General features: G+C 49.6%; 4 protein-coding genes across 7 annotated transcripts in view; 2 read left to right on the top strand and 2 right to left on the bottom strand.

The window, feature by feature from the left end:
• Positions 1-11,500: 11,500 nt before the first annotated feature.
• Positions 11,501-55,252, top strand: Mroh7 (maestro heat like repeat family member 7). The gene is made up of 22 exons (XM_036178970.1): positions 11,501-12,602; positions 22,791-22,855; positions 25,628-25,708; positions 26,823-26,902; positions 27,120-27,249; positions 29,165-29,260; positions 29,887-29,991; positions 30,128-30,263; positions 32,827-32,939; positions 33,687-33,863; positions 34,209-34,363; positions 36,500-36,638; positions 36,847-37,037; positions 41,371-41,508; positions 44,116-44,230; positions 45,229-45,369; positions 46,022-46,198; positions 46,660-46,815; positions 47,410-47,532; positions 51,909-52,011; positions 54,272-54,334; positions 54,853-55,252. The coding sequence occupies exons 1-22, from the start codon at positions 11,501-11,503 to the stop codon at positions 55,095-55,097; spliced, it is 3,831 nt and encodes a 1,276-aa protein (XP_036034863.1). The 3' UTR covers positions 55,098-55,252.
• A 1,296-nt stretch (positions 55,253-56,548) lies between these two features.
• On the top strand, positions 56,549-72,630 carry Ttc4 (tetratricopeptide repeat domain 4). 3 transcript variants are annotated; one of them, XM_036178972.1, is made up of 11 exons: positions 56,549-57,024; positions 57,499-57,616; positions 59,151-59,312; positions 61,286-61,363; positions 63,358-63,482; positions 64,332-64,418; positions 65,999-66,216; positions 66,629-66,710; positions 69,507-69,589; positions 71,323-71,415; positions 71,517-72,630. In XM_036178972.1, the coding sequence occupies exons 1-11, from the start codon at positions 56,914-56,916 to the stop codon at positions 71,530-71,532; spliced, it is 1,173 nt and encodes a 390-aa protein (XP_036034865.1). In that variant the 5' UTR covers positions 56,549-56,913; the 3' UTR covers positions 71,533-72,630. The 3 variants fall into 3 exon arrangements, with proteins under 3 accessions (XP_036034865.1, XP_036034864.1, XP_036034866.1); XM_036178971.1 differs by having other exon boundaries at positions 56,550-57,024; positions 71,649-72,630; XM_036178973.1 differs by lacking the exon at positions 71,517-72,630 and having other exon boundaries at positions 56,550-57,024; positions 71,323-71,510.
• An 8,153-nt stretch (positions 72,631-80,783) lies between these two features.
• Pars2 (prolyl-tRNA synthetase 2, mitochondrial) lies at positions 80,784-84,938 on the bottom strand. Of its 2 annotated transcripts, none has more exons than XM_036178511.1 (2): positions 84,871-84,938; positions 80,784-82,934 (listed from the first exon to the last, which is right to left on the bottom strand). In XM_036178511.1, the coding sequence occupies exon 2, from the start codon at positions 82,919-82,921 to the stop codon at positions 81,494-81,496; it is 1,428 nt and encodes a 475-aa protein (XP_036034404.1). In that variant the 5' UTR covers positions 82,922-82,934; positions 84,871-84,938; the 3' UTR covers positions 80,784-81,493. The 2 variants fall into 2 exon arrangements, with proteins under 2 accessions (XP_036034404.1, XP_036034405.1); XM_036178512.1 differs by lacking the exon at positions 84,871-84,938 and adding an exon at positions 84,534-84,863 and having other exon boundaries at positions 80,790-82,934.
• Positions 84,939-93,687: 8,749 nt separating this feature from the next.
• Ttc22 (tetratricopeptide repeat domain 22) overlaps positions 93,688-103,769 on the bottom strand; it is a 21,591-nt gene continuing 11,509 nt past the window's right edge. The window contains exons 2-7 of the mRNA XM_036179201.1: positions 100,212-100,267; positions 99,941-100,056; positions 98,004-98,122; positions 97,200-97,361; positions 95,317-95,469; positions 93,688-94,932 (exon numbers count right to left, since the gene is read on the bottom strand). Of these exons, the coding sequence (XP_036035094.1) occupies positions 94,357-94,932; positions 95,317-95,469; positions 97,200-97,361; positions 98,004-98,122; positions 99,941-100,056; positions 100,212-100,267 (1,182 nt within the window). The 3' untranslated portion in view covers positions 93,688-94,356. The remainder of the gene's footprint in view (positions 94,933-95,316; positions 95,470-97,199; positions 97,362-98,003; positions 98,123-99,940; positions 100,057-100,211; positions 100,268-103,769) is intronic.

Raw genomic sequence — 103,769 nt, 5'->3', positions numbered from 1 at the left:
CTCCAGGGACCAGGACAGATTAGATCTGCCCTAGGGACATGAATTTCCCTCTATCTGAGATGGTGGCTGATAGAGAGGGCGGGATGGGACGACTTGATAATCTTGGTATGTGAACCTGGGTGAGTACAGGCCACCCCTAGGGCAGCTGGTCCACGGGCAGGGCTGAGTCACCTGCTCAGGCAAAGAGAGAGGGTTCTAGGGGCAACAGGATAAAAAAAAAAAAAAAAACGTAGGGACTGCCCCTATTTCACAGGCCAGGGAACTTAGAGGAGTCAGAGCCAGCTGTGAGAAGCGTGCAGAGAGACAGCAGCTGAGAGGTTAGGGGACATCAGGGTGACGCTAGGTGACAGGGAGCCGCTAAATGAGGGGCCTGCTTTCACGCATTCCTCAGCAATGACAATGAATGAAATGTAGTTTTGCTTTTCCAAGGAGTTTATTTCTTGTCACAAGACTCCCACCAAATGGTTCCCCATATCACAGAGGACTGTCCCAAGTCACATTTCTGCCACCTGTAAGCACAGGCCCTGCTGCCCCTTCTTTACTCCAAGTGACAATGGGAAGGGTGTTATTTAATACCCAGCTGAACAAATCTCAGTGGAAAACCCCAAAGCTCTGCTTTGAAAAACATTAAAAAGTGTTTGTTTTTGGTTTTTTTGGATGGGCAAACTGGCTCAGTGGGTGAAGGTGCTTGCCACCAAGCCTCGTGACCTGAGTTCAATCCTCAGGACCTGTTTGGTGGAAGGAGAGAACCAACTTCTGCAAGTTGTCCTCTGACTTCTACACATACCCCCACTCACCACAAAATAAATGTAATTTAAGAATGAAAGTAGGGGCAGGAGAGATGGCTCAGCGGTTAAGAGCACTGGCTGTTCTTCCAGAGGTCCTGAGTTCAATTCCCAGCACCCACATGGTGGCTGACAACCATCTGTAGTGAGATCTGGTGCCCTCTTCTGGCCCGCAAGGACACATGCAGGCAGAACATTGTATACATATAAACAAATAAATCTTTTTAAAAAATGAAAGTATTGAAATTCTATTTGTGTGTGTATGTGCTGTGTTTGCCAGTGCCCAGGCATTTGTGTGTGGAGGCATGTGAGGAGGCCAGAGGTTGACGTCAGGTGCCATTACTTCATTATCTTAATTTAAAAAAAAATTATTTTCTGTTTAAGGGTGTGTGGATGTGAGCGCAGGTAACTGAGGAGGCCAGAGACACCCGGATCCCCCTGGGACTGGAGTTGAAGCTCCATAGGATGGTTATGAGCCACCTTATGTGGGTGCTGGAAACCGAATTTGGTTCCTTGCAGTAATAGAACGCTAGTGTCTGAGAGCCTCCCCTTTCCCCGGGGCTCACTGATCAGGCGAGACTGCCTGGCCAACCAGCCCCAGAGTTACCTCCTTTCTCCATTCTCCCTGTGCTAGGGTCACAAGTGTGCTCCATCATGCTTGGCTTAAAACTTAGTTCTTCAGGAAGACCCTTGATGCTCAGAAGCGTAGATTAGGTGGTGGAGGCAGGAGTTCAAAGCCATCCTCAGCTCCATAGCGACTTTCAGGCTATCATGGAAATCATGAGACTCTGTTTCAGAAATTAAAGCAAAAAGTTCTGGGACTCTCAATGGGAGAGAGTTTGCTCCCTGTCCCTCCACGTGTGTGTGCGTGTGGTGTGTGTATGTGTGTGTGTGTGTGTGTGTGTGTGTGTGTGTGTGTGGTGTGGTGTGTGTGTGTGTGTGTGTGTGTGTGTGTGTGTGTGTGTGTGTGTGTGTGTGTATGTGTATGTGTATGTGTGTGTGTGTGTGTGTGTGTGTATGTGTATGTGTGTGTGTGTGTGTGTGTGTGAAGCCCAGGGTGGTTTAACCCCCAGTACTGGGAGATCAAAAGGGGTCTGTTGAAAAGGATGGCTCTGATAATGTAACATTTCTCTTCTTCTTCTTCTTCTTCTTCTTCTTCTTCTTCTTCTTCTTCTTCTTCTTCTTCTTCTTCTTCTTCTTCTGCATGTATATGTGTATGTGGTGTGTGGAGGCCAGAGGTTGACCTCTGTCATCCTCTGTCATCTTCTTGGATGCCGCTTCATCGTTTGTATTGAGGCAGGGTCTCTCACTTGTTGGTTAGGTGACTCTAGCTCGTCACTTGCTCTGGGTTATCCTTTGTCTTTGTTTCCTGAGCACTAGAATTACAGGCAGGCCACTGCGCCCACCCAGCTCTCACGTGGGTGTTGAGGGTTAGAACTATAGAAAATAGAAAACCACTTATTCTATGGCAAATATGAGTGGGCGTGGCCTGGGAACATGTTCAAGTTTTCCCAAATGAAGGAGGTTACATGGGTTTTATAGTGCTGGAGAAAGCATCAGTGTATTTATAGAGCTCAGTGGGGCTCTACGGTAGGCCTTCTGATGGGGTTCTTAGTGTTAGCGCTGTGTTACAGGGATACTTTCTAAGATGTTTGTGGAAAGGTCAAGATTTAGGTCACATGTAGGTGGTTGATAGTAAGTGGCTATTAAAAGTAGTTAAGAGACAGGCATGGTGTCACACACCTTTAGTCCTAGTACTCAGGAGGCAGAGCCAGAGGATGCCCAAGTCAGTGTCTTTTCCTTTCCTCATCCCTCCCGCCTCCTCTGCTGTGCATATCTGAGATAAGGTTCTGGAACTCACTATGGAGATCTCTTGAACTCACGGAGACCTGCCTGGCTCTGCCTCCCAAGTGCTGGGATTAAAGGCGTGTGCCATCACATCCAGAAGTAAGGGGTATTTATTAATTCCAACTGCAAAACAAAGGAAATGCCCTACTTTATTGATTTGAAGGGGAGGAATCTCTGACCAGCCTTACTATATGGTGAATGTCTGCAAGGCTGCTATGTGCTAGATTAGGTATGATATATATATGCAAGCAGGTTGCCTTGGACCTAGTGGCAGGATGCTGTTGTCCTACCCTGCCTGGGGTCTCCCGTGTTTGACAGTCAGAGCAGAGAACCATCTGCTGTACTAGGTAGAGATGGGAAGGAAGATGTGGCTAACTAATCTCACAGTGACAGCATCTGCAGCCTGACAGGAAGGACACCCCACCTCCTGTGGTTCTAGGATTGGACCTGGGGCCTCACACATGTTAGGCGAGCCCTCTCCTATAGTACTTACCTCTGAGCTCTTTTTAAAAAATCTTGTTTTGAGACAGGATCTCACTAAATTGTTAAGGTGGCCTTGACTTTCCTGTAGTCCAATCAACTTTGTAGTCCCCCTGTGTCTGCCTGCCGGGCAGCTGGGATTGCAAGCGTGTGCAGACCTTCTCCTCTCCTTTGAGACAGGAATGCTCTTTACAGCTCATGCCGGCCTTGAACTCATAATCTTCCTCGCTCTACCTCTCCAGTGCTGGGATTACAGGTGTGTGCCCTGGCAAAGGAGGAACTTCATTATTTTATGTGTGGGGGTGTTTTGCCTGCATCTGTGTCTGTACACTATGTGTGTGACGGGTGCCCAAGGAGTCCAGAAATGGGCATCTGTCCCCCTGGAATTGGAATTACAAATGGTTGTGAGCCACCGTTTGGTGCTGGGAATTAAACCTGGGTCCTCTGAAAGAGTTGCCAGTGCAGTGAACCATCTCTCCAGTTCCAGGAAGGACTTTTCTAGGCAGAAGAAAACTTAGCCATGTTTCTACGCTGTAGGGAGGGAGGCAGGAGAAGAGGGATTCTGGCTGACAGCAGCCCCTGAAGGAAGGAGCATGGACTGGGTGTGGGTAGGAGCAGGAAGCACAAAGGGCTGGATTCAGGCCAGGAAGAGCGAGTCCAAGGCAGGCAGGAGAGCATTCAAGAAGAATGCCAGTCATGAGCCTGTGAGATTGCTCTGCTGGTAATGGCACCTACCACGAGCCTATCATCTGAGAATGATCCCTGGGGCCCACATGGTGGGAGGGGAGAATGGGCTGCAGCAAGTCTGACCATCACATGCTGGAGTCCATAAAGTATACACACATGTAAATAGATGTTTAAAAAAAACCCAAAACTGTTATTCACTGACAGGCGCTGAGGATGCTGAGGACAGTAGAGAGTCTGATGAGGTGGTTCTATGACAGTGTGTCTCTGAACAATGTCTCACATCTGAGAATATCAAGATTTATTGACCTGCTGCATGTGCATCACACACCAGAAGATGGCATCAGACAGTTGTGAGCTGCTGTGTGGTTGCTGGGAATTGAACTCAGGACCTCTGGAAGAGCAGCCAGTGCGCTTAACCTCTGAGCCATCTCTCCAGCTCCTTCACTCTCATTTTGTAAATGGTACCTTCAAAGTGTTTCGTTCCTGTAATCCTAATCATTTTAAGCTATTGCTCATCATTAAAGTGCTGTTCTTGGGAGCTGGGCGGCGGTGCTACACACCTTTAATTTCAGCACTTGGCAGAGGCAGGAGGATCTCTGTGAGTTCAAGGCCAGCCTATTCTACAGAGTGAGTTCCAGGCCAGCCAGGACTGTTACACAGAGAAACCCTGTCCTGAAAAGCAAAACAAACCAGCCAAATTAAAAAAAAAATGTGTTCTTGGAAGAGATAGCCAAGTTTTCTTTACCACAGTGAGCATCTCTGGGCTGTCCTCCACCCCACCCTGCTCCACACTCTTATCAGTCCCCGGATGAAGCAGGGTGGAGCAGGGAAAAGATCAAGGCTGGGGTTCATTTGTGCCTTGGCTTTTGACCGTTCTCTTCACGGATTGCCTGGCCTCAGAGCAGTTGTAAGATAAACGGAGGTGTAAGGTCACAGGAGCTGTGCAGGGATGCTCTAAAGAAGACTCACTCAGACGCAGCCTTTATTTGAGTCAAGTCCTGTCTAAGTGATGGGCTCTGAAGACACATCCCTATTCTAAAGATTCCTGGGCAGGACCAGGAACCTTATTGGCTGGGGGACTTCCAGATCATGGTGACCTCACAAAGACTGTAAGCCCAGCCTGGGCTGGGGGGAGCCCAGGTAAGTTGAAGGGTGTTTTTGGGAAAGTACCAAGGGTAGAGTCAGCCTCCACAGCCTCCACAAGGCAGTTCCTGCCTTGACCCCAATCCCTGCTAGGTAAAAGTCTCCTGGTCTGGCTATAATTCCACAGTTGTTAGCGCACACCTTTGGATTAAAGTTGACTTTTCTGTTGCCATGTGGATGCCCCAGGCTCACAGAAAGTTTAGCTAGCTGTCTTGAGAGTGGAAAACAGGGGAGGTGAGGGGGAAGTGAGAAGACCCAGAGAGAATGTCACAGACCAGGACTGGGCGGGGGGATGGCGGGGACGACATGCAGAGGACCTGGGGCTAGAGCACCTCCTTTTCTCACCCAGGGAAGGATGGTGTACTGAGGGACATTTGTGGAAGGCCGAGTGTGGCCCAAGAGTGGCAGAGGGTCTAGAAAGAAACTCAGAAAGGCACTTTTTCCACTGTGGGAATCCTGAATCTCTGTGGTGCTGTGGGGGAAGGTGTGGGTTGAGAGGCCTCCTTTGCCCCTTGCTGGGGATTTTACAAAAACCATTTTAGATCCCTGAACACTCTCAATGTGCTAGTAAATGAGGGCAGTACTATGTAGCTTGAAGAGCCGTCATTCATTCATTCATCATTCATTCACTCATTCATTCACCTAGCTGAATGCTTTCCGAATATCTGCTCTGTGCCAGGCACTGTGCTGTGTTCTGGGAAAGTCAGAATAATAAACAGACACCTAGTTCATTTTCTAGTGTGGAGTCATATGAGAAAACAGAGATCCACTGACAGAGGGGTGGATCACAGGAAGAGGATTCCTTACCAGCATTTGGGATCTCAGGAGGATTTCCTGGCCAGGGAGACTTCAAAGCTGGTCTGAAATGTGACTATTAGGCATGAGCCAGATGAAGGGCTTGAAGGTGAAGTGGGTAGCCAGGGAGAGTTCACAGGAAGGGGAAAGACTTTGAAAAGCTCTGTAGCAAGAAAGAACTCCAGCACATCTGAGGCACCAGAGAAAATGAAACTGGTTGAAAGTGGGTTCAAGGCCGGGCCAGGAGATGGATGTGGCTGGAGAGGCGGACGGAGTTACCTGTGGCCTGAGGGCCCAGCTAAAAGAAACCCAGAGGCAGTGTGCATACCCCTGGCTGGGTCATTCAAATTGCTGCTCACCCATAGGTAATACTTCTGGCTGCTATCAAGATGTTTTTTGAAATGATGGTAGGGCATGCCTTCAATCCCAGTCCTCAGTTGCTCAGGCAGGGGGATCACCAGTTTAAGGACAGTCGAGGCTACATAGCAGTTTTAAAGGCAGCCTGGGTTGCAAAAACAACCGGAACCAAACAACCTAACATAAATGAATAACAAAGACACAACACCACTCTTATAGTTGTTGCTTTTAGTGTTTTGACTTGGACATTTTTAGGCTTACCCCAGGTTTGCTCACTTTTTCTGATTCTATAGGCTTGAATCTTTTATTAATTTGGGATGTTTTCAGCTATTATTACTTTGAATGTTTTTCAAAACCCTTTTTCCTTCTGAGACTCCAAGTGTAGAATGCCAGATACTTTGTTCTTGTCTCCAAGAGGCTGCTGTTTTCTCCTGTTGCTCATATTAAGTGCATTTCTATTTTTTTATAGATTTATTTATTTATTGTTTATCGAGGCAAAGTCTCACTATGTAGACCAGGCTGGCCCCAAACTCACAGAGACCCACCTGCCTTTGCCTCCTGAGTACTAGGATTAAAGACGTTTGCCACCACCTCCAAATCTTTATTTTTTCTTCTTCTTGAGGTATGCAATCCAGACAGGACTGGAACTTGCTATGCATCAGAGGGAGACATCTGATCCCTCTGCTTTCCCATTCCCCAGGGCTGGATACCAGCCTGGATGACCAGGTACAGACAGATTAAGCAGATCTTAGCAATTTGTCCTTGAGTTCAGGACTCTGCCTTCTGTCTCTACTACTGAGTCCCTCACACAAGCTTTTCAAAATTCAGTTACTGGGGGAGAAGAGGAAATGAGAATCATTGCTTAGAGAACGTGTTTCCATGACACCAGAAGAACACATTCTAAGGAGATGCATGATGTATTTTCTATTATCTATCTATCTATCTATCTATCTATCTATCTATATCTATTATCTATCTATTTATATCTATCTATTATCTATCTATCTATATCTATCTATTATCTATCTATCTATATCTATCTATTATCTATCTATCTATATCTATCTATCCATCTATCTATTATCTATCTATCTATCTATCTATCTATTATCTATCTATCTATCTATCTATTATCTATCTATCTATATCTATCTATTATCTATCTATATATCTATCTATCATCTATCTATTATCTATCTATCTATATCTATCTATTATCTATCTATCTATCATCTATCTATTATCTATCTATCTATATCTATCTATCTATCCATCTATCTATTATCTATCTATCTATCTATCTATTATCTATCTATCTATTATCCACCTATCTATTATCTATCTATCTATATCTATCTATTATCTATCCATCTATCTATTATCTATCTATATCTATCTATCTATTAATCTATCATCTATCTATCTATCTATCTATCTATCTATCTATCTATCTATTTATCTATCTCTCTATCTTTGTTTGAGATAGAGTCATACTCTCTATCATAGGCTAGCCTCGAACTCATTACGTAGCCCAGGCTGTACTCAAACTCCCAGTATTTCTCTTAATTCAACCTCCTAAGTGTAGATGTCAGTCACCATGCCTGATTTTGTTGTTTGCAGCAAGGTCTTACTCAGTAGCCCAAGATGGCCTTGAACTGGTGATCCGTTCTCAGCCTCCTGAGCATTGGGACCTCAAAGCTTTCTCACCACACTTAGATCTAAGAGGCCAGATCTCACATTAAATTTTGTTTGTTTGTTTTATAGACAAGGTCTCCCTCTGTAGCCCAGCCTATCTTGGGACTCACTGGGTATTCCAGGCTGGCTTTGAACTCCTGGAGATCATCCTGCCTCAGTTTACTAGTTCTGGGGCTCTAGGTGTGTCCTAACATACTGAGCTGTTTGTTAAATGTTCTTACACTCACAGGAGCACACTCATATAGAGATCATCGAAACAGGGGCACTCCAGACAGGATATCCTGAGTACTTTGGCTGTGACGATGACAGTCCATGTGTATGCACATGTCCAAATGTGTACAGTGAACACAGGCACCGTATTTGTTTTTGTCAAGCAAGGTTTTGTGTAACCTAGGCTGGCTTTAAAATCTGATCTTCCTGCCTCTCTGAAGTGCTGGGATGACAGATGAGGGACAGTCTCGGCTCCTCTCTTTGTTAAAAATTAATTTAAAAAATATTTCATGCAACTGAATGTTTTGCCTGAATTGTACAATGTGAGCATGAAGTGTCTGTAGAGACCAGAAGAGGGCATCAGATCACCTGGAACTGGAGTTGTGAGCCACCATGTGGGTGCTGAGAATTGAACCTGGGTTCTTTGGAAGAGTAGCCCCTTAGTCTCTTAACTGCTGAGCTGTCTCCAGTCCCATATGTGTATATATATATATTTGAGACAGGGCCTCTCTATGTAGCCATGGCTAGCCTAGAACTTGCTGTGTGGACCAGGCTGAGATCTCCAGGTTCTGCTTCCCAAATGCCGGTATTAAAGGCATGTGCCATCACGCCCTGCCCCCCTCCACTCCGCTTAAAGAGCAATACCCACATGGTGTAGGGCAAGCCATGAGTTGCCTCACACTTTCAGGACTCTGAAGACTTGACCACCTACATCAGGATGGAGGCAGAGGGCAGGGAGCAGGAAGTGTCAGGGAGACTCTATCTGTCCTGTCCATCTGTCTGGTGGAAAAGGAAGGGAAAGGCAGGCTTGAGACTGTCTGCCAGGCACAGGACTTACTCACTGCCTTCCATGCTATGCCAGTCTGTATTACACCAGGTCAAAAATGCTCCCTTTGAGCCGGGCGGTGGTGGCACATGCCTTTAATCCCAGTACTCGGGAGGCAGAGCCAGGCAGATCTTTGTGAGTTCGAGGCCAGCCTGGTCAACAGAGCGAGATCCAGGACAGGCTCCAAAGCTACACAGGAAAACCTTGTCTCGAAAAACAAAAAACAAAACAAAAATGCTCCCTTTGATAACTGTGTGTGTGTGTGTGTGTGTGTGTGAGTGTGCGCACGTGCATGCATGTGCAAGCACCTGTGTATGTGACATAGAAACAGGTCAAGAGCAAATGCAGGTCCCTCATCAAGTAGAAGGAGGAAAAATGATGGGCACAAGCTTAAGACCGGGGCTTTGCCAAGGAACTTGAAATCAAGGTGCCCCAACCTTTTCAATCCCTTTCAACAGGTAAAATAGTTTTGGAGGTGATGGTAAGGCTACTCTTCCTGCTTTGCAGGCACCGAGTGTTAGGAGTGCATGTGGCTTCCCCTGGGCACCACAGTACTGACTGCCCTCTGCCACAGCCTCTAACAAAAAGCAGGAGAAAGGTAACATAGGAAAGCCTCTGCAGGCCTCACACTGCCTGCCAGACACCATAAGGGCAATGTCTCTACTGACGAGTCAGTGGGGGAAAGTCTCTTGTCCACGTTCATTCACTCACACCAGTAAGATGAGCTGACCTATGAACTTGGGACGACATGACTTCAAGTGTATGGCCCCTTCCAAAGCCAAGCCATACAGACACAGGTCGGTGGACTGAACAAGTGATTTAGGGAACCAGTATGTGAGTAAATAAGAGAGATGAATGGAAAAGGAAGTGAGCTAGTGAAAGAACGGATGAGCAAAACAACAAGAAGGTAAACCGAGAACCCAAACGTTACTGAGTGCCTCCTGTGCTCAGGTGCCAGGTGGGGAGTCAGAAGTCAGCAAGGAGCCGGGCAGAGGCAGTGCCTGGGTATCGAGTTTCCTGCCTCGTAGGGAAGCCAGATGAGTGTACCAGGAAAAGGGAAGCCCGCAAGATGCTCTGAGAGCCGACACGTGGCCCTCACCTGTTTAGAGAACCTACCAAGGCGCAGCTTTAAGTGGTAGCTGGGGCAGGGAAATGCAAGAGAGGCACCCAGCCCTGCAAAGGTGGAGTGGGGAGAGGGGTTTAGGGAGGGCTGCACAAGGTGATGCAGAAGAGGCCTGTAGGTTCTGCTAACAACTGGCGACTGTTCTAAGGACAACAGGAAGCCATAGACGAGTTTAGCCAGAGGGTAGGTGGCATAGAGATGGTCTTGGTCTCTCCTGCCCTGACTTTGACCTCTTTTGTATATCTTCCCAGGGGCCCACTCCTGCTTAAGAACACCATGCTGGCAGGTAAGCGGCTCTCATAGATCCTGTGGGGGAGGGTGACTCAGGGATAGGGCCAGGAGGCAGGGGACTGGGGAATTCACCCACAGTTAGATTGCTGAGCAAGTAGGTTCCTTCTCAGGAACTGTTGCGCATGCTCTTGCCAGGCTACAGCGTGCTCTGCCGAGGGACCTTTGAGACTCTGGGCTGTGAGTAGTTCTTTTCTTTTTCTTTCTTTCTTTTTTTCCCCCTGAGGCAGGGTTTCTCTGTGTAGCTTTGCACCTTTCCTGGAACTCACTTGGTAGCACAGGTTGGCCTTGAACTCACAGAGATCCGCCTGCCTCTGCCTCGGGAGTGCTGGGCTTAAAGGCGTGCGCCACCACTGCCCCGCACAGAGTAGTTCTAATGACTTAGGGGCTTGTCCCAAGATCCAGGGATCCATGTTGGTGAACTGAGGTCACATGGGCCTGGCTGAATATTGGATAACTCATAATAAAGTACCTTACTCTGTCCTTCAACCTTGAAGTGGGAGAGATTGCTCATTTGTCTGTTTATAGACTGACTTGTGTGCCTGGCACACTGTCTGGAAGCTGGAGATGCTCTGGGATCAAGGATACTCACAGTTACCCCCTCTCCTCCATTTTTTTCTCTTTCTTCCCTTCTTCCCTTCCTTCCTTCCTCCCACCCTCCTTCTCTCCCTCCCTCCCTCTCTCTCTCTCCCTCTCTCTCTCTGTCTCTCTCTGTCTCTCTCTCTCTCTCTGTCTCTCTCTCTGTCTCTCTCTCTCTCTCTCTTTCTCTCTCTCTCTTCCATTTTTGGAGACAGGCTGGCCTTGAACTATCCTCCCACCTCAGCCTCCTAAGAGCTGGGGTTACAGGTGTGAGCCACTGCGTCTGACTAGAATAATTGCAGTTCTTGACACCTAGACCTTGTCTCCAACGGCTGAGTCGCTAGAATGAAGAGGGATGAGTATTTTGGTAGGAGCTGAGATTGGCAAGGCATAGTGGGAGGTCCCAAGCCGAAGGCAGTGTATTTGTTCAGAACACGAGGTGAGGAGGAGCAGGATGAGGTCAGTATCCATGACATGGAATGGAGAGAGTGAGAAGGAAACGGATGTGTGATGGAGCCGGGAATGGGAGCTGGTAACAGCAAGAGGCCCTCATCCGTGACGGGGCGCATAGGACAGGGTTCTAGCAGGCTGCGTTCATCTTCTCTCCCAGGAGTGCTGCAGGGAACCCCACAGTCAGCAGCTGGAGAGAAGGGACAGCGGCATTAAGAGGCCTTCAGACTGGACATGGCCCTGAGTCGGGGTGCTAGTCTCATTCTGCATGAAGACTTAGAGAAGACACCAAGTCTCAACTCCTATAAGGTTCCAGGAATAATGTCCAACACCATGCCTAGGCCCACCCCAGATCTGACCCTTGCTCCTCTCCCAGCACATGGCTTGGCTCTCACTCCAGTCCTTCATTCAGCTCCGAGTCCTGACCCGGAGGGGGTCCCTGGCCTAGTGTCTAATAACATCTCCAACCCCAATGCCGGCGGAGCCACGACTCCAGCCTCCATCCAGATCAACAGCTGCTCTGTGGACACTGCAGACCAGAGTTTGAACTACATCTCCAGAGCCAACTCAGCAGGGACTCTCTATCCAGACTCACAACCAGTTGGAAGCCCCAGCTCTACACAGGCTGCTATTTTAAGTCCAGAGAATTCTTCTAGGTCATGCTCTGAGGATGTTCCCAAGTCCCTCTCAAATAAGGTTTTTGATTTGGGTCAGAGTAACTCTAATCCATCCAGGCCTGAGCCAAACCTATTTGTAAGGGCTCTTACCAGAGATGCCCTGGTCCGGAGTCAGAGCATCTCTAGGCAGGGCTCACAGGTGCCTCTTCTAGCCTCCAACACTTCTTTGGACCATACGCGCTCTAGAAACATCTCCAAGGTGAACTTGGGTACAGTCTCAAACCCAAATGAGTCCATCGCATTGACTTCATGTACTATTTTTGCATCTGTTTCCAAAGAAGCCTTGAGTGCATCCTGGAACACAGGCTCCAAGGGGTCCATTTCCAGCAGCCAACCCAGGACTGGTTTAAATGTGTCTGTCACTCGGGCTTCACGTGTTAGCCTGATTCCTGGTTCTAGCGAAGGGCTCAGCATGCACTCAAGTGCCCGAGCACCCAACTCCACTCTCTCTCCATCTTCCTGCATGACACTGGTCCTGGGTTCTGAGTCTCTGAGCATGGACTCCAGCTTCATGGTGAGCGACACCTCCACCTTGACCCTGAGCAGCCAGCGAGAAGATTATTCTGAGGACAACAGCATCCGCACCATGCCCCTGGAGGGGAATCTGGGGAAGTGGGACAGCCTGCAGGCTGTCATGGCTTTCCGCAGCCCTCCTGAGGGTGAGTAGGGAAGAGGAGGTAGCCTAGGAGGATTATCTATTCAGAGCCACAAGGCAGGGTGGGCAGTGGAGAGGAATGAGAAGGGAGCAGATGTACTCACGTCTCACAGCACAGTGGCAACCATGCTCTCTGGTCAGCACTTTGGCCAGCTGTATGACTTGGGAGCTACTCAGCTTCCTTGAGTGTCAATTTTTTTAACTGTAATATGGTAATCCCGGCCTTGAATTTACAGAGATCCACCCTCCTCTGCCTTCTCAGTGCTGGGATCTCAGTGCTGTTCTGAGCAATGATCCTTCCATTCTGTCCAAATCCTGAGTCCATCCTCTAGTCATAGGCCCTGTTTAGAATGTCTTGCTCTTTTACATAAATGTTAGCCCTGACTCCCTAGGCCGGCTTGGCCAGAGGAACAGGGAAACTCTAGGCTTAGCATGAGATTTGAAGAATCCCTGATCTCTGGAGCCAATGCCTCCCTCCTGATACTCAGGAGGTCTGTTGCTGTGTATTCTTGCAGTTGGTATTTCTTCCATATTTTTTGTTTGAAGACAGGGAGGGTCTCGTGTATCCCAGACTGGTCTCAAACTTGCTACATACTGGAAGGATGAACCTGAGCTTCAGATCCCCCTGCCTTCACATTTTAAGTGGAGAGATTCCAGGTGTGTGACACCACATCTGGATCAATCAATAGTTCCTTTTTTGTTCCTGTACCAATGCCTTATTGTGATTATGCGTGTGTGTGTGTGTGTGTGTGTGTGTGTGTGTGTGTGTGCATGTGTGTACAGAGGTCACCCTCAGGTGTCACTCCTTAGGAGCCATCCATCTGTGTTTTGAGACCACCCGCATCTCTCATTGGCCTGGAGCTCACTGAGTAGGCTAGAGGCTGGCTGGCTAGGGAGCTGCAGGGAATCACCTGCCTCTGGCTCCCCAGCACTGAGATTACAGACACAGACGACTAGTATCTGCTTTTTCCATGGTTCTGAGGATTGAACCCAGGTTCTCATGGTTGTGTTATGAGCACTCTACCGGCTGAGCCATCTCCCCAACCCTCATATTGTGCTTTGAGAAGTTATCATGATGTCTAGGCTTGGCGGCACAGGTTGTGATCCTGGCACTCAAGAGGTGAAGGCAGAGAGAGTAAGAGCAGTGGCTTGCCTGGGTTATATACAGCAAGTTCAGGACCAGCCTATGTTATGAGACTGTCTCAACAAAGTAAAAAGAAGCAAGCAAACCCATGGCTTTGAAACTATGTATGCATGTCTGCCAGGGTGAGAAACCATTCATAAAACCCCACACAGATTCACTAGCCATTGGTAAACTTTCATTCCTCCATACACTTTCATTAACTGTTGTAATTTTTATTTATTTATTTGTTTGTTTGTTTGTTTATTCATTCATTTATTTACTTTTGGTTTTTCGAGAAAGGATTTCTCTGTGTAGTTTTGGTGCCTGCCTGTCCTGGATCTCTCTCTCTGTAGACCCAGCTGGCCTTGAACTCACAGAGATCTGCCTCGCTCTGCCTCCCGAGTGCTGGGATTAAAGACGTGCGCCACCACCGCCCTGTACATTTTATATAAGTGGAGTTATATTATTTATGGCCCTTTGTGATTGACTTATTTCACACAGCAACTCATTTTTAAGTTTCACTCCTTCTGTAGTGTGAACTAGCCATTCCATTTTGGGTGGGTGGGGGTTTGAAACAGTTTTTCTGTGTAGTCCTGGCTGTCCTGGAATTTGCTCTGTTGTCCAGGTTGGCCTCGAACTCAGAGAAATCCACCTGCCTCTGTAGCATGAATCTTAAAAGTTCTTATTAATAAAATCAAACCTAAGGCCAGTTATTGGGGTGAATGCTGGAAGATCAGAGAAGCAGAACAAGCCACAGCCACCTCTCCTTGCCAATTCCTCAGCTGATCTTGTTTCCTCAGACGGGAAGCCTCTGAGTCTTTATCCAGAATTAATCTCAGCTGAACTGTGCTGCTCAAACCCTAAAAGCTTAACCAGCCAAAAGCTTCTAGTTTCACACCTTATATATCTCTCCGCTTTCTGCCATCACACCCTGGGATTAAAGGGGTGAGTCACAATGCCTGGCTGTTTCCAATGTGGCCGTGAACTCACAGAGATCCAGAGGGATTTCTGCCTCTGGAATGCTAGGATTAAAGGTGTGAATGCCACCATTTTCTGGCCTCTGTATCTAGTGGCTGTTCTGTTCTTTGACCCCGGATAGGTTTATTAGGATGCACAATATTTTGGGGAACACAATACCACCACATTTCCCCCTTTTTTGTCTAAAATTTAAAAAAAGCTGACAACTAATACAAGGAAAATTATCCAATAAGTATATACAATATATATAGTCAAGAATTTTACATTAACAATGTCTAGTCCATTAATATTTGACAGATTCAGATAAAAACTCCATTATATATATTAACAATGTCCAGTCCAGTAACATTTGATAAACTCAGACAAAAAATTTTCATTACTTATGATGTTTAAAACAAGTAGTTCAGGGGGAAAAAAAAGAAAAAAGGGGAAAGAAAAAAAAAAAAGAAAAAAACCCAAGTAGTTCCTTTTTAAAAGTAGATTCATTAATTGACCTTTTTATCTGATCATATCCATATTCTCTCTTTTTTCATAATAGATTCAATAATCTACCTTTTGTCATTTTATATCTTCCTCTTTTTCTTTTTAGAGTAGATTCAGTGATCTACCCATTTATCCTATTATTTCTTTATCTTTTTTCTCAGAGTAGAGTCAATGATCTACCTCATATCTATATTCTCTTCTTTCTTTTTTCTTTTTTTAAAACAAAACCTCTGAATCTAATCTCCACGTTCAGCTTTTTTCCTGACCATTAACAATTAACAATTTGTAACCAACCGTTGTAAACAATGATAATGTCCAAAACTCATTAACCGACCAAAAACCTCTCATCCCACCTCTTGGGAATGTGGGCATCGTTTTCTTAAAATTACTTCCAAGACATCTTAAGGGGATCCTGAAAAGAAAATTTTTGGGTTAATTGTCAAGTCCTATATCATTTGTCCAGTCTCTGCGTAATGGGAAAGTACAGGGCTTGTCTCAAGTCCTTTTAAAAGTAGTCTGTCAGGCTGGATCATCTCAGCTAGCCATCTCAAAATTGTCCTGAGTAGTTTGTAGTTCAAAGCCGATCTTTCTTTTCCATAGTGTTAATCAGCTTAATGGCTTTACCATAGTCCATATGGAATCATCATTGTGGGCTCCTGTCATCTTTTTGAAAATTTCAAATTTGCTGTTTGGCGTGGTCATGGTTCTCTGCAGATTTTTTTTTTTTTTGCCTCCTCTGTGGTTTGGAGCAATCACAGTCTGATAAATGTCTGTCTCTCAGAACCATGAACATTCTTCCCTAGAAGAGAAAAACTTCACAGCAATTTCTCCCCAGCATTTGTCTTGCCAAACATTTCCCAACTGACCTTTGCCGATGCTTTCTTGTAACACGATTGCTGGGATCAAAGGCTTGTCCCACCACCAACTCAGCACTTCATTCTGTGTCTGGAAGTATTCTCTCCTGTGGATATCCACATTTTGTTTATATCTATTTGTTACCTCTTGTATAATATTGGAGGGACCAATCTTAATATTACACATCCCAGGGGCTCAGGAGAGAGAACTACTAACTACAAGGACTATTTTTGGGAAATAGAATCTCAGCAGAAGCTCTTTAGTCCACTCACTTTAATTCATCATCTGACTCTAGCTTTACAGTTATACACCCAAACCATCACAATCCTCCCCTCCACCCAGGTCACCCAGCCTGAATTTCCTTAGGCAGCGACTGTCAGGCTTCTAGGGTCAAATGGAGAGGTGATAAGAATCACATAGAGGGGCAGTAATTGTTAATTATTATTTGCAACCCAAAGGGGAAGTGACTAATGAATTAATTAAAGGCTAAATTTGGGTAATATCTAAGAAGAGGGATCTTATTGCACAACTATAATCTTGAACGTGATTGATATAAAATGCTAAAAATCTATAAGTTGCTAAGTCAATGGGAGAAAATAAAAGTGCCTTCTTTTCCCCCAAGGCTCCTATCTGTCCAAGCTATCTGCTGGTTTTTTTTTGTTTTTTTTTTTTTTCTGCAGGGTGGGGGAAAGTGTGCTTGGTCACCAGGCAACCTGTGTACAGCTGGATGCCTCTGGTGATGCCTTTTTTTTTTTTTTAAGATTTATTTATTTATTATGTATATAGAAGAGGATGCCAGATCTCATTACCGATGGTTGTGAGCCACCATGTGGGTGCTGGGAATTGAACTCAGGACCTCTGGAAGAGCAGTCAGTGCTCTTAACCTCTGAGCCATCTCTCCAGCCCCTCTGGTGATAGTTAAAGGGAGATCTGGAACTAGAGGTAAGATTTGGGAAAGGAGGAAGTTAAGCTTATTGGATATCCGCCAGGCCTTCTCAAATGGGGAGTCTGGATGCCTAAGTCTGTTCTTAGAGAGTACAGAGGTATCTCTGATAAGGAAGGTACTTTCCTTCAAATGGGGATGGACCTGGCTGGATGCTGCCAATGATGATAATTATAGGGAGGCTTGAACTGGGGTTCTGGCTGACCATAGCTGTAAATGCAGAAGGTTCTCTAAATATTCCTAGAAGTGGTTAGGTAAGAGTTAGAGTTCTATAAAGTTAGTAAGGCTGTAAGAAAGGAGGGTCCGAGCTAAATTGTGTAAAGCTATTAGTTAACGTCCACCTGTCCTAGGTGGTGTTTCCTTGTGTAATTTACCTTAAATCAGGAGAGTTGCATGTGGACTGTTATTACTGCTAGTCCTTGAAAGTGGCTAAGGGAGATATCTGATCCCAGAGAAAGCCTTTCCTGAGGCTGTTCTCCAAATACCTGGAATGTGTATATCCAGAGAGTGATCAGTCCACACTGTTAGCCCTTCTTAGGGAAAAATCAATTGGGAAAACTATGAGGGGCAGTAATTGCTAATTATTATTTGCAACCCAGGCACACATGATTTTCATAACAGAAGACAGCTAATATATAACAAGCGAAGTAACACCAAAAGCTCCTTGGAATTTGGCTTCCTCTGGAGGAATTCCTTGATCCCTCCAGGTAGTGACTTTGCCATAACCAGCTGAGTTCTTATGATGTATTCCTGTGACCCGCAGCAGTTACCAATTATCTCTACCTCATAATAAATAAATAAATAAATAAATTAGGGCCTTTTTACTTTTTGGAATCATGGAACCAAGGAAACTGATTCTTGATTGACCAATAGAGCAAGGTATAATCTTGCTATGTGGTTCAGACCAGACTCCAATCTCTGTTTTCCTGCCTCAGTTTCCTAAATGCCTCCATGCCCATGTGAAGAAGGCCGGATTTAGAAGAAGCAAGGAGGAAGACAGACAGCTTCTTGACTTGTTGACAGTGGAGAAGTCATAGATACGAAGAAATGAGAGGAGAGACAGACTATTGGAAGGAGAAATACTCAATGTCTTCTGAGAATCAGTCGAACGTGGCTGGGAATTTCCTTTTGTTCTTTTAACTATTTTCCTGTTCTCACAGCAGCTGTTAACTGTCATGGTAATGGTGGTGGTGTGTGTGCTCAGGACATCAAGATTTAGCATGGAGATAGACTGTAATAAAGTTAGAGGTTGTCTGGCAGTTAGATTTCAGCTGGTTTTGGCTGGTCCACCTGAAGAGACTGCTGGCCCACAGACAACCACCACAGATAAGCCAGATCAGGGCAGTATAGAAGCTCAGCTGAGTCACCTAGGCAAGGTGACATACTGACACATTTGAGTTTCCTCTGTATCTCTCTCTCTCTGTGTCTCTCTCTGTCTCTGTCTCTTTCTCTCTCTGTCTCCATCTTCCTCTCTTTCTCTTAACAGACAGGGTCTTGTACCCCAGACTAGCCTTGAGCACCCTTGAACTTCTGATCCCTCTGTCTCCCACCTCTGGAGTTTGGGGATTACATACATGAACCAGCACACCTGGTTTTGTATGGTGAGGATCCTACTCAGGGCTTTGTACATGCTTGGGAAGCATTCCACCAGCTGAAACACATCTGTAGCCCTCTGTTGGCTATTTAAAAATTTTAAAGTTACCTTTATTTGTTGATTGATTGTATGCCACAGCACTTGTATGGAGGTCAGAGGACAATTTGCAGGAGTCTGTTCTCTCTACCATGTGGGTCCCAGGATCCAACTCAGACCATCAGGCTTGGAGGCAAACACCTTGACCAGCTGGGTCATCTCATTGGCTCTCTTCCAGCTATTTTAAATAATGCTGCTATTGCCAGAGTTAGGTAGTCCCAATGAAGTGTCATGACACTTTCCCTAGAAAGTCCAAGTCAAGCTGGGCGGTGGTGGCACACTCCTTTAATCCCAGCACTCGGGAGGCAGAGGCAGGCGGATCTCTGTGAGTTTGAGGCCAGCCTGGTCTACAGAGCTAGTCCAGGACAGGCTCTAAAGCTACAGAGAAACCCTGTCTTGAAAAACCAAAAAAGAAAAAAGAAAAAGAAAGTCCAAGTTGAGCAGCCATGAAGGCAGAAAGGAGCTTTATTCTCAAGGAAGCCCATGGGGAGGAATGGAGGTCTCACAGGCTGGGGCTTGTCTGGGTGCTCTCAGCAGTTTTAATGTTCCACAGGGATGGAAAACAAAGGTTAGGGTTGGGAGAGCTGGGGGTTTCCATGGTGGGAATCCAGGTCTGCTTGGGCTGGCCACAGTCTGGTTGATAGTTACTTCCTCCATTATCTCAGGAACCGCCATGCAGAGAACTTGGTTGGTGCAGAGAAACTACCCTGTTGTGTGGGGTGGTTTGGGTCCTTTATCTTAATATCTTTGTCAGGCCTGGAGTTACTGGGACTAAGGTAACTATAGGGAAGAAAGACCAAGGAGAGCCCGGAGGAAACGCAGAAACAATATGGAGCTGCCTGCGTCAGTGACTGGGCCTTCCTGGTAGCAGAGTCCCTGGCCAGGGGACAGGTGTGAGGCATGTCTGCCTTTTGTTTTCTTTCCTCTGCAATAACACCTAACTTCTAGGATGCGGAATGACGTCTGATGCTGAGGAGCTTCTTATACACTGACTGGGCAGCTGTATGCCTTCTCTGGAGAGATCCTTTGCCTATTTTTGTTTTCTCCTCCCTCCCATGTTCCTCCTCCCCTCCTCCTTTCTCTGAGACAGGGTCTCATGCTGCAGCCCAGATAACCCGAAATCCCCTAGGTAGTCTGGGTTGGTCTTAGATTTTCAGCAATCCTCCTCCTTCAGGTCTTCCAAACGCTGGGACAACAAGCATGAGCCGCCATGCTTGGTTTTAATTTTTTTTTTATTACAAAGTAATAGAACACTTGCATAGTGTGTCTAAGACCTGCAATTCTTTATTCAGAGGAGAGAGAGAGAGAGAGAGAGAGGGAGAGAGAGACAGAGAGAGAGAGAGAGAGAGAGAGAGAGAGAGAGAGAGAGAGAGAGAGAGAGAGAGATTTTAAAAATGTATACAGGGTTTGGTTCTGTAGCCCAGGTTGTCTTGCAACTCATGATCCTTCTGCATTAGCCTATTGAATTCTGGGATTCCAGATGTGTGCTACCATGCCTGTGTCTCTGCTCACTTTTATTGGATACACCTAGAACAGTGTGGCTACAGAGTAGGCACACACTACATGTGTGTATGTATTCGTGTGTGTGTGTGTGTGTGTGTGTGTGTGTGTGTGTGTGTGTGTGTGTATGTGTGTGTTGGAGGTGACTGAACTCAGATCCTGGCAGGCCTGGTTCACTTTACCAACTGAACCATCTCCCCAGCTCTTTAAATATTTTTTTGTTCGTTAGGTTTTTTTTAAACATATGTATATGTGGTATATGTCCATGTATGTACCTGTTCACATGTGTGTGGGTGCACATGAGTTTTGATGGCTGAGTCTGACATCAGGAGTCTTTCTTGACTGCTCTTTATCTTATTCATTGAAGCAGGGTCTCAATTGAACACAGAGGTTGCCTATATGGCCAGTCCAGCTAACCAGCTTGCTCCTGGGATTCCCCTCTCCACCTTCTGAGACTGACTGGCAGGCCATCATACTCACCCTGCATCTGTGTGGATGCAGGGATCTTTATCCAGGAAGCCATCTTCAGCCCCTTAATTTTTTTTTTCAAGACAGGTTTCTCTGTAGCTTTGGAGCCTGTCCTGGACTAGCTCTGTAGCCCAGGCTGGCCTCAAACTCACAGAGATCCACCTGCCTTTGCCTCCTGAGTGCTGGGATTACAGGTGTGCGCCACCACCGCCTGGCCCCCCTTAATGTTTTTAATATGATTTTTAAAAATGCTTATAGACTTGTCAAAAGCACATCTTTAAAATCTTTCTTTTTCCTGAATCACTTGTTAGTAAGCTGCCAAGTGGTGCCCCATCACCCCTAAATTTTCAGCACATTTCTTTTTTTTTAAATTAATTAATTTATTTTTCTATGATCAGCTTGATACAGTATAAATTATTATTTTAATAGCGAAATGTTTCATTGAAGCTTGCTCAGTAATTGAGTGAAACCAAAACTTATTATAAGCCACAGTCATCCTAGGGTCCCCCCTGCTATATATATAACCTCCATGGTTCTGTTTCAGCACATTTCTTACCAAAAAACAAGCACAAAACATAATCACCATAAATAAGGCATTAATATTTATATGTCTCTCCACTGGATTCTCACACCCTATTCAAGTGTGACCAACTCTCTCAGCACTGTACTCTTAGCTCAGGCTCCAGTTCAGAGTCTTGTCATTCTGTCTGTCCTGTTCCGCCTCCTTCTGTTCTTGGTCTTCCCTGTCTTTCTTGTCCTTGATGCATGCAAGATTGTGGGTTGGCGCGATTCAGGTCCTGCAGCGCTGGCCGGAATAGCTGGGCGGCCACAGTGGCTTTCTCACGGCGCCCCTCTGGAGGCTCACGGTTTTGATCCTTATGGCTGATCACCCCCTCGTCTGATAAGAGGGCTGCCTGGGGGGCTGCCACTGGACGCCATTGTTTCCCGTTGTAATATCTGATGAGGGGGCTTTGAAAACAGAATTATCCCACTACTCCCAACTTCCAACTTAGGGGTGGATTTATTCGTGTCGTTTTCTGGTTTATTTAAGGGCTCTAAACCAGTTGCTATCATTAGTTATGTTGATAAGATTTCCTTAGTCTGACCAGCAGAACTTCCTCTAGGTAAACATGGATGTTCTTCCATTTTCCTCTGAGTCCTCTTTCTTGCTTTCTGGGGCCAGATGTCCCAGGCTCATTCTAAACTTCCCTGGGATCTCCCATTTCTCCCAGGAGCCTCGCTGTTTTCAGTGAAGAATAGTATTTAGAAGTTAATGTCTTGTACCAGTGTGTCCTCTTTCCCCGTGGCTAGCCCTCCAGCATCCTCTGGCAGTTCAAGATCCTCCTGAATCCCAGCTCTCCCAGACTCTGGCGGCCCTTACCTCAGATGGATAGAGATCTGTTCTCCTCCAGTGTCCCCTTGAGCAGAAGGCTTTTATTGGCCTTCCCCTTCTAAGTCCCCATCACTGGTCCTGTTGGCTAGGAGAATGGGACACTCTATTGGCCAAGCTTGGGTTGCAGACCAATCCCTCTTTGAGAAGGAGAATGGGTGGGGGTTGACCTAATTACTGGGAATAGGGACCTATAGGAAAGGACAGGGCTCTTTCACCCAAAACAAGGTAAGGGATATGGGCTGAGAAAACAGCAATCAGCCACTGTAACAAGCCCTGAAGGACAGGAGCAAGCTATTCTGGGGAGGGGGGGGATCGACACATGTGCTTTCTCTTATCCTGAGGGCCAGGAGAGGCCTCTGAGAGGGGCGGCAGGCAAGGTGAGGCCTAAAAATGGGTTCCCTGGGGAACAGCAGCTGGAGTAGAGAAAATCACCTGACCACGAGCTTGCCTGGACCTGGACAGAGGCCAGTATAGACAGAGCCAGGGATGGAGGAGAGAGCAGGGAGATAGAGCTGGGGAGGTGGACCGGGACATTGACCAGGCAGGGCCACAATGGCAAAATCAATGACATGGAGTATCACAGAAGGCTTCTAGGGAGGGTCCGTGGCACGAGCTAATTTACATTTTTCCAAGCTTTGTTGGTCTGGAGAGAGAGAGTGAGGATTGGAGGGGCCCACTGGGGAGGCGAGATAGGAATATGGCATCCTGAGAGCACCATGCTCTACTTTTCCCCTCCCTCTCTGAACCTGTGATGTGCAGGAACCTCTGAAGATGTGAAGGTCAACACGCCAGAGAAGAGGGAGGATGAGAACAAAACAGCTCAGGTATGCCCATACCCATGCCCATGCCCTCCCTCTTCCCCCCTTCCCCTCCCCTCCCCAGCCTGCCCTCCTTGCCTCATCCCCTTCTTTTCAGGTGGAGGTGTTTGTTTTCTTTTCGAGACAGGGTTTCTCTGTGTAGCTTTGCGCCTTTCCTGGAACTCACTCTGTAGTCCAGGCTGGCCTCGAACTCACAGACATCCGCCTGGCTCTGCCTCCCGAGTGCTGGGATTGAAGGCGTGCGCCGCTCAGCTGGTCTAGAACTTGATGTGTAGACTAGGCTGGCTTGTAGCAATCCTCCTGTCTCTGCCTCCGGAGTGGTGAGACACCAGGTATCACACCCAGTCCAGGGTTGGCCCCGCCCACCCCTTTGCGACTTCTCTTCTCCCTCCTGGGAACTGTGTGCTGTCTCAAGTTCTGAGTGGCCACCAGCTCCTCCACCGGAGTTTCTTTGTGCCGCTGTGACCAAAAGACCTGACAGAAACAGTTTAAGGGAGAGAAGGTTTATTTTGGCGCAGAGATTCAGAGGGTTTCCAGCGGTCACGTGGTGGGGGGGACAGCTCCATTTATGGCAGTGGGAGTGTGTGGCAGATACGACACATCCAGAAGACCGGGACACAGTGATAGTGAGGCAGCAAGTGGACCGTATCCCCTGCACCCTTGCCCCAGTGACTGACTTCTACCCAGGCCCTACCTCCTAAAGCCCCCACAGCCTCCCCTCCCTCGTCACCAGCTGCGGACAGAGCACTCCAAACCCAAGCGTGAGGAAGACAGCCTCTCCCACTAGAGCCTTCCACAGGCCAGAATCTGAGCCTTCGAAGTCAGAGCAGTGCTCAGCATATAGTAGGTTCTAAATGAAAGCCTTTAACAACGGAACGACTTGTGGGAGGGGCTCTGGAAGGAACAGAAAGGCTAGAAATAGTTTACTGAGTAAGTAACCAGGCCTAAGCCACATCTGGGCTGTGCAGCCGAAAAGGCCAGGCCAGTAGGGTGAGCGTGACACAAATGTGGATGTGGTGGGATGGGTCTGGGGTCAGGAGCAGTCTCCTCCTCTATAGAACGGGCCTAGTGAAGTTGAAGTGAGGACCTTCCAGACCCAAGCTCAGTGCTGGTACAGGGAAGGCAGTCACCGCCATCATTCAGTGACTTGCCAGGCCCTACAATGTGCAGGATGCTAATTCTAACTCCAAGCACAGAAAAGCAACCTGATATTTCAGTCCGGGGAAATAGACATTTTCCCTTATTCTTGAATAAGCCTGAATGTCCACTCATGTGAGCAGCCTTCTCTGAATATTCATCCAAAATTGATACCCTTCTCCCTTTCCAAACTAAGATTAATAACCCAAGCAGTTTAGTTCAGTCCACTGCTGGGGAGGGGTAAGGATTTGCAGGGTTACCTTCTCCAGGCTGCAGTTTGATGAGACTCAGCTGGGTGGTTCCTCCTCTCTACATTGTACAGACAGATCTCTTGGGGGAATGAGACTTGCCAGGCTCCCTCTCTACATGGGCTCATCCCTCCTTAGTTTAACCTGGGTTTCCTTCCAGCGTGGCGTCTGGGTTCCAGAAAGGAAAAGCATGCCCTGGAACAAACTCTTGACATACGTTCCTTTACAACAGTCTGAGTCAGAGCGCAAGGAGGTTCTGTCCATTGATGGGACAAGTCGAAAAGAACCTGTGGCCATTAACCTTCCATAGTCTGCAGCAGATCAAGGCGTCTTTTTTCCATCACTGTGGAATGTGAGGCTATTCATTTCCTCCTTAAGATGATGGGAATCAGTGGGTTGACACAGGCTAACGTGCCCCATCTCTCGGGTAGCAGGATGCCTTAATCTGACTGGAATTTACCAAAAGGCGTAGGAGAAGTGTTATTGATGGTAGAATTTCAGGTTAAGGTGTATGGACCCTTTCCATCCTTCTTCAGTTGATTGGAGAGGGAGGGGTGCTTACTGCCCCTCACATCTGATCTTCCAAATGCATACTTCAGGAGCCATCTTCCCATCCCACCATCAAGGCTTTTCACTAATCTTCATCTTCCCAGATAACCCCTGCAAAAACATGTCCCTTCTCTTGGGCTGTGATAGTTTTAGTTGTCAGTTTGGCATAACCAAGAATCATCCGGGAAGAGAGTCTCAGAGAGAGTGTCTAGACCATGTGTATACGTCTGTGAGGGATAATCTTGATTACATCATTTGAGTACCTGCCCATTGTGGGTAGCATCATTCTCTAGGCAGGGATCCTGGACTGTCCTGAGAGGGGGTGGGGAGGAGCTAGGCACTTGACTGCACAGATTCTTTGCTCTCTGCTCCTTGTCTATGGATGTCATGTGACCACTAGTCTAAAATGTCTGTCCTGTGGCTTCACCATCACCATGAACTGTACCCTGAACTGTGAGCCAGGATAAACCCTTTCTCCCTTAAGTTGCTTTTGTCGGGGTATTTATACTAGTTTATTTACCTTGGTTTCTTTGAGATAGGATCTCCCTGTGTAGCTCTGGCAGTCTTGGAACTCACTCTGTAGACCAGGCTGTCCTCACAGAGATGTGCCTGCCTCTGCCTCCCGAGGGCTGAGATTAAAGGCATGCGCCACTCTGCCGGGTTTTGTTGGAGTATTTTATCACAGCAATGGAAACCAAACCTAGACCTGGGCCAATGCCGGCGTTGGGAGGTTGGGGAAGAGCTGTGTGCTGGATAGCTAGAGGGTGCTGTACATGCTGCCCAGATGGATGGCGGGACTCAGGGAAAGTCTCACTCTGTGGTTCTGCTTCCCACGGCCCTGAAGGCAGAGAACATCATCCCTTTCCAGAAGAATCAAGATGAGATGGAAAAGACGGAAAAGGAGACAACAATGAAGATGATGATGGTACGGGAGCCACAGGCGGGCGGGACTGTGGTACTGGGTGGAATTCCTGAGTCCGCCAATCGGGGAGACGGTTGGAGTGAGCTGGCAAGAGGGCAGGAGCAGGAGGCAGGCCTCTTGAGCTTGAGGCTAAGTTCTACCCACCTTTTACTGTCTCCACCTGCCAAGAGGGAGTATGAACAAGCTATTTTCCCTCTCTGAGCCTCACTCTTCCCATCTCACAAATGGGTGAGATTATGATTGTAGCTTTGCTTGTGGGAGGACACGACCCATTAGCTAGTCCATTGTGAAGTCTGTGCAGCCGAGAGCAGTTGTTATCGACCCTCAGAGACCCCTCCTGATGGGCAACTTAAGAGGGTTCCCGAAAGCAGCCTCCTCTTAACTACCCATTCGGATGAACTGGGCACCACTTACCACGGAGGCTTACACAGTTACATTTGGCCTTGGGGTCCTTAAAGAGAGAAGGGGGTTAGGGGGCCTAGCTCAGACAGCAGTGTTGGCCTCATAAGATAGAGTTCCTGAGTTCGAACCCCAGAACACACATGAAAAGCAGGCATGGTGACACACATTTATAATCTCAGTACTGAGGAAACATACATGCACTCTGGCCAATCAGACCAGCCTAAGTGACCGGCTCTGGATCCCAGTGAGAACCCTTGCCTCAAAAACCAAGGTGTGTAGCTCCCGAAGAATGGTACCCCTGGCCTCTGCATACATGTGCACAGGAACACACACACACACACACACACACACACACACACACACACACACACACCCCTGCCCATATGCAAGGCATAAAAAGAGAAAGTTTCTCCCTCTGATCCTTAACTTTAACTGACATTGATTGAACACCTACTGTGTGCAGGTGTTAGATGAAAGGTGACACGCAGGAGGATGTTTGAGGAGTTTGACTGGGCAGCTTCCAGTGGCCAAGCCTGGTGCTTCTTACTTGGGTCAGTTCCATGGCTTAGCTGTCAGTCACCGGAAGGGCACCATGAGAACCATCCTTACTGAGCGCTGCACATGGGACGTACAAATCAGGGTGCTGCATGACCTGCTGTCTGAGCCTGGGTGTCAGTCACAGCTGGCCCTCACTGGCTCTGTGCTCCCTATCCAGAAGCAGATTCAGGAGGAACCCCTGGATTCCCTTTTGAGCCCTACCCGCCGGCAAGCCATGGAGATCCTGACGCAGCTGAGGTATCTGCTGCTCTCATCTCTTCCAAGCTCTGCCCCCTCTCCCATGCCTCGTCCATTCTGAGCCTTTCCCTCTCCCCCTGCCGGTCCCCACCTCCACACCCTTGCTGGAATCTCATCGTATCCCAGGTGGCCTAGCTGAGTCAGATACCCTCTTCCCCACTGCATCCTTGCCCTGCCCCCCTCACTCCACACCCTGCATCCCCTCTTTCTCTCTCAGTCACACCAAGCCTATCCTGAATGTGCGGGAGAGGGTGGAGCTGGTGAGCACCTGTGTGCGGAGTGTCTTCTCACTGCCCTCAGTGCAGGCCATGCAGGAAAAAGACGAGGCCAAGGCAGAAGTCATCCAGGTGAGCTGGGCCCTCCTGGTGGGTCTTTAGTTTGGGGGACATCTCCAGAAGGGATGCATAGGGGCTTTCTATAGATTTCTATGAACTATTGCAGTCATGGATCCCTAGGAGGGCTCTGTCCATGTGTAAGCCCCGTCCTGGATCAGGGCGGTAGACAGAGGCTGCAAAGTCATTGGAAGGGGCCAGGATTGGAGGGTAGGGCTGAGGACTGGGCCAATGGAAGAGGATTGGGGAAAACTGGGCAGAGACCTGGGGGAACAGCATCTTAAAGGGGCGAGCATCATTAAGCCTCTGCAGAGTTATTCCTAGAGGTACCAGTGGGGGCGGGGCTTAGCTGCAGGATGCAAGGAGAACTAGGGTTGGGAGGTTGAGTGAGAGGGAGTTCAGCTCTTCAGCCAGCCTTTCTCTCAGCAGGCACTCACCACATCCCTCTCCACATCACGATGGTAGTTTTGCAGCAGTGTGAGGGTGGAAAAGATGAACACTATCCAAGAATCAGTTAAATGCAAAATCTCAGGGGGTGGTCAGTGCTTATAAGCATAAATTATGGGGTACTAAAGAGAGTATGGAGCCGGACGGTGGTGGCGCACACGTATAATCCCAGCACTCAGGAGGCAGAGGCAGGCGGATCTTTGTGAGTTCGAGGCCAGCCTGGTCTACAGAGCGAGATCCAGGACAGGCGCAAAGCTTCACAGAGACACCCTGTCTCGAAAAACCAAAACCAAAACCAAAACCAACCAACCAACCAACCTAACAAACAAACAAACAAACAAACAAACAAACAAACATCAAATAAAGAGTATGGGTGAGGGACATGGCCTAGGGAGAATAGGGGATGTGATTCCCTGAAAGCGGGTGGCATAACGAACCTGTACAGAACCCATGCCAACTGCCGGGACAAGAGGCCGTGTGACTGGAGCCTGAAGGGTGAGACGGGAACTCTGAGAAGAGAGCTTATAACAGTAGGAGTCAGACCACACAGACAGGTAGCCTCTGGGTTGTATTCTGGTTGATTCTCAAGTTGGTACCCTGAGAGAATCCAAAATAATGGGCCAGAATCCTTGCTGTGGAAAGAACCGGCAGCCCTCTTGTAGTTATGAGTATTGCCAGCAGAGGGCAGTGGTACCTAAGGAGCAGCAGCATGGGCAGGAAGGAGGAGGCAGTTAGCTGGAGGGCTGGCTTGGTGGTTGTAATCCTAAGGGCCACTGGCTCTAGAGTGCAATCAGGAAGCTGGAACAATGACAACCCAGGGGATAGACTTGGGGAGCCAGCAGAAGGAGAGCAGGCAAGAAAGAGTTCCCAGGGCAGTTTGATCCCACCACTCGGCTTTGCCTGAGCTCACAAAGCAATTTCAAGACTGTAGTATGGGCAAATGATGAGGAACCCGGGCAGGGGAGAGATGGCTTCCCTACCGGTCACCTGCAGATCGAGGTGGGTCTAGAATTAACAGTTCAGCCAAGAGGCAGAGCCCTTTGGAGAGGGTAAGAGCCAGATGGGCCTGGCAGCTCTCCAGCCCTAACAGTCTTGGGAGAGCTGGTCTGTGGTACCCTTTGTTCCCTGCTGTGTGACCTTGGACAAGTGTTCCTGGATTTGTAAAATGAGAAAAACAATCTAAAGAGAAAAGTGGTGGAGGAAGCTCAAATTACCAGGCACTTGTCTGGCTCGTACCAGGCAGTGAATGCCAGGCCTCTGCTCCGCCACCGCCCCCTTGGAGGGTGGGTAGGAAGGTCGGAAGTACGGGGACTCCAATCTGTTGCAGAGAGGAAGTACTTTGCCCAATATTGTATATTAGTTGAGGTACAGAGATGAGGCAGCTTCTATGAGTCCAAGTGCACCCTCCTCCTCCGGGACCCACCCATCGGGGCTGGCAGCCAGGCTGGGAGCCCCCGCAGCTCTGTCCTCCTTCTGTCTACAGACGCTCTACCACCAGACCTTAGACTCCTTGCAGAAACTGCTCAATGCCCTCTTTATGGAAGACCCTACCCCTGCTGGACTGAAGAGCATTTTGGAGGTGCAGGGCATGGGGAGGGAGGGGGAGGCAGCGGGAAATAGGAAAACAGCTCAGTAGATGTGGGAGGTGGACCCCAAAGGCATGGCTTGACTTTCAGGATATCATCTTGAACCAGTGTGCTCCTTCCCTGTCAGATTTTATGCCATTTTATTCAGTTTTTGGTGATACTGGGGATTGGACCTAAGCTCTCACACCTCCTAGGCAAGCTCTACCACCGAGCTACACCCCTAGCCCTTTTTAAAACTTTTAATCTGTAGACCTGTCTCAGTGAGTCGCCCAGTGTGGCCTTGAACCTTCGATCCTCTTGTCTCCACCTCCTGAGTGGCTGGGGTCCCAGGCCTGGACCTCTGCCCTTTCAGTCTGCTATGTCCTTTTAGCCAGCCCTTGTGGCTCCTGCCTTTGCCTCACCCCCTTCTCCATCCTTATCCCTGTCTCTTTCCCGTTCATCTCTCCTCACTGACTCCTCTCCCTTCCTCTGGTCTGAGTCCTTTTCTCAGCTCAAACCCCATCTGTCACTGGGACAAATTGCCTTCTCATTCCGGAAAATTCTTGTAGATTATTGGCTTACCCATCGGACAGCAGAGGCTGGCATCCAATGGCGACAGAGTCTCTCCCTTATCCCACAGCCTCTAGGGCCCTGGATGAACTCTGGGAAGGCTCATGAGCGAGCACGGGCTGTGAACAGCAACGTCTCTGTGTTGAACCAAACGCTTGTGACCCTGCCTTTCTTCGTGAGTGTTCCCGGAGGGGTGGACACGCTGGTGACCCTTCTCAGCTGATCTGCTGCTGTCAGGGTAGACCATCTGGGTCTGCTTACTCTGCATTGTGTAGCTACAGACTCCCTCCCTGTGGTTATGACACTAACAGATGTCCTCGGGGTTCCCAGCACTGGGTCTGCTGCTGGGGAGGCTCCTTCTTCGTATTGGGGATCCTGATGAAGAGATCGGCCGGGAGGCTCTGGACGGCATCACTATCCTCTACACTATCCTGGATCTCCAGAAACGTATGGCCCACGTCAGGTCCCTGGCAGCTGTACAGCTGGGGAGGGGAGCATGGTGGTACAATTGGGCAGCTGGAAGCAGGTAGCAAGGGTCAGGTCAGGATTGGGAGCTGATGTGAAATCCTCATCTCCGTGGAACCAGGGGCAGACACACAACGTAGCCTTTATTTCTAATGTTTTGTGTTAGAGACAGGCTCTTACTATATAGCTGGAGCTGGTCCCCAACTTTTAATCCTCCTTCCTTAGCCCCTCAAGTACTGGGACCAAAGGCATGTACTGCCCTGTCTAGACAGCAAATCTACCTTGATGGAAGCTACTCTTCATTAGCTGAGCTTTTCGATATTGATCCAGCCTTAATTTCTCCTTCCCATGGTACTACGGGTACCTAGGCATGATGGATGTCTTCTCAGTCTGTCTATCTGTCCTACTAGGCTGTAGGACTAAGAGGGGAGGGCAGGGTCCTCTGTTCTCTAGCATAGCTGTCTCCCGAGTGCTGGGATCAAAGGCATGCACCACAGCAGAGCAAGGCGGATCTCCGTGAGTTCGAGGCCAGCCTGGTCTCTAGAGCAAGTTCCAGGACAGGCTCCAAAGCTACACAGAGAAACCCTGTCTCGAAAAACAAACAAACAAATGAAGAAAAAAGAGAAAAAAAAAAAAAAAAAGAGACCGGCTCAGGGCTCCATGTTATAGGTGCTTGTCACATAGAGCTTTCTTCTCCCCATGTCCCGCCACCTTCTGGGATCTATCTGGGGTCTCTGCTCTTTCTCATTTCGAGCATTTGGGGCAATGTTTCTTGAGAGATTCCTGCACTGACCTGGGGCCATTCATGACTCTTAAATGGTGGGTGAAAGGTAGTCTACAATATTGACCAGCCCTAGGATTGGGATAGTATAGATCAAAAGGAGGCTGTCAGAGGTTGCTGGAAATGTTGAACATCCAGTTTAATTTAATTACACAGTGAATCATTTTTAAGGTATTTGAGTATGATCTGTCTTGCTGAAATTCAGGTTGAGCTGAGTGCCCTGTGTTCTTTGGGAGAGCCCCAGGCCACTGGCACTCTGGAGGAGGGGGCCCTTAGCGTGGGTTGGCAATCTGTGGAGAGTGCGAGGCTAGAGCAGAGCTGGCTCTGGCTGGCCACAGGACACCAGTTCCTTCTGTTGGCAGAACGTGCTCTATACACTCACACTGCCCCAGTGACCCTTTCTCGTGCCCAGGCCTTTGTGTAGATTGAATGGATCCAGGAAGGACCCAGGCCTGGCTCTGATGAGGGCATAGTCCCTAAATGTGTTTCCTCCTCCAGAAGACCCAGAGGCCCTCTGTGCCAGGCTCTGCTCTAGTTCCGAGGACACAGCCTGGAAAAGAGATTCATTAAGCATGCCTCCCTTTTGCTTACCTCCTCGTTGCCAGGAGACAGAGAATAGGCAAAAATAAACAAGCAAAGCCCCGAGTCAGTCAGACACAAAGCCCCGAGGAAACAAAAGCAGCAGAGAGACTAGAAGAGGCTCAAGTTCTCAAATGGTGTCAGCTGGGCTGATGGCGCAGGCTGGCAATCCCAGCACTGGGTGGAAAGGGTGAGGCCATCCTGGACTAGACACCCTGCCTCTGAAAATGCACGAAATGGACGAGCTATATATCTCAGTGCTCAGGGGATGGAAGCAGGGGGATCAGGAGTCAAGCCATCCTCAGCCGCAATGAGAGTTGGAGGCCAGCCTGGATTATGTGAGCCCCTGGGTCTCAACAAAGCCAAGCAAAAGCAACACTAAGCCAACCAAATAAAAAGACCGCCCGAACACAGAAACAGCTCAAACCAAAAGAAAGTATTGCAAAGCTATGGGTATTCGATGGTTAGAGAGCGTATGAGTTGGAGGCTAGCCTGGTCTACATAGTAATTCCAGACCAGCCAGGGCCACATGGTGAGGCCCTATCTTAGAAACAAAACAAACAAACAAACAAAAAATCAGGGGTAAGGGGCATGGAAGAAAAGCCATTGGCTGCTAGAATAGCAATAACAAAACGAAACATAATGCTTTGGGCTGAAGCAGCAGGGACTCTCGCACACTGATAGGGCTGGGATATGATCTCGCAGGTCTCAGGAGGGTGTGCCTGTGCCTACTGTGTGAGTCCGTGATTTCTGTCCTGGCCTGTCCCCGGCACAGGCGACAATCTGTTCACCAGGAGACATGCTATCTGTTCACAGCAGCACTGTGCAGGAGGGCCGGAAGCAGCCTAGAGGTGCATGTCAAGTAATGAGAGCGAGGGCCAGATGCTGCAGGGCAGAGCCAGACCTGAGGGATAATGCTATGGGAGTCCATTTATTAAAGGTTCAAAAGCAAGGGACGGACTCTACCTAGGAGTTCAGAAACCAGGACAGCGGTTGCCCTGGGTGCTGAGAAGGGGTCAGAGGAGGGGTTTCTGGGGGGATGGTTGGGTTGTTTCTTGACTTGAGTACCTGCTGCCTGCACATGTTCACGATGTGAAAAATGGACTGTGCAGATGGTGTGGGCTTGACACACAGTTGAAAGCCATGGTCGAGTCAGGGTTCCTCAGAAGGTGTCTCCCCTCGTAGGGACCAAGGACAAGGAAGAGACCAACAAGAAGGAGCTGTATGAGAACAACAAGCGCTTCCTAGGGCCCTACAACCCTGTCAGCCCGTGCCAGAACATTCTGCGTGTCATTGCGGTGACTACCGGCGGTCCAGGCTCCCAGGCCAGGACGGGAGGGAAAGGGGGTTGCCACTAGAAACCTTCTCCAGCTGCATAGCCTTTCTGGGTGTCCGCCATGTTCTAGCCTCTCCATCTGTGGGTCATGACCCCTCACTGGGGTGTGTGTGTGTCGCATATCAGATACCCTATATATTAGGTAGTCGCATTCCAGCTCCTAACGGTAGCAAAGTTACACTTATGAAGTAGCAATGAAATAATGTTATGGTTGGGGTCACCACAACATAAGGAATCGTGTTAAAGGGTCGAAGCATTAGGGAGTTTGAAAACCACTGTTCTTGTCCATGACTACCTTCTTCCTGGTGCGTGACAGCCAGTTCTGGGTGCAAGGACCACATCATTTCTGCTTGTTTTCCTCCCCTTCCACTTCCTCTCTCTCTCTCTCTCTCTCTCTCTCTCTCTCTCTCTCTCTCTCTCTCCTTTTAAAAATGGAGACTTGTTATCTTTCTAAGACTACTCTCGAACCCCTGGGTTCATGTAATCCTCCTGCCTCAGCCTCCCAAGTAGCTTGGGCTACAGGAGCACCTTGGTGCCTGGCTGTCCCTCTGAGCTCCTCTCCAATGGGTCTAACATTCAGGCATTGGAGAATGCGCAAGGTGCTTGGCACCAACCTTCTTTTGGAGTTGGGTGGAGTCTATGCCTCTCTATGTGTCTCAGGGGATCTGCCCTGCTCAGCAGTGTCAAGACTTCTGCACTTATATTTCAGGAATTTGGAGACTTCCTGGGGCCCCAGCAGGTAAAGGACCTGCTGCTAGCAGCCTTGGAAGGCCTGAAAGACATCTCAGAGGCTCAGGGGAAGGACTCCGGGGAGATGATGCAGCTGGCCTCGGAGGTCACGCTCAGTTCAGTGCTGGAGTGGTACCGCCACAGGGCGCTGGAGGTGGTAAGGCCTCTTGGAGGCAGAGGCTGGGATATCAGGCCTGGGGGAGTCCCCTGACCCCAGGATCCTGCTTCTCCTGGAATAGCCTGCCTGCATGTGGACAGGGTTGGAGCTGAGCACTGGGATAGATGGTTTGGTAGGAGTCGGGAGGTCAGTAAGGGGGTCTGGGGGAGCAGCAGGCCCCTGAACCTTTCTTCCCATGTCTCTCCTGTACTGTGCCCCCTCCCCTGGCTTTTGGTCCCCTCTTGTTACTCTACCCTATGCCCTTCTCCCATCTACCCATGCTCCTCATTCCCCTCTCTGCTTCTCCAATGGGCCTTCCTTCCATCTGCTCATGGCGACCTCCAGATCCCAGAAATCCTGCAGGGCATCTACATGCAACTGAGCCACATCCAGGAGCCAAGGGCACGTGAGGTGGCCCTGCTGCCCATCTCCTTCCTGGCCAGCTCCTTCATGACAGAGGTTGTGGTGGCCCTGCTCATGTGTCCCCTCCCACTGGACAGGTACCGAGCAAGGAGGCTTCAATCCTCTATCTCTCAAAGGGTTGAGGCAGCCCCGTCCTGGGATAAGACACTCTTCCTGTCCAGAGAAGCCCTGCTCCTACACAGTCTGTGGTAATGACAGCCAGGAAGTCCTTCCTGAGCACCACTGGATCTGTACTGAAAATCCAGTCTCTCGTTCCCAACTCAGCCCTGTTCTACAGATGTTGTGAGGCTCAGGAGATATATCCTGGCCTCCACACCCACTGAGGCATTGCTAGAGTGAGGCTGTATGCTCAGATACAACTGATCCAAAGCCCAGAGTTCTTTCTTCAATGGTAGCTGCTGGTCTCGGGTAGCTCAAGTGCCCTCTCTGGTCTTCAGCTTTCTCATAGGAAAAACTGTTCCACAGTGTGAGTGAGCAGAAGGCGGCTTTCTGCTTGCTGCCTCCATGGAGGTCCTTATTGGGGTTGGAGAGGAGCCTAGCCAGATGGTGACAAGTGACAAGTCTTGCTTCCTTTAGCCTGTTGGACAAGCCCATCCATCCCTTCTTTAAATGACTGAAACAGGGAAGGGACTACGTAGCATGGATGTTTCTGAATAAATGTGGAAGCACATGCAGAACTGTGCAAGAGGGGTGTGTGCTGATAGGGACCGGTCAGTCACAGAGTCAAGATCAGTGGGGACCCTGAGGGCCAGCTATACTACCTGAGAAGCTAGCTATTACTGCATTGCCCACCAGGGGGAGCTTCTCTCTCTCTCTCTCTCTCTCTCTCTCTCTCTCTCTCTCTCTCTCTCTCTCTCTCTCTCTCTCTCTCACACACACACACACACACACACACACACACACACACACGGGGCGGGTCGGTTGGGGACACAGGGAGAAGAGGGAGAGGATGGGGTGTTTATTCCATATTCTAGGCTAGCCACAAACTCATGGCAATCCTCCTGCCTCCTACTTTCAGGTACTGGGATTATATTAGGGCCTTTTCCTTTCTCTTCTTTCCTTGTTGCAGTGCTGGGCATCAAATCCAGGGCCATGCTATGAAAGTGCCCTAGCACTGAGCTACAGCCCCAAGGGGTTCCTTTTGTGCTCCACTAACAGTCACTAGATTAGCAGGGCTGCCCATGACCTGATAGTGACAGCCCCTCATTACTTATTCCCTGTATGCTTCCCAGGTGAAACTTGGCTATGAGGGTAGGGGACCCTGGGGACTCAGAGGAACCAGAATCTCCTACACGAGCCTTGTCTTCTGTGTCTCTTCAGAGACTAGTCCAGCTGCCAGGGTCACAGTCCCTGGGAAGCCCGATGCTCTAGCTGTCCCATTGGTTCCTATAGATAATTGATAGCTCCTCCTAATCCAGATGTTATGTACCAAGCAGCCACCAACATGACCATTTTTATCATAAGCAACGTTGCCTAGCAACGTAGTTGAAATACTACCTTATTGGGTTTCCAGGGTAACAGAGCTGGGAAATGAGTGGAAGGTTCAGATGCTCCTGCATTCAGGCAAAAGGGTTTCATTAACCCTTTAGCTCACTGTCAACTGCCCACAGCAGGAACATCCCCTGCTGCTGCTGCTGCTCTTCCTGCTTGGGTGGCTTCCTGACAAGGACCTGGAGTTGGGCTTCCTGGGAGTCTGAGATAAGGGCAAGATTGGGGCCCCTAAAGGCTCTGTGACCTCCACCCCCACTCCTAGGAGGCAGCTCAGAGACGTCAGATTTGGTCACATCTTGCCTCTGCAGCTCACTAGCAGCAGCATCCTGGACTGGTGGTTTTACCCCCTTGAGCCTCTATTCCGCCTCTGTAAAATGGAAATAATGCCCTCTTGTGGAGGGGGAGAAGTCAGTGACTTTGAGCATTCCCTAGTGTCTGCATCTGTATCCTCAGAGATTTGCTTAGTGCCTGGTGCACAATGCCCTCTCTAATGAGTGTTTGCTGAGTAGTACATTACCTGAGGATAAAGCACCTGGTCTGAGACCTGGAAATGAGGTTCTCCATCACTGTCAGGCCCCTGCCTCATGGAGAATGTTTTCAGGACCACTCCTGTGGGCGTGCTCATGGATACCATTTTGTTGGCACTGCATCCCAGCCCGGAAACGGTTTGCATCAGGTGGCCCCTGCCCTAGGCACCACTGACTATCCTATTTCCTCCTTAGCAACGGGGCAGAGATGTGGAGGCAGTTGATCCTTCGAAAACCCAGCTGTGATGTCCGGGACCTGCTGGATCTGCTCCTGACTACCCTGAAGGAGAAGCCTGTTACCAAGAAGGGCCGGGCCTCTATTGTGCCCCTGGCGGTGAGGACTAGACACCTGCCTGCCTTCCTTCCCTTCTACCCCACGCAGCACACCTGCCAAAGCGGGGGTGGGGGGTGGGGGCGGGGTAGCTTTTTCTAGGCTAGATTAGAGAACCAGTCCCAGTCTCTCAGAGCAATAAGCTAGGCTTCAGCCAGCAGTGCTGGGAGGAAGGACTGGGTCAAGCCACTGGCCTCCCCTCCATCCCTAGGCAGCCAGTGGCCTGTGTGAGCTCCTGTCCGTCAACAGCTGTGTGGGCCGTGTGAGGCGCATCTACCCTCAGCTGCTCCTGGCTCTGCTCATTCAGGTCCATTATCACATTGGCCTCCACCTGCCCAGCCGTGTGGCTCCTCGAAAGGATGCCAAGGATGACACACCGCCTTTTGTCTTTGTACCTGTACGGTAGGCTCCATCATCTCTCCACTCTGCTGTCCTTGTGGTGAGGAGGGCTACCTATCCAGCAAGGGCCCCCCAAACATCTTAGTCATAGTCATTAATTCTAGCACTAGAAGAGGAAGTGGAGCATACCTTTGTTTTGGGAAACAGGCTCTCATGTTGTCCAGGCTGGCCCCAAGCTTGCTATGAGGACGATCTTGATCTTCCGATCCTCTGTCTCCATCTCCCAGTCACTGGGATTATAGGCATGCTCCACTCTGCCCAGTTTATTTGGTCCTAGGGGTCAAACCTAGGGCTTTGTTCATGCTGGACAAGCATTCCCTACCCACTGGGCTTCCTCCCCAGACACTAGAAACACGATGTCACTGGAGTCACCCTTCTGTTCCATGGCTGGTTCCGAATCCCTTCTCTGGTCCCCACCACTCTGCTCAATGCACGGTGGTGTGAGGGGATCGATTGTCTGAGGACCTTGACCTCCACCATCCCCAGAGGGCTTGCTCGAATTGGAGTGTGTCACAGACCCACCAGTTCTTAGTTATGAACTGGAATATAATGTATGCACACGGGGGCATTAAAATCAACTCTCTTTTTCCTATTCATACCCCAGATACCTTCCCAGAAGACAAGAACTTTTTTTCATGCCCTTTCAGGGGTAGTCAGTGTAGATGAGCACATGGGTTTATAGTCTGTTTTCACAGGTGCTAGCCCATGACACAGGTGCACATCTGCTCTTACCATGTATCAAGTCTTGGAAGCCTTCATACATACAGCTGCCTCGTTATTTTTAGCAATTGCAGGGCATCCTTATGTACAGAAGTCTGGTCACCATAGTGTGTACAGCCCTCTCCTGTGATTATTTTATGGGCTTTTTTTCTGTCATTCAAAAAGTTAGATATTTTACATGTTGTGTTCATCAGCTTCCCTTCCTCATCTTTTGTGAATTGCCCTTACAGAAGCATGTTTAGAAGGACAAAGGACAAGTTGTGTGTGGCTGGAGGCCTTTGATGCAGAGCTATCTATCATCATTTATGCTCTTTTTTGGGGGGATAACTAACCTTTTGGCTGCTCCCCAAGAGATGGGTGGCTGATTTCTGCCTCATGGTCATGAGAACTAATAGCCTCATCCCCACTAGAGAGACACCTGCCATCTCTGGGCCCTCTTGCATCTCTCTCTGTGCTCACTGGGGCTGTTAGTTTCCTGGGAAACAGCGGGAGAGGAAGGGGTACCCCAGCCACAGTGGGGGAAGCACAGACGGAGCCATCTTTTCCTGGAAGTGAAGGGCAGTTCACTTTATTCACAACACAGGATAGCCCACCCTACCCATAGACAACCCACCCTAACCACAGCACAGGGTACCCCACCCTACCCATAGACAACCCACCCTAACCACAGCACAGGGTACCCCACCCTACCCATGGACAACTCACCCTAACCACAGCACAGGGTACCCCACCCTACCCATGGACAACTCACCCTAACCACAGCACAGGGTACCCCACCCTACCCGTAGACAACCCACCCTAACCACAGCACAGGGTAGCCCACCCTACCCATAGACAACCCACCCTAACCACAGTACAGGATAGCCCACCCTACCCATAGACAACCCACCCTAACCACAGCACAGGATAGCCCACCCTACCCATAGACAACCCACCCTAACCACAGCACAGGGTAGCCCACCCTACCCATAGACAACCCACCCTAACCACAGTACAGGATAGCCCACCCTACCCATAGACAACCCACCCTAACCACAGTACAGGATAGCCCACCCTACCCATAGACAACCCACCCTAACCACAGCACAGGGTAGCCCACCCTACCCATAGACAACCCACCCTAACCACAGTACAGGGTAGCCTACCCTACCCATAGACAACCCACCCTAACCACAGTACAGGGTAGCCCACCCTACCCATAGACAACCCACCCTAACCACAGTACAGGGTAGCCCACCCTACCCATAGACAACCCACCCTAACCACAGTACAGGATAGCCTACCCTACCCGTAGACAACCCACCCTAAGCGCAGCACAAGATAGCCCACCCCACCTACAGCATGGTGACAGCCCACCCCACCTACAGCATGGTGACAGCCCACCCCACCTACAGCATGGTGACAGCCCACCCCACCTACAGCATGGTGACAGCCCACCCCACCTACAGTACAGCCACAGCCTGAGGGGTGGTAGCTAACGGAGGCAACTGCCAGTCAGATGGGACCAAAGAGCCCCAAAATAGTGTCTGGATGAAGGAACTGAAGAGTGCTCCCAAAGATACATCCACCTGGAGCCTGTGGCTGTGACTTGATTTGGAAGAGCGGTCTTTAAGGATATAGTTACTCTAAAGACGTTGAGATGATGTTGTCCTGAGTTAACTGGGTGGGCCCTGAATTCTATGCCAAGGTGCTTGTGAGAAGAGGAGACAGCCAGAAGGTGGCTTTCGAGGAAGCTGGTGCATGAAGGGAAAGGCTTCCTTTTAGTATCTTCAAGGGAGCACAGCCCTGCCAACACCTTGAATCTGGGTTCTGGCCTCTAGGAGCTCTGGTTTCCACACTGAAGTGCTATTTCTTAAACAAATGCGTACATAAAAAACAGCAGCCAGTTCTGGGGATTGATTGTAAAATGCTGTGGTTTTGTCTTTATTTTTGGTACTGGGTATTGAGCCCCAGGCCTTGCGTGCTCCAAAGCACTCTATCACATGCCCAGCCTTTGCCTTTTGTGAGACAGGGTCTTGCTTGGTTGCTTTGGCTGTCCTTGACTTTGGGATTCTTCTGCCTCTCCCCTCTGAGTGCTGGGATTGTGGCTGTCTGCCATCATGTCTGGTTGAAAAGTTGTCTTGAATCCTCAGAACTAATAGTTCTGAGTACCAGGGGAGTTATGTCTACAAGGACACTATGAACTCTTCAAGCAAATGTTTAAGTTTCTGGGAAACAATTCCATACATTATCTTATTTTAACAGGTTTTTGTTTTGTTTTGTTTTTTCAAGACAGGGTTTCTCTGTGTAGCTTTGGAGCCTGTCCTGGAACTCACTCTGTAGACCAGGCTGGCCTCGAATTCACAGAGATCCACCTGCCTCTGCCTCCTGAGGGCTGGGATTAAAGGTGAGCACCACCACAGCCCTGCTATTTTAATAGTTTATAATCACAGTTTTGAGCCTGTGATATTTCTGTCAATGACAGGATGAATCTATTGATGATGTGTTTACCCTCTAGAGGTGGTGGGACCTGAGAGGACGGAGCTGATAAATGAGGCAGGCTAAAGTCTCATGCAATAGCCAACATTATTCAGAGCTCTGGACAGTTTATACTCTGGGGGTTAAGAGAGGTCACTTAGGTAAAGTTCTTGAGACTTCAAGCTGTATACAATCACAAGGACAAGCCGCACGTGGCAAAGCCATGTTTTTCCACAGGGGCGTATAAAGGATAGTTTAAACATTTACTTGACTAGCAACAGCAAGCAACAATGAGTAATCCGAAGCAAACTTCCACTCCTGTACCTGGGAGGAGCATGAAAATACCTTCCAGGAACAATTCTGTGTTTTGAAGAAACTGCGGTCATTAGACTCGTTTTCTTACATGCACCCAGAGTCTCACGCGACTCCATTCTTGGACTGTGTCCCGACAATGGTGGTTCCCCTAAGCCTGGAGAAGAGCCCAGTGTGTAGCTGGCAGCATCATGTGAGCTAGAATAAGTACACGCCGTGATGCTCACACATGGCCACCAGCTCTTGAGGTCTTTCTCAGAATGCATCCCATCAGTATATGGCCAGTGACTTCCCACCTACAGTGACAACAGCCTGGGCTAGACCTCCATTTGGTTAACAGGTGGCAGCCTCCCAAGCTCCCTGAGCTCACTTGGAACCCTCTGAGTTCTGCCCAGCTCCCTGGGCGTAACAACTCCCAGGATCTTCTACTAGGCATGCACATGGGAGAGAGACCTTCCTGAAGGGTTCCGAGGCAAAAGGACTAGGGCCCTGGCAGCAGATCGAGTGCCCAGGAGAGCAGAGAGGACTTTCCCACAGGCTGCTGCCAAGATAGCCATGGCCTGATGGGGAGTGGAGAAGGGAAGAGGCCAGACGTGGGAGAGGAAGCTAAGGAAGCTCGGCCAGCCAGCTCCTCCAGGAAGCAAGGCCCCTGAGAAAGAGGGAAGGGTGGAAAGGGGACTTCGCTTCGCTTTCCTCTCATGTTCTGAAAGCGACGTGTTACCTGTAAGGAGTCGTTGTCTGTGGATCCAGTGCACGCTGCTAACAGTGTGGTAGAGAGGAAGCTTGGGGGGATGGATAGCGGCCTTGGCACACGGGCACAGGAGCCTTTACCCACTTGTCTTGGCAGCTGGATGGTGAAGGTGGTGAAAACCCTGCTCCTGAGGATGGGCTGTTCTTACGAGTCGGCGTTTCTGGAGGAGCAGGGTGGCTGGGAGTTCATGGGCCAGGCAGAGAACCACCACCGGGGAGTGTCCCTGCTGGCAAGGTGAGGTGCAGTTCCTCAGCGGGGTAGGGTGGGACAGGGCGGACCCCTCAGACAGACCCAAGCTCGCATCCCCGAGCAACAGCGTTTGTTCCTCTCTCATCCCTTCCCTGCAGCTTGGGGATGCTGTCGTCCTAGCAGGGGGACAACACCCGCATGAACGATGGCATTCACTCTTGGGAGGCGAACTTGGCCCCCAATGGTTCCTTGAATTTGTAGATCCCTGGAATGGTGTAGTTAGCTCCCTCTTGTGGCTTGGTGAGATGGCTCAATGGGTAGAGGGGCTTGCCGCCAAGGCTGAATACCTGAGTTCAATTCCCTGGACCCACATGACGGAAGGCAAAACCCAGCTCCTATTAGTTGTCCTCTGACCTCCGCGTGTGCACCGTGGCATGCACACCCACTCACATATACATGCACACAAAATAAACTGAAAAAGGAAAAATAGTTTATTTCAAAGCTCCCTTCTTTAGCCTAGCGTGATAGTGCCTGCTTTTAATCCCAGCACTCAGGAGGCAGAGACAGGCAGATCTCTAAGAGTTCAAGGCCAGCCTGGTCTACACAGTGAGTTCCAGGACAGCCTGGTCTACATAGGGAGATCGTGTCTCAAACAAACAAAACAAATTTCTCTTCCTTTCCAAGCTGTGATTTTTGCTCTTGCACTAACACAGCTATGGTGGGGTAATAGAGCCCTTTGAGAATGTGGCCATGGAGGTGGGACTGCCTGAATTTGAACCTTAGCAGCTTCCCAGCTGGAACACCTCTGTATGATGCCCCACTTTGACCTCTATCCTGTGATTAATAGGGAAATGCTGGGCTGGAGAGATGGCTCAGCAGTTAAGAGCACTGGTTGTTCTTCCAGAGGTCCTGAGTTCAATTCCCAGCAACCACATGGTGGCTCACAACCATCTGTAATGAGATCTGGTGCCCTCTTCTGGCCTATAGGCATACTTACAGACAGAACACTGTATACATAATAAATAAATCTGTAAAAAAGAAAGAAAGAAAGAAAGAAAGAAAGAAAGAAAGAAAGAAAGAAAGAAAGAAAGAAAGGAAGGAAGGAAGGAAGAAAGATTTATTAAAAAAAAATTAGGGACATGCTAGAAAGACTTGCCTCTGGAGCTGGAGTTTAAGTTCAGGCTAGGGCAACAGCAGTATAGGCCGGGCGGTGGTGGTGTACGCTTTTAATTCCAGCGCTCGGGAGGCAGAGGCAGGCGGATCTCTGTGAGTTCAAGGCCAGCGTGGGCTACAGAGCTAGTCCAGGACAGGCACCAGAACTACAAGGAGAAACCCTGTCTCAAAAAACCAACCAACCAACCAAACAACCAACCAAACAAACAAACAAAAATGTGAGAGAGAGAGAGAGAGAGAGAGAGAGAGAGAGAGAGAGACAGAGAGAGAGAGAGACAGAGAGAGAGAGAGAAAACGAGAGGGTACACAGGCTACTATTATGGAGACTGGTGCAGGCCAGGGATTACCTGTGTGTGTGTTTTGCACAGGAACACATCTGAGTCATTTACCCAAGGCCGCACGGCTAGGAAGTAGTAGAGTGATTTGCCCTGTGCCCTCTGCCAAGTCTCTTTCCCACCCTGGGCCGTCCCACACGGGCCCAGACGAGTGCTTCCTCTCCAAACACACACCCCCTTCCCTGCCTACAGAGGGCATCTTGACTCCTGTGCTGGTGCTACAAGAGGCTCCCTTGGGGTTCAGCACACACTTACGCCATGGAGCGTTAATGTTCTCCAGGCACCATGCAAAAAGGGCATGGACAGCTCCCTTTAGGTTCTTACCAGCACCAAAGAAACAGTACTATGACTACCTCGGGGTTAAACAGGAGGAAAGGGAGGCCCAGAGATGTTAAGTGCCTGTCCCCAATCACACAGCAAATGCTGGGGTCAGGATTTGAACCCAGACTCTTGGAGCTTCAATTCCGTACATGACAGATACTCTCCTAGATTCAGTGACCATGGAGAACAGTGCGTTGTCCTCACAGGAGCGCTAACATCAGGTCCCCTGGGCGGGCAGCACTCTGCCCTGTGTTCCCACCTCAATGGGTCTAGGCTAGGGTCCTGAGAATGTTGCCCTCAGGCAGTTTCCATGTGGTGCTGATGCTGGCTGTGTTTGGAGCAGGAACTTGGGGGCACAGCTCTGCTACTTCCCAGCTCTGAGAGCTGAGCCAGCGCCACCCAGAGCCTTAATTCCCTCTGGAAACTGGGGCTATTCAAAGCAGCCTGTTTGGAAGGGTGGTGTGGGGAACCCGTGGAATGACAAGGCTGGAGGCTGGCTGCCGCTGGCTGGTCGCAGTGAGTGAAATCTCACACCTCCTTCCTTCTGCCCTGGCCTCCTGCACAGTCCTGGGAGGGCTTCCGCTTGTCCATCTTACTGATTTGCCCTGTGCCCTCTGCCAAGTCTCCTTCTCACCCTGGGCTTCATTTCCCCACCTGTATAAAGAAGCAGCTAAGTACAACTGACTCGGAGCTATCATCCAGGTGGAAAGGCTGAGGTCCCAGAACCGAGGTGACACTGGCTGGCCAGGGTCTGGAGTGTCACTGTTACACCTCCAGCAGCAGGCCTGGTGGGACTGGGAGCCTGAGGGTCTGCCCTCCCTAGGGCCATGGTGAACTACTCATGTCAGGAGCTATGTCGGATCCTCTACCTGCTCATCCCGCTCTTGGAGAGAGGTGACGAGAAACACAAGATCACGGGCACCGCCTTCTTTGTGGAGGTATTCCTGGGGACCTGGGGACCCGGGGAGGGTTGTTCAGGACCTTGAATCACATCATGGTCATTTCCCCTGGGGAACAGCACTTTACAGTTTTCGAAGCCTTCCCAGGATCTTCATTTCTCTTCGATATGAAGGTCCCACAAGTCTCTCTCTTGTGTCTCCTCCTCTGCACTCCTGTACCCCACTCTTCCAGACTCTCCAAAAGCTCCAGGCACCCACTAACCTTTGCTGGGCACCACCATGTGTCAGGCACCAGAGATACAAATGTGACCTTGACCCCACCGTGGCCTTGAGTTCTCAGCGTGGCAGGGAAGACAGAGAACATCCTAGTTATAATGTGGGGTGCCATCCTAGTTATAATGTGGGGTGCCATCGTGTGGCTTACATTAAGCTGGGTAGTCATGGGAAAGCAGGAGACTGGAGGGAGGGGCATAGTCAGCGAAAGTGCGGCAGGAAGTGCCAGGCAGGTCCAGGAGACAAGTCAGGGGTCAGGAAGTCCTTTCCCGGCCTCAGAAGGGCAATGCACACTCACAGCAATCCTGGTGTTTATTGAACACTTACTATCCTCCCAGCTTGCTCTCCGAGCTTTACACTCATTGACTCATTTCATCCTCCCTCAAATTCCGTCACTTAGATCCTAGTTCATGGCTGAACTAGAGGCACAGTCTCCTTCCCAAGGCCCAAATGGCAGGTCCAGAATTCAAATCCAGACTTGCTGGAAGATGGCTGGCTAGTAAGAATGTGGGCAGCAGCGTGAACAAAGAATGGAGGAGGCCAGCGAGGCAGGCGGGAGGCAGGGGCCAGGTGATGTGGAGGCACAAGAGAGACAACTTTAGCTAGCGCTCCCGTTAGGTCCTGATGCCTACTAGGTGGAAAGCGCTAGCAGCTGTCAGTTTTCCAAGTCCACAGCTCCAGGTGGAGGCAGATCCTGGGAGTCCTAGGGAGACAGCGGGCTGTGTACCCCTCCGCTCAGGAGTCAGTCATGTTTGCTCTGTCAGCTGTTCCACATGGAGCAGGTGTGCCGCATCCCTGAGGAGTACTCCCTGGGGCGGATGGCCGAAGGTCTGAGCCACCGTGACCCCATCATGAAGGTGCTGTCCATCCGGGGCCTGGTCATCCTGGCCCGTAGGTCTGAGAAGGTGAGTAGTGGGTTGAGGGAAGCCCAGCTCTGCCAGGCCCTGGGCTGGAGGGAGGGCGGGCTCATCTGTCGGTCTATCAGATGCTGGTGGCTGGAATCAGAGCCTGTGTCTGCCTACCCTCAGCGGTCCCATCTATAAAATGGATCTGCCAACACAATCCCTATGTATTATGTTCTTTTTCAATACTTCCTGATCCAGATTTTTGCACAATGTCCCTATAGGCAATGTGTAGATAGGAAGGGATGGCAGTCATTATTCCTACCTTGTGGGTCAGGAAACTGAAGTCTAGCAGGGTGATATAAGCTTAGCATTGTAGAAACTGCCTATTTTTCTCTACTAGGTACTGTTGAAGCTTGTGACATGGCTTGGAAGAAGGGACAGGACATAGACTCAGAAAGCTAACTTGTGATATAGGGTGTCATCCACCTGGGGCCAGAGGAGGGAATAAGCTGGAAGGGATTCAGCAACCCGGCAGGAAGGAATCAAGGCCACCAAAGAGGGCTTTAGGGAACAGCCAGGGAGGGAGTTCAGAAGAGGTGGCCAGGTACAGGCAGGGCCTAGAGTTCAGAAGAGGTGAAAACAGGGCTAGGCTACCTCGTTCTTCTGTGAATGGCCCAGGCAGAACCCCCTCCTCCATGCTCCTGTCCCACAGAAGGCCAAGGTGCAGGCCCTGCTGCCCTCCATGGTCAAGTGCCTGAAGAACATGGATGGTGCACTGGTGGTGGAGGCTGTCCATGACCTCAACACTATCTTCAAGGGGCAGGGCAGGAAGCTGGATGGCTCAGTCTATGTGGAGATGCTGCAGACCCTCCTGCCTCACTTCAGTGATGTAAGGCACTGGGAGGGGGGAAGGGTGGGAAGAGGAGGTCAGTCACTACCTGGGGTTGCAATATCTCCCATCTACCCCACCACACTGGGGGCTGGGCAGAGCTGATCCAGATTAGAGGAAGGGGCACCTTGACCCAAATGCTTTTCCAGAAGGAAGTTCTTTTGCGATCAGTTTTCCTGGGGAAGAAGGTTGGCCTAACGGGGGACCATTTTTGGCTGTCCCACTGAGAGGGACATTTTCCCAGTTGACACAAAGGCATCTTTGTGGGACCTGGCTGAGAAGAATGGTGAGCATCAAGCCTTGACCCAGTGAGGAGGGAGCTGGCCCATGTCAGCCCCACCATGGGGCCTGGGCTCTTCTCTGTCTTTGTGCCAAGAAGGTTCTACCAATGAGGGATAAGAAGGCCAAGGAGCCTCCTTCTGGGTGACAGGCCCCTCCCCTGAGCCTCCTGTTTGTCCCAGGAAAGAGAAGAGGTCCGAGTCCCCTGCATCAATGTATATGGAAAAGTGGTTCAGAAGCTTCGGGTGCCCCGCACCCAAGCCTTGAAGGAGCAGCTGACCAGCACGCTGTTGCCCTTGCTTCTCATCACTCAGGAGGGCAACACCAAGGTGGGCCAGGTGAGAGCAGGCACAGGCATCTGGTCCTGAAGGGGCATCTCCTTTACAGACCCAAGCCAGGACTGAGGCCAGTCCATGGAAAGCCGTTACTATATCCAGCCAGGTGTGTTTTCTAGAGGCATCTTGGACAGAATTGCCCCTCCAAACAGCTAACTTCCCTTGTGACTTCCTTCTCTTCCTATCATTTTTATTTATTAATTTGCAATACTGAGGATTAAGCCTTTCTTAGGCTTCATGCATGCAAGGCCAGCACTCTACCACTGGGCTACATCCACAATGCTTCCCTTTCAAACAGGACTTGGTTTTCCAAACTCCAACTAAAAGACTGTGTGTGATGTATGAGTATGGGCACACATGCCACAGTGTGCACATGGAGGTTGAAGAACCACGCTGTGGAGCTGATTCTCTCCCTCCTACTTTTAAATGGGTTCTGGGAATTGAACTCAGGTTGCCAGGCTTGAGTGGTAAGCACCTTTACCCACTGAGCCGTCTCATCAGCCCCCAAATCTAGTTGTTACATGTACTCCCCCCCGCCCGGAGGTCTGCTGTCCTGGAATTGCACACTGCTGGTAATTTCTCCCTCTTGATCTACAGAAATGTGTGAAGACCCTGTTCCGCTGTTCTTGCTTCATGGAGTGGGATTTGCCAAAGAGGGCTTACAGCCAGAAGCCCTGGGACAACCATCTACAGACAGTGGCCAAAATTTGCAAGTATCTTGTGAGTGCTTCCTGTATGATTACTGATTCTTCACGAGGGTGTTGGAGGCCAGGAGTCATCCTTTGCACTTCCTTTGTTTCCATCGACTCTTGAACACTCATCTCCATCTCTGACTCCTCCCCCTCTAGAGTCTGCCCCCCATCTGAATCACTGGATACCTCCAATGGCCATCAAGCTGTTGGAGCTATGTCTATCTATATCATCTGTCTATTTCTATCATCTGTCTATCTATATCATTTATCTGTCTGTCTGTCTGTCTATCTATCTATTATGTATACATCATCCATCCATCATCTACCTATCTATCTATCTATCTATCTATCTATCATCTATCTATATCTATCTGCACTCTCTCTGTACTCCTCTGTCTGTCTGTCTGTCTGTCTTTCTCTCTGTGTGTATGTGTGTGTGTGTGTGGGGGGGCTAGGGACCAAACTTGTGACCTGTGACCTCCTGCATGCTAAGCAAGGGCTCTACCACTGAGTTACAGCTTCAGCCTATCTGTATTGTATCTTCTGCCTTTTCTTTTCCTCTTTTAAATTTTTTGAGACATGGTTTTACTATGTGTCTCATCCTGGCCTGGAACTCACTATGTGGCCCAGGCTGGCCTTGAACTCACAGTGACTTGTCTCAGCTTCCTGAGTGCTGGGATTAAAGGTGTGTGCCACCAAACCTGGCCTTTTGGCTTCCGTTTCTGCAATACCCCCCCACCCCTGCAGTGTTTCTAGTGACGGGTGTCTTGTGGGTATGCCCACAGGGTGGGGATGCTGGGGGTAAGGGTTCTGGGTGTTGGAAATGCTGAGCAATGCTGATGATGCTCACCATGACCCTGCAGATTTACAGTGGTCTCAGAGGGCTAGATCTCTGTGCTGAGGAATGACATTTGTGGTCACGCTTTCTCAGACCTCCTTTCTCAGTGATCTCTGTGAATAGCTAAGCAGGGAGTAAGCCACACACATGCTGTGAAGGTGTCACTGAGGGTCATGGAACATCTGGGGAGGTGTGCCATCTAGCCCCACTCTCTCTTCCCTGTTGTCGTGGGGCATATAGGAGGGAGTCCTGATGGCATCTGCCTTGTGGAGGGGAGAGGAGGGAGCAGGTAGCAGATCAGGAAGTGGAGCTGTGGTATGGTTTGTGCGTTCTCAGACAACCCTGTACCAACTTTTCCAAACTGGCACCAGGGGTCAGCTCACTTGTTGGTTTTTTTATTGTTGAGGCAGGGTCTGACTGTGTTGTTCAGGCTGACCTTGAACTCTTAAGAGTTGAGTGATCCTCTTGTCTTAGCTTCCTGGACAGCTGGAGCCACAGGTATGTGCCCCTGGCATAGCTGAGGTTAGATCTTTATACGTTGGAATCCATCTGTGACTGGGTCCCAGGCCTGGTAAAAAGGGACATGACCTTGGCCCAGGCAGCCTGGGAACGAACCCTTCCCATCTGAAGTGAGATCTGTGGGGTTCCCAGTGCCCCCACCCAACACAAATGTCCAAAGAAAAAATGGTTGTAAGACTGAGTCACTGCTAACAGCGACACTTGAGCTCAAGGGCCCCCACGATCAGCACCTACTGTTATTACTATCGCTTTACAGAGGGACAAGAAAGCGTGAAAGAAATGTTTGCTAAGACCATTAATTCACATGCCTGCAGTGGCTGATCACATGGAAATAGTGTCCTGGGAGCCAGGAAAGCCACACCTCACCAAAGGCAGGAATAGAGAGCCTGAGCTCACCAATATGGGCCCCTCTTGACACAAGAAAAGCTAGAAACATATATATATTACAAGATAGTAACAATCAATTTAGCTTATTTAGAAGTATGATTCCAGGGCATTTGAGACAGCAGATAAGCTCAGCTGGTAAAGTACTTGTTTTGCAAACACAAGGACCTGAGTTCAATCCCCGAGAACCTACCTAGACAACAACAAACAAAAACCATCGGAGTGTGGTGGTACACACTTGAACTCTCGGCACTGGGGAGGCAGAGACAGGAGGATCCCTGGGACTCACTGGAAAAACAGCCTGGACTACTTGGTAGGCTCCAGGCCAATAAGAGACTTTGTCTCAAACCTAAGAGGACAGCATCCAAAGAGGGGCGGCAGAGGTTATCCTTGGGGCTCCTCGTACGTGTGCCCCCATGCCTGGCCTTTTGGCTCCCTTTTCTGCAATAAAATTTTCCAGGCAGTATTTCCAGTGACAGGAGTATCCTTGTGCATGCCTGTGCACACACCCCCGTACATACATTCACCCTCACACACGAATGTGCACTCACATACACTCATAAAATAAAGCACTGTGTTAAGCTGGGTATGAAACTAGCACTTGAGAAGCTGGGGCAGGAGGACTTCTGGGAGTCTGAGTCCATCTTGTGCTCTAGAGGGAGACTCTAAAAGCAAACAAACAAACAAACGACCCACCCCCCAAAAAACAACTATATACATTGTACTCGGCACTGCTCTGTAGACCGTTTGGAGTTTGTGGCTGTCAATTTGTGCTTCCATGTTTGATCGCTCTGGATTCTCACTTTCTTCTTTGATTTTTTTTTTTTTTTTTTTTTTTTGGTTTTTTGAGACAGGGTTTCTCTGTGTAGCTTTGCATCTTTCCTGGAACTCACTTGGTAGCCCAGGCTGGCCTGGAACTCACAGAGATCTGCCTGCCTCTGCCTCCCGAGTGCTGGGATTAAAGGTGTGCGCCACCACCGCCCGGCCTTCTTTGATTTTTAACAGCTGTGCTCACAAGAAAGTTAAGTTCTTGGGCTGAGTACTACAGCTCAGTAGAGTACCTGCCTAGCATGCCTGAGACCCTAGGCTAGGCCTTTAGGACCCCATAAACCCAGCTTGGTGGTGTGGATTGTGCATGCAGGAAGCCAGTGTGGGCTACATGAAACCCTGTCTTTAAAAAAAATGAATACAAGGAAGTTCACCTCTAGTTGTAGCTTTAAGAAGAGACCAGCGACTTATTGTCAATCAATGAACTAATCAACTACAGTTCATTCATTCATTTATCTAGCACAGTGGTTCTCAACCTCCCTAATGCTGTGACACTTTAATACAGTTCCTCATGTTGTGGTGACACGCCCCCTCCCCCACAGCCATAAAATTATCTTTGTTGCTACTTCATAATTGTAATTTTGCTGCTGTTATGAATCATAATTAAATATCTGTGTTTTCCAAGGGTCTTAGGTGACCCCTGTGAAAGGGGTTGGGACCCATAGGTTGGGAACTGCTCTTCTAGCAGTTTCTGGCCACCAGTCCCAATACAAGTCCTGTCCAGGATGCTGAGGACTCTGAGCTGAGTGAAAGGTTCTCTTATCTTGGAAGAGCTCCATATACAATGCGGGAAAGGGTGTACAATTAAAAGCTACAGTTCCGGGTACCAGGGCTGAGGATGTGCGAGATGCTGCAGAAGCATTAAGAATGGTGGATAGCCTGGTGGAGGTGGTGGCGCACGCCTTTAATCTCGGCACTCAGGAGATAGAGGCAGGCAGATCTCTGTGAGCTCCAGGCTAGCCTGTTCTACAGAGTGAGTTCCAAAACAGCCAAGGCTGCACACGGAGAAATCCTGTCTTGAGAAAAACAAACAAAAATGGTGGATGGCTTCAGTGGGAGGTAGCATCTGAACTGAGGTTTGAAGGATGAGATGCAATTTGTTAGGTGGAGAGGGGAGGGTACTCTATAGGAGCAATCCCCATACAAGGCATAGAGCTGGCTATGGCTGGCCAGGTCCTTGCTGTACAGCATCCTACGGCAGTGGGGGCAGTGAAGGGAAGATTGAGAAGACTTCGCCTGCCAGACCGGGGAATTCAGACCTTGGCCTTGGCCTTGGCCTGCAGAGGCTGTCAACCGGAGAGAGGACAGATCAGTTTTCTTTTCTCTCAGTAGCCTCTTACCTGAACAACTGCCCCTGAGCCATCCTGATGGTCTCTGTCAGGCTCTCTTGCACAAAGCATGGCTTGTCACTACCAATCATTTGAACGGTTGCACTCTCCAGTGAAAGTGGATGCCTCGTGTGTGCCTGGCTTTTAAGACTCCTCGATCCTCCGGCTAATCCCCCATTGCTCTGCAGCTCCAATCTTTCATCCTGGCCAGTCCAGTTTCCCTTCGCATGCCAGGCCCCACGTCATCTCTGGTGGGATCTGCGATGTGGGACCTTTTCCTCCATTCCACCACGGAGATGGGTTGATGGGAAGCCCAGGGCTGGCGTGCCATTAGAAGTGATGATTTCAGTTCAAAGAAGACGAAGTCTGGCCCCTGGGGGCCTCTGGGCAAAGATCTGGGCAGGAGGGCTGTTTAGGAGCGGGGTCAGGGGAGTGCTGACAGGTAGAATAGGTTGCCCCAGTTTTGAGGTAGTGAGCCCAGCACTTTGGGGTTTCTCTTCACTCCAGGTGAACACTCACCGAGACAGCATCTTCACTTTCCTTAGCCAGAGCCTGGAGTTTGCCAAGAATCCACGGGCCTCCCTCCGGAAGTCCTCGGTCATCTTCATAGGTAACCTGTTCTGGCATAATACGTCCCGCTGCCAAGCCTCTGCCTGAGTTCCAGTCTGAGCTTCCCAGAATTCCAATCTCTGGGGAAAAGATCGGTTACAGGTTCTATTTGCTCAGGATTCTACATAAGACCCTTCTAATGGCACCTGGAGCCGCCTCTCCTACAACACTATACTACATTTACTCTCCTTGACTTCTATTCTCACCTGCCCAAATAATCATAGCCCCTTCACCAGGGTCAGGGGACCTTCCTGCCCAGAGGCCTGGAGGTGATGACCTCTGTAGAGTGACACGGTTTTTAGTGTTTCTTTTAAATTCATTTGCTCTTTCTCATACCCCAGTCCACCCATATACCATCCATCCACTAATCCATCTACCTATCTACCCACCATACATGTGAGACACACACACACACACACACACACTCACACACACACACACATTGCACTTCCCCTTTCTTTTATCTACCCATCCATCTACCCCCCTACCTGTCTACCCATCCATCTGCTCACCTGCTCATCCGTCCACTAACCAATCCACCTATCAGTTTGTACTATCCCTTCATCTGTCCATGTCCTACCATCCCTTCATTGGTTTATTTAGAAAATGATTCCCTGCTCTTTGTCAGGCATGATGATTAGGTTAGAGAAGCAGATTGCTGCTGGGGCGGGTGGGAGTGAGATGGGGGTGAGATGGAGGGGTGATGGGACTACTAATTGGACCAATGCTGGGACAGAGGAGCAAGGCCTGGGACTGATGGCATGTGTCTGAACACAGAGACAGCTCCTCACACGGTGATTTCTTTCAATCTTGCTCCAAGCCAGCTACTTCCAAAACTGTTAATGTAACACCTAACGCCAAGGCCCGTGCCGAGGCAAAAACATTGAGCGAGCCCACCTCTGCCTCCAGTCAGCTTCTGGAACAATGTGGACCTTCTCACCTCTTTGGGGACACAGACCGCTTCTGAGACTCAGAAGAAAATTATCAACACTTTGCCTAGAAAATGCATATATGCATAAGTTTTGCATATAAATTTAGGATCCTGGGTTGGGGATTTAGCTCAGTGGTAGAGCACTTGCCTAGAAAGCGCAAGGCCCTGGGTTAGATCCTCAGCTCAAAAAAAAAAAAAAAAAGTTAGGCTCCTCAGAAACTTTCCCTCCAAATGGATATCAGATTAAGAAATTTATAGTCTGGTGAGAGGTAAAGATTTGTAAATCAGGGCCTGGAGATGTAACTTAAGGGTAGAATACATGCTTGGCATGTATAAGATCCCAAGTTCAATCCTTAGCCCCCCCAAACACATAAATACATGATTTATAAATCACAAGTAAAGTAAAACCAGCATATACAGACTCAGTGTATACAGACCCTGTGTTTAGAGGCCCAGTGTATACAAGGCCCAGTGTATACAGGCCTAGGGTATATAGGCTCAGTGTATACAGACTCAGTGTTTACAGATCCAGGATATATAGGCTCAGTGTATATAGGTCCAGGATATATAGGCTCAGTGTATACAGGTCCAGGATATACAGGCCCAGTGTTTATAGGCTCAGTGTTTACAGGCCCAGTGTTTACAGGCTCAGTGTATTCAGTCCTATGGTATATAGGCTCAGTGTATACAGGCCCAACCAAGGTATATAGTCCCAGTGTTTACAGGCCCAGTGAATACAGACTTGGTATATACAGACAGGAAATTCACTGAGACTCTGAGACTCTAGGCAGGCACCAGGCTCAGTTTGGGTCAGGGGCAGGAAGGACTTCAATGGAGAGCCACTTTCTGAAGTTAACATACAAGGACAAACAGGAACTCCCCAGGAAAACACATGAGTGAAGGGTCTCTGGGAGGGGTGGGGTATAACCAGGACCCAGGCACCATGGGACCTAGGTACATGGAGCAATGACATCTCAGAGGTCCCTTGCAGCTGTGGCTGATATGAGGCTAGGAGCTCAGATTCCCTGGGAAAATTGGGCAGGGAGGTAGTACTTTTCCATGTCACAGATAATGAAGCTAAGGCCTAGCCTAGGGTGGCACTGTCAATTAGCCATATCCAGGATCCTGTGCTGATCTGGTTCCATCCTGCCCACTGGACCAACATCTCCCTGGAACTCCTGTTGAGAATCTGACCCCAGGTCATATGAAACTCCCATTTCATGACACCTATGAGGCTGGATGAGGGCAGGCAGATTCTCTGAAGCCATCTGGTCCAAGAGTGGGAAGAGCAGGTATCAAGGTGGATGCCTTCACCTCTTGGATTATCCAGGGTCCCTGGTCCCCTGCATGGAGAACATTATGACTGAAGAGAAGCTGAATGAAGTGAAGGCCAGTAAGTCATGCCCTGGGTTGGTGAGATTGCCGAGGGGGTGAGACCATGAGCAGAATCACAGTGGGTAACAGGAAAAGAGAATGATGTGGGTCAGGGTAAGATTCTTCAGTTCAGTTGGGCTGTGCTAAAGCTGTGTCTATAGTGAGTGCAATGTCAGCTACTGTGGGGTCACCCAGAGGCAGAATGCACAGCATCCTGGGGAGCTTGTAACTTCATGAAGCAAAAGAGGCTCAAACCCAAGAGCCCAAACCATTGAGCACAGGGTGGATAGTTTAAATGTTTAAGGGGGCACAGGTTCATCTTGCAACAGAGAGAGCTGATAGGAGCAGGAAGGTAGGCTGGGGAACTCCAGAAAGGCTTCCTAAAGGAGGCAGGATTTTCACACAAGCTTTGAAGGGCTGGGAAGATGCTTCATAGAGGGGTGTCTAAGCCAAGGCTAGGAAGGAAGGATGGATTTTGAGCTCTACCCAGGGAGGAACCTTGTCTAAACAAGTGGCCTTTCTCTTCCTCCAACCCAGCTCTGGAGCTCTTGAGACACGATCCAGAAGCATCAGTATGTATCTATGCAGCCCAGGCCCAGGACCACATTATGGCCAGTTGCGGGCGGAACTCTTGGCCACTGCCACATGGGGATTCATGGGTGGGTGACCCATCCAGTACGCACCGCTGGAGCCCCAGCTGTGAGAGCTTGCCCACTTCCCACCAGCGGCGCTCCTGGATTGTGCAGGCACTGAGCTCCTGGAAGATGTCTTTGAAGCAGTGACATGCCAAAGCCCCCAGCCAGATCACTGTAAATACCATATGGTCAACCTCTCCATTCAGATGGCTTCCTCACGAGGGAGATCCCGGGTCCTTGTGTAGCCCTCACTCTGACGAGTCTGTGAAAAGAGCATGACCTTCATTTGTTGATTCAGTTGACATTTACAGATGTGTGCAGACTTTCGTTCACGTCGTACCACAGGACACCAAGGCACACGGAGGTGAAGGGGCTTGACCAAGTCCACACAGGGGTCTCCTGGACATCTCAGTTCCCTTCCCCAGCGATAAGAGCAGAAGGGGTGATGGTTTAGGTGGCCTTCATGGAAAGGGAAAGAAAGAGAAAAGACTCTCCAACCTATGACATCATGCATATTCAGGGACCCTGGTCTCCAAGTCTCATCCTTGGGTTTTTGCCCAGTAATTGCCCACTGATAATGCAAAACTTATCTGAAGACATCTTTGCTGTGTCAATGTTACTAGCCTCTGGTAGGTAGAGACCAGGTGTCAGGCACAGTTAAACACCTTATAGTGCGCAGGACAGCAGGACAGCCCCACGTCTAAATGGTCAAAAGTGCAAAGGTTGAGCTCAGCAAGGAGGCATGGGGACCGTGGCATCCAGAGGTTGTGTGTACCAGCTGGAGTTTGGGGTGCTAGAGAGAGATTTTCCAAGGTTTGGAAAGGTGGCCACATTTGGGCATCTATGGGTGGAGAGCAGGGCACACGGGACCAAAGACCATCTTCAAGGTCACAGTGGATAGAACCTAGAACAAGAGGAGGTACAAGGGCCAGGCCTAAGGCTGTGCAAAGGAGATGGACTTCATCCAGGAGACAGTGGGGAGGCGAATGGGGGGCTAAGAAGGGAGAGAGAGGAACAGATGTCAATTTGAGAAAACTCTCTCCTCATGGGATGTAGGAACCCTGGGCACTACGGCTGCGGCAATAGATTGATGCAGCAATTTGAAGAAGAATCTGTCACTAGTCAGTACTGGTGAGCCTGTGAATATTCATCACCCAAGGATTCTACCTGTAGGCAATACATTTTGAGGTAATCTTCCCACAGGTCTATAGGGGCATGTATGAAGACCTCTGTTGTATTACCTGTGAGGTGAGGAGTCAGGCTGGGTACCCATCCAGGAGGCTAAACCCTATGGGTACCTCAAGCCTTGTATCAAGTGAAAAAAGTATGCTAAAATTTGTGTGCACAAAAAATTTGTTTTGTTGGCCAGGCGGCGGTGGCGCACGCCTTTAATCCCAACATTCAGGAGGTAGAGCCTGGCGGATCTCTGTGAGCTCAAGGCTAGCCTGGGCTACAGAGTGAGATCCAGGACAGGCGAAAACACAACACAGGGAAACCCCGTCTCGAAACCCCCCTTCCCCTCAAAAAATTGGTTTTGTTTGAGAATGGGTCATGCTATGTAGTCTAGGCTGGTCTTGAACTTGTAATTCTCCAACTAAACCTCCTAAATGCTAGGATTACAGACAAACGTTATCGGGTTTGGCTAAGTATTCACTTTTTGAGAACATTTATAGAAATGACAAAACATCAGGGCTGAGAGGATGTGGAGGGCAGATACAAAAGGGAGCTTACATAACTACTACCAGAAGCCAGAGACGGGAGCAAGGCAAGCGTTGCCCGGGATGGGTGCTGCAGAGGCTCCCTGTCAGGCCACGCCCCTTTAAGGCCACGCCCCCAGACCAGCGGAACCCAAGAGGCACGGACACGCACAGCCCGGACAGCAGAGGGAAGGGCACACGCGCCGCCGGAAGGAGCGGTACGCTTCTTGGCCCTTGAGATCCAAGCGCTGCAGTCGCGAGGGGCGATGGAGAGTTCTGAGCCTGACCCTGCGGATGACACTTCCATGGACGCATTCCTGGATAAGTTCCAGAGCCAACCTTACCGCGGCGGCTTCCGCGAGGACCAGTGGGAGGAGGTGGGCGTTCCCGGGGGCTCCGCTGGGGTAGAAATGTGGTCCTCGTGCCTTGTTCGCTGCCAAAGGGCGAGTGGCTTCCAGTTGAGTGCCAGAAACCATCTGCTTCGAGGTTTTGAGGGTCTAAGTTGTCAGACTACAGGGTTTGGCAGTCAGCCCTGTGATCCACCACCTCCTGGTTCTGCTACAGGATCGGTTTCCTGAGTTCTCTGAGCAGGGTTCCTCACTTGTAAAGTTTCTTTACCTGCAGCACCCTGTCACTTACGGGTAAGGGCAAAGATTAAAGTGAGAGCACCCAGTTGAAGGTGATTACGACCACCCAGTTTTCCACCATTGAAACCGGAGCCTGTATAGATCCAGCCAATCTTGAGGATTTGCAGATCATAATCAGTGAAAAAGCCTTTGATGTTGAGTCTTGGGATTGGATCTAATTCAGTAGACAATGCTAATTATGTGCTTTATTCTTTTGAAATCTAGGAATTTGACAAGATCCCCCTATTTATGAAGAAAGCACCATCAGAAATAGATCCCAAGGAGTTCCCTGACTTGGCTTGCCTTCAGTCAATTATTTTTGATGATGAGCGATCTCCAGAAGGTATCTTATGTGACTAGTGTTTGCTCTGTGTCTTTGTTGAGGTAAAGTATGAGTTAGATGGCCAACTTGCCACTATTCCCTCCACACTTCTTCTTTAGATATCTTCTAAATGTCCACAGTTCCAGGCCTCAAAGATCAGACTCCGTTAAAAAGCCAAATTGTCCTAAAGAGTCAGGAAATTTGTGTGATAATTGCCTTAGTGGGCACTGTTGGAGCACTCCGGAGGTAGCTCACAGTGGGTCTAAATCTTAATAGTTTTGTAGGTTGTTACCAGAAAGAGGAAGGAAAATGGCATTTCAGTGAGTGAAACAATGTAAGAAAAGGAGTAGTATAATTTCCTCAAAAAAATTTTTTTTAAGTCCTTCAAAAACTAGGGTAAATATGCGCGCGCATATGTGTGCGTGTGTGTGTGTGTGTGTGTGTGTGTGTGTGTGTGTGTGTGTAGATTGAACCCAGAACCGTGTGTGTAGATTGAACCCAGAACCTCACATATGCTAGGCAAGTGAGCTGTAGCCCCCTTTTAAAAACTCTTAGAGCATGGAGGTCAGGGGACAGCTTTGTTTTGTGCTGTGACTTCTCTTTTATGAATGTTCATGAGAACAAGCTCAGGTTGTCAAGCGTGGGGGCAGGTGCTTTACCTGCTGAGTCATCTCTTAGGTCATCTTTCTTTCCCCTTCCAGAAACAGCATTCATAGCTGGGCGGTGGTGGCGCACACCTGTAATCCCAGCACTGGGGAGGCAGAGGCAGGCGGATCTCTGTGAGTCTGAGGCCAGCCTGGTCTACAAAGTGAGTTCCAAGACAGCCTGGGCTACACAGAGAAACCCTGTCTTGGAAAAAAGAAAGAAAGAAAGAAAGAAAGAGAGAGAGAGAGAGAGAGAGAGAGAGAGAGAGAGAGAGAGAGAGAAAAGAACCACTTAGTAACATACATCCTAAGACTTTTGGAATTGATTGTAGCATTAACTTTGTGTGACATTGTGTCTCTATATTGACACCCATTTTATCATACCATTAACTTGGGTTTTTCTTTCTCTTGGTTCCATCTCTTTCATTTATCATATATGTGTTAGTTTGCCTTCCTCTTGCTGTGCTGAAAGACTGTCCAAGATGAGCTTGGGGAAGAAAGGGTTTATTTTAGCTTATAGGTTGTAATCAGTTTTTCACTGAAGGAAGTGAACCCAAGCAGGCACTTAGAGGCAGGAACTGAAACCGAGACCATGGGGAATACTGCTTACTGGCTTGTTCTGCTTACCTTGTTTAGTTTTGCTATATACCCCAGGACCACCTGCCCAGAAGTAGTACTGCCCACAGTGTGTTAGACCCTCCCACATCAATCATTCATCAAGAAAAGGCCCCAGACAGACCGATCTGATGGAGGCATTTTTTTTTTTTTCATTCGAGACTTCCTCTTCCCAGATGACTTCAGCTTGTGTCAAGATGGCATCAACCTAACCTGCACAATATTACTTCATGATTCAGATTTTTTAGTGAGCTTTCTAAAGGTATGACATGATGCTTATTTCCTCTTATTTGCAGAGCAAGCCAAGGCCTATAAAGATGAAGGCAATGATTATTTTAAAGAAAAAGACTATAAGAAAGCTGTGGTTTCATATAGTGAAGGATTAAAGAAGAAGTGTGTAGACCCTGATTTGAATGCTGTCCTTTATACCAATCGGGCCGCGGCACAGTACTATCTCGGTAAGTACTAATTATGACTCAATTAGCTCCTTTTCCTGTATATATGTGTATATATAGTGGATGAATGTGTATGTGCAGGGCAAAGGTTAACCTCGGATGTCGTTCTCAGGAGCCAGCTACCTTGGTTTTTTAAGACATGGTTTCTCCGTGTAGTTTTGGTGCTTGTCCTGGATCTCTGTAGACCAGGCTGGCCTTGAACTCACAGAGATCCTCCTGGCTCTGCCTCTCGAGTGCTAAGATCAAAGTTGTGCAGCCCCCACCACCTGGCCTTCTTTGCTTTTTGAGAGAGTCTCTCATTGGCCTGGAGCTTTCTGAGAAAGGTAGGCTGCTGGCCAGCAAGCCATGTGAATCCATTTGTCTCCACTCCCTCTTCTTCCCTCAGTGTGGGATCACAAGCACATGCTATCACAATAGCATTTTTATGAGGGTCCTGGGGATTGTATCAGGGTCCTCATGCTTGTACAGTGAGCACTTTACTGACTGAGCCTCCTCCTCAGCCTGCCTTTATTATTTCTGAAGAGATATATGTCCCAACACTTAAGAACACTTGCCTTGCTCCTCTTCCAGAGAACCTCAAGTTCAGGTCCCAGTACCCACATCAGGCTGCTCAAACTACCTGTACACAGGCACACTCCAGCTCCAGAGGTCTGATGCCCTCTTCTGATGTCCATGAAGGGCTGGCTGGCTGGCATGTGTGTGTGTGTGTGCACCCCCCACCAACACACATCTTGAAAAAAGAAAAAGGAAAAAAAGAAAGAATTCATACCAGGAGTGGTAGCTTGTGCCTTTAATCTTGGAATTTGGGAGGCAGGGCAGGTGGATCTAGGAAATTTCTTAAGTTGATACTTTTCTTTATTCTGTGTACTGGTTTCTTTCTTCCCTTTTTCTTTTCTTTCTTTCTTTCTTTCTTTCTTTCTTTTTTTTCTTTTTTTTTTTAAATTTTCAAGACAGGGATTCTCTATGTAGCTTTGGAGCCTGTCCTAGAACTCATTTTGTAGACCAGGCCTCAAACTCACCTGCCTCTACATCCCAGGCGCTGAGATTAAAGGCCTGCACCATCACTGCCAGGCCGGAGTACTGTTTTCTTGTTGGAAATTGTGGCTGCTGGTGCAGAACCAAGTGGGAGAATGGGGCTGAGGGCTCTATGCTTGGTTTTTCTTTACTGGATCACCACTGCCCGGGGTTCCCGTCCAGAGGCCCTGTTTTTGTGTCTGCCTAGAGTAAACCTCCAGTCTCTCTGCAGGTTTGGGGCAGGCTGGGTTCCAGCAGCAGAGGGCAAGGCATTTGGAAATCCGTTGGCCTTTCAGTCTGCCTGCTCCCATTGCAGAGGCCCTGGTGCCCGTGACATGGAGTCCTGAGTGCTTGTTCCTCCAGTGGTGTGGCTCAGTAGTTCCCCTCTGCTTTCTGTTTTCAAGCCCTGTCCCTTTGCTTTCCAGCTTTCAAAGTGTATTCTGTGTTCTAAGTGCCTTTGTGAGTGTCTGGACCCTCACAGCTACCTGGGAGAATGAGGCAGGAGGGATTTGAGGTCAGCCTGGGCATTTTTCTGAAACCCTGGCTCAGATCTCAGTACCAGAGGGAAATAATGGAGCTCACTTGTTCTTCATGTTGCTCGAGTATTTTTGAGAATAATTTCTAGAAGAAAACTGTTGTTTCAAAGAGAGTGCTAATTTATTCTGTAATTAACTGTATTTTTCCATATCCTCACCAATTTCACGTCAGCTTTAGTTTCCTGGCCACTAGTGAACAGGACAGCTTTTCACGGGCTTACTCACCATTTCCAATTCATGTGGATTGCCTGCCATTGTGAGCATTTTAGGACTTGATGAGCATAACTATATTTTTTTCAAAAATATGTTCAGTTGTTCCAATTTCTTGAGAATTGTTCAAGAAATGTCTTTGTCAATGCCATAGTGTTCTGGAAACATTTTGACCTCAAAACTTGTTCTTTCTTTTACTTATTGGCATTTTGTTAGGCAACTTCCGCTCTGCTCTCAACGATGTGCTGGCTGCCAGGAAGCTAAAGCCCGGCCACCTGAAGGCCATAATAAGAGGTGAGTCTCCATGACTGTGCTGGCACTCTGCACCAAAAACTGCCATCGACAGCGCTGCCCCTGAGGTGCTGGGCCTGAGGGAGTCACCTCAGTCCTGCAGTCTTGCTGTGAAGCTCCTTGCTGCCCTTCAGCAGCTGCAGGCCACTCAGCACTCCTCAGAAGGCTCTACCCTTTAGTCTGTGTGTATGAAATTGAAACTCCTCATTAAATTAGTACAGATTAGAATTAATTAAGACACAGCACATCCTGATTTCCTTCCCAGTCTCGCTGATTGAAAGGCAAGATATTCAAATGCCAGTTAAAATAATTAAAAGGTAAGTCCTGGGACCTTTGCTGAGAACTACCCTGCTGGACTGTTTCCTCGTTTCCATCTTGTGGTCCGGTGCTTTATTACTTTAGTTTTTCTCTGAGCTTAGGGTGCTTTGCAAACTTTGATGTATTCTTCATGTATTGAACCTCCCTCCATTGCCGTGAGCCAGCTTAAACTGCTTTATCCAAATATGCCTCTTTCGATGTCCCTGGCTGGAGGGTGGGAAGTGGGTTCTTGTCCCTCGGCCACAGGACAGAGGCACTGAGTCGGGATGGCTGGTAGAGTACAGTCGTGTGGTAGAGTACAGTCTTGTGGGATTAGTCTCACTGATTCATGGTCAGCCTTACCTTAAAGGATGACCTTGGCAGGGTGAGATCCAGGACAGGCACCAAAAACAACATGGAGAAACCCTGTCTCGAAAAAAAAACCAAAATCAATCAATCAATCAATAAAATATAAAAATTTCTGTGAAAAGCCTGCCTAAAAGAGGTTAACTTTTTTTAAAACATTTATTAATTATGTATACAGTGTTCTGCCTGCATATATGCCTGCATGCCAGAAGAGAGCACCAGATCCCATTATAGATGGTTGTGAGCCACCATGTGGTTGCTGGGAATTGAACTCAGGACCTTTGGAAGAGCAGCCAGTGCTTTTAACCACTGAGCCATCTCTCCAGCCCGAGGTTAACTCTTGAACATGATTGCATCAAAACATTTTAGAGCTGGGCAGTGGTAGCACACTCCATTAGTCTCAGCACTTGGGAGGCAGAGGCAGCAGATCTCTGAATTTGAGGCCAGCCTGATCTACAGAGTGAGTTCCAGGACAGCCAGAGCCACATAATGAAACCCGGTCTCAAACAAACAAACAAATAAACAAACAAACAAACAAAAAAAACGTTTTGGAACTAGAATTAAGGTATGCAGCTTAGTGGTAGAGCACCTTCCCTAGCATGCACAAAGTACCTCAGATTTCACCCCAGAATGCAAACAAAACAGACCCCCAAACCAGCCAAACAAAACCCAAAGAGGAGGAGCTTAAGCAGAGGGCTCTATAAAAAAGGAAACGTAGAAGAGCCCCTGGGCTTTGGTGTTGATTGGTAGCTGCAGACATTCTGCTTTATAGTAAACATTCTTTGGAGGCTGGGGAGATGGCTTAGCAGTTAGGAGAACATTTGCTCTTGCAGAGGACCTTTTCAGTCCAGTGGATCCCAGCTGCCTGAGACTCCAGTTCCAGGGCTATCCAATATTTCTGGCCTCTTCAGGCAGACACTTTTGTAAACAGGCCCACCCGTAAACATGCACACATACACACAAAAAAATACACATACCATCTGAGATGGGTTTTATTCTCCTATTTGCAGATGAGGAACCTGAAACTCAGACATGGCCCTTGTCCAAGGTCCAGCAGGTAAACGACAGCCATTTTCTAGCCCAGCTCTGATTCCAGAGTCTGTGTTCTTTACTATGAGCTGCTGCATTTTAGGGTTCCTTATACCAGGAAGACTTAGAAAGTTTGAACTAAATGGGGATGAGAGCGATCTCACAAATCTTTCCTTGTCTAGGAACTGAACAACAAAGAGCCGAGTCCTGCCTTCCAGTCTAGGGCTGGCTATTGCCTGGTGGGGAGGGGGGTTTGTTCAAGGTGTGCACATTGTTCTAGACCCTCAGGACTCTGGTTTCTGCAGGTGCCATTTGTCATCTTGAACTGAAACACTTTGCCGAGGCTGTGAACTGGTGTGATGAGGGGCTACAGGTTGATGCCAAAGAGAAGAAACTTCTAGAAGTGAGGGCAAAAGCAGACAAGCTGAAGGTTGGTAACTGTCCGCACACAGTTTGCATTTGCTAATTAGCATTCCTCAGGTTATTATCAAGTCACTGTGGGACTATCTGTTGTGCATACTAGCAGTCTAGTAGTGGTGTCTAACTTTGCCCTGCCAAGAGCAGGTGTAAATGGGGTTCCAGCAGGCAGTGTTTGCTGAGAGATGATGCCTGAGCCCAATCTCTTAATGACTGAGCAGGAGTTTACTTGTCTGAATGATGCTGAGAGAGAAGAACATTCCAGACAAGAGTGAGGGAGACCACCAGGGCGGCACACCTGGTAAACTTGGCCCTTTACTTGGCAGCACCCCTTAGTGGATTGTGAGTTCCTGGGGTACAAGAACTAAGGTTTTTGGGTTCTGTTCGTTCGTTTGTTTGCTTTTTTAAGAACTAGGTTTTAAATTTCTGCTTCTACTGGGCCTGGCCCCTGGATGTGTGCTCTGTGCTTGTTTACTCCTGGCAATCCCTGAGCAGGAACGTGGCCTGCACAGGGACTGGGTATGGCCTGCACAGGGACTGGGTATGGTCTGCACAGGGACTGGGTATAGTCTGCACAGGGACTGGGTATGGTCTGCACAGGGACTGGGTATAGTCTGCACAGGGACTGGGTATAGTCTACACAGAGACTGGGTATAGTCCTGCACAGGGACTGGGTATGGTCCTGCACAGGGACTGGGTATAGTCCTGCACAGGGACTGGGTATGGTCCTGCACAGGGACTGGGTATAGTCTGCACAGGGACTGGGTATAGTCCTACACAGGGACTGGGTATAGTCCTGCAGGCTGGGGTAAGATGGAAGAAGAGTTCCCTGGAGCTTATGGCATCTGAATTTTATTTTCAGAGGATGGAAGAGAGGGATCTGAGGAGGGCAAGGTTGAAAGAAAAAAAGGAACAGAGACAGAACGAGGCTCTATTTCAGGCCATCAAGGTGAGTTCTTAGACTGTAGCCAAGTGTATGAAGTCCCCTGGCTATGGAAACCTGCTGGTAACCTTCCTTGGGATGCTTTTTCTTCACAACTGTGCTTACCCAGGCTCTGGAGTCAGACCACCGCGTCCAGTTAGCTCAGCCCCTGCCTTTGCTGGTCTCAGCAACATACTGAGTGTGTGCTCTGGGCTAATCATCCTCTCGTTCATTTTCTCAGCAGCCATCTGGGGAAGGCGTTCTGGTTTGCTAGTTTTAGGTGAGAAAACCTCACACAGCTCAGGGTGTCAGTGCCTGGGCCTTTCTCTTTACTATAAATTATGTTACAACCTGAGAAAGCCACAGTTTTAGGATGTTCTTCTAACTAATGGCAATAAAATCCTCCCTGCCCTGCATTCTGAAGTGAGTGGAGTCTAGGATGCCCAGTGGCCAAGCCAGTTAGTGCTTGGTTCTTACATGAAGGGAACGTATCTGACTCACATTTCTTGACAGTCGACTAGTCTCCCATTTGATCTTGCTGTTTTCACAGGGAGATGATGCCTCCTGGGCAGAGGTTGTGGTTTCTTTCTGTGTTCACTGAAGTTATGCACCCATTTTGATTATTAACTTTGAGAATTTAACACTGCTAAAGTGTACCTCACTTTGTCTCTCCCAACAAGCAATCTGTTAACACATACTAACAAGTTAAATATGGGGGCTGGAGAGATGGCTCGGTTGTCAAGATCCCTGGTTGTTATTCCAGAGGACCCAGGTCCATCCCCAGCACCCATATGGCAGCTCACAGCTGTCTATAACTCCAGCTTCAGGGGATCTGACACTCTTACACAGACACACATATGGGTAAAACACCACATAAATAAAATTTAAAAAAAAATTAGACTGGGCACGTGGCACATGCCTTTAATCCCAGCAGCTGGGAACAGGTGACAGGAGGATCAGAAAGTCCAGGCCAGCTCTGGTTCCATGAGACTGTTTCAAAAAGAAAAGAGAACGGCTTTGCCAGTTCCTACTTTAGGGGATATCATCAACGCTGATTTTGATGTTCCCAGATGTGCTAACCTTAGAAACCTAGCACACGTTAAGAGATGGCCCCACTCTGGAGACCCACGGTGGATCTTCACTTCAGTAAGGCAGTCAGGACGAATTCAGGCTCTTATTTCTAGCGTCCTGTGTGCTCACCAAAGGGAAGTGTTTGCATTCCTGTACCATCGCACGCTGGCCCTGTTCTGTGCCTCTGCACATTCTCCACCTTTCACCACTCTCCAAGGCCTAGCACTTCTCAGGTACCGCCAGCTACTGTCTGCAGTACCTCAGCTCCACTTCCTACCGTCTGTTGTGACTTCTCCATAGCTGTTTCCTCTAGACCAGGAACGGCTCTGAGGGCAGGGAACCATGTCCACCCAACAGATGCCTAGTGAAAGTAAGTTAAACAAGTGGTGCCTACCGTGTACCAGGCCACCAGGACAGTTAGGATGGATCGTGTGTGGAGCTGGCCCTCAGGAAGCTCCTATGTCTAGGGTGTATTTCAGTGATGTGTGTTTGCATCTTCCTACATGAGGTCTGTGCCTGTCTTTGTCTTAATCCAGGCTAGGAACATCAGGCTTGTCTCTGAAGCGGTGGGTAAGGATGAAGATTCAGCCTCCAGTGGTCCAGCTGAGATCTTCCTGGATGGGCTCAGCTCTGAGAACCCTTGCGGAGCCAGGCTAAGTCTAAATAATCAAGGCAGGCTGAGCTGGCCCGTGCTGTTCCTGTACCCAGAGTACACACAGTCTGACTTTATCGCTGCCTTTCACGAGGATTCCAGGTACATAGGCCAGCAGCTCTCCACTCCTGCTCAGGTGCCCCTCCTGCTGACGTGCCAGGGAGTAATTTTAGTTACCCCTAGCAGATTGACGGGCTTCTCTGTTGTGAATCTGTTTGCTCGCTGGCAGCATAGGGCTTGTCTTGTCACTGTCTGGTGGTACATGTGTATAGTTTAAGTGTGTGTTTATCACAAAAGATAGAGAGTGCACCATTTAGCTTGTGATTTCAAAGCATTAATGCTTAGAAAGATTATGTCCTAGACAAGTGGCTGACCTCCATAATTTGGCACTGTTGTCTCATAAGCTGAATGTCATGCTTTATACATCACCTTTCTCTCTGAGTTGGTGTCCAGGGGCTGATGTGGGGATGGAGGTGGAGCATTGATACCCAGAAAGCACTTCTTCCTCCCGTAGGTTTATTGACCATCTCAAGGTGATGTTTAGTGAAGCACCCTCCTGGGACTCAGAGCAGAAATACCACCCGGATAAACTGGAGGTGAGGAAAGTTCTGTTTCGTTCCTCTGAGGGAGTTGGGGAGAGTGTGTACAGAAATTGAGTGTTTATAAAAGGTGTGTGTGTGATCTGCCATAGCACACGGGGAAGTCATCGGACAACTTTGGGGTGTTGGCTTTCTCCCATGTAGGTTCTGGGGATTGAACTCAGGCCATCAGCCTTGTCTATCAAGAGCTTTTACACACTGAACCATCTCACAGACCCTTGAGTGATTACAATTTTTTTGATAAAATATACATTATAAAACACTTACCATTTAGGCACACAGTTGAATGACATTATCAAGCTCATTCACACTATTATATGCTCATTACCACTATCCCTCTCTATAACTTTCCATTTTCCTAAACTGAGACACTGAACTCATCAAACATCAAACAGAAATGTCCTCCACCCCTGCCCTTGGGTGTTCTACTTCCTTTCTCTGTGAATGTGGGACCACATAGAAACAGAAGTCATACAGTGTCTGGCTTACTTCACTTAGCATAGTGTCTTCAAGGTTCAACCGTAGTCTAGAATGAGTCATATTGTAGCATATGTGAGCCTTCCTCTGTAAGGCTGAATAATATTCCATTGCTAGCATTTTTAAAATAAAATATGACCAGAGTTTACTGAGTAATGAATGTTTCCTGAACATTTGAGAGTGAGACACTACCTGATTTCCAGCACCCTTGAATTACTTTTGTACATGTTTTCTTTAGACAAAGACATTCTTCGTGATCTCAAAAGAGCTATCAAGGTCAGGAAACTAGCCTTGATTGCTGACTACAGCCTTTCCTCAGGCTCCATTCAGGGTCCACAGATTGTCCCAGGAAGATTCCTTTTGTCCCAGGAACACATAGTGTATTGATTATGTCTTTATTGTCCCTGCCCTGACCCCTGAAGAGCTATTGTCTGTGTTTTCTGTCTTCTCTCCCGTGTTTCCTGTGACTAGATTTGGATTTTGTATGTTTGGCTGGACTGTTACAGGTGTGATGCTGTGTTCTCACTGACCTATCAGGTGGGCTCTCAGTGTCTTGTTCTTAGAGATGATCACCCCGTCACCTGGCCAAGGAGGGCACCAGGTCTGCGCAGTCACTCTGTATACTTTACAATTACTGTTTCAGAGGAGGCTCTTTGAAATGTGGCTCTGTGTGTAGGTGCCCTCGCATGCATGGAGATGTCAGAAGACAACTTACAGGAGCCAGTCTGACTTCCATCATGTGGGGTCTGAACTCGGATCATCAGGCTTGGAGCACAGCATGTGCCTTTATCATTGTGCCATCTCGCTAGCCCAACGTTTATCTTACTCAATGGATTTGTGGTTCCTCTTTTGTTCAGTGAGTTACAATTGGCTACTGTGGTTGTTTATGTTCAAATTGAGCTAGACATGGTCAGTGGGACTGTCTTCAGATTTGTTCTTATAGATTAGTGTGTAAGTACTTGTTTCTGGCCCAGGATGCTCCGGCTTTGACTTGTGTTTTTGTCACTGCGGCTCTGACAGCAGCCATTCTTTCCCAAGGGGCGTTGGTTGTTTCTACTGGAGAATGGTATTAGAAGCCAAGGTCTTTGTGTGGTCCACATACTGTTAATATTGGGAAAAGGGACTCATGGCTAGGGACTGAGTATGTGGGCAATGTTATGTGTCTCCAGTTCTGCTCCAGCACCATGAGATCTGCTTTGTATTTGTGATGAAGACTTCGGTGGCTTTTTGGTTTTTGAGTCAGGGTTTTACTGTGTAGCACAGGCTAGCCTGGGACTCAAGACAGTCCCCCTACCTCAGCCTGTGTGTGCTAGGGTTCTGGCTGTGCACTAGCACAACCCAGCTGACCCTTGTTCTTCGGTCAGTCCCCCTTGGCCACTAGCACTGGCACCTTCCTGTGTGGAACCCTCAGCCCCATGGCGGGCTATTCCCCCCCACTCTCCACATGGCAGCCTTCCTCATCTGCGGACTGTGACATCCTGAATGGCTCACCACCCTTCATCCTGTTCAGGCCATCCTGTTGGGGCTTGGTGGCGTGGACTGTGATCCCAGCCACTTGGGAAGCTGGCGTAGGAGTCCAGCCTGGACTAATAAGCAAACCGGGGTAACTTAGTGGCTTAACTTTATTTTAAAGACTTAAAATGGAAGGGTGTGGCTCAGTGGTTGAGCACCAGCCTAGCGTGTGTGACTCCCTGGGTCCTATCCTCAGTACTGCAAATAGCAACAAGAAAACAGAAACAGCAGGCCATCTGTGCCATAACTAGTGATCATCTTTCCTCTGTCTGGGGCCTGCCACTCCCCATCGTTTTTCTGCCCCACACATGTGGACACTGTTTTCACCTCTCTTGGGCTCCAGCTTGCTGCCCGAGGCTCACCCACCTTCCAAGGAAGCCTTTCACCCTGTTCAGGCCTCCCTCTCCTGGTCGAGCTCTGACGTGCCTCCTGTGAGATGTCCTCACGCTGCTCTGGCTTCAGTGCCCTGCGCACATGCGCTTCTCACCTGTTCTGGTTCTTCCTTTGTTTCGGGTCACTGTGGCTTTCTCCTCCCCACCTCTATGGCACTGGGACTGAACTGAAGGCTGCATCGGCCCTTTCCTGCCTGTGTGTCATGAGGAGTATTCCCCTTCCCCGACTCAGAGGATGCAGCCTTCTGGGTAGCACAGCAGGGGCTGACCTGTGCACCAGAGGCTGCAGGCCTGTGGAGGAGGCGGGTACTCCACTAGCAGCAGCTGCCATCCCAACTTCTCAGAATTGCCACTGCATGTGTAGGGCTGCCTGAGCCCAGATTTGCCTGATTCTCTCTGGTTAACCTCACAGGTCTACTTCGAGGATGAGGACAGGGCAGAACTATACCAGGTGTCCCCCTGGAGCACTCTGCTGCAGGTGCTGCAGCACCCCAGGTGAGCACCTCCATGGGATGGTGGGGAAATGCACAGGCCCCTTCCCAGAGTCTAGTCAGCTCCTCCGCTCACTGATCCACAGCCATCACAGAAGGCAGCCAGTCAGAAGGCAGTCTGTGGGACTGACTGGCCTGGCCCATTAAGCCACGCCATCAGCCAAGGAGGGTGAAGAACAATGACAGCCCAGGCCAGGGCAGTGAGTGGCCTGGTCTCAGAATGGAAAAGCTGCTTGGTTTTGTAGCTGAAGGTAGCTTCCATTTTCTGATTGCACTTGTCTCCTGACACTGTTACATGGAAAGAGCATTGCAGATAGCCCTTGGCTCCCTATCTGTATGACCCTGAGCACACTCTGCCTCACTGGGCTTGCCCTTCACCTGTAGAATGGGTAGATGTCTCTGGGGTACTTTCGAGTCAGGATGCAAGCAGAAGGCAGAGTGCCCTGTAGACATGGTGCAGCCTGCTGAGGGAGGATGTCTTTGTTATCAGCAATGGCAGCAAGCAGGATTCCACAGCCGCCTCTCAGCAGCTTCTGTAGAATGCCCTGAGGGGGTTAGCAGGTTCACTCTTGGGGCCATTTTTCTCCAACTTGGAGCAAAGCGAAGAAGAGTAAGGCAAAGGGTTTTTGCATTTAGAAAAGAAGCCAGCTGTGCTGGGGAGAGGGGTCGTGGGTGTGGTAAGCAGAGAGGCCGGAGGGCTGAGTTAGCTCCATTCATGGAGCATGGACTTGACTGTTCCGCTAAGGCACACAGGCGTTATTCTGGATGGTGAATGGACTTGCAGAGGTGAGTTCAAGAAAGGTGTACAAATGTGAATTGTGCTGTTGTGTGGTGAGGCCCAAGGTGGGAGAGGCTGGATGGCAGGGAGGCTCAGGACAGATGGGAAGGTTCAACCACGGCATTTTCCAGGAAGCCCTTCCTGTCGCCTTCCCTGTAGAGGGGATTGTGCCTTCTTGGCTAAGGAGATATCTCACACATCTTTTTATAGCCCTTCCTCCAGGACTAAGCTTGGGAGCAAGAACATGATTTTTTTTTTTTTTTTTTTTTTTAACATTTATAGCAGTGGGGGGAGGGATTGCACCCATGCCATGGTATATGCTGTGTGCAGGTCAGAGGACACCTTGTGGGTGTTGGTTCTCTCTTCCACTATTTGAGTCCCAGTAAGGCACAGCAGCCAAGTGCCTTTATCCACCGAACCATCTTACTGGTCCATGTGGTTATACTTTAATCTTGTTTCTTAACACAGGGCCTTGTCACTAACCCTGGAGTCATAGTCTATACCTCAAGAAGCCCGGCTTGGCCAGTCACTCTCAAGAAACCAATTCAAAGAGCAGAAGTAATAGTTTTGTTTGTTTTTTAAAGGTGATAAAGGGGGGGATTAATTTTGTGTGGCCACAATGGCCAAACCTGGCTTGTTGGGGTATAGACTGGCCTCAAGTTAGTAAGAACCCGGCTTACCCAGTTACTCACAGAACGGGGTGAATGAACTGATAGCTTGTTTTGTGGTCTTCTTTCCCATGTGTGCCCGATGCCAGAGGGCCGACCTAGAGTTGTGGCTCGCTTTTAAGGGGAGACTATCATGCTGTCCCCAGACTTATGAACAACCAGACAAAGAAATGTGCTAAGTTGTATTTTAATGTTTATGTGTATCTGAAGGTTCACCTTGAGTGTGGTTGGGAAGGTTCATGGATAATGGAGCGTATAATCCAGTTAAGCACTCTGTCATGCTCCCTGCAGGTACTCCGTGAAGGCCCTTACACCAACATTCGTGGTCTGTGTAGGATCCTCTCCTTTCTCTAAGAATTATCTTCAGGGGAAAAGGGTACACAGGTAAAGTGGGAGCCAGACCCTGGGGTTTCTGCCCTTTGCCTGGAGTCTACACACTTGGATCAGACAGACAGACCTGGAGTCCAGCATTTCTCTGTTCCCAGGGACAGTGGTTGCTAGCCTCATGCTGGGGACCAGCTGCTGGCCTCCCTGAACCTCACACTGTCTGACTGAGTGCTGAACTCCAGCTGGGCCTCACCCTCCTCAGATTCACAGCTCTGTCTTTGTCATAACAGCCTTGGAGTCCATCGCTGAAGGAGCATCTGCTGCAGTTGTCAGATGAGCTGGCCTTGGTGACTTGCTGGCCTGTAGATTGTGTCGGGGCGCAGCTGTAACAGTCTTAACCTTTGTGGCATCGGGCATGTACAGAAGGCTCCTCTGAGGCAGTAACCAGCCCTGCATAGTATTCTAAGGCTGTAGGGCTGAGACTGAGTCTGGTTCTCCACCAGAATGGGGGAGAGCTATAAGGGATGCTGTGGATGGCATGAGGTGAATGGAGCCATGAAGCCACATCCTGTTTCTGTGTTAATAACTGTACAGACTGGGGTCCTCGGGACCAGTTCCCCTGCCCTCCCAGTGTGAGAACTGCAACAGACCAGACAGTACCCCCAGTGCTTCCCCGATTCCTCAGCTCCAGTCATGCCCCTGCCTCAGCAGAAGAATGCTGGGTTAGGGTAGGCACCACTGTACCTGGCTAGGATTTTGATCCGGAAAGTCTTGGTCTGTCGTAGATTGTTTTGTTTTCTGAACTGTTCATCCTAGAGACTTTGTGGACTCTTACCTGCAGCTGGGTGTCTTCCTGCCCACCCCATCTCCTAAGGGGAGAAGGGCTGTGAGCAGATGTGACTCGTGCCACATCTGGCAGAAGCTTGAGGAGCCAATGGGCAGTGGCTTGCAAGTAGTCTAGTGTTCTTTTCCCTCTACCGTGAAGCCCCATTTCTTAAATAGGAGCATCCCCTTCAGCCTGGGTGTCTCAAAGCAGATTGTACAAGTAGTCTAGTGTTCTTTCCCTCTACCGTGAAGCCCCATTTCTTAAATAGGAACATCCCCTTCAGCCTGGGTGTCTCAAAGCAGCTGGCCTAAAGCCACTGATTGTACAGTGAAAGGCAAATGTTTTTTGTAATAAAAACTGAGATTTGGGGGGTTGTTTGTTACCATGGCAAAACTGACTAATACATCATTAAACTGAAACCAGCTGGTGTCCTTCCGATGGGCTAATTTGTGTTGTATGCATCCTTGTTTCTGGAAAAGAAATTGTCTGGAATATTTAGGGAGACCTGTACGGCTTTCTTTCCCAGGGCAGGTCCCTGCAAATCAAGCCTCTTTTCTCCCCTAGTTTTGGAAACACTGCAGACATTCTCTCCTCAGTTAAAGACTTCCCCTGTCTTCCTTTGTAAGAATTCAGAAGTCATGTGAGGGGCCTAACAGTTGGGAACAGTCTGGCAGGCATTGTAGGATCCCAGGATCAGCCATCTGGGACCACCTCACTGTCATGGGCAAAGCACATTCCTGTGTCTTTCTACTGTCTAATAGGGATATGCCTGGCCCTTTCCTTAGGCTTGTGAGGCAATGGATAAGAACAGGTGCAAACTGAAATGCACCTGGCAGATGTTCTGGAACCTTCCATTATCAGACCCTGCCCTTCCCATCAGCCAGCCTCTGCTGTGGCTCTCTTAGTCCTTGACCTTCTGGAATCATCAGCTTGGATGCCATGGGGAGGGGAATGGCTTAATTAACCTTTCTTTTCTTTCTTTCTTTCTTTCTTTCTTTCTTTCTTTCTTTCTTTCTTTCTTTCTTTCTTTCTTTCTTTTCTTTCTTTCTTTCTTTCCTTCTTTCTTTCTTTCTTTCTTTCTTTCTTTCTTTCTTTCTTTCCTTCCTTCCTTTCCTTCCTTCCTTCCTTCCTTCCTTTCTTTCTTTCTTTTGCTTTGTTTTTTTGTTTTTCGAGACAGGGTTTCTCTGTGTAGCTTTGCACCTTACCTGGAACTCACTTGGTAGCCCTGGCTGGCCTTGAACTCACAGAGATCCGCCTGGCTCTGCCTCCCAAGTGCTGGGATTAAAGGCATGTGCCACCACTGCTCAGCTTAGTTATTGCTGTGCTAAGACCCTATGACCAACCCAACTTAGAAGAGTTTACTGGGGCCTTACAGTTCCTGGGGGTTGGGGGGGTTAGTTAGAGCCCAAGGCCTTCATGGTGGAATCATGGCAGCAGGAGGGCAGGTATGCACTGGAGCAGTAGGGAGAGCTCACCTCTGGAGACAACAAGGCAGAGAAAGCTAACTGGGAATGTCCATCCCCAGTGACATCTCCTTCAACAGAGCCGCATCTCCTAATCCTTCCCAAACAGATTTACCAACTAGGGACCAAGCATTCAAGTGTCTGAGCCTGCGGTGGCCATTCTCAGTGAAACCGCCACAGGGGGAACAGGCACCAAGAGCTGCAGCGTTACACCAAGGCCAGGTCTGCTTTGGCCACCGCACCCAGCCTGGGGTACAGCAGGAGACTCAGACCTTACCTGCCTTATTGTCTTGGTGTGTGCACATGTGCGTGTGCCTGTACAGCCACATATGCATGTGGGGGTGGGAGATAGAGACAGGAGACCCATGGAGGTGAGATGAAGGTCAGGCTGAGGCACGTGCTCTCACATCTGCTCCCTGACTCTAACTTGTCCCTGGGACTTCCCTGGCAGAAGCCCTCAGAGTGCTTGCTGCCTTCCCAGACTGGTGGAGGAAGGCCTCTCTGGGTATGTGTGGGTGCCTCCATGGATGCGGGACATCTAGAGAAATGGAGAGAGGGATGAAGTCCCCAAACACTGCTAGCAGCCAGACACTGTCCGTGGAGGTCACTACAGATGCATTCTGGCACTAACTGCACTGGATTTAGAGCCTGTGATGTCAGTATGGAGAAGGAAGTGTGAGAGCCATGACCTGAACCCACACCTGCCCCAGCCCCTTCCTCTCCTGCGTTCTCACGTTTCCCTGCTTTACAAGCCTTTGTCCTGTGCCCATGCTGGCAGAACATTAGGGCTGGAGAGCAAGCACCAGGCAGCCTCTGACTTAGGGTCATGTCCTTCAGTGGATGTAGTAAATCGGCCCCTGGCAACTCCTTCAAGAAAGACAAGTAGACACAACCGCAAGCCTGTCCGCCTCCTTAGCTGAGCCTCAGGCTCCCGCTTCCCTGTCCTGTAACTCCTGGTGTGACATGCAAGGTCCTCTAGGGTCTCCGCCCTCACCACTGTGTGACTTGCTTTCTTCTCTGCCGTCTTCAAAGCCTGTTTGTCCTGATTACAGTTCAGCTATGCAGCAGGTGGGGCAGCAACCAAAGGCCTCTGCTCTGGAGCAGGCTGCCTACCTCCCAGCTCCAGCCTCACACTCCCCGGTGGTGGAGGCCTTTCATATCACTGGGCCTGACTTGTCTGTTCTTCACTTACCTGCTACATCGGCAAATGCCTTGCGGATTGAACAGGCTTAACCTAGTGAAGCCCACAGAACACAGCTCATCTCACAGCGAGTGTTTGGACTGTGACTGCTTATCCCCCAACCTTCCCGTGCCCTCAGCTTCAGACATTTGCATGTTCTCTTCCCTTTTCCTGGACTACGGTTCCTCCCATCCCTACTGCCTAGCCTGCAGCTGCCCTGATGCCTCCCTCCTCCAGGCAGGCCTCCCTGGCTCCTTAGGCCTATACTCTATGCACCACCACCACTGCCCTTAGCACATGGCACAATGCTAACTTAGTTGGTTCATCCTACTTTGTGAACGGCATCTAGGACCCAAGCTGTACTTTTGTACTGCCAGGGTGTGGCACTGCACCCGCCCAGCCTCTCAACGATTCACAAGCAGCCATGGGCTTGTGACCTCAAGAACGGGGTGACCCACTGTGAACATGTCAGAGGTAGAAGCCAGCACCTGTGGAGACTTGGGCTATAAAGGTGAAGGAGGTGGACAGTCTGAGCAAAGCTATGGACCCTTGAGGAAGCACCTGCTGGGGCACCATCTGCTGGCCTGGCTCTGGAGAAAGCAGCCACCTACTGAGCACCTGGGCCAGGCCAGCAGCATTCTGGGTGCTTGGTGCAGACTGGCTCCCTGACACCTCTTAGGCAGCAGGCCGAGTATAAAGATGGCACGGAGAGCTTGAGCAACCTGCCCAGTCAACTAGCCAATGAAAAGTGGAACAGGTCTTGAACTCAGGACCCTCCTGAGCCCTTCAGAGATAGTAGGGCTGCCAAGATTGGGCCTGCCTCCAGGTTTGCCGTGGGCCCAGGGGCCTTTGTACCACTCACTCCAATCTTATGGTGCAGCATTCCCAACCTGCTTGCTTAGGAGAACGTGCTCTCTTCGGAACCCCCAGCCAGAGCCCGCAGTCACAGAACTCCGTCAGTGGGGCTCCCGGTTTTTCTCTTCCATTCTTCCTTCCGTTCTGTCTCCTTTAGCAGCCAGATTCATTACCTCACAGTTCTGTGGCCAGAAATGTGCCTTGGCTCAGCTGTTACTTCCGCTCCAGGCTTTACAAGGCTGAAGTAACAATGTCAGCCTTCTGGGCTCTTCCTGGGGATTCTGAGAACCGGCTCCAGGCTGGTTCAGGTGGTTAGGAGAATACCCTTCACTGAGGAGGCAGAACTGAGACCACTTGCCTCACTGGTCCGCCTGTAGTGTCTGAAAGCGTCTCTGGTCCCTGGATCTCGGTGACTAAGTGTTCCTCAGTGGCATGTCAAGTTCTGCGTCTCATGCCTGGGATTCCCCTGCCACACCCGACTCCAGCCAGAGAAAACCCTCTGCTTTTAAGGTCTCTGTGTATGCTTAAACTGTGCACATAGATAATCTTCTTGTTTTAAGGTATATAGTATTTTCTAAAACTTTTTAAAACTTAAATTGGCACATAGTAATTGGGCATTCTTAGAGGGTGTAGTGTGGCATTTCTGTCCATGTATTTACTGTGATCACATGCACATCATCACTTTGTTGGAAATGTTGAAAATCTTATTTTAAAATAGCACTGTTATCCTACGGTAGAACTTGAAAGCGAGCCCCCATTTAGCTGCGCCTGAATTTGTCAGCCGTCCTCTCCACCCTCCCCTTTTATCCGGCGCCATTTCTGGTGTACCATTTACTCTGGTAACCACTATCCTGTTCTCCATGTCTTTGAAATATACTTCTTACTTCCACAAAAAGCAAGACCATGCCTGGCTTACAGCCCTTTCTGAGGAGAGCCTGTTTCTGCCCTTGTAAATGGGATGCCTTGGCACCAATTACCTGATGTGTGCCCCCCGCTGCACCTTGCTGGCCCTGCAGTGTTTAGTAGCCAAGGGCAATTAAGTCAACCCTGGGAGCTTGTTAGCAGCCTGGCAAGCTATTGGCTTGGCAACAGGGGTACAGTCCCTACACTAGGATTCTGCCTGAACATGGGAAGTATAAACATGCCACCCTTTTCTGCTGGCCCACTGTGTGTGCCCCCAACCTATACGCAAAGTATCACCTGAGGTAAGGGCAGGTGCCACTTATGTTCCTGCAATGGCCCAGGCACTGTCCCCATTTTGCCCACAAGGAAGTTGAGGTACTGAGACTCTGAGGAAGACCCCTTCACAGTCACAGAGCTTTTAAGTGGCTCATGGATTCTCACACTGCAATGTAAACCGTTGTTTTATATTAAGTGAAGTAACTTGTTTTTTTAATGTTACTCAAGTTTGCAATCTTAAAATTATTCCTCCATCCTTCCCCCAATAAAACAAAGCCCTTGGAGCAAAACAATCCACTGAAACACACTGGCATCTTAATATAGAAATGGGCTGCAGGAACTCTGAAGAACTCTGCAGAACTCTGCATCCAAGCAGTTAAGGGGCAATTTCAACATATTTCTGCAAAGTTCCTTGATGGCTCAGCAGGTGTTTCTTCCATTAAAACAGGGAATATTAATGGAGTCCTGATTTACATTCTAGGCTGATTTACACGAAGGGTTTGTTATGTACCAGCCTTTGTCCCCAAGTATTAACTCAGCTATTACCCAGCCAATTGCCTCTAGACCTCCCTGAGGAATGAGCAATGACAGTTCTGCCTGTACTGAACTACCCAGCCAACACCCGAGCCATCAGTTTATGGCAAGAGGTAAAATCCCTGGGTTCAGGAATGAGTAGGGTGTGTTGTTTGGATGTTCCAAGTTGAAACATTCTGTTGGTGGGTCCCACGTGTTTGACTTTCCCCAGGAATGATGCAAACCTTCAACTCCTGAAAACAAGATCCAGATCTCAGGAGAATGTCAGTAACAGAGCCAAACTCTTGGGGGATCCCCTAAGTTGTGGAATGTATCCTCAGGGAGAGAAGGTTTCCTGAGTGCACACTAAAGGTTAAATATTCCATACAGGGGGCTGGAGAGATGGCTCAGAGGTTAAGAGCACTGCTTGCTTTTCCAAAGGTCCTGAGTTCAATTCCCAGCAACCACATGGTGGCTCACAACCATCTGTAATGAGATCTGGTGCCCTCTTCTGGCTTGCAGGGATATGTGCACTGTATACATAATAAATAAATAAATTAAAAAATATTCCATACAAGTGGCTCCGTCGACCCCATATTGCCCTACAAGGAGGCTACCATTCCTCCAAGCACCTTACTAAGAATGAGGCATGCAAAGGACAATTTGTCTTAGGTCGCAACCCCAGGAAGAGCTGAATCTAGGATTATACCTCTTCACATCTCTTCTGCCCACCAAGTCACACTGGCCCTGGCTACCAGAATGCTGGCTCAATGATCCCATGATCCCAATTCCTAACACTCAAGGCTGGCCCAGGGTAGCACTGTGCTTGCGTTTAACTCCTTGTGAGACAGAGAATGGGTACCAGTTGCAGCAGCCTATGAGGCTTTGGCACCTCAATGGCTGACCTACTTGCCAGTCACATGGTGAAAGACTTGGTCCGCACTCCAGGCTGTTTACCGTCTGTGAACCAAGTACTAGAGAAGTTCCCACACCTCAGCATGTGCAGTTCCTGGGGCCCCGCATCATCATACTCAGCTTGTGCATTTAAGAAATCTAAGATTAACTGGCTCTTTATTCTTGGAATCTGGCTTTTATAAAGTGCCTTTAGGCCAGCTTCCTGTAAATAAGTTTACAGAATACACATTTGCAATTTTTTTTTTTTTTTAATTTAAAGCTAGGCTTTGGGGTATATTCTTGTAATATCAGCACTTGGGAGGCTGAGGCGAGATTGTGAATTTGAAGCCAGCCTGGCCTGCTGCAATGAAACCCTGTCCAGAAAAGGGAAGCTGAGGACGTAAGGGAATGCAAGCTCAGTGCTAAACTGCTTATCCGGCATGTGTGCAAGCCCCTTGGTTCAAACCCCTGTACCAAAATGAACAAGTTAAAGCACTCGTATGTATGATTTTTCCCCCCATTTGTTTGAGGGAAGAGCCCCAGGCTGCTTTAGACTCGCTATGCAGCTAAGGATGACCTTGAACTTCTGATCCTCCTGCCTCCATATGCTGGGATAATAGACATGCACCGCCAGGCCTGTTGATGCAGTGCTGGGGATCAATAGGGCTCACTCCATGCCTGACAGCAAGGACCCTACCAACTGAGCTGCGTCTCAGCCCCTGTGCATGAATTTTAATTTCTCACAAGGCTAATGAGATGGGCACAGTCTCTGTTTTGCCTAGTGAAACCACTTTCCTTGGGCAGGAGTCAAGCAAAAAAGGCACAGTGTAGGGCCAGCATCCGAATTCTAGGTGTGATCCTCAATCCCCATGCGTCCTTCAGACAGTCGATTAAACGGAGCCTCAGGTTCCTCATCTGTAAGATGTACTGCACTGATGTGGCAGGTTTTCAGGTCTGGAAGCAGCACGTGGAGGTGCCTCAGAGCAGTGGCTAGTCAGGTCCTCAGTAAACAAAACCATTAAAAGCAGAGGGCTGGCATCAGCCTGATGCCCCGCTGAAGTCACTCAAAGAAATAACCAGCCACAACGTGGGTTCAGAGGCAGATCTTACTCCAGCAGCTAGACGATTCTTACTGCAACCAGAGTCCTAAGCCACAGCCCCACTGGAACCAGACGCTCTGCAAGGGACCCAGGGACCCCAATGTGCAGTGAGCCTCTGCCATGCAACCTGACCTAAGCTTGCTCTCAGAACCCCAAGTATCACGGAGTCAGATTACTTCTCGTCACATGACCAAAATACCCCAAAGAAACAAGAGACAGTATTGGCCGGGCGGTGGTGGTGCACGCCTTAATCCCAGCACTCTGGAGGTAGAGTCAGGCGGATCTCCGTGAGTTTGAGGCCAGCCTGGTCTACAGAGCAAGATCCAGGATAGGCTCCAAAACTACACAGAGAAACCCTGTATCAAAAAAAAAAAAAAAAAAAAAAAAAAAAGAAAGAAAGAAAAGAAAAAGAAAGACAGAAAAAAAAAGTGGAGGGGCTGGAGAGATGGTTCAGCGGTTAAGAGCACTGGCTGTTCTTCCAGAGGTCCTGAGTTCAACAACCACATGGTGGCTCATGACCACCTGTAATGAGATCTGGTGCCCTCTTCTGGCCTGCAGGCACACATGCAGGCAGAACATTGTATACATAATAAATAAATCTTTAAAAAGAAAAAGAAAAAAAAGAGAGAGTATTTGGGTTTCAGGGGTCACTCCATAGCCACATGGACCCATGTGCTTAGGCATTAACAGCACATGGCTGGAGGTGGCTGTTCACCTGATGGCTGGCCGGCCAGCACAGAGGGGAATGTGGATGCTTAGCTCACTTCTTTCTCCTTCACTCTTGTCTAGCTGCAGCTACTCTACAGTAACCCCACCCTTAAACACGGTCACATTTCCCAGTGCATCGATCTGCCAAGCCCTAACGGCTCCTGGGACCTGCTGTGGAGCCCTGATGCCTTTCTTTGATTTATCTGTGGCAAGTTGGTTTTATTTAGGATCACCTAGGAGATTTGTGAGGCTCACCTCTGGATGTGTCTGTGAGGGCCTTTCCAGAGTGTTAGCCAAGGTGGGGAAGACCCACTTTGAATATGGCACTATTGCATGCAATTGGGAACTGCACATGTGGAGATTACAGGGGGCCTGGGATGGAGAGCCCAGCTGTGTTCCTCAGGTGGATGCTGGAGCAATGAATGCAGACGGCTGTGCTATGGAGTCCAGCCCCTACTCCCATCCCCACAGAATCTAGTCAGCTCTCAACCAGTCACTCCTTTGTGGCTCTGGAATTCAACTCAGAACCCAGGGCGAGGTCACTGTGGGGGCTGGAGCATGCTGCCCCTGAAGTCTGGAAGAAACAGTTCAGAGCACATTTTCCCAGCCCCTTGTCCCCTGCCCAGTAAGTGCAGAGAAGCAGCAAACTATTGGGTGTACTGCTGAGACAGATGCTATTTTTGTTTCAAATTCACACACAGCAGAGCTCATCCCAAAGGCTTGACTTTATTCAATCAGTAGAACATGATCTCAGTGCTGATGTGAACACAGCAGGGTCAAGTCTCCAGAGGTAGTTTCGGGCCATCAGGAAGTTACGACAACTTTTTGGGAAGCTTAGGGGAATAAGGAACCAGATCCATGTGTCCAGTGGAGTCACTCATGAGAGCGCTAAGGACCTTACAGTCCTAACTCCATCTCCCATGTCCAAATGGGAGTCCCCAACCCCAGGAGGGAGCAGGTATGTCAGGTCATTGGTGAGTTAGCAGCAGGTGCCTGGCTCTCTGGAGCTCTTGGTTCCTCGGGGTAGAAGGGCCCTGCTCTCTGGATTGAATGAAGTGCACCCACATGGTCAGACTGTGGGGTGAGGTTGGGGAAGCGAGGCCCCCAGCTTTCAACCATTCCCGTCTTACAAACAGAAACTCAGCTTTTCCAGGGAGTGATGCAGGTCTCTTTCTCACCTTTCAGTCTCCTAACAGAAGTGTCATGTTCAAAAGGAATGGCACATGGTAGCATGACCAGCCCAGAGGCTCAAGTTAGTGACTAAATACAAACCGTCACAAGCAAGGAGTACAGGTTTCCCTAACATAGTCTCACCTCCCACAAGAAGCCATTTCTAGAGAGACCAACCAAGAGAGAGGTACAGGGAACTACAGTGTCACCGTGGACACCAGGCCTGGGGACAGGTGTGCTTGGGCACTTAGACGACATGCACACCAGTCAGTAGTTCCAGGATTCCCTCTTTGGTGAGGAAGACCACCTCACCAGTGTTCTGGCATTGGACCTCAAAGTATGCAGGGTCCTCCAGGGCCCTCTTGCCGGCAATGATCACGAAGGGGTAGCCGAGCTTGGTGGCGTCCTTCAGTCTGTTTCCGATGGTCAGGTGCGTCCTGTCATCCAGCAGGACCTCCCCTCGGAGCTGGGCCACGGCCTCCATGATGTCATCGTATAAGTGCTCCACAACCTCTGTGGCTGCTGCCTCCTTACTGCCCTTCTTAGGAGGGATGAGGCAGACTTGGTAAGGAGCCAGCAGGCTGGGCCAGCGGATGCAGTCCTCTGTAGAGAGAGCTTCAATGGCAGCAGCCAAGATCCGAGTGACTCCCAGGCCGTAGCACCCCATTTCAGCCAGCGAAGATTCCCCGCGGGCATTGGTAAACTGGGCGTTGAAAATGGAGGAGTACTTGGTACCGAGGTAGAAGGTGTGCCCCACCTCAATGCCTTTGGTTTCTGTCAGTGGACTCTGGCAGTCAGGGCAGGTTTTTTGTGACAAGTCTAGTATCTCCGCGTTGGCTGAGAAGTGGCAGCTGGGACAGACTACAAGGCGGTCCTCTCCAATATCCACTGGTAGCTGGAATTCATGGGACATTGTGCCCCCGATGCTGCCCACATCGGCCCGGGCTTTCATCCATCGCAACCCCAGCCTGTCAAACAGTCTACAGTAAGCATCACACACCAGGCTGTAGGTCTCCTGGGCAGCCTCAGAGGAGGAGTCAAAGGTGTACATGTCCTTCATATAGAACTCCCGGCCACGGAGAAGACCGAAACGGGGCCTCGGCTCATCCCGAAACTTCCTTGTAACCTGGTACAACAGTAAGGGAAGCTGCTTGTAGGACAGTGTCTTCTGGGAGGCCACCAGGGCGGTGACTGCTTCCTCATGAGTCGGTCCCAAGCAATGCTCTTTGTCATGCCTGTCTCTTAGCCTCAGCAGTTCTCTGCCCATCAGGTCCCAGCGGCCAGTGGCTCGCCACAGCTCAGCTGGGCTGAGGCTGGGCATGTTGATTTTCTGCCCCCCGATGGCCTGCATCTCCTGGTCTATGACCCTCACAAGCTTCTCCATGGCACGGACCGTGTAGGGCATGAGGTGGTAACAGCCGGGGCTTGCTGGGAGGATCAGGCCCACTTGAAGCATCAGCCGTTGACTCTTACAGGTCAAGTCGCTAGCTCTGCCCTCCAGGGAAAGCACCTGGTCTTCCCGAAGGTTCTGAGGCTGGAACATGCGGGACAATACCAAGCGCTGCCCTCTCCCTGGTTCACAGTGGTGGCACTTGGGGACAACGTACCTGGAGTGCTGGCGGCTGCAGGCAGCCAAGGCAGACAGTGTTCTGCATCTTGTCAGCAGCCCTTCCATGACACCCTAGTACCTGGAGAAAAAAACGAGTCACGTGCGGATGACTGTTAACTGGATTCTCAGCACTGGCTCCAACTAATTCCTGAGACAGAAGCTCATCTTGGGAAATGTCTAACTAATAGCCCAGCAGATCACAGTACCACTTCTCTTTAAGAAATGAAATTCAGCTGGGGTTAGTGGCACATGCCTTTAATCTCAGCACTTGGGAGGCAAAGACAGAGGCTAGCCTGGTCTACAGAGTGAGTTCGAGGGCAGCCAGGGCTATGTGGGGACCTTTTTCAAAGAACAGCAACAAAAGAAATTCATATTCTTCTGATTATAAAGATGTAACAATCTACTGTGGAGACAGCATGCAGTGGTGCACGCACAGGTTCTGGATAAGGCAGCCTGGGTTCCAGGCCAACTTCCCACTGGAACTTCCTGCCACCTAGCACATGTCTCCTGTGTACTAAAGTTTTCATCATGAAATGGTAAAAACCACCAGATTGGCTTTGTGTGTTTACCGTGGGCATTTTTAAAAGGTGGGGAAATCTTGATTCTTACAACAGTCTTGGCACATACTTTGTGCTTGGTGATGTCTGCTTTCACTACTCTTTTAGGAAACCGGGGAAAGAACCGGAAACAATCAACTGTAATCCCCCAGCCAACAGCTGAGGGCGGTTTTTCCATTCCTTGTCTCCATCCCCACCCTCCACTTTATGTCAATATTGCCAGGCACTGTGGCACATCCAGCAGTCCCAGCACTTGGGAGCCAGAGGTAGGATTACTACACGTTCAAGGCCAGCTAGCTTGGCACATCAGAGTTCCAGGCCATCTGAGGATATATAATGAAACTCCGCCTCAAACACAAATGTCAGTATTGTCTTGACTGCCCTTCTCATCGCACGTTGCCGGCCAGTCTGCACCTTGACTCACTGTCCAAACTGTCTGTTGAACTTCAGACCTGTTCTTCGGAGGACACAGTACACAGCTATTTGACACTTGGTGACCCAGAGTCTCTTTTGACTGTGCTGCCCCTGCAGATCTGAGTACCGCCCTGTAAGGCACGAGAAGCACCCTCCGGCCAAACCAGAAACCAGCCCTCATCTACTCTGCTCCTCACCACTGTAGATTCTTTAGTCCTCTGGCGCTGTCTGCTCTCCACCTGACCATGCACCCCAGACCAGCTACCATCATGTTTTACTCGGCCTGTTAAAAGAGCTCACTACTGGTCTCCTTCCACTTTGAACTCTTCAAAACACAGGCAGCAGTAGTGACAGTTTCCTGCTGCCCAGGGAGTGCACGCAGATCCCCCGTGGAATGCCCTCTCTTTTCCCCTGCCCTCTCTGTTCCAGGTACACACTACACGACTCAACACACGATCCAGCCTAGAAAGCTGTACACAAAGCGCTTCCAAGTGCCCGGTACACACAAAGTGCCGTAAAGGTTTGGCTCAATTCATAGGCTCTGAGATGGGGAAGTCAACATGTGTACGGCGACAGCAAAGGGCACAGGGTCCTTCTGGAATGCAGGAACTCGCCTCCAAGTCCCACCAAGTTCCCACTACTGACAGAGCGACATAAAACAGCACCCGGCTCTAAACTGTCTCGGTCTTCACCAGGGGTGACCCTACCCGAATAGGGTCACTCCATCCCTCTTCAAAACACCAAGGCGGCTGAACCACCAGGTCGTCCCCGAGGCTGCTCCAAAATGGGCCCCTTTGGGAACTCGGACTCTCCGGGACACGCAAGGCTGGCCGGGGCGGAAGTGTTGCCCTCAGATACAGCGGGGCGGGGGTGCTGAGACCCGTAAGGACTCGACTACCCAACTTGTCTGTGGTTGTGACTCCGCCCGACTCCAGGACAGGGCGCACGCGAGAAAGCAGACACCAGCTCCTGGGTGCGCGCGCCCAGAAACTGTCCCTAGATTCGCCGGGCCCTCCCTGACGACCCTCAAGCCTCCACGCTCACCAGCAGCACTACACCTGCGCCGCCCGCTCGTCCGTCACGCGAAGCCAGCGCGCCTGCGCCGGTGTGGCCTACGCCCCTCCTCCCGCGTTTCTCGCCAATCGGAAAGCCACACTCTCGGGAGGGGGCGGGAAGCTCTGGCCCCACCCTCCTGGAGAGGAGCCGGAGAGATTTTTCCGGAAACTGAGCCAAAGAGCCGCCTCGCTCCCCAGCCAAGATCGTAGATTGGCCGGGTTGCCACGCGTAGATCACGGTTCCGGAAGTGCCCTCTAGGAACTAGCAAGGTGCAACTCTATGATCAAATCCTAGGTTTAAGGATTTGAGTGCGTTTTAGCCTCCCACTGCCAGGACCTGTTCGACTGCTACAGATCAATTGCTAAGTAACCTTGACTTTGGCAATACATACTATGTTTCACATCTACTCTATGATTAAAAAAGCTTCGTTTTAAATGAGCTTAGGATCGTTAAACAATTAGAGAAAGTCACCTTTATTACAATGCTCAAGGAAATCTTTTATTTATTTATTTATTTATGAAACAGAGATGGGATTTAATAAAGACATTTTAATATAGGCTTAAGCACCAGGCTTGAGAGGGGAGCAGAGGAACTGGACACCATGGGCGTGGGCTTCTCAAAGAAGAGCCTCCCTGAGTCTTGAAGAGGCAAATTAAAACTTCCATTTAGTGTGCTGGTTAAGAGCCATTGCTGCTCTTCAAAGGGCAGCAGTTCGGTTCTCAGCCCTCACTTCAGGCTCACAATCACTGTAACTCCAGCTCCAGGGAAACCCATGACCACCTTCTGGCCTCTGAGGATACCTACTGCTGTCTGCACATACATATATGCATAAATAAAAATGAGGCGTTTCCTCCATACATAATATTTACATAAGTATGTTGTAAGCCGATGTTTTCTTGTTTGCATGTGTACACATATGAACTAGTGTGTGGAGGCCCAAGGCTGACAGAAGTGTCTTTCACCCATCTCCACCTTATATACTGAGGCTCTGAGGATCTGAACTCTCCTCTTCATGGAAGAGCACTTTTGCATGGTGAGCACGTCTTAGAGTTTCTATTGCTCCGATGGAACACTATGACCAAAAAACAAGTTGGGAAGGAAAGGATTTATATGGCTTACACTTCAGCATTGCTGCTCATCACTGAAGGAAGTCAGGACAGGAACTCAAACAGGGCAGGATCCTGGAGGTAGGAGCTGATGCAGAGACCATGGAGGGGTGCTGCTTACTCCCCATGGCTTGCGCAGCCCACTGTCTTATAGAACCCAGGGCCAGCAGCCCAGGGATGGCACCACCCAGCCACCATGGGCTGGGCCCTCCCCATTAATCACTAAATGAGAAAATGCCTTTCAGCTGGATCTCAAGGAGGCATTTCCTCAGCTGAGGCTCCTTCCTTTCTGATGACTCTAACTTGTGTCAAGTTGACACACAAAACCAGCCGGTACCCCGGTGAGCCGTCTCCCCAGCCCTCACAAAATATTTTCTGCATCATTACATTGTACAAGCCACTGCTGCCGACGTGGGGAAGAGCAGACTGGAGAGAACAGCTGGCAGCATTTGTTGTAGAAGAGACAGCCTGTAAGGCAGCACAGTGAGCCCTTGGCAGAGCGAGGGCCTCAGTCTGCCTCCTGAGACACTTAGGGAGAACAGGGCTTGTTTTAGCTTACAGGTTCCAGTCCACCGTGGGGGTGGAGGTAGGGGAAGTCAAGACAGAAACCTGGAGACAGGAATTGAAGCAGATACTATGGAGGAATATGCTTACTGGCTTGTTCCTCATGGCTGGTTCAGCCTGCCTTCTTAGACAACCCTAGAACCCCTGTGCAGCAGTGGCACCGCCCACAGTGGGCTGGGCCCTCCCATGTCAATCATTCATCAAGAAGTTGCCCCACAGTCTTGGCTACAGGCCAACCTGATGGGGGCATTTTCTCAATTGAGGTTTCCTCTTTCCACATGGCTCTAGCTGTGTCAAGTAGGAAAAAAAAAGAAAAAAGAAAAGAAAAAAAAAAGGCAGCACAGTAGGGAATCATCAGGGCAGTGAAGAACTCAAAAACAAGATGAAACAGGATTTTGATAAAATTATTCTTACATCAAAATTCACACAAAAACCCATAGAAAGAAAAAGTTAAGTTGTCAGTGCAAGGGTGTTACATGTTCTGAAGACAAGTTAACTTAAAAAAAAAAAAAATGGTGGGGTGATGGTGGCGCACGCCTTTAATCCCAGCACTTGGGAGGCAGAGGCAGGCAGATCTCTGAGTTCGAGGCCAGCCTGGTCTACAGAGTGAGTTCCAGGACAGGCTCCAAAGCTACACAAAGAAGAAAAAAAAAATGGAGCGGGAGGCTGCATGGTTCTGATTTAAAATAAGATGCTAGGGGTTGGGGATTTAGCTCAGTGCTCCTGGGTTCAGTCCTCAGATCTGGGAAAAGAAAAAAAAAAATAGGATGCTATAGAAGCCTTACCAAGAAGGTGGCATTTTAGCAAAGACCTGAAGAAGCAGAGAGACAGAGCCTTGTAGCTGTGTGTGGGGGATGTTATAGACACAGAGCAGATGATAAGATGTCCTGAGCAGGGGCTGAGTTTATTTCACTCTATCCAACAGCTGCACTTTATAGACTGCCTCCAGTGTACTGGACCCACGGGAAGACACTGGTGACTCTGATAATGACCCATCAGCTCTCGGCTCCACAGGAGCTTCTTGATGCCTGTGACCAGTAGCCTCACTGGAGTGCAGCAAAGCCCTGTAGGAAACCAGAGAAGGGGAGCTTTACAGAGAAAATTACCTTCAGTTTACCTTAGAGATGACTGAGTCTGCCAGGCAGAGGACCAGGACACTCAGAGGCATGGAGCAGAATGTGATGCAGTAATACAGGAGGGACAGGCAGGGGGTGGGTCTGCATCTTTTATTTCTCACAGCTCCTGATGTTACCAGAATTATTAAGGGTCAGAACCTAGGTCCTGAAAACCCCAATAACCTAGATCTGGCCACCTATCCTCAAGAAGCTGAGAGCAGAAATTAGACAGACTCCCTGCTAGGCAGACAGACAGGGAGAGGGGCTACGGAGGGTAATAAAGGTGATGAATTTCCAAGATGACCAGCTTCTTCCTCACCCTCCTCACTTGAGACAGAAACCTGGCAGCTTAAAACAAAGAAAGGCCTTGTAGGCGTCTGCTTCCCACTAGCAGGCCCGTGCTGATGGACTGCCTCCACGAGTTCAAGGCGGGATCTGGACATGCCTCACAACAGTTCTGCCAATCTACCATCCTTGGTCTCTTCAAACTGACCAACCCTAAAGAGGGGAGGAAAAGTCTTCAGAGGCTTTAACACCCCAACCCTAAGGCGAGACTGGATTCTCCAGCTGAGTGCCCCTCTCCTTTGGGAAGGGTTTTTTCTCTGGGTCTGCAGGTTTCCTCACTTCCACAAATGCCTTTCTCCAACCGCTGATTCTGTGTGAGGTGCTCGAGGTCTCTTCTGCCACCTGCCACTTGGGGTTTGTCTTGCCTTTTAATTCTTCCACTGGTAGAGAAAACCTGACCAAAGCCATCATCGCCGTCACTGTTTCTCGCCTGTCCTGAAAAGTGGTCTGACAAATTGCAATCCTCTTCTGGATATAGATTTCCATCTGGGTGGTTCTCTTAGAGGTTTTTATTGCTGTGAAGAGACACCATGACCTCAGCAACTCTCTTATAAATGAAACATTTAATTGAGGTGACTCGCTTACAGTTCCAGAGATTCCGTCCGTTACCGTCATGGCGGGGAGTATGGCGGTGTGCAGGCATATGTGGTGCTGGAACTGAGAGTCCTACATCTTGACTCAGGGGCAACAGGAAGTCGACTGACTATCACACTGAGTGAAGCTTGAGAAAAGAGACCTCAAAGCCCACTCTCACAGTGATGCACTTCCTCCGACAAGGCCACACCTCCTAATAGTGCCACTCCCTTTGAGGGCCATTTTCTTTCAAACCACCACAGTGGCTCAGACTTTAGTTTTTTTCCTTCCCCTTTGTATGAGATTCCCAGAGGAATTCTAATTTCTTGGGGTGCGTTGTCTCCATAGTCAAAGGGAGGGGCACATTAGGCATTCATGCTTGATACCCAGGCCAGGGAGTGCGGGAATCCCCGTGTACGGCATTCTGGAAGTAAGGTTGCTGAAGTGGGGCAAGCCCAGGCATCGATACCTTAAAGTCTCCCCTAGAGTGATTCTGAGTTAGATGAACTGACCTATACAAGAAAGCTACTGGGCAACCTGGCAAGGAGGGTGGTATGAGATCATCATATACCCTTATATCGAGGAAGCCATGGCTTGGCTAGAGCACATGACAGCACATGACCGTAATGTCTGTCAACCTGCTTAGAGGGCCAGACTGAGCTGGTAGTTCTGAGTTCTTCTGTTTCTAAAAGCCATGCTGGGTCCCTGCAGCCCAGCTCTATGGTTTTCCTAGGGGACAAGTGTGTCACCGGTTCTGCTGGAGCAATATTCGTCCTACTGGGAGAGAAGGCATGTGCAGAATTTCTTGGGATTCATGTGTCCACAGTGGCCTTTTATTCTCCCTTTGCCCACACACATGTTTATAACCCCTCCAATCTGGAAAATCTAGGCAGTGTCCTTTATACCCTGAGGTGTTAATTATTTCTCAATTAGCAGTTCCCAGGCTGCAGACACAGTGGTATGAAGAGGCCTAATGACCTGCCGTATTTATACACCCCTGCATCTTTAGAGCACTTACCAACTGTTACTAATTAAAGCTCATGACCCCCTTGGGAAACAGACCAACATGCTGTTGTGATCTATAAGTGCACAGGAGTTTCTGTAGCCTGGAGTGGGGACCACAGTCAAAAATCTCAGAGAGATTTTTCTCTCTGAGAGAAAGTCCAGGGTGGCAGAGACCCAGCATCTGACCACCCTGTCATGCTAGCAGCTTCCTGGGAGACATGTCAATCAATCAATTTATTGGATGCCTTGATTTGTAGTGCACATTCCTTAGCCCCACAAGTTAGAAAAGTTCACTTTTTGGGGGGTAGTTATCAAAAAGGGGTGAGGTTGTAGAGCAAAGGCCTTCTAACTGAAGGGAAGTCAGTCCTTGTTCTACTGACTGAATAAGGCTACACACATTCGGGAAGGCAGTCCACTTTACACAGAGCTCACAGGTATACATACTATTCTCATCCAAAAACAGTCAAACAGAAACTTCCAGAATAGTGTTTGACCAAGTATCTGGGCTCTCTGGCTGTCTGAGTCCATATGTGCTAATATCACAAGATACCTGGGACTGGGTAATTTCTAACTGTGCTTTTTAAGAGTTTTTTTTCTTTCTCAAGACAAAGTTTCCCTGTGTAGTCTGTAGACCAGGCTGGCCTCAAACTGGGAGATCCACCTGCCTCTGCCTCCCGAGTGCTGGAATTAAAGGCGTATACCACCATTGCCTGGTTCTTCAGATTTATTTTTTGGTTATGTACATGTGTGTCTATATGTCATTATGTGAAGGTGTGTGCAGGTGCCCATAGTGGGCAGAGGCATCAGATTCCCCATGGAGGTGGAGTTAGAGACAGTTCTTTCTTCTTCTCCTTCTCCTCCTTCTTCTTCCTCCCCTCCTCCTCCTTTTTCTATTCTTCCTTTCCTCCTCCTCCTCCTCCTTCCTCCTCCTCCTCCTCCTCCTCCTCCTCCTCCTCCTCCTCCTCCTCCTCTTTTTGGTTTTTCAAGACAGGGTTTCTCCTTGTAGTTTTTGGAGCCTGTCCTGGAACTTGCTCTGTAGCCCAGGCTAGCCTTGAACTCACAAAGATCTGCCTGCCTCTGCCTCCCAAGTGCTGGGATTAAAGGCTTGTGCCACCATTGTTGGCTGGGGGCAGTTCTAAGTTGCCCAATGTGGGTTCTGGGAACCAAACTCAAGCTCTCTAAAGATCAGCGAGTAGTCTTAACTGTTGAGTCATCTCTCCAGCCCCAAAGACTGGGAAGTTTCTAAAAAACAGAGATGTGTGCCTTACATTCTAGCAGCTGGGATGTCCAATGTTAAAACGCTGCGATTTGATTCTGGAGATGTGTATTTGCTATTCTTCTCATTTCTGTGGCCAAAGGCCTGACAGAAACATTAAAGAAGATGTTAGTGCATCCTGCAAAGCCAGCTCAAGTGTCCCCAAGGGGCCCTGCAACATCCTCTCCTACCACCCAACCCACCCCACCGCCATCTTATTATTTTGGGTCACAGAATATTTAGAAAGTTTAGTTCTTCAGGGTAGGTGAAGGCAAAATGGGGTGACCCGCTCAGTCTGTGGGAGCACACAGTGTCAGCGTCTTCCTTTGGCAGATAGGCCAAAATAAGAATAACACTCAAGGACTCCACCATCCAGGCCCTGTCTCCCACCTAAAGGTTCCAGGCTGGGCACCCAGCATTAAAATAAAATAAGCCGCCGGGCTGCGGTGGCTCACGCCTTTAATCCCAGCACTTGGGAGGCAGAGCCAGGTGGATCTCTGTGAGTTCAAGGCCAGCCTGGGCTACCAAGTGAGTTCCAGGAAAGGCACAAAGCTACACAGAGAAACCCTGTCTCGAAAAACCAATAATAATAATAATAATAATAATAATAATAATAATAATAATAATGATAAAATAAAATGAGCCTGGAAAGAGTTAGGGTCCTAGGTCAGGGCCCAGGAGTATCTAGCTTAATCTTTGCACTCCCGGTGGACTATGAACGCTCCTGAAACCACCAGACTTTCTGCAAGGAATGTGGCAACCACAGCCCATACCTCCTCCATTCCTCTCCATCTGATAGAGGAGTGCCTTCCAGCCAGACCTGGGAGGAGGCTGGCTCTAGCTGGGTGGAACTGTGACGGCAGAGGCAGGGAGGTGATAGCTGGGGGTGGCGGTGGGGTGGGGGTACCTGTCGGGGGTGGGGTGAGGTTGAGGGTAGATTTAGAACAGGTGTGAAACCTGATGTGGGCAGCTGGGTGTGGCAGAACTGAGAGAGGAGGAGGAGCCCTGTCTCTGTCCTCATCAGCAAGCCTGCCAGTCAGTGACTCTGGCCCCAAGAACGTGTGTGTGTGTGTGTGTGTGTGTGTGTGTGTGTGTGTGTGTGTGTGTTCAGTCCGCAGTGCTGAATCTGTTTCCATCTGCTCATTTTACTGTTGAGCTGTAAAGTGCTAAAAGTCGTCATCCTCCCCTTCCCTAAACAAGAAAAACAGTCTGAGGAGGAGATATTTCGCTTCATTTGGCAGGCAGCCACCACCACGCACGCACGGTGCTCCCTTGGGGGCTGATTAGGGAGAGAGAGAAACCCTGCTCTGCACAGCTTGTAGCTGCTCGAACCTTCCCTGTGAGCGCCCAGCCGAGGCCGGAAGCCAGGTCAGAGGGCAGCCCGGCCAGAGGGCAGCCCGGCCGGCTGGCAACACTGCCCAACAGCGCCATACCGGGAGAATGGCGGCCAGAGGAAGGAGTCTGTTCAAGGCCACTTCGCTTATTAAAGTCTATGCTCTATGGCCCCAAAAAACGAACTTGAATTGGGGGGAAAAAAAAGTTTTAGAAAAGATTTCAACTCTATAAATGTTGAAATGAACTGATTTGTTTTCTGTGGATTTGCTCTATTTTTCCTTTTTCTTTCTTTCTTTTTTTTTTTTTTTTTAATTTCTTTCTTCTTTCATTTGTTTAGCTTTCCAGGCAGGCTTTCACTCTGTATACCTGGAACTCACTATGTAGCCTAGGCTGGCAAGGTGGAATTACAGGTGTGAGCCACCATACCTGGCTATCAATGAATTTTCTTGTGATGTAGTAATCTGCCTGTCTGCCGTGTGCAATGCTTTGTAGACACTCCCTCTCAGTGTTCAGGAGTCATGCTTTAGATGGGAGGCTAGAGCAGGTGAGAACTAAGGTTCTTTGAAACTTGTAGATCTTTGAACCCCATGACTGAGGAGTCCTGTCCATTTTATAATCTTTCACATCCCTTGCTCATGTTCTTTTTTTTTTTTTTTAAAGGTTCATTTATTTATTATGTGTACAGTGTTCTGCCTGCATGTATGCCTGCAGACCAGAAGAGGGCACCAGATCTCATTACAGAGGGTTATGAGCACCATGTGGGTGCTGGGAACTGAACTCAGGACCTCTGGAAGAACAGCCAGTGTCTTAACTGCTGAGCCATCTCTCCAGCCCCCTCGCTCAGGTTCTTAAACATGACGTTCCCAGCTGCCTAGCAGCTGGGAGACCCAGGAGAAGAGAGGGCAGGCAATGCAGGGACTGAGCCTCCTGTGACTTCATCTGTGTTTCACCCAGTGGGCAGGGGATTCTGCAGGGCTCACACACGAAACCAAAAGAGCAGGGAACTGATGGTCCTCTCGGAGCAATGGATTCTTGAAGAGGAGCAGCCAAGAGCCAGGTGCTGGGACAGCACATTTCTTTACCACACTGCAGAAGGGCCACTCAGGCTAGCTGAGGGCAGTAGGGCATGGGGCAGTGCCTTTCAATAACTTCCCTAAGTCTCCAGTGGCTTTGTAGATCCTAAGTCCTGAGGGTGGTCCACGAGGTGTTTTCCTAATTGCTTTGCATGGTCTAGACTGCTAGACCTCTCTGAAGGCAAGGCAAAGACAAGGTTGGTTCTGGCCCCAAATTGTTCTGGTGTTTGGCACTTTGGCATTTGGCCTGTGCTTGCGAAGTAATTTCCCTGAGGGAAATGAGAATGGGTGTTTGCTGACCATTTATCCAATGTGCAAATGAGGTTATCAGAAAAATCCTTGAGGTATCATAAAACAATAAAATAGACAACAACAAGAAAAACTCAACAGGACAGGGGCAGGGACGCAGAGAGGACAGGGAAGGCGAGTCAGGGTGTTTTTGATGAGTTTTATTTCAAGGACTTTGGGAAGCCTTCCAAGAAGGCTGACCAAAGCAGAGCCTTGCTGGAAGCTGATGGAGAGGAAGGAACTGACTCTGAGCACCTGGACTGAAGTCAGAATCCAGTCTGCACCCACGCTGGGTGCCACCTTGGTCTGTTTTAACTAGGCTTTTCTGGCTGAGGACTTGAGACCCACTCAGCGAAACTTTCAGTGTGGCCCTAGGTACTCCAATGGCAGTCACTCAGACATCGGGGATAGCAAGTCACATCTGAGACAGCTATCTTTTCTGTCAGGAGACTTGAGCCATCCTATTTTCGCTGTGTGCTGGCCAGCTCTTTTCCTCAGGAGGCCGTTTTCCAGTGGCCTCTCATGCCTGCTCCCAGACTCCTTGCCCCGCAGAATTTCCTCCAAGTGCCCATTTTCTGTCCTATGGGTATTTCAAATGCATAAAACGTTTCAAAGTACCCATTCACACTTTGGGTGGGAGGAGAAAAATCTGCTTTGATCCCACCCCCCACCTCCCAGGTGTAGGAAATGAACCCAGGGCCGCATGTTTGTTAGGCAAGCCTTCTACTGAACTGTGTTGTAGCCCAGCGCATTAAACATTCTGGCTCTGCCCGCCCTGACAGGTGGGCTATCTTGAATGCCAGGACTAGATCCAATCATCTGGGTGGGGCCTCTTCCGGAATGGACCTCATCAGGGTATCAGCATCTGACTCAGGAGGAGGATGCTCGACTTTTGCATGGCCCTCCTGTTCCATAGTCTCAAAGAGCAGGCGCACTAGTGCGGGCCGTCCCTGGGCTACCAATGCACGGGCCAGGCCCAGGACCTCATCTGTGTGGCCGCGCCACACACGCTGCAGCTCCTGGCGTAGGCGTGCCACCGGGTACTTGCTCTGGGCGTGGCACAGCCAGATGTCCACCTCGCAGCCCACCTCGCCATCGCTCAGCTGCGCCTGGCTCCACTGGGCCAGCAGCGCCTCGAGCAGGAAGCCGAAACCCTCGGTGTGGCTGGATCCAGTGTCGTCCAGCTCCACTGCACGCTTGAAGCAGGCTGCGGCATTAGCATCCTCGCCCTGGACTCGCAAGCATTTGCCACGCAGCAGCTGCAGCTCTGGCAACGTATCTCCCAGCTCCAACTCGCCAGCCTTGGCCAGGAAGACCAGCGCCTGATTGAGCGCAGTCTCATCCACTGCCAGCAGCTCCCGCATGGCGTCCACGCCCATGTAGTAGTAAACCTGGGTAGGAGTGGCCTCTGAGCCTTTCTCTTTCACACCCGACCCCCCTCATCGGTCCCCACCATTTCCCCTATTAATTAGAGATATTGTTCCTGCCCCCCTGGAAAACCCTGTACCAAGGCTCTAGTTCCAGCTCCTCCACACAGAGCCTTCTGACCTTGAACAACCCTCCCACATACAATTATGATGTGGTCACCTTTCCCTGAGCACATCACAGTCTATACTGACTGCTGAGAGGGAGAGAGGGTGTGGTGAGGGAGGCTTCCAAACACCACACACACGTTATTGCATCCAATCCACAGGACAGCTAGAGGAGGAGAGCAGGGGTGGATGCCACTTACTCCTCTCCATCCTCAGTGGCCACGTTGCCCTCGTCTCTCTTACCTGGCCGATGTCTAGGTAGGTCCTGAGGCCTGGGTATACCTTGACCACTTCCTCAAGGTCAGCTTTGGCACAGGCCAGGTGGTTCCTGTCAGGCATACCCCCAAGCCCCACCTTGGCCCGTTCCAGGTCGTGGACATAGGCTCTGATCCGGACCTGCAGCAGAAGAGCAACTCAGAGCAGGTCCTCCCCACAAGACATCTGCCTCCTTTCTGACCTCAGGAAAAGCCAGGTTGCTTCTTGGCAGCAATCAGGGGCATCCTGTGTGGTTGCAGAAAGCCTGGCACCTGAGGCTGGGACCCAGGAGTCCTGGATCTCAGTTCTGTACCAGCTAGGGTAACCCACTTCCCATTCTGGGACTGTTTCCCTGCTTATACAGCATGGAGCCGGATGAAGTAAGATCATTCATTCATTCATTCATTCATCCATTCTTTCAGCAAACATGTATTGAATGTCCTCACAATCAGCTATATAACCTGGAGAAAGTTTCCTAACACCTGAACTCCATTTTCTAAGCTGAAAAGTTAGCAATTCACAAAACTTACTATGTGCCAGGCACCGAGGATACAGTGGAAAATAAAATGGCAAAGAGCCTGCTCTCGTGGGCTTGTATGTTAGTAGGGAGAAATAATAAACAGGATAAGTAGTAGACAGTGTGTCTGCTGTTAAGAAGAAAAAGCAGCCGGGCAGTGGTGGCGCACGCCTTTGAAGGCAGAGGCAGGAGGATCTCTGTGAGTTCAAGGCCAGCCTGGCCTACAGAGTTTCAGGAAAGCCAGAGCTGTTACACAGAGAAATCCTGCCTCAAAAACCAAACCAATAAATAAAAGAAGGAAAAGTAAAGCAGCGCAGGACAGAAACACTGGCAGGTAGTTTGACATTTTCAATAAGAGGTCACTGGAATGAAGCTGGAGTGTGTCAGGTCTGCAGGAAGGGAGAAAGCCATCTGGTCATCTATGGGGGGAGCATTCTAGGTGGAGACCCAGGCCAGCAAGATGGAAGAAAGCGCATCAGGACAAGAGTTGGGCAGAGCTACCACAGCCAGGTCTGGGCTCCTGAGTCACACAAGGGGCTGTCGCTTCCGCCTTGACCTGTGCGTTCCCTTCTGTCATATTCCTTCTTGCCCTGGTCATCTGAGTAGTAAGTGTGACCTTGGGGGCCACAGGGAACAGAGGACAGAGCTAAGGCTGGCTGCCATTCTCACAAAGTGAATGCAGGACCCTGAGGAAGCTGGCTGCTGCCTCCCTGTGCCCCCACCCACAGACTGGCACATGTCTCACTTCTCAGGGATTCTTAGGAGGATTCAACCGGAGCATAGCATGAAATATTTTTCGTAGCACCACCTTCTGGCTTTACGGTGAGTATCTTTATGACCAGTAACAACTACATCAACTCCAGGGAAGGTGTTTTCTGTTTACTTCCTGCAGCCATGGAGACCAGACCCAAAGCATGATGGCTACCAGGTCAGGTGACAGGAGCGGAGAAGATGAGGGGTGGGGGTGGGGGGAGTGCTTATTAACTTGGAGAAAAATAAATGTGGCCTCAAACAGCTGGGTTCTGTGCAGTGCCACAGATAGAGCTGGGTCTAGCAAGGGAAACTGAGGGAGGCAACTCTCACCTCAGCGAGCGATGGGCAGCACTGAGGATAAGGTGCAGCCCAGTCTCTCAAGAGTCAGTGATAATAGCAATCAGTCGTCACAAATGAACTCCTCAGATATGCTTGCTTCCATGTTTACACACAGCACCAAACTTAACTCTCTTAGCTCAAAGGGCAGGCATTTCAGGTGTCTAGATGAAGATTCCAGGGCCCTGACCCCAGGATCCTTGCTCTTAACCTTTGGCCTCTTATTCCTCATGGCAGGATGAGGCGGGGCTGCCGGCTGACTCACCTTGGCCCTGGTACAGTATGCCTGCCAGTTGAGCTGTGGGTCTCCAAGCACATCCAGGGCCATGTTGCAGGTTCCTATAGCCATATCCTGCTTTCCTAGGAAGTGGAAGATTTTGGCCAGGCGATTCAGGATGGGAGGTTGGTCCTTGGCGATCTCAATGGCCTGAGAAGGGGGGAATAAAACATAAAGCTGTATCACCACAGATCCCACCTACCCATGGCCAGCACCCACACAGCTCAGTCATATAGCAACCATATTGGATCCTTCCCTTTGGGGGCAAACCCACCAGCCCCAGATTCCTTGGAGTCTAGCTCACTGACACATTCTCAAGCTTCTCCACTGTCATGGGGCTGATGAGAGGTAGGACCAGAGCCTTCCTCCACCTCCTCATACTTCCGGGAGTTTCTAGCTGGGCCAAACTCTCCCTGCCAATGCTGGTATTGATTGCTATAGGTTCTAAATATCTTGTCTCAGGGCCACATGGCCTTAAAGCGAGCCAATAAGGAGACCCCAGTAAACCTATCCTTTCCACTAAACCACAGGGGTGAGAGGGAGGAAACACAGCCTAGGGGAGCATTGTTCCAGGGCCCACTTCGAGGCTGGAGGGATGGGTGTGGGCCATTTAGCGGGGATGGTGTTATCTTAGGCACAGTAGAGCAGGCATGAGGGAACACTTGCTCTGGGTGAGGAGAGAATTGTGATGGAGGGCTGGAGGAGAGTCCTTCCTGGGGTTGGCCCAGAGAAGCAGAGCTCCCTGGGGGAGTCCAAGTTTACAAAGTGGGTGTACCTAGGACACATACATACCTTGCCAAAGCAGTCCAGGGGCTCCATACCTGAGTACCCACACTCATGGACACCCATGGGGGTGGTAAAGAAGGTCTCCTTCCTCTCCAGCAGCATGCCAATATAGCACCAGGCCAAAGCTGGGGGGGGGAGGGCAAGAGAGAGTAGGGTCTCTAGGGAGCAGTGCAGGTGGGGAGAGCACAAGCCTGGGGGCCAGCTCCTCCTCTGTAGGCATTAGCCCCACTGAAGACAGAGAAAGGGACAATGGCATGGGCCAGAAGACAAAGGGTAGAGGGAAGTTACAGGACTCCCGAGGATATGACATGTTCTGGTGCTTACTCTGTGTCTGAGCATGCCACACAGGAGATGCCATTTCAGGGACATAGCTCTTCTGGCCTCCTAGGGGGAGTAGTATCTGTGATTGTTGTTTGTCCTTTGGAAAGAGTGACTCACCTGTCTCCAACACAGCCTTCTTCCCTAACCTAGACAGAGGTGGAAGGTGGTGGAGCCACATGCTACACATTCCAGGACATGGGTTCCTGTCATTGCATGCTTGGTGGGTTTTTGTTTTGTGGTAGTCTTCTCAGGTAGCACAGGCTAGCTTAGCACTCTAGGCTTCTGAGTACAGAGACAAAAGGCCCCAAATGAAAGCAAAATTCCTATGATTTTACAGTCTGGCCACAACCTGGGGAGCCTGACCCCATGGCTCCTCACACAAATGGCCATTCTCAAGGAAAACAACGTCCTGTAAAAGTCACTGCTACACAAGATGATAAGAGGTGCAGCCTCTCCACCCAGCGAGGGTCCCCACACAAACAAGGCCAAGTGACCCCCTCAACTGCTGTAAAAGAAACTTCCTCTCAGTGGTTAACCTCTCTTCCTTGAAGCCTTCCCTGCTGCTTCCTGGAAGTATATTTCAGTAGATTCCCTTTGCCTGAGTTCCCATGCTAGTAAATTGCTTTTCCACTGGTCCAAGCTTTTTGTATGCTGTTTCATGGGCCACTCAGTGCTGGGACCACGGATCCTGACATCACACCTAGGGGACCACAGATCCTGACATCACACCCGGAGGACCACGGATCCTGACATCACACCTGGAGGACCACAGATCCTGACATCACACCTGGGGACCACAGATCCTGACAGACATCACACCTGGGGGACCACAGATCCTGACATCACACCTGGGGACCACAGATCCTGACAGACATCACACCTGGGGGACCACAGATCCTGACATCACACCTGGAGGACCACAGATCCTGACATCACACCTGGAGGACCACAGATCCTGACATCACACCTGGGGACCACAGATCCTGACATCACACCTGGAGGACCACAGATCCTGACATCACACCTGGAGGACCACAGATCCTGACATTACACCTGGGGACCACAGATCCTGACATCACACCTGGAGGACCACAGATCCTGACATCACACCTGGGGACCACAGATCCTGACATCACACCTGGGGACCACAGATCCTGACATCACACCTGGAGGACCACAGATCCTGACATCACACCTGGAGGACCACAGATCCTGACATCACACCTGGAGGACCACAGATCCTGACATCACACCTGGAGGACCACAGATCCTGACATCACACCCAGGGGACCAGAGATCCTGACATCACACCCAGGGGACCAGAGATCCTGACAGACATCACACCTGGGGACCAGAGATCCTGACAGACATCACACCTGGGGACCAGAGATCCTGACATCACACCCGGGGGACCATAGATCCTGACATCACACCCAGGGGACCCTGGATCCTCACATCACTCCTGGGTCTGCTATGATAAGGAGCCTGGGCTTCCTTAGGAAAACATGATTGTGAGGTGAACCAGAGTGAGGCAAAAAGAGACAGGGCTAGAGGCAGACAGAACTATTGACAGGTGCAGGACAGCAGGACAGAAGCTCCTCAACCCCACCTGGAGTTCCCACCTTGGTGTCGGGGGTCTGAGGACTTGAGGACTTGCCGGAGCAAGGCCAGGGTGCGGTTGAAGGCTGGCAGCCTTCTCTGCTCCTCACTGCCCATCTCCAGCAAGATGCCGTCCAGCCTGTGGGTAGGAAAGGGCTGTAGCCCCTGCATATACCTCCCAGCCACCCCCAGAGTGCTGCCATAGTGCCCACCCACCTCTGCTCCAAATTCTGCCTGGCTTCCAGGCCACACCTCTTCCACCATCCCCAACCCATCTCCAGTCCCGCGCCTGACCTGATGAACAGTGTTGCCATGGTGAAGTACCAGCTCCTTCTCTCCTCTACTGGGATCTAGGAAGCAGAGAATGACGACGGGCTGTATGGAGGCTATTGAGATACTCAGGCTGTTGTTCACAAGGCCCCATGCTTGTGGGCCTGAACTTGAAGAGGCAACAGGTACAGCCTTGATGACAGTGCCTGGCTGGGCAGCCTTAGGCAAATCACTTTACTTCTCTGATCAAAGGGCATTTGAGATTAGCCGTATGAATCCCCAGTGAAGTGGTCCTCCCAGGGCAGGTGTGGAACATGTGTTTTTCCTTCCCGGCTAACCTGACCCAGTCTCTGGGTCCCCCAGCCTGGGGCTCAGCTCAGCTGTGTTCTTCTTTCCTCTTCCCACCCCTCCTTCCCCCCTCAGGCACCTTCCTCACTCCCACATCTCTGGGGATGTTAAGTGAGTCGACCAGGCTCAGCCTCCCTGAATATTTTCCCATTGTTATTCTCGCCAACCTGGCTGTGCATTTAGACTGACTTGAGCACCCGATAAAATATTTATGTTGCTATTTACGGGAGTAGCTCCTCCCGCCTTGGGATGGAATTTTAATGAAAACCAATAAAATCCCCAGTGCATATCGGCAGCTCTGCCTCTAGCTCTGGCTCCTCTCCCACATTCATCTCCCTACTCGCCCCCCACTTCTGCCTTCTCAGCTCAGATCTCACTCCCCATCACTCCCCACACCCCTCCCCCTCCAGCAACATTCAGATCAGCCAGCATTTCTGAGCACCTCTGAGGTGCTATGGGGATGTTGAACCCTGACACTACCAGGTTTACAAACTGGCTAGGGAAACAGACCAGGGTATGGAGAAGCCTGGTGTGTGTGCCAAGGTTCTCATGCCCATTGCCTGCTCTCACAGCAAGCCTAGGGCCCAGGTATTAGTTACTTTACAGGTAAATACACTGAGGTGCAGAGAGATGAGGTGACTAGCCCAGGATAGCTCAGCTGGAGATGGCAGAGCGGGGCATTGGATGTCTATCTCCATAGTCCATGCCCCTGTCCCCATGCTAGATTGTCAAACCCTGGAGGAGGGGCAAAGTCTGATCAAGGCCCTGAGAGTGACGTGGACCATCTACAGCAAGGTGATACCACTCCTAGCCGAGAAGGTGCTTTCTTACTTTTGGAGGTTTTCTGAGTCAGATGCCTCTGTGTAGTCCTGGCTATCCTAGAACTCTGTAGACCAGGGTGCTTGAATTCAGAGATCCCAAATGCTGTGATTAAAGGTATTAAATAAAGGATTAAATACTGCCCAGCTAGAGGACATATTTTCAAACTGGGTCTGGAGTAGGTTGTGGCACTTCAGAGGGTGGGACAGGGATCAGGGTGTCCGGTGGGAGGGGGGACTGGTTTGAGCAGGTGTATGGGGATGTGAGGGAGTGAGTAACCTGGAGAGCAAAGAACACTGTGTGTGTGAGTGGGATGGAGGGAGCCGCAGCCAGCGAACGGAATCTTGAGTAAGCTCTGTGTGTGCCCGTGCATTCGTGTGTGTGTGTGTGTGTGTGTGTGTGTGTGTGTGTGTGTGTGTGCCCATGCATTCGTGTACGTGTGTGTGCGTGTGCGTGCGCGTGCGTGTGCATGTGTGTGTGTGTGTGTGTGTGTGTGTGTGTAACCTGGGGTGGGGTAAAGAACACTGTGTGAGTGAGGTAAGGGAGCCGCAGCCAGTGAATAGAATCTTGAGTAAACTCTGTGTGTCTGTACATTTGTGAGAGAGAGAGAGAGAGAGAGAGAGAGAGAGAGAAACCTGGAGGGCAAAGAACATTGTTTATGGAGTGAGGCTGAAGGATCCAGAGTCAGTGAATGGTCCAAGGCTGGCAGTGAAGACAGGAGAGGGAAGGGCTTTGGCCTGGCAGGAAAGCCAGATGTAAATACACAATTGGAATGGAAAGGACGGAGGGCTGTGAGAGCCCTGAGGTCTCCTCCCCACCCCAGAATTTCCCCCAAGGCTTTCCAGAGAAGTGGTTCTAGAGTGCCATCCTTGAGGAGGGAGGGGTACAGTGAGAAAAACTATTCCAGAACTGGCCACCAGCGGCAGAAGTTCAGAGGTGGCCAGAGGGTGGTATATGGGGTCTGGATGTGACCAGAGCTGGAACCCCTAACCCAAGGAGTGGGCGGAACTAGTGGGGAACATCACAAAGAGCCAAAGGATCGGCCTGAAGACCTTGCTTCTGTGGCTCGTGGGGTAAAGAGACAAAGGCAGGTGACCTGTCAGAAGTAGTGGGACAAGACACACTGTCACCGGGCAGGTTTGTGCTAACGCAGGCATGTCCACGGGTGGTGCCTTGAGGGTTCAGAGACAGGAGTATTGGAAACTTGGTCATTGTAAAGGATTTCAATTTGGGATGGGCTCCTAAAGTACAGATTTGAAGCCCATCTGTAAGGCAGTGGGGAGCCATCTCAGGGGTTAGAGCTGGGGAGTGCCAAGCTCCCATGTGTGCTTATCTATTCATAACATCCCAGTGGGTTAAACCATTTCCAGGTGGGACTCTGTACACCAGGGCTTTGACTGTGATAGGCACCGAGTGGAAGACAGAGGGGCAGACCAGGGATTCTGGGGCATCTGTGAGAAACGGGGAACATTTCCCAAAGCACAAAGCTTTGGGAGCACAAAGCTTTGGGACAGGATGGTAGATCACTTCTCTGTTGCCTTAGACAGGACCTTGGAAGGAAGGGAGGACTCAGATTTATGGAACATCTTTTATGGGCTACCCTGGGCAAACACTTGCCCATGAGTGGTCCGTGGTGCCATGGGATGCCTAGCTCCTTGCTAGTGTGACCTCAGACTTCTGTTCTGGTCACAGGCCTGCTTTGTGATTGACTAATGTGAGTTATGGAGGGAAGAGGTCCCACGCATCCTTCCATATTTCTGATAAGGGATGGGGCCAATACAAGAGCTGGTAGAGCAGGTTCTGGCTTGGAATGGGCAGAGCAGAGGCTAGGTGGCTCAGACCCATGTGGCTCAATTGGATGGCCCTAGGGATGAGAACCTAGGGGCTGCATCCTCACCTGCAAAGGAGCATAGAGCTATGTGCCAATGGGGCCTACCCAGAGCAAACACTCATTCCAACTCTCCTGGTGTGGACTGGGGTTGCTTTGTCTATTGTATACTGAATCCATTTCAGTGTCCCAGACAGCCATAGGGCTTCAAGGCCTGGAGCCTGAAGACGCCCTCCTCACCCTATTCCGTCTCTAGGGTTACAGACATCTTTCTTGCTTCCACAGGACCCTGGTGTTAGGTGTGCCATTCATTTTGTTTTGATTTGCTTTGAGACAGCATCTCATTATGTAGCCTAGGCTGTCCAGGACTTGCTGTGTAGCCCAGGATAGCTTCTAATATGTGATTCCATGTGCTTACATTACAGGTGCGTACTACTACACCTTCCTGATTCACTGCCTTTGGGGGGGGGGCTCTTCTTGCTGTGGACACACTGCTTTCATCGACACTCAGGTCCAAAGACATTCAGTTAACTGCATGGTCAGTGAATGATAGAGCTGGAAGTTAATCTGTTCCCTCCATGGTCCTA

Source organism: Onychomys torridus, chromosome 2, assembly GCF_903995425.1.
Source record: "Onychomys torridus chromosome 2, mOncTor1.1, whole genome shotgun sequence".
Taxonomy (NCBI): Eukaryota; Metazoa; Chordata; class Mammalia; order Rodentia; family Cricetidae; genus Onychomys; species Onychomys torridus.
The sequence above is the reverse complement of the archived record's forward strand: the minus strand, read 5'-3'. Positions and strand labels throughout refer to the sequence as shown.

What these genes read in the sequence shown, in the direction of transcription:
- Mroh7 (XM_036178970.1), top strand. Translation starts at nt 11,501, where the DNA reads ATGGCCCTGAGTCGGGGTGCTAGTCTCATTCTGCATGAAGACTTAGAG. An exon ending in CCTCTATTGTGCCCCTGGCG is followed by an intron (nt 36,639 to 36,846) that starts GTGAGGACTAGA and finishes CTCCATCCCTAG; the next exon opens with GCAGCCAGTGGCCTGTGTGA. An exon ending in CCAAAATTTGCAAGTATCTT is followed by an intron (nt 47,533 to 51,908) that starts GTGAGTGCTTCC and finishes TCTTCACTCCAG; the next exon opens with GTGAACACTCACCGAGACAG.
- Ttc4 (XM_036178971.1), top strand. Translation starts at nt 56,914, where the DNA reads ATGGAGAGTTCTGAGCCTGACCCTGCGGATGACACTTCCATGGACGCA. An exon ending in GCGAGGACCAGTGGGAGGAG is followed by an intron (nt 57,025 to 57,498) that starts GTGGGCGTTCCC and finishes TTTGAAATCTAG; the next exon opens with GAATTTGACAAGATCCCCCT. An exon ending in GCCTTTCACGAGGATTCCAG is followed by an intron (nt 66,217 to 66,628) that starts GTACATAGGCCA and finishes TTCCTCCCGTAG; the next exon opens with GTTTATTGACCATCTCAAGG.
- Pars2 (XM_036178511.1), bottom strand. Translation starts at nt 82,921, where the DNA reads ATGGAAGGGCTGCTGACAAGATGCAGAACACTGTCTGCCTTGGCTGCC.